The sequence below is a fragment of the Barbus barbus genome (assembly GCF_936440315.1).
Source record: "Barbus barbus genome assembly, chromosome: 30".
In the NCBI taxonomy this organism is placed as follows: Eukaryota; Metazoa; Chordata; class Actinopteri; order Cypriniformes; family Cyprinidae; genus Barbus; species Barbus barbus.
The window spans coordinates 3,644,869-3,789,047 of NC_136758.1; the positions used below are offsets into that span (position 1 = coordinate 3,644,869).

At 37.0% G+C, this 144,179-nt stretch overlaps 2 protein-coding genes across 2 annotated transcripts; both read left to right on the forward strand.

The window, feature by feature from the left end:
• The first annotated feature begins 4,681 nt into the window (after positions 1–4,681).
• LOC306850114 (cytochrome c oxidase subunit 7A2, mitochondrial-like) lies at positions 4,682–7,529 on the forward strand. The gene is made up of 4 exons (XM_079385564.1): positions 4,682–4,787; positions 5,257–5,346; positions 5,991–6,075; positions 7,333–7,529. Exons 1-4 carry the CDS (start codon positions 4,770–4,772, stop codon positions 7,389–7,391), a joined length of 252 nt encoding a protein of 83 aa, XP_079241690.1. The 5' UTR covers positions 4,682–4,769; the 3' UTR covers positions 7,392–7,529.
• A 2,158-nt stretch (positions 7,530–9,687) lies between these two features.
• On the forward strand, positions 9,688–79,803 carry LOC306850169 (collagen alpha-1(XII) chain-like; the record flags this gene model as incomplete). The annotated part of the gene is made up of 65 exons (XM_079385635.1): positions 9,688–9,757; positions 13,958–14,074; positions 14,176–14,316; positions 14,532–14,582; positions 15,310–15,573; positions 15,965–16,129; positions 16,214–16,387; positions 16,485–16,775; positions 18,374–18,976; positions 20,095–20,373; positions 20,462–20,734; positions 20,819–21,088; positions 27,972–28,241; positions 29,978–30,244; positions 30,360–30,552; positions 31,493–31,617; positions 33,405–33,554; positions 33,989–34,108; positions 35,070–35,234; positions 36,099–36,245; positions 37,545–37,687; positions 38,014–38,143; positions 40,110–40,255; positions 42,728–42,857; positions 42,975–43,111; positions 45,275–45,404; positions 45,529–45,668; positions 46,311–46,443; positions 46,557–46,577; positions 47,290–47,429; positions 48,959–49,088; positions 49,230–49,369; positions 50,587–50,716; positions 52,164–52,306; positions 54,074–54,203; positions 55,074–55,216; positions 55,360–55,489; positions 55,736–55,855; positions 55,964–56,110; positions 56,209–56,325; positions 57,216–57,368; positions 57,451–57,525; positions 58,567–58,706; positions 58,791–58,914; positions 59,046–59,189; positions 60,151–60,315; positions 60,411–60,449; positions 60,566–60,704; positions 62,080–62,222; positions 62,529–62,638; positions 67,579–67,737; positions 68,012–68,089; positions 69,055–69,141; positions 69,586–69,639; positions 69,835–69,930; positions 70,826–70,879; positions 71,406–71,459; positions 71,686–71,739; positions 72,303–72,374; positions 72,557–72,592; positions 72,797–72,863; positions 72,958–73,140; positions 73,457–73,534; positions 76,458–76,628; positions 79,017–79,803. The coding sequence occupies 65 exons, from the start codon at positions 9,688–9,690 to the stop codon at positions 79,160–79,162; spliced, it is 9,336 nt and encodes a 3,111-aa protein (XP_079241761.1). The 3' UTR covers positions 79,163–79,803.
• Positions 79,804–144,179: the final 64,376 nt, after the last annotated feature.

A 144,179-nucleotide genomic window follows, 5' to 3' on the forward strand; every position in this document is an offset into this window, starting at 1 on the left:
CTTTTGGTCCCTTAACAAGTGGGAGGCACATATGCAAACTGTTGTAATTCCTACACCGTTCACCTGATTTGGATGTAAATACCCTTAAATTAAAGCTGACAGTCTGCAGTTAAAGCACATCTTGTTCGTTTCGTTTGAAATCCATTGTGGTGGTGTATAGAGCCAAACATTTTAGAATTGTGTCGATGTCCCAATATTTATGGACCTGACTGTATACCAGGTCCAGTGAGATGTTTTAAGTGTCAAAGGTTTGGGCATGTTGCTAAAAGGTGTGTGGAACAGTGTAGATGTGCTCGCTGTGGAGGAAATCATGAATACGGCAAGTGTGAGGAAGGAGTGCAACCAAAGTGTTGCAACTGTGGGGAGGATCATAGTGCAGCATTCAGAGGATGTGAAGTAATGAAAATAGAGATGGACATTCAGAAAAGGAGGGTGGAGAAGAAGATAACTTATGCGGAGGCAGCAAAACAAGTTAAAGGACAAGCTAGAGATCAAAGAGGTCAGCCAGGAGTTTCAGATGAAGGAAATAAAGAAGTTCCATGAGAAATAATGATGATTGAAAAGAAGAAATTAGTAACATTTATTGCAGGAGTTATAAATAGTACAGCTGGGATTGAATCAAAAACACAAAAGACACAGTTAGTTGATATAGCAGCAATACGTCATCTTGGAATGAAAGGCTTGACTTGGGAAGAAGTTAGAGATGAACTTCAGATAAGATCAAGTCAAGAAACTAGATTGGACACATAGATGATAACAATATTTCAGTGGAATGGAAGATCTCTGATAGCAAATGGTAACGAGTTCAAGCATTTTATTGAAGAGTTAAGCATTAAACCGGATGTAGTATGTGTTCAAGAAACTTGGATGAAAAGTTGTTTAGATTTTGTTTTAAAAGGGTATAGTATAGTAAGGCGCGATAGAGAAGAAGGGAATGATGGTGGGTGTGCAACATTTATTGGACAAGAAATATCATATAGAATACTGGGAAAAGGAAGGGATCAAGATATGGGGTAGAAGTCAGGAGATAATTAACATAAATTATTATAATCCATGTAAAAAATTGGAGCTAGAGAAGCTAAAGGAAGTACATGGTCAAGATAGTCAAAGAGTGATATGGTGTGGGGATTTTAATGCACATAATACCCTATGGGGAGGAAATTACATTAATGCCAATGGTCAAGTAGTTGAGGAATTAATAGAGGAAAGGGAGTTGGTGTGTTTAAATGATGGGAGGGGTACAAGGATAGATGTTTGTAAGGGAAGGGAGTCAGTATTGGATTTAACACTAGTTTCGAGTAATCTGGCCAGTAAGTGTAATTGGGAAGTTTGGGGGGAATCTAGCATTGGGAGTGATCACTACCCAATAGTTATAACATTGAATATTGAGACGGAGAGAGCAGAAATGCAAAGAGGAGGAAAATGGATATTTGAAAAAGCAAATTGGGATAAATTTGAGGAAATGTGTGAGGAAAAAATGGATGCAATTGATTCAAATCAAGATATTGACATCTTTAACGGAAAAGTGTGTGCAGCAATATTAGAGGCAGCATCAGAATCAATTCCAAAAAGCAAAGGAAATATAACAAGAAAAGCTGTTCCTTGGTGGACAGACCAGTGTAGTAAAGCTGTGAGAGATAGAAACAAGGCTTTTAAACTTCTTAAGAGGACACATAATTATAATCATCTAATTTTATTCAAAAAAGCTCAAGCAGTTGTGAGGAAAACTATCAGGCAAGCTAAAAGAGGAAGTTGGCGAGATTTTTGTAGTGGAATTGGAAGAACAACTCAAGTAGGTGAAGTGTGGAATATGATTAAGAGAATGAACGGTATTAAGAAAGAGTGGGATTATCCAGTGTTGGAGTCAGAAGGAGAAATAGGTATAACAGATAAAGACAAAGCAGCAATGCTAGTAAAAACATTTGCAAAAATACATGGGTCAGGGAACTTAAGTGAGGAAGGTAAGAGGAGGAGAGAAATAACAAAGAGAAGAAATATGGAAGAATTGGTAAGGAATAGGGGAATGGAAGACCAGCCAATTAACTTCCCACTCAACAGAGGTGAATTGATGAGAGCTATTTGTAATAAAAATAAAAAATGTTCATCTCCAGGTAAGGACCAGGTCGGATATATAATGATGAGACATCTGAAGGATAGGGCTCTGGGGAAACTTTTAGAGTTATATAATAGAGTATGGGAGGACGGAAGACTTCCTAAAGTTTGGAAAGAAGCAATAATAATACCAATAAGAAAGCCAGGAAAAGATCCGTCAAAACCCTCTAATTACAGACCGATAGCTCTGACATCCAATATTTGTAAAATTATGGAAAGGATTATTACGGAAAGGCTGACTTATTTACTGGAAAAAAAGAGGATTACTGTAATATTACCAAAGTGGTTTTAGAAAAGGAAGAGGAACAATGGATTCTATTATATGTTTAGAAAATGAAATTAGAAAAGCACAGTTAAATAAAGAATCAGTAATAGCAGTATTTTTGAATGACGAGAAGGCTTATGATATGATGTGGAGAGAGGGGCTATTGATAAAATTAAGAATGATGAATATTGGTGGAAAAATATACAATTGGATAAAAGATTTTTTGGAGAATAGAAGCATCCAGGTAAGAATAGGAAATGAAGTATCGACTGTATTCCAGATAGATAATGGTACTCCTCAAGGGAGTGTAATAAGTCCACTATTGTTTTCCATAATGACTAATGGTGTGTTTAATCAAGTAGAACCAAAGGTAGGTAAGTCTCTGTTTGCAGATGATGGAGCTCTCTGGAAGAGAGGAAGGAATATTTTATATATTTATAGGAAGATACAAGAGACTATTAGGAAAGTGGAAGAATGGGCATATGATTGGGGGTTTAAATTCTCAGTGGAGAAAACTAAAACAGTAATTTTCTCTAGGAAGAGGGTCGTTCCAGAAGTGAGTTTGAAGATGTATGGGGAATCTTTGGAAAGAGTGAATGTATTTAAGTTTCTAGGTATGTATTTTGATGCAAAACTTACTTGGGGTGAACATATAAATAAAATAGTAGAGAAATGCCAGAAGGTGATAAACATCATGAGATGTGTAAGTGGAGTGGAATGGGGGCAAGTTTTTCTTCTTTAAAAATAATTTATATAGCACTGATCCGGTCAGTGTTTGACTATGGTTGTGGGGTTTATGGATCGGCGTCAAAAAACCAGTTAGATAAACTAAATAAAATTCAAGCTCAAGCGATGAGACAGTGTTGTGGAGCAGTAAAGACTACACCTATACCAGCGTTACAAGTCTTGGTAGGAGAGATGCCATTAGAAATTAGCAGGAAACAATTACTGGGCGAATCTCCAGGGGCATAAAGATGATCATCCTACAAAATTGGTGGTACAGAATTGTTGGGAGCAGAATGAAGGATGTAGAACAAGCTTTGGGTGGAGTAGTAAAATATATGCAGAACAAATACAAGTAAATAACATCAAGATGAGCCCAACAGTTGTTATTCAGGAAAACGAACCATGGATATATGTAACGCCTCAAGTAGATCTGCATCTGTTAGAGGTTAAAAAAACTGAAAGAGAAGCTGACCTGGCATCTGTGTTTTTAATATATACCAGAAACCCTCAGCATATACAAGTGTATACAGATAGATCAAAAGATCCAGAACGTCAAATAACTGGGTCTGCTTTTTTAGTCCAAAACAGTGGCCACCAGGGTATCAATGGAGTAAAGCGAACTTCTAATCATTTGTCAGTTTATACTGTAGAAATGATAGGAATGTGTTGGCATTGCAGTGGACAGAGGAACACAAACCTGGGAATGTTTTAATTTGTTCTGACTCAGTTGCAGTCTTAAAGAGTTTGATATCTTTTAAATCAAGTCACCAAGATATTCTCTTGTGTATTCTACAAATTCACTCAAGAAGTGTTCAAAATAATACATTAGTCAGGTTTATTTGGGTCCCAGCACATATAGGAATAAAGGGAAATGAAGAAGTGGATAAATTAGCAAAGCAAGCATTACGGAGAGAAACAATAGAGATACAAGTTCCATTAAGTAAATGAGAGATTAAGGTTTTAATCTGGAATGAAGTGAATAAAGAATGGCAAGTTAAGTGGATCAATGGGGAAAAGGGTAGATTCCTTTATAGTTTAATAAATAAAGTAAATCAAAATATAAAAAGAGGTGGTCATCTTTAACAGAATACTATTAGGGCATTCAAATTTAAATGGCAATCTTAAAATAATAGGGAAGCATCCAAATGGATTATGTGAATACTGTAATGTTGAAGAAACAAGACCTCATGTTTTTATTGATTGTAGGAAGTATGAGCAAGAAAGAGGAAGAATGATAGAACAATTAAGGAAAAATAGAATTCAGGATCTGAATTTTAAGGTATTAATAAAATGGGCAAGTGAAGTAAACAATAAAGCTTTCTTTAGAGAGACGGGATTGATTAACAGAATATAAAAATCTGTTCCACATTCCGGAGTAGAAGGTGGCGGTAATGCACCTATTTTCGTTGGTTGCCAGCCGCCGTTAAAAACCAAGAAGAAGAAGAAGAACCTGGAAATGAATCTTTTGAAACCGGACTTGTTCGAACGAGCCGACTCTCTAAAAGAACCGGAGCTCCCGAGCTGTTGTGTCCAGCAGGCGGCAGTAACGCGCCTCTCGCCGCTAATCCTGCGTCAGACTCGAGCAGAAGAAGGAAGTGACATTTTCAAGTGTCCTTGTGCTGCCGCCGCTTCCTGAACATTGCAGTCTGAAGGAGAAATTATCACCATGTTTAGACACTTAAGGGTGAGATTTAAGATCTGTATGCGTGTCCTCATTCCATTTATGTGCAGAAAGCGATTGATAGTGTTCTGGTAACAGAGCTTGATTAGTTTTGAGCGGAATGAAAGACCGTTAGCCTAGCAGCAGCGCTAGTGACCTCCTGCTCGTTACAGAGCAATATCGACTATTTCTGTGTATTTTAGTTCAGATGATATAACTGAGCTCTGTCAGAAATATACAAGCACTCTATTAGTACACTGATATGTGAATTAATCTGATTAGTTTGACCAATCTCTCTCAAGGCCGATAAATTGGAGTTTCCTGGAAAGCAATGTGTTTGTTGTTAATAATGAAGTGATTATATACGTGGACGTTGTTTTGGGCATTTGAGGGCTTATGTGTGGCATTCTATATCATCTTATAGGGGTCCACTGTGAACAGGTTTGATACTACACGTTTATTGATGAAATATAAGTGTTGTTTTGTTTTGTAGACCCTGCAGCAGCTCTCCAGACGGACCCTGTCCAGTACTGCACCCAGACAGCTGGAGAATAAAGTCCCTCACAACCAGAAGCTGTTTCAGGTTAGTCCTCTAGTTCTGCTCCAGTTCAGCCAGACGTTTAGTTGCTACACCTTTTTGTTTTGGTCGTCTTTGGCACTGGCTAATGGTAATGTTAAAGTTAAGACTGCAATTTGTTCCCAGGTTCTGGACTGATGGTCCAGTGTGGACGAACAGATAAGTACGAAATGATTCGCTAATAGGGTTCACTTGTATAGTAGGCTGTAATTACTAATCATTGCATGTGTTGTAATGCTATGATAGTACAAAGAGTCCAATTAAACCAGTAGCGTAAAGCTTCACTTATTCTATAACTGCGATATCACTGGCTTTGACGCTGGCACATTCTGCTCCGGCAGTCTGGTGATAAACTGAGGGCGGCTGCTATGTAGTGCTCTGTGTCTGATCCGTTTCAAGTGTTCAGTTAGTTTTGGTGGTCCCATCCATAGGAATAAAGTTGACCAAAACAAGAGTTTTCTTAAAACATAGAGTTTGCATACTAGGAGTACTTTTATTAAAGGAGATTTGTATCATCTGTATCTTTCTAAATCTGCAAATGCAGAAGTTGGCTTTTCCTATTCAATCTGTTTTTATGCTTTACACTTGGGGCCCCCCAAAAGTGCGTGCATATGTATCAAATGCTAATATGCAGTTTCTGTTTCTTTCAGGAAGACAATGGCATGCCGGTTCATTTGAAGGGAGGTGCTACGGATGCTCTCTTGTACAGGGCAACGATGGCTCTTACGGTTTTTGGTAAGCTATAGATATGTGGCTGGCCATTTTGGTGTTCAGTTATATGTGAACCTGGAGCACAAAACCAGTCTGAAGTCGCTGGGGTATATTTGTAGCAATAGACAACAATACATTGTATGGGGTCAAAATTATAGATTTTTCTTTTATGCCAAAAATCATTAGGATATTAAGATCATGTTCCATGAAGATATTTAGTAAATTTCTTACCGTAAATATATCAAAACTTCATTTCTGATTAGTAATATGCATTGCTAAGAACTTCATTTGGACAACTTTAAAGGTGATTTTCTCAATATTTAGATTTTTCTGCACCCTCAGATTCCAGATGTTCAAATAGTTGCATCTCAGACAAATATTGTCCTATCATAACACACAATATATCACTTACGTATTCAGATTTCAGATGATGTATAAATCTCAATTTTGAAAAATTGACACTTAAGTATGGTTTTGTTGTCCAGGGTCACATATTATTTCTGCTTAATCTGCTTTATTAAAAAAAATAAAAAAAGATTACAATCAGTGTGGTTCATAATAGTGTAATGATTATTTAAGGGCCCAATAAAAACCATACATTGTTTTAATTAAATTTAATAATCAAAAACCGATGCCTAATCAACTGAATTTATTATTACTATTATTATTTAATTTTAATCTTTAAAAAAAGAAAATCAACTGCTTGAAATTGTCAAAAACTGTGGTAATCAATTTAATTGGTAATTTATTTAATCTTTTAATTTTTTTTAATAAATAAAAATGTATCAATTCCTTTTATTTTTGGCAAAGTGCTACTGTTAAAATTAAAACATAAAAAAAAAAATATTACTTACTGTTATTATTTTTATTGAAGATTGTTTTTGTGGGTCCTGCTATACAACAAAAAAGAAACCCAAGAAAAGTAGTTCATGCATGTTGTGTGCTTACGAATGACGAATGGAGCAAAGCACACACAAGTTTTGAAAAATATGTATTTATTTCTGTATTCAGCTGTACTGTTAGTTCATATAGTTTGCAGCTGTATTTGTATTCGGTGTGATCAAACTATTTAAAAATTTCTAGTAATAGCATTACAGTTAGTTACAGTTTCTCATATCAGGAATTCTTCTGAGGATCCCAGTCATTATAATTTAGGTTAAATGTCTTTAAGAGTGATTGCTTAGTACTTTGTGTCCTTTTAAGTGTAAAAATGTAGTGAATATGTAATTCTTTGGCTCTGTTAACAGTGCTTTTATTGTCCCACGCCTCTTCTCTCCACAGGGTGCGGTTATGTGCTGTATACATTGATCAATGCAGCGCTGCCCAAGAAGAAGGATTGAACATGTCCCTGTCTGAGTTGTAAAGAGCTCTAATCCTCAGAATTCTATGTCATGTCAGTTATTTTCATTACATTGGATTCATATTTATTGATTGTAATGTAAAGCGCAATCATTATGTAATAAAACGTTCCACTGACAGTCTGTGTTTGAAGATTTCCTCTCAACCATATTTTCACTCAATTGCATTAGATTTAAAGGTACCATGCAACAGATCTTTTCTTCCATCCTGTGACGTGCATCCGAGTGAAACGCATTATAGGAAAAGAAAACATAGGACTGCACTTTGGTTCAAGATTTTTATGTCTCTCACACAATTATACAGAGTATAACCAGGAGTGAAATGCTAGGGGAGCATAAGGGTTCTATGCATTGGTTGTTGATTGGATGTTGATATGTGGGCGTGGCACTCAAAAAGGAGGGGTATGAATGTGAGCTTGCAGGGGCGGGGCTTGTGCATCACCAAAACATGCCTTGTTTTTAATCTACCGTCCAGTTATGACTCTGATTAAACATTACAAGTGCAAAAAGTAAATAAATCAAAATGTAAACATGTTCAGGAATGAATCATTCACAATAAAAAAGGGTGAATTTTAATTTCATGCTGACTTTAAAAATACAAGTACATTAAAACCATCTCACAATTTGTTGATCAGTCCCTGTGTATATGAACTTAGTTTGGTGGGAAATTGTTCAGCTATGTAGTGTACGGCAATTATGCTATGTTAAAAATATACTAATAGTGTGATATTCAACAATTTTATGCTGAATGATGAATAGGCTAAATCTTCCTTAGTAGTGTTAAATTGAACGAATTTCAAAATAAGTTAAAAGTAATGACTTTTAGCTCTAGGTAGAGTAATTATGAGGAAAAACTGATCTGCACTGAAAAAACAAAACAATAAAGGTGATTGGAACAGTTTTCCCTCAGACATAGCTAGTAAGCTTCACAAACAATTACAAATAAACGGCAAGTAACACTGAAGCATTTTTGAAGTAGAAAAACTCACATTATTTTTGTGTTTTTGAATGTCCCTCTACCGACAGCTTACGAACCACACCATCAGCAGAGAAGTACTTCAAGTATGATTTCGTTTACAGTCTGCCTGGCAATTTCCCATAAATGCATACTTCGTCTGAAGTACAGTCAGTTTCGGTATTATCTAGATGGGCTCTACACCTTCACCATAAAACTATTCAAGTAGGTTATGTCTAAACACGAGGATTTAATTAGCCTACAGTACAGCTGAAAGATTAAATCCTCCTATTACGTAGGATATGCAAAGTAGCCTACATTTCACCAATACGTATATTTCATTCATTCTAATAATTTTTCGAGTTAGTAATTTTGCCCATCTTTTCTAAGCACAGTCTGAGGCATGATTTATCTTATAATAGTAGCCTATTAAACTGAATACCCCAGCACATCTGCATCCCACAGAAGCGGATTCTTCTAAAGTGATTTAAAAGAGGGGGCTCCATTCTTGAGGAATTTCGTAAGGGAGTAAAGTTGGGAACAACCCTCTATTTAGTGTGAGGTTGAGCTCAGATACCTCCCATTCTCACCGAGGTTTCCTCGCTGCTGGAGGAGCACTTCAGCCTTTACTGAAGGACTATTACAGGTCTGAATATCATTTCTTTACTTCACTTCACGAGTTATTTAGATGTGCATGGAATTATTAAATAACGCGTTCAAAGAATTAAATTAGCATTAAATATTAGGCTACTCGGAAATGTTTAGTGTCTGGAATTTCGTAGTGAGTCTGAGGTGATTTATGTGACGTTTAGAGGATTTAATCACTATTTTGTAATTCATTAATGCAAGTTTTTTTTTATTATTATTATTTTTATTTAAAGCTCTACCACGCCTTTTCTTTTTAAAATATGAAAAGTTTGGTAAAAACGAGTGTTTTAAAGATTCGGTGTTGAACATTGTTGATTTAGGTTTAGGTCTAATCTCTAGCCTATTAATCAGAGAATCCTTTAGCATTTCCACTGCACTTGTGTCGAGCTCCACATGGAGGCGCTCACGAGCCATCACGCGCACCACCGTGTCTCAATGAGAAGTAATTCTACACACTTCTGTCATCTAATTGCCATTTACATGTTTCGGTGAAAAAATGATTCACACTTATTTAGTACAAAATAAAACTAAGCATACCATGAATGCATTGGTTTAATGATGCTATTATTTAAAGTAAAGTACCATGCAATGACTAGAAACAATGCTGAATTATTATATTTTTTCTCTCTCTCTTTGTAGATTCATTAATGAGCTGCTGATTGTGTCTGTGTAAACATGAGGATCAGGCTGTCTTTGGCCGCCGCTGCACTCTTTACTATATTACTGAATTCAGTAGAGGCTCAAGGTATAGTCCATTCTGTCTGTCTTTCTTCTGTTGTAAAACATTTACAGTGAAACATAGATGCCAAGCATACATTGCTGTATTACTACTTCTTATAAATCAACTTTGTCCTGTATTATTTACTTCTATATAGTTATTTATAGCCTAATAGTGTATCTAGAAATAGTTCTAATAAGCTATTAAATGAAAATGATGTGCTCTATTTGTTTAATAATGTTACTCCCGTAATGTTGTGTGTGATTCCAGTCTACATAGAGGTGTGTGCTTTTACAAAAAAAAAAAATCTATTTGTACTTAATATGTTTAGTATGAAAAACAGTCACGCAATCTGCCATTTGTTGCGAGGCATGCCTCAGCAGTTCAGCACATATTCAGCATGAAACAAGCAGTCTGGGATGGTCATCACCTCCTCTGTGAGTCAGTTATTGCCCAATGAATTACCATTAGTGCTGGTTAATTACAGGAGCTGAAATGAAAACATTGTTACAAGAGCATCATTATTAAATGTCAGAAAAAGGTTAAACTGCAGACTTTAGCAGTAAGTTCTTGCAGGGACATACGTCTCTTAAGTCAAACTCAAATGCACATTTATCAAGAGTCAAAACACATGCAACAAAAGGTATATTTTTTTGTATTGCACAGTGTGTAGCTGGATCAGGGTAGTGTGTAGCTGGATCATTTTCCCCCACATCCAATCACAGTTGAAAGATGCTGGATTTCCATAAAAAAGGCTTAAGATAGACTTGATTTTATTTATTCTTTATTCTTAATTTATGACTAGTTTCTATGTAGAATATGCATATTTAAGTATTTAATTTGTGACCCTGGAGCACAAAAGCAGTCTTAAGTCGCTGGGGTATATTTGTAGCAATAGCCAAAAATACATTGAATGGGTCAAAATGATTGATTTTTCTTTTATGCCAAAAATCATTAGGATATTAAGTAAAGATCATGTTTCATGAAGGTATTTTGTAAATCTCCTACTGTAAATATTTTAAAATTTAATTTTTGATTAGTAATATGCATTGCTAAGAACTTCATTTGGACAACTTTAAAGGCGATTTTCTCAATATTTAGATTTTTTTGCACCCTCAGATTCCAATAGTTGAATCTCAGCTAAATATTGTCCTATCCTAACAAAATAAAAATTGACCCTTATGACTGGTTTTGTGGTCCAGGGTCAAATTTGTATTTTTCACCTGTTAGGTTACTGAATATAAATATTGGTACTTATATTTGATCATTTTTACACACTTTGCATGACAAATAGAAAGTAAGTCACACTGTGACAACCTGTGATACACTGACATAGCTATCCATATATATAAGCAGTTTTTTGCTATAAAATGCACATTGTCCTTAATTCTTTTACACAGTTCTTCATGCATGAAATTAAATCTCTGATCTTTTTTGATCTCAGTCAAGATCTATAATGAAAACAACCTTGGCAACACTGAGCTGGATAAAGTGAATTTAAAATATAAAAATACTTTTAATAAAAACATATGTACTTTATGCTTAACTAAATGGGTTCCAGAAGTAAAACGGATAAGTGTTTTCTACCGCATGATTTGAAGTTGTTTTAGTTTAAAATGGATCTGTAATTAAAGTCACCACACAGTATCAGTTTAGCCCACCGACAGCTGTCTCGAGCGAAAGTGATGTGATGTGAGAACGTGAGGGCGAAGTTTGATTCAACTGGAAAACCAAATGGAAACATTTTTTTTTGTTTTGTTTTTTTGTGCGTGCTGTAACAGAATGGAAAGATGTGACATGAGAGGGCTGAATTAGTCCTCAGACAGCACAAAGACAAAGAGCCTTTTTAGGTTTCCTGCAGCCGCTCACGAAAACGCTGAGTTGCCATCCATATGGAAAGTAAATTTGCAGTAATGTTTAATGTCAGCACATGTTGTGGAATTACTAGACTCCAACCTCTTTTCCGAACTGCCTGGCAACGGCGCTAGCCAGAAAGAATGCCTGCCCGGCTGGAGATTATTGACATGGGGCAGACTTTCTCTCCGGGGGATGAGAGGAGTGCTCTCCTGAAGGGCCTCCTCGTCCTGAAGTCTCCAGAACCTCAACACGAGCCGACGTTTGTGTCACTTTCGTTATTAAACTGTCAACAGAGTCAACAAAGCTGTCACGTTCCATTATTATAACAGTTGCTGAGCCGGTATTAAAGCTCAATGGTAGGTAGCGTTTCACACATCGTTTGTGCGCGCTGGTGCCGTGACACAAGATACCTCATCTGTGAATCGTTGAAGACTCATGGGTTTGGCCTGTTTGGACACGTGAAGGGAATCGGCCCAGACCGTTTGAGTTTGACGCGTCAGGTTGGTGAGCATTCTTTCTCCAGCGGGTCGTGTTGTTTGTCGTTTTCCTGGTGTGCTTCCTCCACCGTTTATTTTAAAATGATATTCTGCTGCTCTGGCCTCCATCCACACACACTTCTTTCCATCCGAAACTTTCCTTCTTTTTCTTTGCGCATGTGACGCTTTGCCACGTCCTTATTATTCAGCTGGCCGTCAAGTAGAATTAAGAACAGTAGTGCATGGAAAAAGTCTCTACAGCGAAGATCTGCTCTTATAGATGATCATAAATCTATAGCAGACACTGTGGATCTTCATCGCCTTGTCGATGAAGACTAGTAACAAATGTACTGATTTACAAAACTTTACAATGCATTCTTAAAAATAAAGGTTCCAATTAGAACCATATCCTCTATTTCTTTAGAAAAATCATGTTCTGCTGCTTAAAACGGTAAAATACTGAGCTGAAGAATGTATAATGTACTGGAACATCAAGAACTTTTTTAATCTCCAAAGAACTACAGTTTCAACTGACCTTCATTGTTTGTGTTCTAAAATAAAGGTTCTTTATTGGCGTTGATGATTCCATGAAGAACCTTTAACATCCATGGAACCTTTCTATTGCACAGAAAATTCTTACAGTAATTGTGTAAAAAAGGTTCTTTTGAGAACTGTTCACTGAAAGGGAACCAAAATGGTTCTTCTGTTGCCATTTAGGAACCCTTATATTTAAGAATGTGATATTGCAAGCTACACTCTAAATATACTAATTCATTTCTGTTATATTTTGCATGTTTAATATCACCTGTTGTTTGCATTTTGAATGTCATCGCCTGTTTTTCCTATGCATTCTTTGCATTCAAGACATTATTCTGACAGCAGAGATTTACATCAGTCATCAGCATTCATGCATGCCGATGTAACATGGATGTTGAGTACGTAAGTGGACATCTCATCGCTTTAGATCGCCGCCTGCTGAGATCCACGACGGTTTGATGTAGATTGCATGTCAATAATGTCTATGACAGAATATCATTTTGAAATACATTTGTTGTGTTGTCCTTTGTGTACATGGAAACAGTGTAATAAGTTGTTCACCCATGTACATGTGCATGACACTCTGACAACCAGACGAATGCGGATCGATTTCCTCTTCATATATGCGTCATTTATTTTTTTGTGCTGTATATTTTCCTTCATACCTCTCAATTAGGAGTGTTGTCTTGTCACGTACACCTTCTGTATGAAAAGGAACTACACAAAAGTCTGTCACGACAAGTTGTGTATTCTTTTTTTGAGATTTGCAATGGATACGTGCCTTCAGTAAAACTTGTTAGTACTCAAGCCTTTTTGGAATATATGTATATATACAAAGCGTATATATAACATATATTTTTCTCTACTCCTGACAGAGCCATCTGGACATCTTTGACATCTCGAAAACTTGATTCCATTGTATAATCAATATTTTGGGAATGGAAACATTGTCTTGATATGATTTATTTTTGTCACCAGCGTTCCAGTGAACGGGCATGCCTTGTATTGATTGCATTCAGCATGTATTGGATGGTTTGTCGACGATATTTTGTTTGTGATAGGTCTTGAAATGTGTTTAGATCTTCTCTGCTTGAGCTGCAGACCATGAGATTCCAGGTTATGCAACTCAAGAAAAGGCCATTTGAACCGAAATGGCTTCCGTCACTCTCTTATGTCGTGTTTTGTCACCTTTACTGTTGGTTCTGTTTGTCTCGCCCAACAATAAACAACTAAACTTCAGTCCTGAAGTGTTTGTCGTTGGGGTTGTTGAAAATCATCTGTTTTTTTTCTAAATTTATTATTAATTCAGATATGGCAGTTTCTCGTGATCTTGACTCTATTAACTTCTTGTTTGCAGTGGAGCCTCCTTCAGACTTGAAATTTAAAATCCTAAATGAAAACACAGTGCATATGTCATGGAGGAGGCCTTCGTCTCAGATCCAGGGCTACAGAATACAAGTCATATCAGATACAGGTGCGTGGTGTCAACATCTGCACATTTCACAACAGCTGCATGTTTTTTAAACAGCTTTGAGTAACTTCTCTTTTGACTTGATATGTCATTATCTGTTCCAGATGATTTGAAAGATTTCAGTCTGCCTGCCTCGGCCACAGACACATCAATCACAGATTTAACTCCAGATGTAGACTATTCAGTGTCAATCAATTCATTCTATGGTGCGGAAGAAAGTATCCCCATCCTTGGACAAATAACAAGTAAGTGCACACCAGATATCCTCAATGTCTTTTTCTTATTAGCTTTGTATTTTAAAACAAGCAACTGTTAGTATTGCATGTATGCATGGTAAGGGATTTGCTCATGTGTTCAATTTCGGCTTGAAACTTGGACTGGAGTGATATTTCAAGTCATGTGGTTTATGGGATAAAGAAGAGGAACAAACCTTTAGACTTAACTTCTTCTGCTATTACAGTTCAATCCAGCAACACAAGTGGAGCAAAGAGGCCACCGTCAGAGGCTGTCAGTGAGTATATTCAATCAAACCATTTCTTCATCATTCCAGATGGTAGTTTTCCTTGCTTCTTATCACCTATGAAATGGAATTTTATATGCAGTGTATTAGATCACATTTTTCCTCTAAACTTCAACTGCTGTAGACTTGTTACTGCTCGCAAAAAGAAAGATTGCTCAAGTTGTGGTTGGCAAAATTGCCTTTAATTAAAAGCATTAAAATAGAATCAGAGCTCATAAAACACTTTGCTTTGTACTGTAAGAAGTGGCTGGTATAACACAGAGAGGGGCTTTTTCTAGCCTCACCCATTGACTCTCACACACTCAGACATCACAACTAGTGGAAAGGATTATGGTCCTGAACCAATTCCACTTCTTGTGAGTCCAAATCGTGAGTACCGGTGCCAAAACAAATCCAATTGAAATTCCAGAAAACCTGTTCTCAAGATGTACATTTCACAGTAAAGTTTTGGAGTCATGTCTAAAGAAACAGAGCGAAGTTTATTGAAAGTTTCCATTTGCTTCGTTTGTTGGGAAATGTTGAAGGAAACAGACAGAGGACATTACTTTTTTAGGAGTCATTAATAATTGTGTAAGTGTAGTTGCAAAATAGACTAAACAGCAACATATTTCGTCCATTAATGTGTCAAAACAAATAAGTGAAATAACAAAGAGTGTAGTTGATCTAGTAGACTCTTACATGGCTTTCTCTAATGCCTCTTCATTCCCTCGTCATGCAGAGTGTTCAGTGAGTGCTATTGCGGATCTGGTTTTCCTGGTGGATGGCTCTTGGAGTGTGGGAAGAGAAAACTTTAAATTCATCCGGAGTTTCATTGGGGCCATGGCGGGAGCCTTTGACATTGGAGAGGATAAGACCAGAGTGGCTGTGGTGCAGTACAGCTCAGATACCAGGACAGAGTTCAACTTGAACCAGTATTACAGGCGGCCTGATGTCCTGCGAGCCATTAAGAATCTGCCTTACAAGGGTGGTAATACCATGACAGGTGTGTAAAAGATTTAAGATTTGCCATACCATTATTTGGCTGATTTGGACTTGTTTCTGTATCAGCATCTGTGTTGATCCTGGAACAACCCTAGTCATCATTAATAATCTAATCAGAGTTTGGGGATTGTTGGTGAAGGTTGCAGGGATTGGCTTTGGCTTGGAGTGTGAACAATATTCTTGTCAATCTATCATGTGGTAACACATATGTGATATTGGAACATCCTACTAGGGTTACAAATAAAAAATTACCTGATTAAACATAAAAAGAGTCATAACTGAATAACTATTCATATTTAGACAACAATCCTTCCAAAATAATCACTTAAAAGGGTTTGAACTCTTCCGTTGACATGAATTAATTTGTTCCCATTGTTTACATGCTCAACCAGGTGATGCAATGGATTATTTGGTGAAAAACACTTTAACTGCAGCGGCTGGAGCCAGGAAAGGCTTCCCAAAAGTAGCCATGATCATCACGGATGGAAAGTCACAAGACCCAGTAGGAGAGTACGCCGAACGGCTGAGGAACATTGGAGTAGAGATCTTTGTCCTGGGTATGTGTCTATACATCTATTGAACATGTTTCGTAATCCAAAACTGTATGGAACACTATTTCAAGCCGCGTTTCATGTCTTCAGGTATCAAAGGAGCAGATGAGGATGAGTTGAAGGAGATGGCCTCCACTCCCCACAGCAAGCATATCTATAATGTTCCAAACTTCGACATGATCAGTCAGGTGCAGAAGGAGCTCATCACTCAGGTGTGCTCTGGTGTGGAGGAGCAGCTAAATTTGCTTACAAGTGGAGAGGAAGGTACTGCCCATGCACACGTAATCCCTGTAAACTCACAGAGAGTTGACCAGTTAATTGAAGATCTCTAAATCATAAATATCTATCCTTTTTACCCCAGTTGTTGAACCTGCTTCAGACCTCAGAGTAACTGACGTCTCCTCCAAATCCATGAGAATTACGTGGGATTCTTCTCCTGGAGACATCACTGGCTATAAGCTGCAGGTCTTCCCCGTGATGGCTGGCGCCAAGAAGCAGGAGCTCTACATAGGGCCCACATTCACCATGGCCAACGTCAGAGACCTGTCTCCTGAGACAGAGTATGAGATCAGTCTGTTTGCCCTCAAAGGTCTGACCCCTAGTAAGCCACAAGTTGTCAACGAGAAAACACAGCCTGTGAAGGTGTCTACAGGTAAGTTGCTAACTTATTTAGTTCATGCTTCCAAGGCCCTGTTTACACCTGGTATTAAGATGCGTTTTGGTCGATCAGGAAACAAGTAGACAAGGGAGGCACATTCCCATTTACATCTGGTGTTTTAATCCATCCCTTTTCGCCACTTTTGGCCATTTCTGTTTTGGCCATTTCTGATTTTGAGGGGAGGGTCTATGGGCGAGTGTATGTATTGGCCTTTTCTGATCTTTTGATCTAATATTGTGAAATAAGCTTGCAAAATTGACATAAGACCGGAAAACGATACGGAGAGCAGCAGCTTTAAAATCAAGATTGGTAAAACAACATTGACATTTTTTTTGCCTTAATACTAAACTTATGATTTCTGGCAGCAAAGTTTAAATCCTGTCTGGCTAACACGCTTCAAGAACACATCCTGCGATGTTGTAGAATTACATCAGTAGGCAGAGAAGAAATGGTCTTTTGTGGCTGTTCGAACGTATTTGACCACATGACCGTCCACATTATGAGAGCAATCCCATCTAATATGTTTTGGACTACCTCAGGAAGAGTCATAACTGAACAAGCTGAAAAGGTTTTACACCCAAATCATACCTGTATTAAGTGTTGTCCACTTGTGATCGAATCGACCAAAACATGTCTTAAAGGAACACTTTTTTTGGAAATAGGCTCATTTTACAACTCCCCTAGAGTTTTTGAATCTATTCAGCCGATCTCCGGGTCTGTTGGTAGCACGTTTAGCTTAGCTTAGCATAGATCATTGAATCGGATTAGACCATTGGCATTTGGTCATCAAAAATGACCAAAGAGTTTCGATAATTTTCCTATTTAAAGCTTGACTCTTCTGTAGTTGCATCGTACATCGTGGCCCAGAAAAACGCAACTTTTCATTTTCCGTCAGTCTTAGTACATGATGTAACTACAGAAGAGTCAAGTTTTAAATAGGAAAATTATCGAAACTCTTTGGTCATTTTTGAGCGAGATGCTAACGGTCTAATCCGATTCAATGATCTATGCTAAGATAATCTAAAAGTGCTACCACCAGACTCGGAGAACGGCTGAATGGATTCAAAAACGGTAAAACTCAACTGTTTAACTCTAGGGGAGTTGTAAAATGAGCCTGTTTCCAAAGTGGAGTGTTCCTTTAATGGTGTAAACAAGTCCCAAGTATTCAACCATGGTGCACTAAGTTTGAGCACAGAGAAGTGTGAAAGAGATCTGAGCACTACAGTTCCTTGAACTGAATAGATCAAGGATGCAACTGTTATTGGTCACCTTCTTGTGGGAACTGAATCAACAATTGAGTTGCCAGTCCGAATCTTTAACCATCCTATTATAGGTTGGAATAGACTACATGGCTTTTAAAATCTGAACTAATGTTGAGTCCATCAGACTGTAACATGATACAAATATCATGGCAAAAGTTGTGTAGTGTATTCCAGCCTTAAATCTCATGTAGATCCGCCCTATTCATAGTTTATCTATGTACTGGTACTTTTTGATCAGCTTACCCTCAAAATGCTAAAAAAAATAAATAAAAATTATATATATATTTTCCAGGCAGACAGGTTGTGAATCTTGTGTTTTGTTCCCTATAGAGTGCTCCCTAGAGGTCGAGCTCCAAGCTGATATTGTCCTCCTGGTCGATGGCTCGTACAGTATAGGACTGGCTAACTTTGCTAAAGTTAGAGCCTTCCTTGAAGTGCTCGTCAATTCTTTTGACATCGGACCCAACAAAGTGCAGATCAGCTTGGTTCAGTACAGCCGGGATCCTTACACTGAGTTTGCCCTGAACAAGCACCATGACATTGCAACTGTGCTCAAGGCAGTCGGCACCTTCCCCTACCGTGGAGGCTCCACCAACACTGGCAAGGCCATGACCTATGTAAGGGAAAAGATCTTCATTCCAGCCCGTGGTGCTCGTGATAACGTGCCCCGAGTCATGGTGCTCATCACAGACGGTAAATCCTCGGATTCTTTCAAAGACCCTGCCAACAAACTAAAGGAAGCAGATGTGGAGATTTTTGCAGTGGGAGTCAAGGACGCCGTGCGCTCCGAGCTGGAGGCGATTGCCAACGCTCCTGCTGATAACCATGTGTTTGAGGTGGAAGACTTTGATTCTTTTCAGCGGATCTCTAAGGAACTAACCACATCCATCTGCCTAAGAATTGAGCAGGAACTCCATAACATCAAGAAAAGAAGTACGTGCCAGCTTCGATTATATTAATTTCATGTTTTTTTTCTTCAGTAATTTCTGTGCATGTTTATGTGAGTGAGCTGTATGGATAGCTTACCATAATTTCCAAGTAGGACATGTTCCTGGATCAACAGCCTTGATGGACCTGGAATAACAGTCTTATCAACCAATAACATTTTAGGAATGAAAAAAGTATTTAGGTTAGGGAAACGTTTAGGGCTGGGGTTAGGGATCTGAACAACAATCTTATCAGCCTATCTATTCCCTCTGATAAGCAGTTTACTCTGGGTAGTTAGTTAAGGATAGGGTTCAGACTATGTTTGTTTGATGGGAATGTTGTTCCAGGATCAACAGAAGATGTTGATCCACGAACACACCCTGCTTGGGACAGTCACCAATATGGTTTCATAATACACATACTAGGAAACATCTGTTGAGGGCAGATGAGATATAATAAACATCACGAACAATAAATAATCAACTACTAAATTGCTGTTATACACCACATATTTCAGTTTTATTATTGTGTTAGTTAAAGGGACAGTTCACCCAAAAATGAAAATTCTGTCATCATTTACTCATCATTAACCTGCATGATTTTCTATTTTCTGTTGAACACAAAAGAAGATATTTTGAAGAATATATGGGTAACCAAACAGTAGTATTTTTTCCCCATACAATGGAAGTCAATGGGGACTGTCAACTATATTTTTAGGTCCAATTCTCGCTGTTAACAAATCATTAACAATGCCTTTTTCCTCAATAAATTACAAATTTTCTGCTTATTAATGGTTAGTAACTAGCAACTATTTAATTGTGGTAATTGGTCCCTGTACTGAAGTGTACCCTGTACCCTTTTTTAATATCTTCTTTTGTGTTCAACAGTTCAGGGTTAAAACAACTTGTGGATGAGTTAATGATGAAATGATGACAGGATTTTCATTTTTGGGTGAACAAAACTCATGTGTATTTAGAATGTATTTCTAAAGGTTCTCTTGGAGCAAATCTGCAAGCAAGACCAAGCTTAAAGCACGTTAAGCCAGATGATAAATGTTAGAGAAAATATACACTGTAAAAAACCTTTTTATTTTTTTGCTTATAGTGATGTGTTCTATCATGCAGGTTTGGTTCCACCAAAGTCGATAAGCTTCTCTGAGGTTACCTCCCGAAGCTTCAGGACCTCATGGATTTCTGATGGAGAGGATATCCTGTCTTTTATGGTGCGTTTCAGGCCATGGGCTGACATAACGGGAGACTACATCTCTTTGGTGGTTCCTCATGACACCACCAGTACAATTTTGCCCAATCTCACGCCTCTGACCACTTATGAGGTTAATGTCATCGCCCAGTATGATAAAGGAGACAGTTTTCCTTTGACAGGGGAGGAGACCACTTTAGAAGGTATTTAATCATAGTCAAAGTTGTTTATCACTGACAAGTACAGCTTTTTTGCATGTGGCTGATAACACGCACTGCTCTCGCATTTCAGAATTAGGCCCTGTCCGTAATCTCGTGGTGAGCGATGAGACCGTAGACAGATTCCGCGTGTCGTGGAAAGCCGCTCCAGGAGCAGTGCTGAGGTACAGACTGCTGTATGAGCCAGTGGATGGAGGCGATAAACTGGAAGCACAGACTGAAGGGAGTCAGCTCACCATTGTTCTTCAAGAACTGCTACCCGTCACCACCTACCGTGTCACAGTGTACCCTGAGTATGCAAGTGGAAGGGGTCCATCCATGGACACTGAGGGCACCACCACAGAAGGTCAGCACTGTGGGAAGTTTTGACTCTTTTATCTTGAAATTCTAAAGCAAGTAAATTAATCCCATATTTATTATTCTCTCTCAGTCCGGGGCTCTCCACGTGACCTGAGGGTCTTCAACGAGACCGTGTCCAGCATGAGGGTCTCATGGCGGGCCGCTCCAGGCAATGTGCTGCAATATCAAGTGGCCTACAAACCTGATGGTGGGGAAAGGAAAGAAGTGTTAGTTAAAGGAGACACAACAACTGCTTTGCTGAGAAATCTGTTGCCGGACACAGAGTATGAGCTGTTTGTTAGTGCTCGTTATACCTCTGGCCTCGGCGCGCCACTGATGGGAACTGGCACCACTCTGGAAGGTAAGACGCTTCAGTATTGCATTTGAAGCTTTTTCTACAAAGCAATTGATTTGTCTGCAGTACACTGTATGTAATGAAACTAAAGATTGATGGGTGGTTTAAGACACCCAGATGGCAGTCTGCACCAGTGTTTGACCTATACACTGCTTTTTCAATAATAGATGCAGATACATTTAAAGCAGTTTGGCTACTGTGAGAATGCCGATCTGTATGATATAATAAAACTGAATAAAACAAAATGAGAAATTGAAAACTGAAATCAAATAAAAATGACACAATATTTGATCAAAGTCACTGAAAATAGTTTAAAAATGTGCATTTTCAATTTACGAGGGCTGTCAGAACATTTCTCAAAATCTGATCATTCCTAATTATTGGCAGATATATCCTAGTGGAAAATAAATCTAAAAGAATTTATTTTAAATAAATGTATTTCATGCTAAGTATATTACAAATACATACATAACAAAATATCCTGCATTTGTACTTTTGGAATACTAAACTGGTATACTTGTATAGTCTGCTAAATTGTAAACTATTTTTTGTCCTTAATGCTCTTTAATTGCGCAGAAGCAGTGCTGAAGTCCAACTAAAGATACTGTATATTGAAGTATATTTGATTGTGCTGAAGTGGAATTATTGCAAGTACCCTTCGGGTACACTTTAAATATCTTGCATTTAAAGACCATACAACCCTCACCAATAGTGTCATTAACACATATGTTACTATATTTTGGCTTAATATTAAGACATGTGCATTGTGCACAAATAGTACTCCAAATGAAGTTTAATTATACTTTTTATATAAGTCTCGAGCGATATGTCAGTAAATATGTTAATAGATTTGAACTATTCTTAGTATGAAATTAATGTATTTTAAATGTATTACATTTAGGGTAGAAATTTACAAGGGAAGCTGTACATTTAGATGTTTTTAGACAGGGCTCTATGCTACCCTAATTGTTTCTTCGCACGCTTCTGTATCACGCTCTTAACAGAGGACAGATGTGCTTAAAAGTCTTTCGGTGTTGTCTGTCAGTGTGAAATCCACTCCGCAATTCTGGGAGCCAAATGGATGACCCCTTAGTTGTGTCATCTAATGACAGATCTCACTGTGTGGATTCCCCCACGCTCTGGGTTTAGACATTTGGTGTGTGGGCAGCAGATGAATTAGCTGAGCTTGTAAAAATTTCCTCACTCATGCTTGGCATTGGAAGAAGAGCGAATGGAAACAAAACCTCAAAAGATAATGGTTTGGCAAAATCTTTTCTAGTGTCTAACCATGGTCTTGCAATCCGAATTTGGGGTTTTAAAATGAAATCATACAGTGTACAGTTCTGTTCAACTTTTCTAAAGTTACTAATTTAAAAATCACATCACGTCAATAAATAGATTGCAAAGTATTTTGATACTGTGCTGGATTTTTAGTGATTGCTAGTTATTTGTGTCCTATTACTGTCTGGCTTATATGAGTGGTCTCAAACCACTAAGAGGCAGTTTCTTCTACGTAAAAAAACGCTTCCTTTTTTGCTTTGATCCAAGGTTTTTAGCCCTAAATTATCAGCCATAACTAAAGGAAACATGTGACTAATTTTTGGCTGATAACAAGGCGTTTCCAAACTGAACTGCGTTAAACTCCATATCCTGGAGCATAACACAGCTTTCTTTGTTTTAGTTGCCCTCAGCCTCCAGAAAAGTGCACTGTGGGTCCAAACCCAGTCAGGGCAATTAGGAAGTGACCTTAAACAAGGGCTTTAGGGGCTGACCAGCTCATTACGAGAGTATGAGAATCACACTGCATCTCCTCTTCAGCCTATTAAACTGAATTGTAAAAAATGCTATTACAAATGTTAACTTGCATTTCTTCTTAATTCAAAAATGTAAACTTGTTTTTCTAAATCCACCCGTTTGCTCCAGGGGTCTCAGAGCGTCTTTGTGGTTTAACATCTGGTGAATGTGGTTGCAGTCAGCATGAGTTTTGTCTCATGATAGTTTTTGTGGAAAATGGGCTTGGTCTGTGAGATCTTTGCCAGCACCAGATTACGTCTCTTATCCAAGACTTCTGCCCTGATTTGCTGAATATGAGCTGAATTCTGTGAGAAGAAGAGAGGACAGACTTCATTTCCTCATCGAGCGCTGTCCAGTTGGATCCCATGCAAATTTCGCAAAGCTTAATCAGTGTGCTGTTTGAGATTATCCAAGAGCAAGTCAGGCAAGATTGTGTTTTTTGTCAGCTTTGTATGGCAGCTGTTCAAAAGGACGTTCAAGATGTTCGTTACCAATGTGTTCTCAGTTTGTGACCACCCCACTGGTTCATTACCTCGTCAAGATTGATTTCTCAGATGTGTCATTTTTTGTTCCACTCAGTCTGGCAGAGTTTGCTTTCTCTGAATGTGGACACGGGTGAGAAGATCCAGAAATTAGATCCAGGGCCTGAAATTGGATAAAGTCTATATGAAACAGCTACAAAGAGGAAATCAATGGAAAATGGTGCTAAATTGTTCACGATGTAGTTATTTGTCTCATTAGCTAAAGCTGGCACCCGTGATCAGGGGCTCAAGGTTTGGCTGGTTCGATTTAGCCCCTACAGCAACTACATGTAGTCATGCAAGCAACATGTAACATGCTTACCCTGCCATTACTCATTAATGCTGCATCTATTTGATCAAAAATACAGAAAAAACGTAATTTTGTGAAATATTACTGCAATCTAAAAGAACAGTTTTCTATTTTTTAATATACTTTAAAATATAATTTATTCCCGTGAAGCAAAGCTGGATTTTCAGCATCATTACTCCAGTGATCCTTCAGAAATAATTCTAATATGCTGATTTAAAATCAATGCTGGAAACATTGCTGCTTAATATTTTTTGGGACCTGTGAGACTTTTTTCAGGATTCTTTAATAAATCAAAAGTTAAAAAGAACAGTGTTTATATTTTTTAACTACTATTCAAAGGTTTGGGTCGGTATTTTTTTTTTTTAAGAAATTAATTCTTTTATTCAGCATGGATGTGTTAAATGGATACAAAGTGATAGTAAAGACATATTGTTAGAAAAGATTTCTATTTTGAATAAATTCTGTTGCTTTTAAATTTTTATTCATCAAAGAAAAAAGTATCACAGGTTCTAAAAAAATATTTTGTAGCTCAACAGTTTCAATAATAAATCAGTGTATTAGAATGATTTCTGAAGGATCATGTGACACTGAACACTGGAGTAATGGCTTATGAAAATTTAGCACTGCGTCACAGAAGTAAATTATATTAGAAAGTATATTAAAATAGGAAACCAATATTAGAAATAATAATAATAGTTCACAATGTTACTGTTTTTTCTGTATTTTCGATCAAAGAAATACAGCCTTGATGAGCATAAGAGACTCACTTTAAAAACTCTTACTGATCCCAAACTATTGAATGGCAGTGCACATACAATAGAATACTACAGTAGATATTTCGCCGGAGGTTGATTGTTTGTGACTTTCAGTCCTGACATCCTGTATGGTTTGAATGAGGATGAAAAGACTTTAATATGCATGAGATTGTCAGTCAAAGTCAGAGTACCTTGCAGGCAAGCAGGCAAGTTCAAGTCAAGGTTCTTTCTTGACCCTGTTCCCCACTGCCTCCAGTCTACCCTAGCGTTGTCCTATCGAAATAAAGGCAAAAGGACAAAAAATCACTTAATATGCATGAGGTGGTCAGACCATATGTCAAGAGAATGTGTTGGGCCGAAGGACACAGCATTGGAGAATTTGTCTTTCTTCCAGCTACACCAAACGTTTCCAAAGTGAAATAATTCAGGATGACAATCACGTTAGTGCTAGAACTCCTGTTCCCAGTTAACATCAACATTTTGCTTGGATGGAACTCTAAAACAAGGATCAAAGAAGGAAAAATAGCATATGTGAAGGTCCAAAAGGAGTCTGGTTTTAATCTGGCTTCAACACATAACAATATCAGGACAGCATTAATAAACCCATGTACGGTATTGTACTGTTGCGTCTCGGTTTAGTGGCTACATTTTCTGTCAATGCAAAACCGCAAATGAATATTCATTAATAGCTTGTGTTGTCTGAGTTAGAGGTGCACTGCAGTGCCTGGCAGTTTGTCTGCATTTTAAAAATCAAAAGCAGCCTGCAGAAGACATTGACATATGATCTGCTCTCTTCTATGCTCTGTCAGTAAAATCAGACCTCTATGCTGGATGTGGAAACAACTTCAGATCCAGTCATGCTGGCACAGAGTCCTAATTTCTGTCTGTTTCATCTTGAATTAGTTATTGGTGTTCACTAAGGCATGCAAGTCCTTCAACTATTAAACTTCAGTACATAACTTGATGTTGCAAATATGAATGTGTGTGTTGCTGCTTTACAAAGTAAACAGGTTGTTCAGCTTGTGGGTAATGAAATGACCGAACCACTCAACACCTTTGCAACCTCGTGTCAACAACTTTGGCACAAGCAACCACTGCTCACATATTAATTGGAACATTCAAAAATTGTCCCTCTCAACAAAATTTGGTCCCACTTTTTATTAGATGGCCTTAACTACTATGTACTTACATCAAAAAATAAGTACAGTATACTTATTGTGTTCATATTGTATTGACAAACACTTCGCCTGATATGGATCAGGTTAACTCACCAAGCTGACGCCGACGACGAACTAGTGGAAAGTAGACTGCGGGGTTGGCTCACGTCGGCAGCGTCTGGGTCCATAGTTGCCCTGACACACCAAGCCGACACTCGACACTTGATGGCCAAGTAGCATGTCCGTTCTGCACTTTTCTCATGCACTGGTTCGCCAGCTGAACAGCAAATCAGGATGATCAGATGGCCCGACTGACCGACGAGCTCCGACGCCGATTCAACATGTCGAATCTGCCAAAAACAAAAAGCTGACGAGGACCAACTTCAGCCGACGGCAACGAACACACTGAGAAAACTTAGTCGGCCGATGAACAAAAACTGCCCGACCGGCGGCGTAGTGTGTACCGGTCTTTAGAGACAGTGTAACTATAAATCTAATTACAGATATAATGACATGCAGGTATGTAAAAAAAAAAATACAAGTACAATGTAAAAATATATATGTACACAAAAAGTGCATTGTGTCAAATTTAATTTAAATGTAAGTAGTAAGTACATAATAGTTAAGGCCACTTTATATAAAGTGGGACCCAAAATTGTTACCCTTTTTTGAACTGTCTAAAATATTCCAACATAAAAAATCCCTGTAGAGACGTTTAAGAAGAATTAGACTTTGGAGCACTCGCCGGAAAGAAATTGGGACATAATTTTCCTCAGCAGTTATCCTGTCATTTGCAGTCTGTGAGCTATCTAGTCCCAGTTTGAGCTATGACGCAGAGCCTGGTAATTGCACTTTGACACGGGCTGTTGTTTTAGATTGACAAATGTTTGGCTTGTTTTAGACCAGCAGAGCTCAATGTGTGGGAGACAGGTGACTATCTTAAAGTCAGGAGAACATGAGGATGGGTGGTGAGAGTGAGAGGTGTTACTGTGAAAGTTTTATACTGCAGTTCACTATGCTGTCAACACTCTGAAAATTTCCTTTCACTTCAAGTCTCTCTCTTATCTTCTGCTTTGGGCCACTCAACATAGAACTGAGAGAAAGAGAGAGTGAGAAGATAGATAGGTAGCGAGCTACATCTGCAGTTTTAGCAGTTTGTGTTTAATGGATCAGGTTTCGTGTTCAATGGAAAGTAGATGTGATGACAGATGTGTGGCAGAAGGGAGAGAAATTATTTTTGCAGAGCTGTTTTCCAGGGTACACGTTAGTAAATCAAAGCAATCGTGAGCTACCAGCGTCTTAGACAGACTAGTGGAGAATTAGACAAATGCTCATTTAATGGACTAGTTCACTCAAATTTCTCAGATTCTTTTTTTTTTTCTAAATTTCTACTTTCAGGGAACACTGAAAGAGACCACTGCTCTTTTTCTTCCTTCAGTGATCTTAGATCAGGCCTGTCTACCTCTGAAAAAGACAAAACAACTTTTGTCCATTTTCCAGTCCAGTTTCAAATCAAATCCAAAATATGCTGCTGTAAGATTATGACAAGCAGTTTTTTAATATCCTAATAAAAATCCCATCTACCGTATTATTTGGTCTAATCAGTCTATAAGTCTGGCCAAACTGGTGTTAAATGTTTTAGGTGATTAGCAAGTTGTTCTCCCTGCTGAAAATCCAGCACTAGTGGTCACCAACATAAGGTATGCTTATTGCTGATTTTTGGTTTGCTGGACCAAGTAAGGGAAGCAGGAATGCTGGTGAACCAGCTACACAATCTCAATTTTGCTTGAGAACAGGATGCTGGTCCACCAGCTAGACCAGAACTATACCAGCATAAACCAGCCTGGACCAACATGGAATTCATGCTGTTTTTTTCAGCTGGGCTCCCAGCTGGAGTAGGTGTCAGAAACCTCCCTAAAGCCACCAAAACATGCTCGCCTACGCTTGGACAGCCTTTAACTGGTTTAGGTGATTGCAAAGTTGGTTCCCCAGCCTGACTAGCTGTCAGAATCCTATCTAAAACCATCATAACACGTCCTCCTAACAAGCTTGGCCATCCTGGTATACAAGTTAACCAATGTAGCCTGGTTAGTATTTTGTTGGTCTAATTAGTCTCTAAGCCTGGCCAAACTGGTGTTAACAAGTGTGCCTTCCCGTCTGAACACTGTAGGTGTCAGAGATCTTTCTAAAACCTTTGAAACCTGACTGCCTAACCAGCTTGGCCAGGCTGGGTGACTAGTCAACCAAGGTAGCCTGATTTAATGGAAGTGTTTGTTGCTTCTCTGTCACCAGACTTTGCACGTAATATGATCTGTTTTTAAATATTTTATGTCTTTTTTCTCAATCATTCAGAACTCGGCTCACCTACAAATCTGGTTACTTCGGATGTCACTGAGAGCAGTTTTGTAGCATCCTGGACTGCCGCCCCTGGCAATGTCCGCCTTTATCGGGTCACCTGGAAATCCCTCTTTTCGGAGGAAGCTGGCGAGAAAACCGTCCCCGGGGACATTACCACCACTGTTCTGGACGGACTGACACCGGAGACCCGCTACAAGGTTTCTGTCTACGCTGCCTACAGCAGTAAGGAGGGGGAGCCGCTGCATGGAGAGGAGACCACAGATGGTAAGTCAATTCCCGCCTGCGTAATGAATCCAGCATATGACCAAACACTCTTTACCTCGCTCTGTGTGTCTGAGGTGGGCCTCTCGTCCTGAGGTAACCTACCCCAGAGAGGAAAAAACTTGATATAGTGTATATAATGTCTGAATATTTCACTGACATGCATATAAACCTAAAAAATGAAGTATCTGCCTTACCAATCTGAACCATTCAGTGCAAAGTTTGAAAATTACACAATTTAGCTACTAGCAAATAAATAAAAAATGTGTGGTGCTTGATAATCTGTCGTAGTTCAGTCATTTTTTTGCAGACTCATGGGATGCCTTAACAATGAATGAAGTCTTACCACATTTTTTACCTGAAGGATGACAAAACCTACAGACGTACACCCAAGCCATATCTAGAAACCAGAATATCATACAGACTTGAGAATATCATACAGACAAGCAACCGATTAAGGTGCAGTCGCATTGACCATTGCCAAAAGTCCTTGGGGCAAAATCTAGTAATTATCAATAGAAATCCGTGTGTGAGGGTAAAAAAAAAGTTACTCAAGCAAATTCCATGAATCCATGAATTTGCCACGCCGAGCAACAGAAAGCTGCATGGTTTGAAAATGACTTCTCTGTGAGCTGTGCTTTAAACATTGCTAGAAAATTCACACAAAGGCACTTTTTTAGCCCACGGGATTTTGCAAATGACACTGCGCCTTTAGAACACCCACGCAATCATATAGAAATATGCAATTTCAACATCTTGGCATCCAGTTTTGCATTTTGGGGTGAGCATCACTTAGATTTTCTTCAGAAAATGACAAAAGCAGTTCTCGAGTTTAATGTCTGTTTTAAGAATACTCTGCAACATAATGACATGCTCTCTGAAGTATGCTGGGGACAAAAGTTCTAAAACAGAAATGTCTCAGTGTTCATTCTGATGTGGAAAAAGTGAAAGAGTGACTTCCATTTCCTTTCATAAGCTCAATTAACTAACGTCATTACCACTGTTTCCTCTAAAATATCTTCGCTGTGGGCTATTGTAACATATGGTGTAGTGTACAGAGAGGCTAATTTAATGATTTAATGATTTACACATGCTCTCTATTATCAAGGGATGCTGGATTTCAACACACACTACAGTACTTATGGCATCCTCTTACTTATTCAGTGGGGCAACTCACTGGTTAAACTCACTGAAATTTATAATTGGTTTATCTTGCTGTCTGGCTGTTTATTTATCGTCTGTCATCTAAAGTCCAGCAGTTGAGCCAAAAACTTGTCTTCTGGCTTAGGCGGTTCCATTTTATGTCTGCTGCCATCATTCTATTCCTTACCTCCTTCAATACGAACATTAACATACGGTGTCCTTTTGGATTATGCATTCTTGGAAAATTTGGAAGCGTTATTTTTCCATCCATAAAACTCCCAATTTGTAAAAGGTCTCTCCATCTGAAAGTGTTCCATAGGCCGGTTAAAGGCAGGCAATTCATTCCTTTCCCTCTTGCGTAAAAATACTCCGGTCACGGCATAAAAAGAGAACATTGCAGACAGTCTTAGAGTCTTACAGCCATTTTGGCATGTCTGGTTTCACCCGGTTTGGAGATCCGTGGTCTGTGTTGGATCAAAATGATCTTGGCAGACAAACTTTTATTATTCAGATGGTTTGGTTTTCCTGACCCCTAGGAAATGTGGTTGAATCAGCCAGTGTTTAATGGACATTGTCTTTCATTTATCTTCCGACAGTGTCGGCCGCTGCCAGAGTTCTTACGGTTTCAGAAGAAACAGAGAGGACCATGCGAGTGACATGGCAGCCAGCACCCGGCAATGTGGTCAATTATAGGGTATCGTATAAACCTCAGGGTGAGACACGCCAGTTGGCCTCCAAAGCACCAGGGGGCACTAACACTTTAGTCCTGAGACGACTGCAGCCACAAACCCCTTACGATATCACAGTGGTTCCCGTCTACAAGTTTGGTGATGGAAGACAAAGACAAGGAGAAGGAACCACGTGTAAGTTAATAGCAGATATTTGACAACTTGAGGTGAGGCAGAAGTTGTTGAGGTTGAATGTGAACATGTTCATCCTCTTTGTTGTCTAATTTGACACCCTTTATTTTCTCTGCAGTGTCTCTATATAAAGCTCCCAGAAACCTGCAAACTTCAGAGCCCACTAAAACCAGTTTCAGGGTGACCTGGGATCATGCTCCTGGGAATGTGAAGGGCTACAAGGTCACCTTCCATCCCACTGGGGAGGACATGGACCTGGGAGAGTTGTTAGTAGGCCCCTATGACAACACAGTGGTTCTGGAGGAGCTAAGGTAAGAGACGCCAATGGAGACACATGTAAAACTTCACAGACATCAGTTGAACATTGAAGATACGTGATATAAACACCTTTAAAATCACTGTGAAATCAGATGGACAACATGTACCTTCTTAAAGCATGTTAATGTTTTCAGTCATGAAGACCTGTAGGGCAAAACATCAATAGAACTTCAGCATCAGTTTTCCATCAAAGTTCCATCGGGTTCAAGCCACAAATATTTAGATTGAACACTGGAAATTCTGCAATATACATACTATTATTGAACTGAATTGTATCAACACTGAACTAAATTGTAGAATAATGACAGTATTGTCATCTGTAGAGCTGCTTATAACTGAATTATAGAAAATTTGTTTCATTAATAAACTAATACAGTGATATTAAAAGATCAAATTGCAGCTGAGCTTAGAGTATGAATGCAATGCGCTAAATTTCACATTGAGCGTTCTCTTTATAATGGTTTTCTATGGGAAAATGCTTAACGTGAAACTTTGTGTGTTGCTTTTATATTCTGTGCTCATCTGCTTGCTTGTACATGCTATGTTTAATTGTTAAGGTGTATACTCATTTTCGGGCCTCTAATATTACTGTCTCAAATACATTAAGCAATTTATTTATACCAGTTTTCTATGGGAAAAAGTTTAGCATGCAGTTTAGTATGTTGTGTTCATATTCTGGATGCAGCTGCTTGCCTGTATATAGTATGCGTCACCAATAATGTTTACTGAATTTAGTCTTCTAAAATCACCGTATTTGTATATGAGTACTTAATATAAACCTGGTTTAAAAAGAAAACTGGTAGACAGCAGAGAAAGCCTTATTTTGCTCTCCAGGTGGCTGTTCCTGTATCGGTGTGATGTTATGTGAAAACCATAATTTGTTATGGTTTGATAGATAGGATTGTTGACTGATTTGTGTTTCTCTCATCTCAGGGCCGGCACTAAGTATTCAGTGAGTGTGTTTGGTATGTTTGATGGAGGAGAGAGTATGCCACTGGCTGGAGAAGAGAAGACCACCCTCTCTGACGCCCCTGAACCCCCACCCTTTGATACTCCAGGTAAGATTAATAATAAAAAAAACTACTCTCTTTCTGAGAAGGGTACTTTACCCCTCCCAAACCAACCATCTCATGGTACTGCAGAGTATTCAGCTCAATATGTAGAATGTTACTTGAGTCCCAAAACAATTAGCATACAGCATTCATTTAGTAACAGATGATATATGGCACAAATCTACTGCATCTGCTATGCATTTAGTGAATTTATATATAACACAGCATAAGTTCTTTGTCAGTTTTGAATCGGAAAAGTAGGCTGCAGTCTAGTGCTTTGAGTAATGGCAAATACCTTTCAGCACAGCTAATTGTGTTGTGAAAGAGCAGACAGGGTGACTGTGCCACATGGTAGCCATGTCTCTGCCTTCTTGCGGAAGGACTCTTGAATTTCAAGAGCGAGAAAGATTATCTGCTCACAATTACTTATGCTTTACAACTTGGTTAGGAAAAAAGTGACATACAGAATGAAAGCTTTGCACATGCTTGGCTGACCGTGGTCTGGAATGTTGCTCCTAATTGGAAACAGATCCGATGGTGAGGGTCGGCCGACCGACGCCGGCAGGAGAGGGAAAAGCAAATATTCCCAGACAAGAGGTGTAACGCTCAGCTTGTCATTTGCACTAACAAAAAAGCACAAAAACAACAATACTATGGTTAGTTACATTTAAAATGCTTCTCTCTTGCATTTTTCTCATATCAAAAAAAAAAAAAATACATATATATATATATATATATATATATATGAGAAAGATCAACATAGAGTTTTTAGAATTTGTGATCATTAGTTAATTTAACTAATTAAACGAATAACTGTTAAATGAATACTAGAGGGTATAATGCATTATAATTATTAATAATGTTGTAATACAATATATCTTCTTGTTAATCCTGAATATTATATTATTCATCTTTCTTTAAAGAGAACATTTCATAGTGGCTTTCTAATAATGTAGAGGAGGAAGATTGCTGAGTCTTGATTATAATCATTAGCCTGTTGAAGCTGAAGTGTTCAATTTAAGGCATATTTTAGTTATCTTGTATTTTAGTTTTGCATGTGGAGACAAATGCACTGGGATTGTGTGTGTGAAATACATTTACCGATTTGCATCTGTGTTTCCTTACTTGCCTAAAGTATGTTCCTGGCTTTAGTGTTTAGGGTACAAGGGGTCGTAAATTAAATGTGAGAATTCCACATTGCTATTGAGGACAAGCACCTGTTTGGCTAATAAATCTCTTTTGAAGCCTTAAATAACTCATTTTATTGGTACTAAGAAATTCCCACACAGGTATAACGCATTTCAAAACCATAATAACTATGGTATTTTAAAATATTATCTGGCTATATCCACTGAATGTTATACATCTTTTTTTTTTTGATGCTAGAGGGAATGATCTGTAAATCAGACAATTATGCAACATGTTCTTTTTGAGCAGGGCCAGGTGGGCGACATTTTCCTTCTCTTTACCCCTTCATTCAGTTTTCTGAAGAGACAGCAAGATGGGACACAGACAAAGACATCACTTACAGAAATTGAGTTTATAGTTGAAAAGATGTTATTTAACATATAATGTAAAAAATGTGTGTTTTCAAAATGCCAAATAAACAGTTTTGTCATGCTTTGCATGACTGTGTGAATGTTTTGTGTGTCCAAGTGTGTCTAAACTCTTATCTGCATCCTTTATCACAAATCATAATCCATTTGAATGTTTACATCTACTAGTTTGAATGATTATTATTATTCGTTTTATAATAATAAACTAACTGACTGAATTGTTCTCTGGTCAAACAGAGGTAATGTGCAAAACCACAGCCCAGGCCGATATCATCCTGCTCGTTGATGGATCTTGGAGCATTGGGCGCCTGAACTTCAAGACCATAAGGTCTTTCATTGCTCGCATGGTGGGTGTCTTTGACATCGGGCCGGATCGTGTCCAGATTGGTAAGATAAATTTATCCTGAACCCCATATTAGTGAGAAGATCCACAATAGTGCCATGCGTAGGAAGTCTCTTGAGGTCTCAGACTTTTCTCCTGAGAAAAAGACCCTTGTCATCTCACACGTGTGCTTTAGAGTTACAGAAGATATCTCAACAATGTCTCAAACTTTGACTGAGTAAATCAAGATACTACATTTTTCTAAACTTATCTCATTCAGTTCTCATTAAATTTTTCCAAGACCAAATGATCTGCAGTGTACTCTTACTGAATGCCAATTTACTCTCTCATTTGTTTCCCATGAATGTTTATTGCTCGTCAAACAGTTTAATATCTGAGGAAAAAAAAAAGAGGTCTTTTGAACTATAAAAGAGAAACTTCTAAGCAATGGCATCTTCTTCTGGGTGTAATCATGAACACTGTATCTGTCTGTTTTTAGGTCTGGCACAGTACAGTGGAGACCCAAAGACTCAATGGCACCTAAACTCTCACAGAACCAGAAAAGAGCTGCTGGATGCCGTGGCCAATCTACCCTACAAAGGAGGAAACACTCTGACTGGTATATCATGTTTTATTCTGATCTATGTGACAGACCCAACACACTTGATCTGTGGTGAAACCCTAAAGTTTGTAGACGTTTGTCTTCCACTTGTGATGTTGTCGATTGCAGCTCCAATTAAAAATGGAACAGTTTATTGAATCTTTAGAAAATATCTAAAGAAAAAAAATCCCATGTGTTTTTTGAGAATTATATTTGATACATAAAGATTTATGGCTCACATCGTAGGATAGAGTGAGAATAATGGAGCTGAAACTCAGGAGGACTTTATTCAAAGACACAAACTGAGCAAAAATATGCAATTAGATGCTGATATTTATATGACCAAAATGTAAGATGAATTCTGACACCTTGTATGCAAATCAATGAGATCTTTATCGCAAGACATATAAATATGGTCTAAATACGTTTTCACTTATTTATAAGCATTATCTCCCAATAATGTCTTAGTAAGATGGTATTTAAATGCTTAATTTGATGATCTAAACATATAATGCAATGCAATACAATTATGATTGACAGATGAACAAATAGACAATCCGCAAAAGCCTGATGATAATGTATTTGAGACTCATGTTTTAACATGACTTTTAAAAAAAAAATGATGCATTGATAATCAAGTAAAATGTTTCTTCAGTCGAGTGAGTGTTTATCTTGACATATTTCTAACAATATCCAAGTTATTCTTACTTTTACTTATAAAAATCAGTAAAGATTACACAGCAAAAGGACACATGAAGCACGAGCTGAAGATGGACCTTTGTTCAATTATACTAAAATAACTTTTACTTACTAAAAAAGTATAAACTATCAGTATTTTAGTCAGCAGTTTCAGTAAAGAGGCCATAGAAATGTGCATATCAAATGTGACACAGTAGCTTTATGGGTTTCATACTGGTCTTCATGAGGTTTAATACCCACCTTGTGTATTTAGACGCACTAACACTCTCTTATTCCACAGGCCTTGCTTTAAACTACATCCTTCAGAACAATTTCAAGGCTAATGTTGGAATGCGTCCGAACTCTCGGAAGATCGGCGTCCTGGTTACTGATGGCAAGTCTCAGGATGACATCACGGTCAACTCTCAGAACCTACGCGACCAGGGCATTGAGCTGTATGCCATTGGTAAGAACTGGTTTCCCCTTACAATCATTTAGACTAGGGCTAGTTTTACTAAACAGGGCAAATTAGCGTGAGAGCACGTGAAATTTCTGCAGGTGATTTACTAACAACTGCGCAAAATTAAAGAACACAGACACAACATCTCATTTACATATCGACCAACACAATATACCAAGAGCAGCACAAATTAGAGCAGTCGCAAATAAAGAATAAAAACATAAAAAAGTCATAGTACATTGAAAAGAACCGGAGGTCAAAACATGCTAGAAGTTGCTAGAAGTTTTGTTAGACCTGGTATTGCGTGACTCCTACTTGAGGGTTCCAAGTCGTCTTTTATTTCCTGAAGCAAATTAAAAAGAACATGGCTTGGCAACGATATTTTCGCGTTCTTCTTGCATCCCAAATAAATTACATGTGGAAAAAATTCCTCTCCCTTCTCTCTCATCTCTGCGGCGCCTCCTCCTAGCAACAAATTGCAGCCATTTCAAGCGCAAAGTAGTATAAGACATGCTTTTTTGGGGCGTTAAATAATGGCAAAAATGCCAGTAATTTGCTGAGCGCAAACATTAGTAAAACATTTTGCGTGATTCATTTGAATATTCTCCTCCCATAAGTTTTGCATCTGAAAGGGAAACTCCTAGAAATACATATTCAATAAGGTCAGGCGCAAAAATAACTGTGTCCATGCCTTTTCAGCGCTAATTCTTCACTGCGCGTCTTTAGTAAAACCTGACAGTAGTATTTTAACGACACTGGCGCAAGCTCGTTAGTAAAAACGGCCCTTGGTCTGATATGATTGGTCAGAGAAAGAAATGGATAATGAGTTGAACTGGGCTTTAACATGTGTTTTGTGGTTTTGATCTCCAGGTGTGAAGAACGCTGATGAGAATGAGCTGAGATCCATTGCTTCTGATCCCGATGACATCCACATGTACAACGTGGCTGACTTCTCCTTCCTGCTGGACATCGTGGACGACCTGACAAACAACCTGTGTAACAGTGTCAAGGGTCCAGGTATCACTGAGGTCACACTCTCTAAAGCACTGAGGCTGAAAGATACAGTATTTCTTAGGGAAAAGGGATAGTCAATAAGAAAACATGTAGAGAAATTTGACTGGATTGTGAAAAGTGGGCAATCTTTATGAGAATGAAGGTCAAATGGCAAATTTGCACTGCAAAGGTGGCATATAAGCGCTTTTGAGGTTGCATTTAGGCATCTTTACAAAAAGACTGTTTAATGCTGCTAAGAGGTGGCATTAATTGCATTTACACAAAAATTACAACTGTGTACTTCAATACTAGGTGTTGAGGTGGGTCAGAGCAGGCACAATTTAGTCTTGCTTTTATGCAGCATTACATCTTTATCATTATTACATTAAGCAGACAGTCTACTAATACTCTAATGATTACTTATAGTTGGTAGAATGTCTATTGTGGACTTTCCAAATAAATTGTTACCTGTATTTCTGATCAAACTCTTTGTGATAACAGTTTTAAAAAGTCCTTAGGCTAATAATGTACAATACTTAAATGTGATGAATTGTGGCAGTGTCACTATGTCAGCGTGTTGATGGGGCTGTCAACAGCTATGTCCTAAAAGGTTCTAGAATTAGTCTTTCCTTTTCTCTTCCTTTCACAAAATTGAATGCCTGAAGGCTTTGACCTTTTCATGATGAAACTTTGACACTCTGAAACTTGATCCAGGCGCAGACAGACATTCCAGGCTCCACGAGAAAAAAAAAAATGGCTAGAAGCAGCCCAGTCTAGAAATGAGCTGGAAAAAGACATGATGCTGTTAATATTCTGTGAATTTTTGACTGATTAGTATTATCTTCTGACATTTCAAGACATATCAGAGCAATGTTAGAGCTGCTACAGTGTTGTAGCTCCTGTAATCTCTCCTGTTCTTTTAGTGTAGCAAAGTATAATATAAGACATGTTTTCCCTGTGAAAATTTAAAGAGCTCTGCCATGAACCAAAACAACCAGCTCCTAGATGATATATTATGATATATATATTAAAAATGAATGACGCCATTATAATGACTCCCATGACCCAGGGTGCAGAAAACACAATAACATGTTGTCCATTAACATGTTGAAAAAAATATTCAGAATCCTTATTCTAATTAAATGCATCACTGTATGAACTCTAAAACGCTAGAATAACTCTAAAATTGCTATTATACAGAATTTTAGGGCAATGTTCACCAAATTCAGCTTAGCTCAGAAACAGCCCTGATGTGACAGTCTAATGTTGGAGAATGTGAGGGGTCAAAGGTTAAACCCTAATCACCATCATTACCCCTCACAGGAGGCGGGCCAGAGCCACCCACTGATCTAACGACCTCAGAAGTCACCCATTACTCCTTCCGCGCCACCTGGGTAGCCCCTGATGGCCCCGTGGAGAAGTATAGAATAGAGTATGTGAGCATCGCGGGAGGAGAACCAGAAACGGTATGAACACTTAACATGTTTGAAAAGCAGCACAATTACTATTGCCCATTGATAGGGTTATTAAATCCTAAGTATTAAACTTAAGTGTGCAATTCATTTAAAACTATTTACGCAATGCACATTAACAGCAAGAAAGACCAAAGTGTGGCTTGAGGCATTTGATGCTGTGCCAAAAACTAGATTTCTACAGAAGTCTGGAAGTCCTGACATAATCTGGAAAGGCTAACTTTGATTTGACCTAGAAGTGAATAATTGTGTTTTCTTTGCAAACACAGTCATATCCTATTCTTGTGAGTTCTCACTTTAATTCTGTTCATCTGTTGCAGCTGTTTGTTGATGGGACGGTGACAACTGTGGTCTTGGAGAATCTCACTCCGCTGACGCAGTACATGCTGAAGGTTTACTCAGTGGTGGGAGAGGACAGCAGCGACCCCCTCAAAGGCTCAGAGACAACATGTAAGTGTGCATTTACCCACAATTCACTCATAACCAGAACAGCCAGAGCCAGAGCCAATTCCTCAACAATATGTGACCCTGGACCACAAAACCAGTCTTAAGTGTCATTTTTTTCGAAATTTAGATTTCTGCATTAACTAAAAGCTGAATAAATAAGCTTTCCATTGATGTATGGTTTGTAATGATAGGACAATATTTGTCTGAGATACAACTATTTGAAAATCTGGAATCTGAGGGTGCAAAAAAAATCTAAATATTGAGAAAATCTCCTTTAAAGTTGTCCAAATGAAGTTCTTAGCAATGCATATTACTAATCAAAAAAGAAGTTTTGATATATTTATGGTAAGAAATCTACTAAATATCTTTATGGAACATAATCTTTACTTAATATCCTAATTATTTTTGGCATAAAAGAAAAATCTATAATTTTGACCCATACAATGCATTTTTGGCTATTGCTACAAATATACCCCAGCGACTTAAGACTGCTTTTGTGCTCCAGGGTCACATATTTATCTGAACACCAAAAAAAAAAAAAAAAAAAAAAACAACACCAAAAAAACTGTGAAAATCATTAATTATTTGTACATTCGATAGATGTAATTGTTTTAGAAGTACATAATGATGAGGATATGGTTCTGGACTTCTCTATATGGTTTTTTGGACATTTTACACGGTAATGCTATGATATTCTTAAAATTTACTTTGGAGTACCATAGAAATACCGTGGTATTTGAGGACAGCAATCATTCAATACCAGTGGTATTACAGTCTGACACCATTACTGTATCATGGTACTGCCACAATACAGAGTTAGACACTTTTGTAAGTATTGTATCATACAATACTTGGGTGAATATCACAAAAACATGTCTAAAAAATATATATATATATTAACAAGGATGCATTAATTGATCAAAAATTACAAGACATTTATACTGTTACAAAAGATTTCTATTTCCAATAAATGCTGTTCTTTTGAAATTTGTATTCATCAAAGAATCCTGAAGAATAAAATGTGTCAGTTTCTACAAAAATATGAAGCAACACAACCGTTTACAACATTGATGATAATCAGAGATGTTTCTTGAGCAGCAAATCTGCATATTAGAATGATTTCTGAAGGATCATGTGACACAAGACTGGAGTAATGATGCTGAAAATACAGTTTTACATCACAGGTATGAATTACTTGTGTAGTACTGTTTACAGTATTACAGTTTTACTGTATTTTTTGATAAAATAAATGCAGCCTTGTTGAGCATAAGACCACAGGTTTCTGAGAGATAGTATATACATTTACAGTAAGAAAAATTTGATTTCTTTTTAGTAATGTGTCAATGCAAAAACATTAATGGTACTGAAAATGCTCCCAAGTGTCTATATTTCTACACTGTCTTGAAATGCAATTCAGTTGTTGACAGGTTTCGTGAGATCACCCGATAAAGTATAATCTTTGCTGTTTAAAAATGAATTGTTTATGAGATACAATGTGATGTTCAGCCAGTTGTTGAGAAGGTGCAAATAAAATGCTATGCAATGTGTATGTGCTAATATTGCTGTACCTTTTTTTGCCACCTTTAATTTTTTTAATTTCCATTATGACTTAACCCTAACATCATCATTTCTTTTACAGCGCTCTGAAAGTAACTGTGTTGCATATGGCATGAAGCTGCTTTGCATTGCAAAGTGTCATTGTATTATTTCATTTCATTTGTTGTCTGTGTGTTGATATTTGCATATCTGTTTGTCTGTCCATCTGTCAGTCATTTCCGTCACGTGAGTATCCCATGATCATTCTCATCCGACCATTGTCTCTCATGGCGTTCCATTCCATCTTGTCACACATCCATCATTCCATCCGGAATGCTTCCATGCTCCCATTCAAGCTTCAGTCCGCTTAGATGGATAGTCAGGGATCAAACTGCAGAAGAGAAAGAGAGAAAAGTCATGTTCCCCTCTGTAGTGCCTCTCAGTGCTGTGAGGAACATGAACATCTACAAAGAGCGCTCCACCACCATGAATGTGAGATGGGATGCGGTCGAAGGGGCCACAGGCTACTTGCTTCTCTACAACACCCTTAATGCCACCGGACCCTCTGTGGAACAGGAGGTACGGTGACGCCATACATTTAAACCTCTGCCCAGTCTACTGTCCCGTCTCATCTAGTCAGTCAGCCTTTTGGAAAGGCCAGCCTTGATGCTGAATATTTCAAAAAATAAATACAAAACGTGTTGATAATTTTCAGGACTTACTGGAAGAGACAAAATGTTCTAATGGAAACCCAATGGTGCTATGCAGCCTACATCTGTCAACAACTATGACATACTGTAGCAGAAAGAGGAAATGGAAAGCATTTTTGGAGATATTGTAGATACCACAGGTGGTAGGTCTACATTTATGGGATTCAAAAACGTCCTTTATATTCCAGCTTTTGGAAAATAACAGCTCATTAGCGCTTTGGGGCTTGTTAGCACAGTTCCTCTTTCAAGTATTTCACACACTGAGAAGATCCAGAGAACTCGACATCAGTTCTGGCGTGAATCTGATGTCCACAGGGCTTGTCTGAGAGAGCAGATGTTTCAATATTGTTCCTCCATTCTTTCATTAGGAAAAAAAAGAAAAGAATATGCTTTTGTTTGCATGAGTTTTTGTTATAGTTGGTAGACACAGTCATGTCTTCACTGCAAAAAATATTTTCTTCTTCTTTTTTTCTTACACTTTTTGTCTTATTTTTTGCCTTATTTTCCAGTTCGATCCATCTAAACATTCGTGCAAAATTTCAAGCAAAATTAAGCCTTGTTTTCTGAAAAATGTCTCAAAATTAAGTGGGTTTATGCTTAAAACAAGAACAATTGTCCGCAAACAGGGTAGGAACTTTATATGTCCTTGTTTTAAACAAAAATTATATTTTAATATATTGTCTGTGTTTTTTGGACCATCTATGTGTGTATATGCACTATATTGCCAAAAGTATTGGCACCCCCTGCTAATGAACATGTTTGACTACTTTAGTCATTTCTATGAGTACAAATCTTAATGTTTAAGCATATAATGATATTCTAGGGAATTGTGTGCTTCTAATTTTATAGCAACAGTTTGGACAGGACTCTTTTCTATTCTAACATGACAGTGTCTCTGTGTATAAGGCACGGTTCAAAAAGACATGATTGATTCAGTCAGTGTGGAAGAACTTGACTGGTCTGCAGAAAGCCCAGTCCTGATCCCAGCTGAACACCTCTGGTGTGACTTTAAATGCAGATCTTGAGACAAAAACTCATCACCAAACACCAATGACTTGTACATAAGTGTACTGTCATTTTAGACACATCCAAAACTGTTGGAACAGAGATGGAAATACAATTTTTAAATACATGAATTATGTTTCCATCTTTGTTGCCACAGTTTTGTTAGTGTCTTTTTCTGTTCTAAAGAAGGGGGTCCCAACACTTCTGTCCATATAGTGTCTATACAAGTCATTGGTGTTTGGTGATGAGTTTTTGGTTCAAGGTCTGCATTTAAAGTCACACCAGAGGTGTTCAGCTGGGATCAGGACTGGGCTTTCTGCAGACCAGTCAAGTTCTTCCACACTGACTCAATCAATCATGTCTTTTTGAACCGTGTCTTATACACAGAGGCACTGCCATGTTAGAATAGAAAAGGGTCCTGTCCAAACTGTTGCTATAAAATTAGAAGCACACAATTCCCTAGAATATCATTATATGCTTAAACATTAAGATTTGTACTCATAGAAATTACTAAAGTTGTCAAACATGTTCATTAGAAGGGGGTGACCCAATACTTTTGGCAATAAAGTGTATATATATACACACACACACACACACACACACACACACACACAAACAGGTATATCTATATATAAATATATATATAGATATAGATATACCTGTTTGTATATACCTGTTTATATGTAAGTAAATGTATCTTTATTTAGGAATGTTTAGATATTTGTTCTGGAAAATGAAATAAAAATACAGAGTGAGAAAATAATTTTTTGCACTGGGATTCAGAATTCAATATCTCAGTCAAGACAAGACTAAAATCATAATTTCTACCATCATATATAAATCTGAAGGATTTATAGTTATTTTAAAGGTATTTGTGCTAAAACTGTCCTGCTAAAAAGACCAGCAAATGTTGTTTTGGATACTAATGCCCTGTATTTCTGCACTCTTTTGCTTAACATCAACGTCCCATCAAAATGAACCCTATTTACTTTTTGGCCATGATTCTTCATGGTATTCTAAACTTTGTAACTTTGTTACACTTTGTTACAAATGTAACTCTCTTATTCTATGTGGCCGTGAGAGCTTTGTTCAGCCTAGTATTATTTTAGTATTACTGATAAAAGTTTTAGTAATCACTGATATTAATTTGTTTGTAAGAGCTTTACTTGTAATTAATGTAATCACTCTGGTTCAGCATCCATATCATTCATAAACTATCTTAGAAATTCAAACTGGTCCAACCTGGTCTTTTCAGCAGTGGCATAAAAAAATTCCATTGTGTTCCCTTGAACAAGTGCACCATCCCTTTCATTTGTGATGTGGTTGACTTTCACAGATGCGTGTGAAAGGAACAGTTACTGATGTCCAGCTGAAGAAACTCCGTCCCAACACGGCCTACAGAGTTTCCGTCTTCGCCCTGTTCGGCGATTTCGCCAGTGAACCTCTCTCTGATCGGGGGGTGACCCGTAGGTGGCACTAGGGCTTTCTTCCCCTCAGCAGGGATGTTTAACACATCTATCTGATTCTCATTGTTTGTTTGTCTGTTGTTTTTCTTTTTTTTTGTATCCCTCCCTTCTCTGTAGTGCCTATTCCTCAATCCGGTGAGTTGAGGATCACAGACGTTACCCACAGCACCATGCAGCTGGACTGGGATCCTGCACGTGGCGCCGTTCGTAAATACATCATCACTTACAAGCCAGAGGGCGGAGAGTTGAAAGAGGTAAAGTCAAACTCATCAGCTTTTGGTGACATTTGCACAATCTGACAAATCACTGAATAGGCCATTCATTTGTGATTATATGTACGAGTATCTGAATGGAACTGACTGTCTTCAGAAAAGTTACACTGGCATTTTCTTTTCATCTTACCTTCGTATGATGTCTAAAAGTAGCGTTTATAAGTGCAGCACTGCTTTGTGTATGGTGGAAACTGGGGTAACCGCTGTATTTATGCTTTTCCAAAATCACCACATGCTATCAGAGATTTCCATTTTCATTCAGCCCATCTGCTGTATTTGTTCAGCCCAATTGCATATAACATGCATAATCAGACATGTGATGTTTATTCTTTGATAAAGCTGTCGAATTTTGTGTTACTTGAACTGTAAAGTAGTTTTATTCATAGTTTTTAATGATTTTACGACACTTTACAAGTTTTACAACAATGCTACCTAAACAACAGAATATCCTAATTGACTACAGCTGCTGATTCCAATATTTTTTTTTAAGAAAAATCACCGGTCTGACATATGATAAACACTGAAAACAGAAGATTCTCAAAGCAAACACAATCATAAGTGGGGCTTTTGAGGTCTGATAGTAAAAGTAATTTGCACTTGTAATATTTATGTTTTTTGACAATCATATCACACCGGCCACAAAGAAATGCTCCGAGAGCTGCACGCGGCCTGCCATCCACGTGTTGAGTAGCATTGCATTTGGGATTAATTGTGTGCCCAGCTTATCAGCTGTTGAACAACACTCTTGTTTTCAGTTGTGCAAAGCCTTCCTTGGTCACTGTGGAAGCCTTCCTGTGGAAAGATTCCTGTCTGTTTACACAATGCATCCAGGCAGACAACCAAGAAAGAGACTCGTGTTGATGGATTTGGGACCTTTTAACCTTTTTAGCAATTACGTTACACAAGTCAGTGGAGACGGCAGCTGCCGAGAGAGTACAGCTGCTCTCCAGAGCTTCAGTTACGGCGATCATCTACCAAAGATTGCGAGAACAGACAGATGATAAAAAAAGATGGAGTTTTGAGTGGCACACAGCAATCCAGTGCTTTGGGATGTGTATTTTATGGGTGGGATTTTTTTCCTATGACTTTTTTAAATTTTGGCAGTTTTGGACTCAGCTTTTCTCCACATCCTGAGGCATTAATCATGACTCAGTTCTGCTCATAACTCTTCGTTCTGGGATGAAAAGATGAACCAAACATGCACACAAATGTGGGTCCAGGTGGATGGAAGCCTGAGAAGCCCAGCAGATGGCGGCAGCTCCTGTTACCTGACACTGGATCTAAGATCAGGTCTAATCCTGCAGGAACTTAAAGTGATTTTATATGTATTGAGGCTTTGCTGTTTCTCTCAACGTCAACCCCTCTCTAGCAAAAAATGAATCACATGCTAGGGTGGCCGTCCATCTGGTTTTAGGTAGGAGAGTCTGGTTTTGAAATACCAGATTTTGTTCCTGAATTATTCTGTAATGAAAATGTTTTTGAATGAATCGGGTGAGTCAATGATTCAATAAGCCGCTTATAAAGACAGCTGCATACTAGTATTGTGCTCTTACTATTTTTAGCATTTTTATAGCATAAATAGCAAGAGTAGAATGCCAATACTGTGCATGGTTCTGAAATCAGTTTGCTTCATTCCTGAATGAATCAGCTCTTTTGAACAAACCGGTTGAAAGAGATAATCAGTGACTCACTCATTTGGTGGTTTTTGTTTCATATTTAAAGTATGATGTCATAGTTTTATGTTCAGCATACTTTATATTTCACAAATTCATCTCCTAACAGTTTTTTCAATTGTAACAGCAGTGTAAATGCATTTGTGGAATCTCTGAGCTGCATTAAACAGTCTCCATAAATACATCTAAATTCCACTTCAGATGCAGCTTGTGTGCTGCTTCTGGAGTGCAAAGATGGATTTTGTTCAATACATGAAATATATTGCATACATTTAAAACAAATAGTTGTAGGATTTACAACAATTACTCAGAAATAGTTAATAATTGCACACATAATTACGAAGAAATGACAAGTAACACATCGGACTGAACTGCCAATGCTAACCAGCCAAACCTTGACCTCCTGATGCCGCCAAGGGTTTTTTGCTGTGTATTGTGTGGCCATAACTGCACTTCTCATGTTTCAATTTAGCTTGAAGTTGACGGAGATGTAACATTTAGAGGACTGGATAATCTCATTTCCCAAACGGAATACGATGTGGCTGTGACTCCTGTGTATGATTCCGGGACCGGAAACCCAATGCTTAACCAAGCCATTACAGGTAACAGGCCATGGGATCCATTATCTATGAATAGCCTCTGTAAAGTGAAATAACACTTGACTGCTAAATGTTTAAAGTGCACAATTGTGACCTGAAAGTCAGCTTATCATCCTGTTCGTTTTAGACGTTGTCCCTGCTCCGAAGAACTTGAGGTTCTCTCAAGTGTCCCAGACCAGTTTCAGGGCTCACTGGGAGCACGGCGCTCCTGATGTCTCCCTCTACCGCGTCGGCTGGACCAAGAGTGGAGAGAACAACTTTCAATATGTAAGTCATCAGAGTCTAAACATGAGGTCGACTTCAACTGTGCATTTACTCTCCTTCCCGTAAAATCATAAATATTACATGCATACATTACACTCAGAGGTATAAATTAGTACTAGTATTGTTATAATAATAGTACTGTTCTGGGAATATATATCTGTACTTGTACTCAGTTACATTTACAAAGTAAAAATAATTTACTGCATTGCAATTTCACGTAGAAAGTACAAAAGTACACATCAGTTAGTTAAAAATAAAAATTTTATTTTTCGTTATCCTGATGTAGTTTTGAAAAACGAGCGTGAATAAATGGTGACAAAAAGTTTGTTTTTGTGTGAACTAGTCTTTTCAGACTACAGTAATATAATGTTTTATAATAATCATAATAACCATTGCTGTATATAGATGAACTGTGAACACTGTTCATGATTAGACTCGATTATTCTTTAAAAAAATGACTATTTCCAAATGTCAAACCATTGTATCCGGTACTAATTTTAGCTGAAAAGATTCAGCTAATATTCAACTACCTGAAATAAAACTAAAATAATGGGCAGTAGTGTTATTTGTGTCGCAGTATTGGTAAATGGTAATTGCACATTTAACTGCTGTACAGTATGTAGCTAATACCACTGTGTTCCTCAGGATATCCTGAACAGTGAGGACACCACTCTCCTTCTGGAGAACCTGGAGCCAGACACCCTCTATGATGTTTCTGTCACTGCCATTTACCCCGATGAGTCTGAGAGTGAAGATCTTCTAGGAAGCCAACGCACATGTAAGAAACCCCCGAAATCCAAATGATTACCTTTTTCCATTTACTGCACTTTAGACACCACTTATGCATTTGACAAACTCTCACTCTTTCTCTCTGTGCCCTGCTGACTGCAGTGTCCAAAGTTATTACACCCGGTGAGTCTGGTGTTTTTAAGATACATGACATTTAAAGAGGTCATATGATGTTGCTAAAAAGAACATTATTTGGTGTATTTGGTGTAATGCAATGTGTTTATATGGTTTAAAGTTAAAAAAACGAGTTATTTTCCACATACTGTACATTGTTGTTGCTCCTCTAAGCCCTGCCTTTCTGAAACGCATTGATTTTTACAAAGCTTCAGGAAATAGTAAAATGCGCTGCACACACTCTAATATTTGGGTTGAACTGTTCTGGAACAGTGTTATAAATACAACCACTGATTTCTAGTTGTGTCCTCTTTTGGAAGCCAAATCAAAGTACGTCCTCTTTCACAACGAAACACAGCGTCTCCAAGACATGGCGCCGGCGGGAGCATCAATACTACAGCCAGAATAATAGTTCCGCCTTCTTTCTTTGCGTATACATTTGGGCGGTGTTATGAAAATCCTCCCACACAGTGACGTAGACGTGTGGGGGCGTGCTTAAATGAGCCGTTTTAGGGGGGCGTGGACAATATGGCTCTTTGATTTTGGGACTTTAGTCTTTGCAACTTCAGGGCTTTTATCTATGCACAAACAGCTTGTAACACTCCAAAGAGAAAGGAAAACTTGAAATCGCATCATATGACCCCTTTAACATTTTGATTCCATATAGATATAAGAATGTGGTCGAACGCAAAACTGAAATTTCAAATGTTGTTTCTTATAGCTCCTAGTGGACCTCCTCAAAACCTCCAGGTGTTCAATGCGACTACCACCTCCCTCACCGCCAAATGGGATCACGCTCCTGGACGAGTGCAGAACTACAGGATCACCTACGTGCCAGTTGCAGGAGGAAGATCACAATCGGTAAAGAACATTTTTATATTTTTTATGTTCATATAATCTGGCTGACTGATAATAGTACAGGAGATGTGTTATTTGCACTAGTGCCATCGAGCGAAATCGCAAATAATTCTCAACCACAAACAGTATCCATATTAAATTCATCCAACACTGATTCATTTTGAAAAATAAAATAAAGATTTTGACTGCCTCCCAATGTGATTTGAGTTATAATAACAAAATGTTATGGAACCTGAAATTGTTTTGAACCAGGAATTGTGCACAACTTTCTGATCCAGTGCAAAACAAATCTGTTGGTAAACATGGATAGAATTACCTAGCTAAAGACTCTCTGTAAGTTCACTATTAGCAATAGTAAAATGTAAGCTTTATATCCATTTTGGATAGATTAAGATAATAAGAGAGTTGGTGCTTGTGGGTAGTTGATGACTATAAGAATACAAGATAAATAATTTATATCAATGTTTACAGTTTATCACCATTTTAATCACACTTTGGATTTAACTAGTTTTAAATGGTCATATATGACAGAGTACAGATATTACATTTCGCCTTTTTAATTTAATTAGTTAGTCAATTAACGAAGATGTAAAAACTGCATGCACATTGCCATTCAAATCTTTTCAGTCAGTACGATTTATACTTTTACGATTTATTAGAATGGATGCATTAAATTCATCATATGTGACAGTAAAGACATTTATATATTTTTTTCTATTCATCAGAAAATCCTTAAAAAATCAGGGTATCCACAAAAATATGAACACTGAAATTTTCACACTGATAATAATAATCATGTTTCTTGATCATTAGAAGGATTTCTGAAGGGCCGTGTGATGCTGAAGACTGGAGTAATGATGCTGAAAATTCAGCTTTGCGTCACAGGAATAAATAACATGTAAATTAAACTATATTCCAAATAGAAACCAGATTCTTTTAAATTGTAATAATACTTCACAATATTGTTATTACAGTATTTTTTTTTATCCTTTTTGATCCCTGGTGATCATAAGAAAGTTATTTCAATAAATTCTTACCGACCCCAAACCTTTGAACGGTAGCGTATGATGCCAACACAATATATTTCTGTTAACTTTCATCTGTAGTTTGCATTATGTCTTTAGATTAATGCCATCACTCTAAAGAATAGATTTAATCTAAATGATTTATTGTTTTATTGCCCTTATATTTCATATGAATTGCTGCACTGCCTGGAAAGAGTGCAAATCTTAGGCTGTTTAAGATGTTTTTGTCTGCAGAATCAACTATCATTTTATTATTTTCCATGTTTTCATGGTATCAGAATGGGTGCAGAGGTGTTGTTTTTCTATACTAAAGCCTCTGTTTTCTTCATCAATAAGGCAGATTTACACTGGCAGCAGTCTTAGGAATAACAGAATAAACCTAAACGCTGTTTTGCTCCACTGAAAAACAGTCCTATCTGCAGTCATACAGTATTTGTGATGTGCTGTTTCTGACATCAGCAGATCCCTTGACTCATTTAACAACACAGTTCATTCTCTCTGTCACAGACACAGATTGGAGGGAAGAAAAATACAGTTATTCTGCAGAAACTGACTCCAGACACTCCCTACTACATCACAGTTGCTGCAGTCTATGCGAATGGAGATGCCAAAGACATTTCTGGCCAAGGAAAGACATGTACGTCACGTGACTTTACCAAATTCATTAGACCTGTTATTTTACCCAGCTACATTACTGAATTTTTTCAGATAGTGCTTAAATTATATAAATTAGGTCGTTGTTGACAGATTGAATAGAGGTTTATGTGTGTTCCCATAGTACCGCTGGGCAGTGTGAGAAACATTCAGGTCACGGACCCCACGGTCAGCACTCTGAATGTACGCTGGGAACCAGCGGAAGGGAGCGTACGGCAATACAGGATTTACTACCAGACCGTCACAGGGGGCGCAGAAGACATGGTACGTCCCATGGCACCTCCTAACACTTATATTATGTTCCGGGTCAGTTTGACCCATGTTTTTGAGCTGTCTGAAATACCGGCTACCCTTGAATGCTTTTCTTGAAATTGTGTGAACACTTCTCATTTAAGTCATAAACTTTGATGCAATGAGGTGCTGTGGAAAGTTTGTTCGAAATTTCTTATAATTGTAATGTTGGCAGATCAATTTGAATTTCTGACATGGTTAAAGGCAGGTGTACCGACCCAAAATAAAAGTTTCAGTTTCTCAATTACCATCTAAGAGTGTTTATATTTATTACAATTATGCATATGGCAGATCCTTTTATTTTGTAGATATTGAAGGTGTACATTTTTATTAGTTCATTATGGAAAAAAAAAGGTAATTACAACTTTTTAATTCACAATTCAGTTTTTTTTCTTGCAATTGTGACTTTTTTTCTCAGAATAGATATAAACGAGTTATAAAGTCAGAATTGCAGGATATAAACTCGCAATTGCTAGAAATATACTTGAAATTCTGACTTTTTTCTCAAAATTTATATTTTGCGATATAACTTGCAATTGCACATTTATTTCATGCAATTCTGAGAATAAAAGTCACAATTGTGAGTTAATATATCGCAATTTTGACTTTATAACTTGCAGTTGCGAGCTTATATCTCACAAGAAAAAAGTCAGAATTGTGAAATAAAATTTGCAATTACCTTTTTTATATTTTCATTCAGTGGAAGAAAGGGGCTTCCATAGTTTATGCATGCGTTCTTTGTAGCTCATTATCATTTAAAGAGACATGCACCAAAACGGCTCGCTATGAACAAAGTTGTTTTTGACAAGGTAAAAAGGAAGTTGCTTTATACGACTTTTGAAGATTTTTAACTGAGTATGTTACAGACAATAATGGAGACCCTAAAGAACTGTACCAACTTGTGGGAAATGGGCATCTGATGTCATCTTTAATAATATAATTGATGCAAAATCCCATAGACCTGCATTGAAGGCCAGAATAGTATAATAATATAGAAATCACAGAGACTTGGAATTTGTTTCTCTTGGCTTGGACCAGAAAGCAACCGTCAAGAAACCACTTAGACAAGTGCATCGAAATGTACAAAATACACATATAACACATAGCAGCAGTCCCTCAAGCATCCTAAGCACTGTGCGATTTTGCAGAGACTAGAAAATGAACATCTTGCATTGTTTTAATGTTCTCAGGTCCAGGTTCCTGGAAGCACCACCAGTACAGTTCTGAAGAACCTGCAGTCTGATACCGAGTACACAGTAACAGTGGTGCCAGTATACGCTCCTGGAGAAGGCAAGCGCATGTCGGAGAATGGAAAAACCTGTGAGTTGATGCAGCCTTTTCTTATTTTAGCATTAGCGGAAAGCAACAAATTCCCATACTTTTCCATCATATACTCCCCAGTAACAGGAATCCTTCTGCCAAAGTTTTTAATCCAGAAAGTGCAAAGTGCAGTTTTCTGGCTTTAACATTAAAGTCTTGCACTTCTAAATAGAATCTCAGAGACTTGCTCAAAGATTGAATCAGCTTTATTGGATTGATCACTAAGGGAGGAATGCCGATGTGCTGGCAACCCCATAAATGTGACTCCAGTCTGGGCTTAATGAGCCTTCTTTATGGGGTGTAATGACTGGAGATGCTGGTACGAGGCTTACGAACAATCTATTTCACCAAATGGAAACCCCAGGGAGGTGCAAGGACATAAAAGCACCCCTATTTATTGCTGTCAGCTCAATGCTCCTCATTCAGAGTCAAAATAACAGATTTTTGTTGGCGTCATTGTTTTTCCACCAGGTGGTTTGCTTCTCATCATCTCCAGTTTGCTTTGCGTGGCTGTGCCACGTTAATACAAGTGTTTATTTTGGTCAAAAATCTGGAATCAGGGTTTTTGCTGGTGGAAATCTAAAGCTTGTTCTGTTCTGCTTTTTGTTTTCATGCACCATTCATGACGTGTTATCGAAAGCTGTGCGCATTTACTGTTAAGGGAAAAAGACTCTTCCCCACTTCATTTTTAGTATACCAGTTTTCTGAAATGTTATGTTTAAATGTGCTAATTTTATCCAAAACAAATCTGCGCTAATTTGCGTACATTTCCAGAATGGAAATTTGAACACTGGATAAAGTTTAATTTTGTTGAAATATTAAGTTTTAAAAGGGTTATGATATCTAATTTAAATCAGAAAATATTGTCAACAGCTAGAAAAGAATGTTACCATAAGTTTAGGAATAAAGATCAGGTGGATGGTAAATGAACAAACCCACATAGAAAAAAAACAAAACACACAGACGTGAACAGATAAAGTGCAATAAAATAAACACTTAAAAGACTATATTGGAAATTTGCCTCCCACTAAGTCTGAAGCAACACTTGCGAAAGAAAGCCAAATAATCCAAAATCTCAAAATAGACCAGTATATTAACAAAAGTCTCAGTTTATTGTAGATAAAACAGCTAAACATGCTGAACAAAAACTAAACATATAATGTCTGTCTTGTGATTTTGGGGTGAAAACTACCTCTTACCGTTGGTTTTGGTTTAAAGGTAGATTTAATCAAAAATGAGACGCCTCTCTTCACCCTTTGAAATGCTGTTGTAATGTGTTTCTGTGGTGGATGACATTGAAACTAGTATTGTGTTTAAACCTGCATGCATCAGGACAAGGGCTCTTGTAAATAGTTGCACATTTCTGTACCTCTTTAACCACTCTAACCGCTTACCCCTTTTACTGTCTTTGTTTTTATGATGCTGCTCCCGCTCCTGTCTGAAACAGTGACGCGGACCCCTGCCAGGAACATCCAGGTTTACAACCCCACCACAAACACCATGAACGTGCGCTGGGAGCCGGCCTCCGGAGATGTGCTGCAGTACCGTGTCGCCTACTCCCCCCTCTCTGGAACCAGTCCCCCTCAGTCTGTAAGTCCTCATCGTTAGGCTCGCGTGAAAGATCCTTCAGGAAATACTGACGTGACAAATGTCAGTCTCTCAACCTTTTGAGCGTTTTTGCAGTCTGTTCCTCCGCAAAGATGTTTGTGTTTTTAATGTCATGCAGCTTCGTTCTCACATGAACTTCATTGCTTGAGAGGGATTTTCACAAAGCTCCGAAATCCATAAATGAGTTTTATTCTCGTCAGATACTTGCGTAAAGAAAGCAGCTGTGGGAAATCTTAAGCCCAAACCTGTTTTATTTCAGCACTGAGGAAAACATTCAGTCTTAACAGAATGAGCTTCTTATCTGCAGCCGCAAAGGCTTTGTGGAATATTGTTATGGACGTACATCTTTTCCGACATTGTGGCCAGTTTTCCAAATTCTCTGCGTTTTAATTTTAACCTCCGGTCTATGATGAATTTTTTACCTTTTCCACTGGAACCTTGAAAAACTCCAGAAGTGCAATCAATCGGCCACTGGTTTTCCAAATAAAGGATAGTGTTGTCAGGAGCGTGAAAAGGGAGTTTCTCATGTCATTAAGTGGGAAGTCAGTCACCCCCATGACCTGGCGTTGTGAAGAGCAGTGAAAGGAGGTGATTGCACGATACTGTCAGCACATCATTCACTCCAATTGCTACAACTGCTACACTATTAACACATCAAAGGAATGTTTCCACTGCATTGGCTGAGTAAGTGATCTCTAATGGTCGGGTTGGAAATCGGTGGTGACACAAACATCAGTGAGTGCAAGAGGTCATCTGTAGAAAAATAGGCAAGCTTCTTTCTCAGGGTGTTATATATTTTATATTTTAGAGATTTTAAAGCCAGCAGTTTTGATGTGCGTGACCTTAAGGGATTAAATGTTGTGGGACATATCATTTTGCATAAATATTTTTTCTTTGTTTGCTTTGTGACATTTTCCTTAATATTAAACACCACTCATTGACATTACTGTAATGAAAAAAAAAAAAGCTTATTTTTATTACCAGAATTATTTTTATTTTTACTACCACAGACAAACACACAAACAAATAAATAAATATTTAATAAAATAAATAAATATCATTTAAAAGTATTTTCCTACAACACTGTAGTATTTGTTGTAAAACATGACTGGACAGAATGATTGTCTTCACAAGCTTTACAGAATAAGAATCAGATAAGAATGAATGGTAGATTCCTGTGAACAGTATTTTTAGTAAAATGTGCTCATTTAGTCCTATTTTATTGCCTCAACTGTGAATTGAATCCTTATGTAAATGAATGAACATAGATGAAATGGTAACGCTTTATTTTAAGGACCGGTTCTCACTATGAACTAGATGTTTATGAGCATGCACGTTACTAGCATATTGGCTGTTTATTACTACTTACAAAGCACACGCTAATGCCTTATTCTGCATGACCATTTTTAATCCATTTTTAAATTAACTACCTTACCAACTATTAATTAGTAGCAAATTAAGAGGTAAAACTCATAGTTAGTAGTTAAAATCCCCAAACTGAAGTGTGACAAACTTGGAACAAATGTAGGTGTTTTATACAACAAATATAATGTAATATAATATAATAAATGGAATTTATTATTTGGATTGATTTTCCTTTTGATTTTGTGTTGAAATGTGACCTGCATATGTGAGCTTCACTCATTAATCATTGTAAAAGTATTTGAAGTATCATAAATGTCACTGGTTAACAAAGACAGCCTGTGTGTCCCTGGTGGTAAATTATATATTTTTTTTGTTGTCTGTTAGGTACTCGTTCCAGGGAACACCCACACTGCCTTGCTGGAGCAGCTCGATTCAGACACAAACTACGCTGTGAGTGTGGTGGCTCTGTATGCTGACGGCGAGGGCTCCTCTGTGTCTGACAATGGAAAAACACGTGAGTCTGACTGCAGGTCTTTTGTTATGTGTTCGTGGTGCATTCTCAGTCACATTGTGCAATGAAATGTCAGCTTTTCTATTTATTTGTTATTTAATCATTTCAGATGTGAAGGTATCAGCTGAAATTTCAGGAAATCCAATTTTCCAACTTAACCCAAAGTACAAGGGTTGTAATTTGTTATCATACTTATCATTTTCAAAGAAAAAAAATGTTTTGTCCAATTTTTGAGTTACTACCCCCAATACAAAATATGCAGTACAAATAGTTATATATTGTTACGAACCCTAACCCTGCTACATTATTTCAACTTCATCACATGGCTTCGCTAGCCAATAGCATTGCACCACCCTACACTTGTGCCAAAAAAAATTTCTAGGGGAAAATATGTGCACTATGATATTGTCCCATGGCAGAGTTGAAATACTAAGCTCTTTGAGGCAAATTTAGAAATTATAAGTACTCATAAAGAATGTGAAAGAAACTTGTTGCCGAAAGATTGAATGATATCTCTTCTTTAAATGATGTCAGAAAGAGAAAATCATTATTAACATTATTAGAAGACTTTTTATATATATACAGTGTATGTTACAATGTAACATTTGTATATATATACAGTATAATGTTAAATTGTAATTGTGATGACTTGGGTGATGTAATGATGATGACATAAAAAATTGCAGATATTCTAATAAAAAATATTATATTTTTGCATTATAAACTAAACAATTTCAAATCTACTGTACTCAGAAAAGTTCAGTATACTGGTAAAGTATATAAGTAGTAAGTCATATGGGCACAAACAGCACACAAATGGTCTTTTCTTCCAGAAATATGATTTAGAGAGAACCTCTGTTCTTCTGATTGCAGTGCCCCGCGGCGGCCCCAGGAACCTGCGTGTGTATGATCCGACCACCAGCACGCTGACCGTCAACTGGGAGCTGGCAGAAGGACCCGTGCTCCAGTACCGCATTGGCTATGCACCCACCACTGGAGATCCCATTGAGGAGTTTGTGAGTGGTGTTGTGTTTTATAGTAGTGATTATAAAGGACATGAGCATTATATGTGAACATCAGCTATTTTTATGAGCCCATGGATGTAATTTGATTGAAAGCATGCTAGAAAGCTGATCTTGTCCTGCTGTGTTTCACATAGACAAGTGTCCCTGGCAACAGAAACTCTGTAATCTTGCAAAACCTGCAGCCAGACACTCCGTACAACATCAACGTAGAGGCCATTTATCAAGATGGGCCTGGAGGACGACTGTCTGGAGATGGAAAAACATGTAAGGAAGGTTACACAATCACATTACAGCTTGATAGACCGACAGACAGACAGACAGACAGACAGACAGACAGACAGACAGACAGATAGACAGATAGACAGATAGACAGATAGATAGATAGATAGATAGATAGATAGATAGATAGTCAAACATGTTGACTGTAAGAAAGAAGCTGTGCTGGAAATCAGTGTATGGGAAAATGTCAATGTCTTGGCTCCTGTTTACTGTTTCTTTCTTCTCCTTCAGTGGGTCTCCTGGAGCCGCGTAACCTACGTGTTTCTGATGAGTGGTACACTCGTTTCCGAGTGTCCTGGGATCCTGTACCTGCGCGGGTCAACGGTTATAATCTGGTCTATACCCCAGTGGGTAAGAGACAGTTCTAGATCATTTTACCCTGTTGTCATAATCTGGACATCCTGTTGTAGGTTATGCTGGCACATGCTCTAGTAAGTTCTGTTCGGCGTGTTGTTCCAGGCACGGATAACACCATGGAAGTGTTTGTTGGAGATATTACTTCACATGTCCTGCCCAACCTCCAGCCTGGCACCACGTATGACCTGAAGGTTTATGCTCAATATGACACAGGCGTGAGCGGCGCTCTGGTCGGACAGGGAACCACATGTGCGTGCTCGTTTCTTTGACTGACAAATTGTACGGACATGTTTTGAGATTGTTTTAAAACACCTGCTTTAACTGTGGAATGCTGTTATCCATTGCAGTGTATCTCAATGTGACTGACCTCAACACATACGACGTCGGCTATGACTCCTTCTGCATGAGATGGACGCCTCACCGAGCCGCCACCTCTTACAGGCTAAAAGTCAATCCTTTCAATCGTAAGTTAATACAATACGAGGAGATGCAAGTTCATTAAACATAAATGCTGCATTTTATTCATGTTCCTCTACAAGTGTTATACACTCAGAAATATTTAGGCCTAAATTTAGGATTTATGCATGTGAATTTAGGATTTATGCATGTGAATTGCATATTTTTTTATCCATTATGCTGATATGATGCGTTTTTATCAGTCATGCATAAATGAAACAGGTCAGATTTAAATTATAATAAATTGAATGTGTTTAAATACACAATAACCAGGATTATATATTTATTATCAATAAATCCAATGTTTAAATTTCATACACTTTTTTCTAATTGAATATTGCTTGTTCCACAGCTCATTGTTCCATGTTCATACTTTATAACTGAAAAAATGTAATTGATTTTCCAATGAACACATTTGTGCTGATTCTAAATTATTAGAATGTTTGTATTTTAATAATAATTGATATCCTGTTATAGTTTTTGTTAATATTTTTAGAATTACATTTTTAAAATATATTTTATGTTTTCATTTAAAAAATTTTATTGTAATATTGATTTTTTTTTATTTTAGTTTTTATGCAGTTTTTATTTAGTTTTAGTTTATTTAGTTTTAGTAATTTAGTAATTTTTATTTGACTAAATAAAATTGCTAATAAATCTATTTTGAAAATATGATTATTGAAATAAAATAAAATAGTAAAAAGTTAACAATAAATTGTGCACAGATTTAATTTTTTTATTAATTAATTAAATAATTTCACATTATGCTTTATTTATTTATTTTTAAGTTGGTTTAGTTTGTAATATATTTGAAATTCTAATGCATGGAAATTTTAATGCAATTCAAATACATAAATATTAATGTTTGTATAAGCTTACGCCTCTCTCTTATCATTAGCGGCTAACCGTGGGGCTCAGGAGGTCACTATCACCGCCACTGAGAGCCAGTACTGTTTTGAGGGGCTGACACCAGATGCACTGTACAATGCCACAGTCTACACACAGACCCCCAACCAGGAAGGGCCCGGAGTCAGTGTCAAAGAGCGCACACGTAAGTCACGACGCATTCAGAAGAATTCAGTCCCACAACTCTGATCACAGTTTTACTCATGGTTTCTTTGTCTGTTCTGTAGTGGTGAAGCCCACCGTAGCCCCAACACCACCTCCAACTCCTCCACCACCACCCACCATCCCTGCTGCACTCGAGGGTAAAGACACAAGAGCATTCACTTTTTCAAAATACTTTTTTATTTGCTTCCAAGCTTTGCTGGTAACACTTTAGTATAGGGAACAATTCCAACTATTAACTAGTTCCTTATTAGCATGCATATGTGACCCTGGAGCACAAAAGCAGTCTTAAGTCGCTGGGGTATATTTGTAGCAATAGCCAAAAATACATTGTATGGGTCAAAATGATAGATTTTTCTTTTATGCCAAAATCATTAGGATATTAAGTAAAGATCATGTTCCATGAAGATATTTTGTACATTTCCCACCGTAAATGTATCAAAACTTCAAAACTAGTAATATGCATTGCTAAGGACTTCATTTGGACAACTTTAAAGGTGATTTTCTCAATATTTAGATTTTTTTGCACCCTCAGATTCCAGATTTTCAAATAGTTGTATCTCAGCCAAATATTGTCTGATCCTAACAAACCATACATCAATGGAAAGATTATTTGGTCAGCTTTCAGATGATGTATAAATCTCAATTTACAAAAAAATTACACTTAAGACTGGTTTTGTGGTCCAGGGTCACATATTATTAACATATTGGCTGTTTATTTGTACTTATAAAGCACATATTGTACATGACCATATTCTACTTCCCTAATCCTACCCAATACCTAAACATAACAACTACCTTACTAACTATTAATAAGCAGAAAATTAGTAGTTCTTTGAGGCAAAAGTCATGGTTAATGGTTTGTTAATAGCGAGAACTGGACCCTAAAATAAAGGGCTTCTACCAACCAATGTAATCCTCTGAAATTTTTATTATACTGTAAATAGTCACAATAGAGCTGTATGGAATTTTAGGTCCATTAAACAAACACCCTTTAATGCATACGCGACTGAGATTTCAGTAACTAAAACAATTTAACAGGGGTGATATAAGCAAGAGCTGATCAAATTTAAAAACTGTAACTTGAATGCAATGTAAGTTGCTTTGGATAAAATGGATAAATATAAATGTAATGTAAATACTATACCTGCATTGCTCATCACACTGTTTTGTAATGCCAGTGTGCAAAGGAGCCAAGGCTGACCTGGTGTTCCTGATCGACGGCTCGTGGAGCATTGGAGATGAGAGCTTCATTAAAGTCCGTCAATTTGTCTTCAGCATGATCGGAGCGTTTGATGTCATCAACCGTAATGGCATGCAGGTAACCGACCTGTCTGTAGTCATATGCACATCCGCCTGATAGTGCTGGGATTCATTTGCTCTTTGTTCTCCTTCTGTGAAACAGGTGTCTTTTGTGCAGTACAGCGATGAAGCTAAAACAGAGTTCAAACTGAACACCTACCACGACAAGGGAATGGTGCTGTCTGCCCTTCAGATGGTCAACTACAGAGGAGGAAACACTAAAACGGGTTTGTGAAATATTGTTTTTATGTTCTAGGATTTAGCTTTCTGATTTTTTTTTACCCTACCTTAATGTGTCAAAAGAAGAAACAAATGGCTATGAAATTATACTTTGTTTGAATGCGTGTGAATGCTTTAGGTGCTGCGCTGAAGCATATCGGAGACAAAGTGTTCACATCAGACAGTGGTATGAGGAGAAACGTTCCCAAGGTTCTGGTCGTAGTAACTGATGGACGTTCTCAAGATGATGTGAAGAAGAGTGCTACTAAACTACAGCATGCAGGTAACACTGAGATCATAAACGTGCAGCACTCATTGATTGTGAACTGCTGTTAAATTTGCAAGGCTGTAGAAAGCACAACAGGGTCGCATTTTTATGTTGAAACATGAAGTGCTCACATTTATTCAATGCAATCATTGTCTTTTGAAGTTTAATATCTTATCTGACTGTATTGCAATTCCTGTTTTTCTTTCGCCAAATTTAAGACTTTTAAAATAACTTTGATACCATTTAAAATATTTAAGGGTGTATTCACACCAGGAAAGTCCGCTAGTTCACTTGCTTTGGTCCGTACCAAATACAATGTTGATTTTTTTGTGTTTGGTGTGGTTCGCTTTCACACTGCTCTTTTTGCAAGTGAACCAGAAACTGTAAACAAAACCACAAGTGTGCTTAAGGTCATCCATTCATTGGTTCATCCATTCAACCATACCAGAGTTCGTTTGGAAGGGACCGAGACCACCTCTTCAGCTGGTTGTTTGGTTCGCACCCGAGTGCCATTACTGTATTCACACCTGCCCAAAATTACTTAAATTACTTGAGTTCGATTCAATCGAACCAAACAAGACAGGTTTGAATACACCCTAAAACTTTGCATGGCCTTAAATTCGGTCAAACTGAACTTAAGACATTTTAATTACTTTTTAGCATAAAGAAAATAAAACGTTTTTGGACCATGATTATGTTTTGCGGTTTTTCAATGGCTATTCTGTTTAAACTATGTAAATTACTGTATTATAAAATAATCTTTTTTTTTTGCATTAAAAAAATAAACATTAATTATGACACATTGCAGATCTCAGTGGTCATGGAAATAGGCCTTATTTTCTTTATGCAACATATAATTGTTCATTTTTGGGTGAAATACGACCTGAATGAGATCTTGACAGGCGATGTATCTCAAATTACTTCAGACAAGTCACTCAACATGCTCCTCAAAGCCTCAGCGTTGTCTTTTCCACAGGCTACAGTGTGTTTGTGGTGGGTGTCGCGGACGTAGACACCGCTGAACTCAGGAACATTGGAAGCAGGCCCAGCGAGAGACACGTCTTCATCGTTGATGACTTTGACGCATTTACTAAGATCCAAGACAACCTCATTACGTTCATCTGTGAAACGGCAACATCCTGTAAGATGTCATCCTTTGTAGTCTGTATTGCATTGTTCATTTTATCGCTAACATTAAAGACAAGAGTCAAACGCTTTCCTACTATTATTTTACAGCTTGTCCTTTGATTTACCTCGACGGATTCACATCCCCAGGTCAGAGCTTGACTGAAATCCATATCTGAAGACATTCTATCATCATAGTTTTATTTTCCTCTGTCATTACACATTGTTATGCATCTCTTGATTGATGTTTTGATGAAAACGTACAGGGTTCAGGATGCTGGAAGCCTTTAACATCACTGACAAGACGTTTGCTGGCATGAACGGCGTCTCCATGGAACCTGGCTCCTTCAACAGTTACATTGCATACAGACTCCATAAGGATGCATTCATTTCCCAGCCCACAAAGTAAGTTGAATTGCAGTGCATGTGTTTCGCATGTTTTCTGAGCTGCTCCCCTACAGACTGTAATGGCAAAAACTATATATTTTAAAGAGTTTTATTTGGCCTGACTGAAGTCCAAAAGGGAAGTCCAAGCAAAAACCAATACCAACTGGTGGTAGAAATTCATCTCATATAAATAGTTTTTTGCTGTTTATAGTTGTCACAACAGCATATTAAACCTCTTTTTCTTTTTTATTAAAGATCTGTGAACATTGTAGTGGACAACAGCATTAGAAAGTTATTTGATCATTAACTAAAACTATTAAAATTATTTTATCAATTGAAATAAAGTTTAAGTATGATCAAATCTAAATATTAGATTAAAAGCACTAACATTTCTAACTGGAAGTAAATAAAAATTAAATGAAAATAAATGAAACCTAAATAGTAATAAAAACACTAATAAAAATGCAAAAAGCAAACAACAAAACATTAAACTAAAATTAAAATGTTAAATTCAATTATAATGTTGAATATGTTAATTCAAAATAGGCTTAAATTATAATAGTAATAAATAACAATACTAAAATAACACTGCAGAGAGTTAATTTATGCATTATTAATAAATTAATTACATTACGGTGTATAACTATACCTGTATTACTCATTACACTTATTTTGTAGTGTTATTTGCACAAAAGTACATTTACATTTAGTCATTTATCCAAAGCGACTTACAATTGGGGAATACATAAAGCGATTCTTCTTAAAGAGGCAAACAGACACAGGAAGTCCTCGTTAATACCAAGGCATTGTTCAAATAAGTACAAGCTAGAAAGGGAAGGAATAAAGTAGTGCAAATCATTACTTAATTACTAATTATTGCATAAAAAATCTCAGTTTTTCAATGCTGCTTTTCTCAAACATGTTGTAGTGATTGCCTATACACTATTAGATCAAGAAGTGTACCTCAAATTGAGCCTGAGATCTGGTCTGAAGGTCTCTGGCCAAAGCACGCTTGATTAATTTAACTATAATGATTTGTATTTGTACGTGGGCAAGCAGCTGTTCAAATGGAAACATGTTGAGCACCAGAGGGAAAATACTTCAATATGTTGCCATTACTCAAGGCTCCAAGTCTGTTGCATTTTTTTTCTCAGAGGACGCTACATGAATCTGTTCTGCACTTTTTGATTTATGTCTGGTTTCACTGCACAACAAATTAATCTGTATGAAGATTTGAATTATTCTCTTGTCATCAGACACATGCAACATTCCCACGAAACCCATCATGTGCGGGTCATATTTTGCATTATGACATGATTTTATGAACATTAAGTCTGTGGGCTGCCTGATGAAGTTCTTTGCATTGATAAATGAGCTGTGTTATTCTTTGAAGGGAAATCCATCCAGATGGTCTTCCTCCCTCATACACTCTGATCCTCCTCTTCCGTCTCCTCCCCGACACCGGCAAGGATGCGTTTGATATATGGCAGATATCAGATAAGAACAACAACCCTGAGGTCGGGCTCACCATTGACCGTAAGTACCATTTTCACCTTCCATGTGTCGTGTGTGTTTGTGTGTGCGTGCAGTAAACCTTGTGGTGTCTGCTAAAGCTTATTTAGAAACAGAAACCCTCTAAATGGGTTCCAGATTTCAAGCTTGCAGTGATTTATAGCGGTAATTATTCAGAAATGCATAATCAGCCCTTTTAGAGCATCCAGCTCAAATTTGGAAATCAAATTGAATGTAAATCCTTTGTTTTGTTATTGCTTTGTTTTTTTTGTAATTTTTGCCCGGGCGGTCAGTGCAGAGCCATCTGTAAAGTGTGTGTTTTGTTCTCAGCCTCCAGTAGAATCATCTCATTCTACAATAAGGACTCCAGAGGTGAAATTCAGAAAGTCTCCTTTGATAACGACCAAGTGAAGAGAGTTTTCCATGGCAGTTTCCACAAGGTAGAATGATTTACTAACTTTGGTTGACTACTTGGGCGTTTAAAATGGCTCTTAAAAATACAGGTTCCAAAAGGGTGCTTTCACAGTGATGCCATAGAAGAACTTTTCTCAAAGTTTGAAATGTATTTTGAAATGTAAAGAACCGTTTTCCACTGTAAACATCCTTTTGTCCAATGAAAAGTTTCCATGGATGTTACAAGTTCTTAAAAGAACCATCAATGCCAATAAAGAACCTTTAAGTGTGAATGACGCGTAAAATTCATAAAACTGCAAAAATAGCTTGAAGAACTGAACCGGCTCCTTTAGATGAGGTCGCAGGTGTCAGTCTGTATTGCCTAAATCTTGACCAGAAGTCTTGTGGATATGAATCGATTTGAACTTGGAGCATCCTTTTGGAAATCCTGCCAGATACAACGTATTGAGAAAGGGATTTCTTTAGATGAATATTAGTCCCTGCAAAGTAGTAAAGTTTGTCGGGTACAACATAACGATTTTGGAAGAGATTGCTTGTGTTATGACTCTTGGCTGATAAATTCGAAATGTGTTTCCAACCGAAGATACGGTTTTACTTGGAGCTCAATGAAAGATTTGCCACTGTTGATTTTGCCTTTGGCTTTAAATTGAGATGTTTAACGGCCCATATGGTGCACGCAGAGCTTTCGCCTATACACCCACCAGCCATCATTCCAGCTGCAGGTTTGTGCAAGAGCCGCTCATAGTAATGTGGTTCACGAGAGCTGGAAACATCAATCATTACTATTGAACATGCTGTAAAAGAGGACGTTAATGATGTTATGTTTTTATAAAGGGTTTTGCTTTCTCAGAGGTTTTTCTAAGCCCAGCGCACACGCAGAGTCTGTTTAAAGCTAAACATGTCATCATTTTGTCATGTTTGTCCCGAGTGTCCCGAGTTTAATTGCTAACGTAAAAAACGCCAGACAACAAGGAGACTGTAATTTATGCTTGCTGGGATTTGGCAGTTTTGGTCTAGTAAGTGCATTATGGCAAATCAGATCTCAAGTTGTGCTAATTTTACAACCACAGATTTTCCCAGTCTGTGTGGGAAATTTGTTTGAGCAATTGGGGTGAATCTCAGGAAGACCACCAGAAAGTCAAAGAAAAATAATTATAATGCTTAAAGAAAACGAAGCCTATTTCCACCCAATTTTCATTACTGTAATACTAAAATTTAAATTTGTATTATTTAAATTGTAAAGCATGTAAAAATCATTTTGATACAAAATTCTATTTGTATTTTAATGTAAAACATTATTGTTACTATATTATAGTAATGTACTATAACTGGAATCATTGCTATTAATAACAAACAAAAAACATTTTGAATTTCTTTTTCGTTTTTTTGAGATTCGCCCACTGACATCTTCACAGTGGCTTTAATCACAAAGTGATGTCATATAGTCTGGATTGTGACTGTAGGCCGATTTGTGGTCCAGGCTTCATGAAAAAGCATTGGTTTGCCACTGTTGCCTATTGTATGTTCAGCAACCACTGGCATAGCTGGAGACGTGAACATGGAACAACAATTCGGAGCTAAGGGGGTGATTAGCTGACCACCTTGGTTACAAGATTACAGACTGGTTACATGAAAAGGAAACCTTTTAGGTTAAACAAACCTATCATGCTTTGGAGAGTTAGAAAGTTGTTTAAAGTGAAAGACTTTTCTCTTTCTTCCTTCTCAGGTTTGTACTAAAGGCAGGCATCACTATTACAGTTGCTCATACTTTGGGTTAGGGATTTGAACCAACTCTAACCATAAATATTGAACTGCACTGCTTACATTTGCACGACTTGAATGATACTTCAAATCATGTGGTTTATTTCTTTATAAGTAAGTGGACTTATTGTGCAGTCACTCCCACAGACGTGGAGGAACATGAGACCAGAATGTCATAGAGACTTGGGAGAGGACTCTATTGATTTGGGTCAGTAAGCAACACTTTAGAAACCACATTAGCTACAGCCTTGCTTCAACGTGGAGAGTTTTGCATGGGAAATTTCATTGAGTGAAACTACTGAAATCTGTCAGGATCACTGGAAAGTCAACAAAAATAATATCGCTTAAAGAAAATGAATCGTATTTGATTCCTTGTTCAGCTTAAATGTTATTGACCAGAATCTTGCCACTGCCAATTCAGATGAACACACACGGCCTGATGGATTTGTAGTTGATCATTTTTTTTAATAGTTAATAATAACCTACAAGCCATTATTATCTGAATTAAGACAAAAGTGTGTACACTGTGCTAGTTTAATGCTTAACAAGAGTGCTTAGAGAGCCTAGGGAAAAGCAAACAGCTATTAAATGGATTCTGTGGTCAGCTGCGCAATACCACACAGAACTGGCCCTTTCTTCATGTCATTTCCTTTCTTTTATAAAATGCCAGAGATTATGAATTTAGTAGCTAAAATCAATCCATGAATAAAAGCTTTCCGAGTTAGATTTAAAGGTAATGTCATGTGAATGGTTTGGAAGCACTGTTCACATGAAGCTTGCGTGAGACTCATAGTTGCTTTTTAATGTTAAGGTGGGGTCAGATTTACCAGTGATCTAAGATGTTTTAAGATATAGTTTGCATAGAATCCATGAAAAGTGTTATCAGACCATTTTCTAAGGCTGCATGAAATATTAAAACCATTAAAAAATCATAATAAAGCACAGTGCTATTGTGAATTCACAAAAGCTGCGATTCAGTTAAATAAATAAATGCGCTTGAGGTTTCAATATTCACTTTATTTATATGTGTGTAGTTTATGCCCGTGCATCTCCGTTCACGGTAAATGCTGCTCCACACAAACTGTTATCATTTACATGCGCGGACGGCTCAAACTCCATCTTTGAATATGCTGTGAGTCTGAGTTGCTTATAACATTCATCTGGGAGCACAATCTGCACCATTCTATCAGATTTATAAGGTAAATCATTTATAAACCTACACCAACACTAAATATGCTAACTGTTCATCGTGACGTCAAATCAAAAGTTTAAACCCCCGCTCTGAGTTTGCATGTTTTGATGTCCACATGTTCTTGTTTAAGAAATGACTGGCTATAGCATTTCTATCATAAAGAAGTGACCAAATATAAAAGAGTAAGTGGACATTTGAATTAAATGTTGTTTGGTCAATATTAAACAAGGATTAGATCGCGCAGTAAAGTGTAAAAACATCGTCAGGCTGTTAGCGCCCTCTGCAGGCATTGGATATAATACATAATGTACATAAATTAAGATTATATTGTTTTATTGCATTATGTATTTATTTTAACTGTTTTGAATAAAGACATTGAATAAAGTTATGAAACACTAAATTCTAAATTAAATATGTACGAATCCTTAAAGCTACAAAAGTTATTGATTTCCTCTTTTTTTCTTTTGTTCTTTGATTAACACATCACAGCAGCAGGGTTATTAGGTTATTTGGCTGCTATTACTTTAAGAACTGCCGCTGCTGAACGTGACACGGATCTGACACGCATGCTCGTAGTTTCATTCGTGCCATATTTGTGTGTGCAATTGAATAGCACACGCTATGAGCACAGTATAATGGCTGACAGGACAGGAAAATTCGTTTTTACCGACAAATAGCCTGACAACATCTCATCTGACCGCAGTGGCCAATGCTAGCTCCGCCCATGCGTTAAATATTTTGAACACCCTGAAACTGGAAAAATTAATTGCCTGTGTTAACACGCTAATTTTGACAACCCCAATTTTAAGTCATTATAAAATCTATTGTTCACTTAGGTCTATTTTTATACACAAAAGACCGCAGATATCCAGGCAGCTCTCAAGAGTTTGAAAGAGACAGAAAGTAACATTTGAAAATTGTAGTTTAAAACCACTTCCGGTCTAAAATTTGAATTTACTCACTGAATTCATACAGTTGAGGGAATGGTGGGGGAAGATGGCCAGTCAAACATGCATCTATGAAATGGAGGCTGATAGACATAATGAAAGTCTGACAGGACAGAGGGGAAGACTAGAGCAGAGCACAACGAAACCACATGGTGAGCATATTCTCAGACCCACAGTAGCCAGAATGGGAGGATTCGAGAAAGTGTGAATGCACAATACACCATACAGCCGAACAAGCCCTGTCTGTTCACAGGGCTTTCCCCTTTAGCAAAAATGGTCACTCTGCATTCACTTTCTGAATTGATAACTATTGCATTCTCAACTTCCCACGAGCATTTGAACACACTGTTAGGATAAGCTTCTAAAGCTCTCCATCTAAAGCCAGAACTTCAGACCTCTTCTCCTTGTGGGAAGCCAAATGCCGGTTGCCAAAGATGTTGACGGTATTGTGGCAAGAAATATGACCTTGCCTTTGGAGTGCTGATCTACAAAGTATGAATATCAGATGTATGAGCTGGTCAGACTTTTTGACTGAAAAAAGCAACTGCTCAAGTCGGGGGAACGAGCGCATTAGACGGTCAGCCACAGAATGACATAATAGCAACATGTGGTGACGCTACATAAAGAAAACGTTGTATTCCCTTTAAAAAAAAGGATGGAAAAAGCATTTTGGTGGTCGCATCCGCATGTAGAGTCTCATGGTGAATGCACAGGGGAAATTACAGATGGTAAACCAGTTAATACTCTCTGTATTTGTGTTCGGCAACTGGCATGTCTTTACATAATGAACTAATTAAACTCATTATAGTTGGCCAGCGACTGTTATTGGAAGAATTGAGAGCGTAACTCTAAACATAGTTCATAGGCCGTAGGGTTAACGTTCTCATGGATCATGGGAAAGGTTTCGGATGGTTTTGCGTATTTTTGTCAATCGGGCAGTTTCGTGAATCCCTTTCATGAAGATTTATGAAGCAAGCCAAGATGTCCAGAGTACTGAGTAATAATTTAACTGATGCTTGGATTGACGCGCTGAGGTATTCACTCTAATGCCTTTTTATTTTTGCAGCTTCACATTTCTATTTCACCAAAAAATGTCAAACTCAACATTGACTGCCAAGAGGTGGCTGAGAAAGAGATTAAAGAGGCCAACAACGTATCCACAGATGGCTATGAAGTCCTTGGAAAAATGGCAAAGTCTGGCGGTTCAAGGAAGCAGTCAGCCACAGTAAGTACAGACTGCTCATTCCCTTCAGTACACGAAAAGATCTGAACACGCACTAAATGATTAATCCAAATCTACCCTGCCGTTCCCTTTGTCCCCTCATACTCAATCAAATGCACGTCCTCCCACCCATTCATGCCTGGATGGATTTGATTCTGTCTGTATTGCTCTTCAAAACACCTTTGGGTGCATGTGGGCAGGATTTTTATTTTATTAAATAATAAATATGCAGGCCATCTGTAACATCCATTTGTGTTCCCATTTTTCTCTCCCTCAGTTCCAGCTCCAGATGTTTGATATTGTCTGCAGTTTGGGCTGGACAAGTCGAGACAAATGCTGTGATATTCCAGCAATGGTAAGCAGGGATTGTGTATGGATTGTCATTTTACGGGGTGAGATTTTGTCTACTGTTTGGTCCGTACGCTGAAAGCTTTCAGTGAAGTTTTGCAGACTTCAAAAGATGCTTGTAATGAGAGAAGGGACACTCTCCAGCCCCTCAATACAGCTGTCAAGCTTTTGAGCAATTACCAGTTGTGTTTCGATGTGACTTCCTTTTTCACGGCAATTGCCCTTTTCCTTAATGTCTTTAGGGAGTCCCTTTGTAGCAATATGTCACTGTCTTGTTCTAAAGCACAGTTCACAGGTTCATCTTCCTTAAATAACATAACACATTAACACGTTTCAGATTATGTTAGTGACAAGTAAATTAAAGCATAACATCACGTCAGACTATGTATTGAACATGATATTATGTTTACATTGATGGAAAAGCACTTGATGGAAAATAAATGACTTGCATTTGTATTTATTCAAAAGTAAAAAATTCAATTTTATCAACAATTGACCATAATTAAATTTGACCTTAATAGTAGGCTAATGATAATATTTTTAATAATATGGCAAATATATCCTGAACTGGATAATATGGAAAAAATAGCTGGACTAAACATAAAACAAATGACATAAATACAAACATTTCTAGTCAATTTCACACTAACCTTCATGGTTTTCCAAACCTTTTCTTCTATGAAACATGTGGATTTTGTTTAACTTTAGCATTTGTCTTCACAGGAAATAAAGGGCTTAGCCAAATGGCTTAGCCATAATGGTAACACTCACGACACTGAAAATGTTAAATGAAACATAAAATGTTTTATTAGAGCTACAGTATTACAGTAAAGCAACACAGCTTTAAGCAGTTAACAGGTTTAACCATCAAAATTACATTATCATGCGAGCTGTCTTTATTCTTTTCCTTTTATAAATCTGTTTAGTCTTTAACATTTTTAGAAGGTTTGATTTATATCTCCATTTCTGTAGAGAGATGAAGCCAAATGCCCCGCTCTTCCTCACTCCTGCACATGTGCTCAGGACAGCGTTGGTCCTCCAGGCCCAGCGGGCCCTCTGGTAAGATCATTAGAGTCCCGTGACATTTCCTCTGTCTCTGAAGTCATCGTGCTACTGCTGCAAATCTCACTTCTCATGATGAGGACGAAAAGGTCCAGAGTTCAGGGACGGTGGGATATTTTCCTCAAAGCCCCAGTGCTGTAATTTCAGTCCTGCTCTTTACATTAAGCACAGGGATATGATTATGGGGGCTCTTCTCTCCACACCATTATGCATGGATTGAACATCTGGGATTAGCGATGGTTCACAGCACAGCGTGAGCTAATGACTAGTGACTTATTCATGGACTTTAGGGAGAATGCGCTTAAAGGTCAGAAAGCAGAAGTGAAGACTGTCGGGGACGTGTGGACTTGGAAACACCAATCTCTTTAGAGCCGTTTGACAGTTGGTCTTATAAAATAATGAATCCTCTGAAATTCTTTTCTTTGTTCTTTGTGTTTCCAGGGCAGCCCTGGTACAAAAGGCCCACGAGGTGAGAGGGGAGAGTCTGGCTCCACGGTAAGCTCATCTTCCTCCTTCATCTCTTACTTATAAATGACCTGCTGATGAATGCCAAATGGTCAGATAGAGAAGTAGATGTTGAACAGGTTCCTTCATCGATACCATTGAGAAACCTTTTCTCCCAGCGCTTCTTCCTGGAGTGCTGAAACTGGATAGTTTAACAGGACTTCAACCTGTTCATTGTAATTGCAGGGTTCAATGGGCCCACGTGGGGAGCAGGGTCTGCCAGGACAAATGGGACCACCAGGCCCACAGGGCCCTAATGGACTGTCTCTTCCCGGTGAACCAGTAAGTAAAACACAAAACTCTGTCCATTGCCATTTGTCAAATTTGTATTGCCCCAAACAGAATATAATTAGTCATTACTAAGGCGGTTCTTATTGAATGAATGAAAATTGAGTGTTTAATCTTATTATTATACATTACTGACACGCTATCCTCCAATTTGATACTGTTAAGTGCTTTGACACAATCTGTACTGTTAAAAGCGCTATATAAATAAAGGTGACTTGACTTCTTAAGCCCGAAACAGGGCTCGGAATTAGAACCATTAAAAATGGTTTTAGTTACATGAAATTAAGCTGAAATAAAATCAAATATAAATATTAGGTTAAATTTACCATTTTAAAACTTAACTGAAAATTAGAAATGAAAATTAGAATATTTTGAAAATCAGGAAATGCTTAACTAAAAAAAAATGTATTCTATCCTAGGTAGTCATAATAAATATTATATGCTTTTTGCCATTTAAAAATTCACTTTTCTACAAATATGCCAGTATTTTATCAACTGATTTGAATGTCAGATTATCACATTTAAAGGGGACGGGGGAGGGATTTAATGTTTTTAATACTAGCTATGTTACATGTTCGTTCTATTTTTATGTTATGTCATATTTCTCTCATTTTTGCTTTTAAACAAGTTAGGGACACCAGTTTCTACTCTATTCATGGAAAGTGTCCTCACTTTCTTGGGACATTAAACTCCTGAACCTGTCTGGCTACAGTACTGTAAAGTGCAGGTGTAATTTATGACTAAAAGCTTCAGACCCATTTATTTAACGGAGCCAGCGCTCACTCGCCCCCTCACCCCTCATGCACATACAGCTGAGATGTAAATTCCATTCAATGTCATGTAACAGAGGAATGAATGTGGAAGCTTGACTCATTTCTTCCGTTTTCAGGGGCGGCCTGGACCTAAGGGAGACCCCGGTGACCCAGGTTTACCTGGACAGCGGGTAAGTGCTTTTTTGTTTGAGCTGTTTTTAAGTGCTTTTAAATTGTGTCGTAATGGATTCTGGAAGGTTTCTGCAGTGTGGGATTTAGAAGATTTAATGTGTTTATCAGATAAATGGCTTTATGATTACATTCATGCTTAAAAAACAATCGGCAAACACTACTCACGTCCTCTTAAAGCACACAGCTTTACAGCAGAATGATTGCTAACACCTTCATCATAACGTCATTTTATTTTTGACTTCCAAAAGAAATACACACACAGAAACAAAAATATCTGTACTTATTGCTGTACGGGACAAAGGCACTTTTACTTTGCAAGAAGTTTATTTGTACACGTATTCATATGGTTTAGTATGACCTTGCGTCTCTTCCATGGAAAGGTTGAATTTAGTCATATCCTGACTATATTTGAAATTGCTCATGCTTAATCCACGAGCAGCTAAATGGTTGGTTGATACAAAAACCCATATTTTGAAACAACCACCGGTGTGACCAATGACATTAAGTATTTTTCCTTCTTCCAAGGGCTCGATTGGCCCTCCAGGTCCACTCGGATCTGTTGGACCTTCTGGAGCAAGGGTAAGATATGTTTCTTAAGTGCACCTTGAACTGGTTTAAAAGAGCATGTTTTCAGTTTTAGCTTTGTTATCTGACTTGTCTCTTCTGTCTTGTTGGACCAATTCAGTGGGTTGTGTTGGGCCCATCTCAAGGGCGTCTTTAAACTTTCTCCATATTGAATGAATCTTTGCTAATGCTATTAGTTGTGCATCTTGTACAGTTCATGATGGCATATGTTTTTGTTCAGGGTCCACCAGGAAATGAAGGCCCGTCTGGACCAAGAGGTCCATCGGGGCCAATGGTATGTAATGTGGAAGCTTTTGAATATCTGATGAGTGTGAGACTGTCATGTCAGCGAAAGTAGTGGCATCACATTTCCTGTTCTTCCTTAATACTGTCCACATTTCTTTTACAAATACAGTGACATACAAGGACTTAATGAATTACATTGGATTACATATAACACACACACACACTTAGTAATATAATGCAAAGACATTTACACTTTTTAATATGGCTTGAATATCCAACTAGTTTTTGAGGTAACAGTTTATTTTAAGGAGTAAATTATGCATATATACATGCAACCAAACCCAAACATTAACCGTATAGTAAGTGAATGCACTTAATTCATATTATTCAGTACTCATTTGTGTCATTCGTAAAAAATCTAAACAAATTCCAACTATGAATGAAAACTATAATAGTAAAATCACACTGCTGTTTATGTCAAGGCCACCTTGCTTCTGGTTCTCTGTGTTAGTAATTGTGAATGTGCTGATATTGTGAGTTCACGCTATTTGTCAGTAACTGAATGGTAATTATATGTTGAATGAGTAATGCTTAATGAGAGGAATATTTTAGGGACCACCAGGATCACCTGGAATGCCAGGAATCACAGGAAAACCAGGAAAACTTGGAGACACTGGCCTCCCGGTATGTACATTTGGCTCATTTGAAATATCATAGGACTTGTTCTAAAGACATTTATAGAAATGAATACAATAGCAAATAATTACATGTGTTCCATTCAGCCTAACCAAACGTATGGTCACTAGCTATAGATGATAGTGATTTGAGTAATTTCATGCTCTTCTGTTCTCATCTGTCGATCACAGGGACCTGTTGGCATGAAAGGAGAGAAGGGTGAAAGGGTATGTGTCGCTTTAATACAATTTTCAAGCAATTTGCATTGTTCACCCTGAACACCCTAGCAAACACTTACAATACCTTAGCAACTACCTTGCAACGCCCTAGTAACCATTATGAACACTCATACAACCCAGAACACTGCTGACAAAAAAAATCCTTTTGCATGAGCAAGAACAATCTAGATTATTCTGTTTTCTGTTTTCCAGGGAGATACTGCATCACAGAATATGATGCGCTCTGTAGCAAGACAAGTCTGCGAACAACTAGTCAGCAGTAAGGCACTTCAAAAAAATAACAAAATATTCCAGTCACAGCTGCATCAAGTATTGTTCATGTTAAAACAGAAAATGTCTTAATTTGCTTGTAGGACAAATGAGCAGAATGGATATGATGCTGAACCAGATCCCCAGTAACTACAGGAGTAATAGTCCCGGTCCTGCTGGACCTCCAGGCCCACCTGGCAACCAGGGACCCCATGGAGAGCCAGGTCAGCCCGGACCCAACGGGTTCCCAGGAAATCCAGGTTTGCCTGGGTCTCCAGGAGAAAGAGGTATGCAGTTATTTCACATGGGAAGAAGTCTTATTAAAGATGGCAAAATAAGCCATCTTTATGTGTCATAGTCATAGAGATTTGACGGTGGGCTCAACCACCTTGAATGTATTTGTGCATTTATAAGTTTATTTAAAAGAAAAGCAGGGTTTCAGAACTAATATTTGCCTCAAAAACAAATGTTTGATGCACATGATTGTAATAGATTCCATTTCCCCCCAAAATCATCCTCATGTATATACTTAGCGTTTGGCATTACTGCCAATCAGACACATATGGTTTGCATTTTTTCATGCATTTACCCTTAACATCCTAGGATTGCACGGAGAGAAGGGTGAAAGAGGAAGTCCAGGCATTGGCACTCAAGGACAGAGAGGATTACCTGGACCTCCTGGTATGTCTTCGTGCAACCTAACGCCACCTCATCTTAACCGGGCCATTTCATTGATAATTATAGCCAGAGTTTGTATACACACTTGCCTTTTCAAGGCTTTCAGTCACAGTCTATCTAAAACCTCCTGATTAATGGAACCGATTCTAATTATCATTAACATTTATTTAACAACTGTGATTTCTACGTTGTTATTCCATATCACAATGTTTCTCATTCTGGGACTATTTAGGCAAGATAGATGATCATTAAGACATGAATGGCCTGTTACACAACTGCTGTCATTAGTTTTTCCGAACAATCAGGAACAGCTTTTTCCCCTGGATTGTTTGGATAGGTTGGCTTGAGCGTGTGCTAACCCCTCATCAAACCATGTTGGGATTAAGGGAACATTAGGGGTTAGTCAGCTGAAGTATTTGTTTCAATAGGCCTGTAGCAAAATTCAGACAAATCATTTTTCAGATATAAAAATATTTAGGGCGTTTTCCTCTCTTGTTCTGTTTGTGTACGCTTTTAGCCTTTAGCCAATAATTCCAAAGGATTGAGAAAGGATAGTTAGATTAACTAACTATTAATAGTAATGTGCTTATTAATGGTATGGTGGTTCTTACGTGTAGGTATGGGGTAGGGTTAAATGGAGCAGGGTTTGATGTGATATGAGCTAATCAATTGATAGATTAAATCACCATTGGTAACATGATTTATTGTAATGTTTTTTCCTCAGTTGGTCAGAACAAACGTGGCAGACTTATTACTTACTTGTTCAGATGACAATATCCGGTGAAAATTCTTATTTGAGTCATATATTCCAAGACGTATGCTGGAATCTGTGATTGCGAAGTACAGTAAATATCCACACCAGTGCAGTGACTGACAGCCACACATACTCTTCAAAAGATTAGATTCATCTGCGCTGGAGCCGTGCCGGAGCACAACCCACGCAAGCAAGATAATTCCGCACACAGCTGCAATTGCAGGTTTTCAAACTGAGATGGCGACAAAGAGGCAAAACTTACGTACTGCAGCTTAAATAAAATGCAAGGTCCCCATTTGACTCATTTTGTAGATGTTACTGAATTCCGAATTCCGCAAATAGTCACGTCTTATATACTCAAACCATCATTGTTTACATTATCAATCACTGGCGTCACTTCAGAGTACTCATGCAAAACCTTTATAATAGTAAGGTGTATTATGTGTTGCTAGCATTATGTTGCAGTTAATATAAAAAAATATAGAAGGCTATCCTTACTTCAAGAAGTTATGTCGATTTTTAAGAAAATTATTTTCAAGAATTTGAATTCTTCAATTTTGCCTTAATCTTAAGAAATAAAAATCAAAAATCTCAAAATAATCCAAACTTTCCCCCCTTAAGTAAGAAAATATGAAGAACATAGAAGTTAAGAAGAATTTTATTCTAAAATATGTTCATGAAAGAATTCCATTCCATTATCAGTTGAACATCTGCAATCTTCAGTTGACGTGGATGGAAAACTGCATTACACACGAATATCAGCATCAGATCCACTGTCAGGGCAATCAGCACGCTTACATTAATCAACAGTCAAAATGATCTTACTGTTCAGTTCAAATCTCAAATGATCTCATGATCTCGAGACATCTGTGGGTAGTTGATTCAATAAGACTTGTTGTCTAAACATTGGCCATTTATGCTTGCCCAGAATAACCAAAAAAGAGTCTTTAACAGGACAGATAAATGAAATCAGAAGCAGGTACATTCTCTTATACATTCTCCATACCTAGGTTCCACTGTGTTATCATGCCACATTATTTTTTCTTCAATTCAAGTTGAGTCACATTTATTTATATAGCGCTTTATACAAAGCAGCTTCACTATAACAATGTTGCGAATGTTAACAGTGCAACAATGTTGCAAAACTCTTTAATTTCATAGTCGTATTGTTCATTATTGTTCTCTCATTGTTGAGTTTAGTTCAGTGTTGATGCAATTCAGTTCATAGTCGAAAGTGGACTATCGAAATAAAGTGTAACCAAAAGTTGTAGTTAATGGATTGTTAATAGAGAGAATTTGACCTTAAAATAATGTGTGACCTATTTCTGAATATTAATTAATATGAATAGTCTTTGAAACCCCTTGCCTTTGTTAGGGGCCAATGCAGAAGTTGTCACAGAAGTTATAACAATAATAATCTGCACACATTCCTCCTGATACATGAAAACCTGGAAACAATTCTGTTTTCAGTAAACAAGGCACTTCCATTATCATAAGAAGCAAAGCTAGCCAAAGTGGTAGTTTCCATGCTGAGCCCTGATCACAAGTAATCCAGTTATTATTGGAGAGAATTCGGACAGACATGTTTCGCGTTCTGAGCGCAGTCTCTCCTGATTCACTCATCCCAGAGCAACACAAAGGGTCTGAATAAAGTATTGGTTCCATGGCAACTACAGCAACACTCAGTTCAACAAACACAATTCTGCACTTTCTCCAGGGGATGCATTTAATTACTATCCAGTCTGCTAATGTAAAGCCACACATTTCCAGGAGCTAGAAAACTATAAAGATGCGGAAACATCTCCCTGATGCAAACAATGCCAAGACCTCTCTGTGAATGAAATGCACAGATCGTATACGTACAGTAGGAGGAAGCTTGCGGTGACTCACTGTTTGTAGTTTGACTTGTGTTTTCTGCGGAGGCTTTATTGGCAACACATGTGCTGACTTCAGAGTGCACGAGAGCGAGAGTCGAGGGACAGCATTCCAGTTTGGTTTATACCGTCTAGACAGAAAAAGGTTGGGGGAGCAGATTTACCCCTTCTCCCTTTTAATTAAGCAGTCCAAATATTTAAATTACAGTGCTCGAAATCAATTTCACCATCCGCATCCAGTGAAAACCTAGACGCTTTCTTACACCTCCTCTGCCTGTTTTTTTGTTTTTTTTTCCAGGGCCACCAGGGCAGTCTCAGATAGGACCCCCTGGTCCCTCAGGCTCAGCGGGGCCCCGTGGCCCACCAGGGAGGCAGGGTGGACCTGGAGTTAGAGGACCACCTGGACCTCCAGGATACTGTGACTCCTCTCAGTGTGTAGGCATCCCTTACAATGGACAGGGTTACCCAGGTAAGCACAGTACGGTTGAGTGATTGTCTTCAGATCTGTCCCAAAACCTAGTGAGCTGTCTTGTTGAGGTTTGTTGAGCTTCTAAATTAAACGGAACCCTCAAATAATTTGAAAAAAACCCAAATAGCGTTGATTCTAATGGAATTTGATGTTAGCATGTTTTTAAGCTAACAACACAACACAATGCACATACAATTATTGGGTAATACAGTGAACATTACCAAACTTCTTTTTAAAATTGTTTTTCACGTTGCTGAAATCTGGGGTAAGTTAGGAGAAGGTGAACAATTTGTAATTATTTTTCAATTGTAACATAAAAAATTTTTTTTAGGGAAATAAATAGAAACATTTGCTTAATATATTCTATGACTTATATACAGTCACATTAATATATACATATTTAACAGCCCATTTTTTAATTGAAGATATGTCTTTATATTAGGGATGCACGATGCTTAATTTCTCAACCGATACCGCATATTATTCAGAACGGCATTTGCCGATACCAATAGTTTGTATTTCTTAAAGGAAAAAACAAATGAACTATACAGGGAACCCTCTCATTTGGTACACTGGTAGCCCAAACTATTATATTCAGTTGCTATTTATTTTCAGATATAAAAATCACACTCTTTTATTGGCTGATACCGATTATTGACCAATACATCGGTGTATCCCCACTTAATAGCAACAATAATTCAAATAGTTTTTATTTTTTTTTATTTTACTTAATTAGCCTATAATTAGTTATGCACCGCAATTAGTTATTTATTTTTTTTTTTTACCAAAACACCAAAACCAAAATTGAAGTTTATGTAATCTTTAATTAATCAACCTTATGTTTAATCAACACTAAAATAAAAAGTGTAGGTAAGGAAGTTTGTATATCAACTTTTTCAACTGTTATACAATATTTTGTATGTTGAAATATTACAAATAAATGGTGGCTATAATAAAAACTTGTCTTCATGAAAGGTTTATACGAACAAACATTAATTAATGTTATATAAGAGATTTATTGTAAGAATTTTGTTCTAAATTGTCAGAAGTAACAGCATGAAACTTTGTTCTCATTGATGGAATTCGATGGAAATTTATTGTCTTACTACACAAAGCTAAAAACTTTAACGAGTCCTCAAATCCCTCATTACAAGTATACAAAACAACCATTGATATTTAACGTAATACAATATCACAGATTACAAAGACACAAAATAAGATCAGTTAACCTAAAAACAGTTTTGACTGACCTCATGTGTTGAGGTGAGACAAATCAAGGTATTTTAGTCAAGGCAGCATAATGCCGTCTAGCTAGGCTGCTCAGCGGTGTTGGGAACAGAGCTCTAGAGCAAGCGGCTAATCATATGATTGCTGTCTCTTTGCTTAACAATATAGCTAATCGATAAAGAATTGCATGTTTATAGTTTTGTTTTACACTTTTGACGATAGTCTTTTTTCCACTGAGATGAACTAACACAATCTTTAACCCATTTCAGGTTTTGCGTAGTTTGCTATCTAGACTGCCTGATCTCTTGCACATCCCATGTCAGAGAGATTAGCACTCGCTCTGAGCTAATAAGGATAACCACCATGGATATGATTGCTGAATATCTGCTGGCCAACTCTTAAAAAAACCAAAACAAAACCCAATCAAACCAAAGAAAGGACTGGACTGCCACTAACACCAGCTGAGCGCTACTATATCATACTGGAGCCAGTGATGGTTACGTACCCGTGGCCCGTTTGCATCTAGAGCAGCAAGAAAGAGCTTCATTTTGCTGAGAACGCATGTGAAACTACTAACAATAAGCGTTTATTTTAACAGTGTTCAACAGTGGTAACTCTTTATGAGGGTGAGATGACTGTATATAAACTAATTGTGCCTTGTAAATGTTAATCGATGACGCAGTGGGCTAAAGTTAACAGGTTAACAGCAGTGATCAAGCTTGCGCCTGATAACTTGCTTCTTGCTGATGTTTCATTTTCATTTGTGGTTTTCATCTTTGATGATACATGTAGGCAACGCTCAGGTTAAAAATGCAGTGTGTGCCATTATTATATGCAGCCATGAAGTTTTAGGTATTTGCAGAGTGCTACGGTTTTCTTTCATTGTTTGATATTGTGATTTCTATAATTTTATGATACCTCACAGCAAGTTTTCACAAATGCATTTTTTATACATGTATGTTAGATTAACGATAGTTTAAGGGGGGCAAATCCAACGCAAGGTTGTTGACAACCGCCAAATGGGTTTAGTTTTTGGTCAATATAAGAGTTTTTGTATTACTTTTTTGTTTAGTATTAACACTATGTATGAATGAAGAGTTGAAATGACATGTTGGAACCCAAAAGCACATGCTCAGCTGGCCAAATAATATTTCCAAGCAGGCCCCTACCAGCCAGAACCTGACACCTACGTAGTGCCCATACCAGCCCAGCCGTCGGAAGATATCGAGACACAGTCACCAGGTTTACGAAACCAGCGTGGAAAAAGATCGCTATCAAGAAAGGAAGCTAAAAGTATAGAAGCATAGAGTGAAAGTGTATCGTCTGTACTGTCAAAAACTGCATTTAAGTCCAGATCAAGTCTTGTTCATATGCACATTTAGCACAGTCGAGTGGAGAGGCTCTCATTTCCTCGTAAGAAACCTGTGTAGTTGCCGACATTCCACAATGTGTCTTTGCTTGTAACATAACTGCATTTTGTATTTGTAACAAACTCCTGTTCAGTACTATGTCCTATAAACACTACGAACTGATTCCTTGCACATTTGAAAGTTTGCAGAGTGTAAACGTGCTTGCTGCAGAGCAACGTGCTGTTGTTGTTGTTCTTCTTGTTCTTTCTCTCTCAAGGAAAATGGCAAACGGTTCCCTTAATTCTTAGACCTGGCTTTTGTTTTGTTATCCTAAACCGAATATTTATCTGTTGTATTCAAACTCACACCAAAAGAAAAATTGCATGCCTGTGTTGTATATTTAGTAAGGGCTTTTACAATCAGAATATAGTTGTTTTTCCAATGATATCAGTTGAAATGCAGTTGGAATTTGTTGCAAGTCTAAGACATAGAATAGTTTTTTCATGTCTGAATTGCACATTGTGAATTCCACAGCCTTATGTTCTTATTTATTTCTGAATCAGAAGAGGCATTTTTCAATAAAACTACTGAAAATGTTTAATTGCTGTTGTCATTTGTTCTCTCTTTAGTACATTGCATTTTAAATTACATTCAGTTCCTAAATTCAGGATGCAGAGTTGGGAATTGAAACTAAATTAAATTCTAAGAAATGCACACGAACAGCCAAAAGTCTAGCTTTTAATAATCCAGTTCAATCCATGCTGTAATCATAGTCAAATGGACCATTGAATTTTCTGATTCACTACAATTATCAATATTTATGCCCAGGATGTGCATGATAACATAAACTGGTGTTTGCCTAAATACATTGATTTATACTGCCAAAGCTATTCTTTATGGGTTAATTCAGGTACAAATAGCTCTTCAAGGTAACAGCTGCAGGTTACCACTTACAGTGGCCTCTATACAATGGTGGAACTTTTATTTCCAAAGAAAAAAATGTGGAGGCGATCAGATGTTCTTGTAAATGCCAAAGACAATCAGTTTTGTTCTGCTACATTGGAACTGTACAAATAATCGTGAGAAATCGCCATATGGGCTCTGAGATTTATTTGACATATTAAGTGAAGTGAAGTGACATTCAGCCAAGTATGGTGACCCATACTCGGAATTCGTGCTCTGCATTTAACCCATCCATCGTGCACACACACAGCAGTGAACACACACACACACAGCAGTGAACACACACACACCGTGAACACACACCCGGAGCAGTGGGCAGCCATTTATGCTGCAGCGTCCGGGGAGCAGTTGGGGGTTCGGTGCCTTGCTCAAGGGCACCTCAGTCATGGTATTGAGGGTGGAGAGAGCGCTGGACATTCACTCCCCCCACCTACAATCCCTGCCGGCCGGAGACTCGAACCCACAACCTTTGGATTACAAGTCCGACTCTCTAACCATTAGGCCACGACTTCCCACAAGGCAAACAGTCATTATTTAATATCTGATAGGATGATATTTTGAGAAGGTTCTCCTCAAATATACTTCTGAACTGCTTGTCTGTGTATATCAAGGCTTTTCAGTCAAAGGAACATCGAGGAGATCTGAATAAATGAAAAGAGGGGGCAAGCTGCCAAATGTCTGGAATGCTGGATTACATAACCCTCCGTTTCTGATATTATACTTGCTTAGACACTGATAAATGCAGAATCTTTCATTTTTTTAGTATTTGTCCTTGACATTTTACCTCTTTGATGCTGTTGTCCACCACAGGAGCAAATGTTTTCATGCCATATTTTTTAACCATTTAGGGTGAAACATTACATCCAAACCACCATAGGTGTTTCTTAACCATAATTCCATTTTACTGACCACTTCATATATATATATTTCTTTTCAACATGAAAGTTCCAGCTTCTTGAATGTATATCCTTCTTATATTCAAGGAATGGTTAAGAGCCATCAGTCATTGAAAAGTCTTTTTTATAACCAGCCTATAACAATACAACAGTAGTTTATAGGAAAGCCCAATAAAAAGCCATCTATTAGCCGTCTTATTTATAAAGTTTTCATCAGGAACTCTAGCAACATCCTCAGTTTGTTGGCTTGTTCTAGCAGCTGTGAAGCCCCTCAAGGGCTCTCCTGTTTTTATGGTGTTTCCTCGAATACATGTGCTCTCAATTAGAGCTGATTGTTTTATGTGGGCTGTTTTCCTCCATCTTAAACCTAAACTGAAAAAAAAAATCCTTTAAAATCATTTGCCACAATTGGTCTATACCTCTGTGCACTTCCTCATCTCTTTCATCTGTTTCAAAGGAAAGCGGTTAACTTTGATCGTTTCAGTTACTGCTTTTTTTCATTCTGTCTAACTCATAAAATAAAAGCAGAGTACATTGCGTAATTATACTTTTAAAACCTAGATAGGAAATATTTAGTCATTCAGGAGATTATGTCATAGAAGATGATTATCAAATATATTTTTCAATTACTGCAGCACGGTTTAGGCATCAACACTATAGTACTACACATGCTATAATTGTGTGTTTAAGTTGCAGGATAATTGCAGGGATTTGTGTTCAAATGCAGAACAACATGCATGTGTAACACGTCTCTAGGCTAAATATATAGTTCAGTTGTTAAACTCTAGTCCTGTACATGCAATCTGCAAACAATCACATTATTTACTAAACGGCACAGGCTGGTTAACCTCTGCTGATTCTGTAGCCAATGAAAACCGATGGTTTTCCTCTGAAACCCTCCACCTCCCCCAGCACCACCTGTTTCTTGCAGCTGCAGCATGTGAAGAAGATCTAGTCCACCGAATCAAATGATGGCTCAGATGAAGAACAGCTTGGTGAAACATTTACTATAACACAGTAAAATATGTGTATGTTTATATCGCATTAATAAATACATACATATATCAATCAATCAAACAAACAGTAACATACTTTCTATGAAGCCCATATTTATAAAATAAAAATTATAAGGGTATTCTTACCACATTGCAATGAATGCATAATGCATTATAAGAAACCTTATAATATGTTATATCATTTTATGAATATTCATAAGAACAGTTTTAATGTATTATAATATGTATTTATTTGTGGTTATAGCTTTTAAGAGTTTGATGATTTAGTGCATCCACTTAAGTTACAATGGAACATATTTCTCATTGTTATAATGTATTATAAGTTTCATATCTTGCGATTTTTCTTATGCTACCTTACCTTAAAGCAATCAAAGACCACTTATATAAGTATAATAATAATAATAATCTTTTCTCAAACAGCCATATCAGATCAGATGAATGTGTAATACGCATTCATTATAATGCCTTAAGGATACACTTATAATGAATTATAAATATGGGCTTCATAGAAAGTGTTACCATTATTAGTTTTGCAGTACTAACATTGTATTTCTAAGATGCACACTGAATAATAAGAAAGTTCTATTAAAGCTAAAAAATATTAAATCAACTAAACAGATGGTTCACTATTTTGTCTTATCACTATCATTATTGTCCACTATAACTATCATCACACAAGATAAAGGGCCCTTCCTTCTCCCTGAAAGAAAAAACAAATGTGTAGGATTTACTTTGAAACCATTTTTATTCAGATATCCAAATATATAAATATGTATGAATAACTACAAGAAATAGCAAATAACATATTGAAATAAACATGATGTAGAAAGACTGAAATAGTATTTTCTTGCAAAACTCGAATAATCTTTGCTTTGTTTATGACTTATGTTTTGTTTATGAAAGGGTTTACAGTGTGTAGCTTGAATTAATATTTTTGGAGATTTGTGATGAAAATATACTGACTATTTTACAGTTTCTTTTCCCATCTCTTTCTGTTTCAATAAAATATAATCAAAACATGTTGTGACAGCAATAATGTTTTATACTGTACAAATATGCATATAGCATTGCATTTGTATTGTGTGCTTTGAATAGAACAGAATACTACATACCTCAGCTGCTTGAACAAATATGTATTTTGAATGACATGGCACAGATAATTCTTTCACAGTCTAACACATCTGCTGATGTTCTCCCAGTTGTGTTTCTCTGAGGGATGAGCACTGCACAGAAACATGCTACCACAAAAAAAGATGTTTCTAGGTGGGAGTTCAGTCAGTTTACAAATTCCTGTCACAAAAGAATATATAATATTCCTAGTGTGTGTTTGAAATATAAAGTTTATCTCTCAGCCAAGATTTCGAAAGAAAATATTCTCATCTATAACTACAAACCAACATTTGCTGTCAAACTACCAAACCCTTTTGCGTCACAGTTTATTTTAAGACAATCCTACACACAACACTGTTTCTTGCAATGACAGTAACTTTACAATGTTAATAATCCTGACAGGGACTGTGTGCTAATCACTTTCACTGAACATTTGTTAAAAAAAGAAATATGCCAATAAATAAAGGAAAAGTGCCAATCAGCGAATACACTCCTAGATTTATGAGTGATTTTATTTCTCTGGAGACCTCATTCACAAATACACAGGTACTGCATGTAGCTTCAGTGCATTTGCCAGGAGGCTGATGTCAGTTCTGATAAGCATCTCTCTCAGGGTTATATCAGATCACATCAAGCCATGTCTCATCAATGCGTGAGAAGCCAGAGAAAGGAATGGCAAGCCTGTAGTCACTGTTTGCTGTGGCTAGAAGCTGCTTTTATGAGTCATTAATGTAAACCAAAATATTTTGAGACATGATGTTTAGCTGAGAACCCAGTCATTATCAGAACATGCCTTCACAGCTCATTTCAGAGGAAAAATAATGACTAGTGCTGATCAAGCATCATTACTGCTCATACTGCATCACAACATTCGTGCTATAGACTTGTTGAGACGAATGTATTATTGCTTTTCTTGTAATAGGTCAGATTTTATTTGGCAGATAATAAAGTGAGTAAAAATATCACAAACATTTATAATGACCAAATAGGGACCACGATATTATAAGCAACCAACACCCTAGATGCTGCATCACACCAAATACTTCAACACTCTGCTCACTTACATTCTTCAGAAAATATACAAAAGTAGTTGTATTACAAAAGTAATATTCAGCAGACATGAGAGACGCTTTCCAGTGTACGTCACATTTCACACAGCTTGTCGTTGTGCAGCTTTTCAACTATAAGGATAAAATAGAAACTGCGTGGTCATGCCATGGCCAGTTTGACCCAGCTGGCAATCTGTGGAAAATTCCTTTGACTTTAATCATGGCATCATGGGTGAATCATGGAAAAGCATGAGAGCACCATAATATCCAACTGTCTCTGGGAATCTAAACAAACTTTGATATATTTAGTTTTGACAGCGATATAAATTGCTTCTGCCTGATTAGAAGAATGTACAGTGCTGGGAAGTAACTTTGTCGATTTCACAATCAGACTTGAAAAATTAAGTACTTAATGCTCATAATCAGATTACAGTTACATCTACATTTAATGATTTAGCAGATGCTTTTATCCGAAGTGACTTACAAATGAGGACAATAGAAGCAATCAAAATCAACAAAAGAGCAATAATAAAGTGCCCTAACAAGTCTCAGTTAGCCTAACGCAGTACACGTAACAATGTAGTAGTTTTTTTATAATAAATACAAATAAAACAAGTAGACAGAATAGAAAAAGACCAGAGAACGCTAGTTTTAGAGCATCAATTTAAAAAAAACAAAACAAAGAAAAGTAGATATGAAGAGAAATAGAATAGAATAGAAAAATAGAATAGAGAACGCTTGTTAGAGGGTCCTTTTTAAATAATAAGAAAACAATTAATTAGAATAGAAATAGAATAGAGTGTTTTTTAATAATAAGGGTCAAGTTTTTTTTTTTAAATAAATAAATAAAAAGAAAACAAGCAGATAAAATAGAATAGAGAGGGTCAAGTGTAAATGTAAGACATGTGTTACATTAGCATTTTTGTAAAAACAAACTTCTTTCGATTCAGACCAGGGCTGCGTTTCCCAAAAGCATCAGGGCTATAAGCTGATCGTAGCTCCATTGGTGACAATGGTTCTATGATCAACTTAGGCTTACGACGCTTTGAGAAATGCTGCCCTGAACATTTTGTGATAATGAACATGATTTTTTTGTGTTACACTGTAAGAAAAAACCTGTAGGCATTGGCAATTTTCAGCCAGGATATTATCCATTAAGTTTACAGACATTTCCTTGAACCCTAAAACACAGTGCAATATATAATTTAAAATATGGGTAACCTGTAAAAGATATAAAATAAAAAGAATTTGATTTGGAAAATTCAGTTTGGAAAATTTCTTCATATTTGCACAGCAGACTTTTCTTATCTGATCCAAGTCATTAAATTCAACCTCAGTCTAATACGTAAATGTAAACCCCCTCCACTCACTGTATAATCGATATTGCTGTTCATATTGAGAAAGCTGTTTTTCAAATAAATCTGCATGCATTCTTCTAACGGTTGGATATCACCCTTATAAGGCAAGAACGACTCAGAGCTATTAAGTAGCAGACCTCTTCTTTGTTTGGTTTAGACATTATATGCCTTTTGGGAGGCCTGCAACATTTATGGGAGAAACTTGTAGCTCATTGGTCAATTGCAAACATGGAAAATGTACTTCACTCCATTTTTTTTTTCTTTTGTGGTGGGATTTATTTATTTTTTTTTACTTTCCATGAAAGATGTCACACTGCCTTACTAGCTAATATTGTCGTTGTACACATTGTTCAATAATGTTAAAAATTTTAATCCCAGACATTTTCCCATGTGCCATAAATGTGGTAATTAGGACTTTATTTGGTCTGTCTCTACAAGATTCATTGTCTAATTTTACAAGACCACTGCCATCATGGTTATAGTCTTCTCTATTTGTATAGTTTTAAAAGGCATTTTTACTTGTCCAGTGAAGATTCTCCACATTCCAACAAATAATGGATGGAGAACTAACAAATATAGTCGTGAGCTATTTTATTCTTCCCAAAATTTGCACATTTTTACATTATTTACTTTTACTTTTAATTTAAATTTGAATTTCAGAACAACCTCCTCGACAGCAACCAGTCTGGTTTCAGAAGTGGACATTCAAACGAGACTGCCTTGCTCTCAGTTGTTGAAGCCCTAAGACTAGCAAGAGCGTATTCCAAATGATAAAGGGCATCTCAGGAACCGCACTCCAGTGGTTTGAGTCTTACCTCTCAGATAGGTCCTTCAAGGTATCTTGGAGAGGTGAGGTGTCCAAGTCGCAACATCTAACTACTGGAGTGCCTCAGGGCTCAGTTCTCGGACCAGTTCTCTTCTCTGCCTATATGGCATCACTAGGTTCTTTCATTCAGAATCATGGCTTTTCATATGACCCATCGTATCATCACAATTTCACCTTCCAGTTAGGCACATCAACCAATTTAATGAGCCGAAAAGAATGAACGTCATACCTCTGTTTATCAATTTGCACTGGCTACCAATAGCTGCTCGAATAAAATTCAAAGCATTAATGTTTGCCTACAAAACAACCACTGGCTCTGCACCCCTTTACCTAAATTCATTACTTCAGACTCATGTGCCTGTAGAAGCTTGTGTTCTGCAAGTGAACTGCGCTTTATTGTTCATCCCAAAGTGACACAAAATCCCTTTCATGGGGATCCATATTTTGTAAATTTCCTAGTGTAAATATATTAAAACCTTTTTGATTAATAATATGCAGTTATGAGTTTTTTGTACCCTTAGATTCCAGATTTTCAAATAGTTGTATCTCAGCCAAATATTGTCCTATCCTAACAAACCATACATCAATGGAAAGCTTCTTTATTCAGCTTTCAGGTGTAGGAATCTCAATTTCGAAACATTTACCCTTATGACTGGTTTTGTGGTCCAGGGTCACATATGTTATCTAGTAGGCTATGATCATCTATTTGTGCACTGATAAGTCTGCATCATAACAAAATTACCCATAACAGCTTCCCTCATCTGCGTGCCAATTGGAAAATGTTACAGTGTAGTTCTGCTAAATGAATCTGGTATGTGCTGGTCATTTCGTGGCTGCCGCCCTGTTGGTCGGCCATTGAACGCTGATGGAGCTGTGAGATAATTGAGGGAGTAATGGGAAGTCAATAACTAGGCCATGGCAAACAGTCAAACAACTCTCAAGAAGGACTTTTCCTTTTCTCCCCTTTGTTGTTGCGATTTTCAGTTTCACATCCAGAATCTGAACCATGCTGCTTGACGTTAGGAGGTCAGCGTAGACTTTTCCCTTGACAGTTTTTGGCCTTCTGTAACTTGCGTTCTGCATGAGCTCAGTTTCTGGAGCGCTCTCATATAGCTGCTCCCAAGAATTACAATTTACTGAATGACAATCTCAGAGAAAACGTTTTTTTATTCCCTTTGCATAATCCAAAGAAGGGCAATTATTTCATTTTAACAATATATAATGAGTATATTGGTTTGGTTTATGGAATTGCTTATATTCCATGGCAGCAGCTTCATTTGCACATTGTTCTCCAAAAGCGATGATGGAGCTGTTTATGGGCCGAAGTTGGAACTTCAACATAATAAAGGCATTGAAAATAGACTTCCTATAAAAGTGTGCCCAAAGTCGTGCTGATTTTTGATTTTATCCTTATGAAATATGTGAGCATAGACATAATCTACATTATGTCGTGTAGCAGATGACACAAATGGATTTGCCTGCCTTTTACATGTAGCCATCAACCAATCAGCACTGTCAGCAGCGAAGGAAATATTCTGTCACATGGCATTTTTGGCTTATTTGATTGGCTCAAAACAACCTGGCTGCACAACTGAGCACCAATGAGCTGCAATTTTCAGTAAATAACAACACATGGCAGAGTCTTTGAGTCATTGGACTACTTTAATGACACATTTAAACTTTTGGAGGCATGGGCTCTATTAACTGTTTAAATAAAGATTTAATAAGTCAGGTTTAATAGAGATTTCATGAGGTTTCATTCACACATTTAAATTAGAAAGTTGTAAGTGTGCAGAAATGGCTTGTAGCGTACAGTAAGCCAACAGGTCATGATCCCAAACACAAATGCTTTCATTGTTTCATGCAGTATAATCAAATCAGCTGGGATTCCTCCACCTGAACATAAGCCATCTTGGCCCCTGATCATGTTGTTTGGTCCACTAGGCCAAGTTTACAACTCAACCAATTTAGTGCTGCATCCTGAGAGCTGTATTGCCACTATTATTCTATTATCCTTTATGTTTTTTTAGTTAGCTTCTTGTTCACAGCTACAGCAGTACTCTATAAATACATTTATTTTACTTCAGTACATTTATCAAATGTGTTACATGTAAACTGAAAATTATAGTGGCCCAGTAGTGCACAACACAATGAAATTGCCACAACGCATTGGACTAATTTCATTGTTTTGTGCTGATTCCGCTGTGTTGTGCTAATTTCATTGTTTTGTGTTGCGGCTTGTTTCTATAGACCATTTCAACGGCAACAACACAAACAAATGTTACTGCGCATGCACGTTTTTGTGGCCCTATCTTAACTTCTGGTAGACATCCAAATAGAATTGATAACAACAGCTAAGTCCCTCTAGAGTAGATTATTATTTAAATATGTTTGCTGCGTAAATCAGACAGACTTATTAAAAATGCAAATTCATTCTCTTCCAGCAGGAGGCACTTTAAAGCGGGAGAACTAGAGTTTTCCCTGGTAACGGCTGTAGACAAAGCAGCGAAAGTCCCGGGTCACCACAAATAAATAAATGTATGGGAAACACATCCCACAGCACAACAACCTGAGCCTAACTTCATTATTCATCACTTTAGCTTTAAATGTGTTTGAAGCCGGCGCCACTAACCAGACTGATAAACAAACAGTTCGTTAACTTCCATTAAGTTAACTTCAGGCCAGGCGCGTGCGCCTGATGAAACCGTATATTGTTTTGTGGAGATTTCATTGTGTTGTGCACTACTGGGCCACCGTAGAAAACTCACAGTTGCTGTGAAAGAGCAATAGGAAAATATGTAAGAATGCGTGGTGGTGTTAGAGGAAGACAAAATCAATAAGCAATGGTGAATTTTCAGTTTACATGAAACACATTACTACAAAAACAAATGTACTGCATAAATAAGATGGTCCCACTTTATATTAGGTGGACTTAATATGTACTTACATCAAAAAATAAGTACAATGTACTTATTGTATTGCAAAAAAGTTTGCTGCTATTGAGGGATGGGTCAACAGAGTAAAATAAATACATTTATTCAGAGAATAAATTTAATTACAGAAATTAATCACAGATGTAATTACATATAAGTATTTAAAAAATATATAAGTACAATGTTAAAACATGTACACAATAAGTGCATTGTATCAAATGATTCATTTGCATGTAAGTACACAGTAGTTAAAGCCACCTAATATAAAGTAGGACCAATAAAATTACTAATTTTATTTTTGTGTACTGCAGTACTAACCTTTCACAATACACTTTTGCCTACTATTGAAATCTATAACTAAAATGTTCAGTGTGATACACAAACAAAACTGGCATTCTTGTATATTATATAAAAAGCAGTCTGTCAACATAAATACAAATTGTATATAACAAATATTAAATGAAATAGCATATAGCAAAATAAAAATTTGCATAAACATGAAATGAAATTTTTATGTAACAAATATTTCCATATATTAGATAGATAGATAGATAGATAGATAGATAGATAGATAGATAGATAGATAGATAGATAGATAGATAGATAGATAGATAGATAGATAGATAGATAGATAGATAAAATGATGTTATATTAACTGACTCCTGTCTCTCATTGACTTGCTCGTTCAGCAGGCTTTTGGATGGTAGGTATTCGTTTCCAAGATCAGTTTTCATTTTTATTCATTTTTCATTTTTCTAAACCATGTGACATTCTGATGATAGAGTGAACGTCATCAAAGTAATTTTTTAATCATTAAACCTTGAATTATTCACAACATGACATTCTCATGTTTACAGCTCCTGTTTCATGGAAAACCATTTAGAAAAAAGTTAAAATAGCCAAGAAGTGACAACATTTTTAATGGTTATCTTCGGTGGTGCTTTGTCAGACAGACACACAGCTGCTTTCATCATCATGAGTATGAGATAATGTCACGTGGATGGCATAGGATTTCCTTAGACCCGGTGCCTGCTGTCAGTTCCCAGTAGAGAATATCTCCTCACTTTCTCATGGAAAGAATGACCATATATGAGTCTGCTTTATCAGTAAGACTGATTCATCCAATGGCAATGACAAATCAAACTTTCCTGCCAAAAATAGATGTTTTATTATAAAACTTAAAAAAAAAAACTTTAATGTTGGCTTGATAAATCCTTAAAAAGCCATTTAAGAGACAGACCTTAACCCTACACCTAAACCTACTCCTCACAGGAAACGTTCTGCATTTTTAGATTGTCAAAACAAACAAACAAAGACAGCAAGGGTGCCCATGATGAGCCTTTTCAATTACAGGGACACCTTATAAAGTGGCTTTATAAATCAACTTCATATTGTAATACCTCTGTCATACCCGTGTCATTATACAAATTTGTGTCCTCATAAACCATATAAACAAGCACACACACACAACAGCTAGAGGTCTGTGCCGGTATTTGTGACTTTAGCTTGAAAACTGTATGAGGATGTTTTCACTCATCTTGTGGTCATCGGCCGCCTCCTACGGGCACATACCATTATCAATTGGACATTTTCTTCTGTTTCTTCTCAAAAGACAGTGACTCACTCTTCCTTCTTGGAAAATTCAGCATGCAGACCTGAGACTTCAACATGTTTAGGCTACTTCACCATCTCCTGTCTCACGATCCCCAGTTACTCACTGGTGTGAAATGAATTCAGCTTCATGTTTACAGGAAACTGCCTCCAACCCCCTTCCATAACAATCTCTGGTAAACCTCTCTACATTTCCATTCACTTTTTTTCTCCGTTCCTCCCACTCATCCACAGTTACAGTCAGAAGAGAGATTTCCATTTCTTCTCACATTCTCCTTTCACCCCTTTGTTCTTACCTCACTTCTCAGGCTTTTTCCTAGATAATATACCATCTGACATAAGTGATTGGCAAAAACACTCTTGTGCTCTTCCTTATAGTCTAAAAGACAATCTGCATATGAGAAACCAGCCAATCATTTTGTGGAAATACATATTTTTGCCACCCATTATGCAACAAGCTGCCTCTCAATATCTTTCTCATCTCCATCTCTGACCACTGTCAACAATATATCCAACAATGCCAACTGTAGCATTTTTGTTGGTCCTTGTTTTTAGTTTTGGTCCTGTCCGTCTCTTATTTTATAATTCTTTGCATGATTTTTTACTCTGAAGTTCTTGTTTCATGTTTCCTATTCCTGTCATTGGTTATTGTTTCCAAGTGTTTTTTTTTTTTTTAATCAGTCTTGTTTCCCTGTTTGTTCTTGTGTGTATTTGCTCTTTTGTTTACTTTAATCTTAGTCAGGTCTTGTGATTTTTAAAGCTGTAATTGCAGTTAGTCATAGTTCTTGGTTTAATTTGAGGTCATGGTCTTTTTTGTCTTGGATTCTTGGTTTTTGTTTGGTTAAATGAAAAGCTGCACTTAGATCCTAAACTTTGTTTTCTGAGACTCACAGCACCACCAGTGCGTCAGTGATCTAAGGCAAATAAGCATAAGAGAATACACCAGTATCTGTTTTACAACCTATAGAATTTATATGAAATGTATGAGATATGATGCACACAAACTACCAGTCGGAAGTTTGGTGTCTGTATTATTTTTTTTATGTTTTTCACTCACCATGGCTGTGTTCGTTCAAAATACTGTGAAAACTGTATTTAAAAAAAAATAAAAAATGTGAAATATTACAATTTATAAATATATCAAATAATTTAAAAATAACTTTTTTTTCTCCATTTTAATATATTTTGAAATGTCATTTATTGCTGTGATCAAAGCTATATTTTCAGCATCATTACTCCAGTCTTTCTAATATGCTGATTTGCTGCTCATTTCTGATTTTTATCAATGTTGAAAACAGTCGTGCTGCATCATATTATTATATTTATTTTATTTTTTTGGGGAAACCTAATCCATTTTTGTTGACGAATAGACAGTTTAAAAGGACAGAATTTCGATAAATAGATAGATTGAGCGACTACAAGGAATGTTTGTGCTTGGCAAAAAACATTATATCTAAAATGTATTCCTCAACACTAATGCAGAGAAACTTTAAATCATGCGTATTACTCTTTGGAAAAAGAGAAACATTCATGATTAGTATGAAAAGCTGTTATATGATGCTTGTTTAGAATTTTACAGCACATTCTTAGACTTTCTACTGAGTCATTATTGCTCAATGCTGTAAACAGTCTGGTTTATGTTTTGGTGAGTTTATTTGGAACTCAGTGAACAAATGAAACTACAAATGAAACCAAAAATGTCAAAGAGCACTAGCTCACTAACAATGAATGTGTGGTGTTTCCTCATTTACTCAACTAACTGAACTTTCTAACATAAAATAACTATATACTTACATCAAGAATATATGAAAATCTTTGACAACATAGATATTTTCTCCCTGAGAACAACTTTGAAGAAGATTAACATTAGCAAGAGTGATAAACTCTATGACAGATGAGACATGAATCTAATAAATATACAGTTATGGCAATATATAAGTTGACTGTGTTCTTAAGTGGCTTTGAGTATTTTTACAATAATAACGCATGTTTACATTGAAATATTGTTAAGGCTTGCCTATCTGGTCTGATCTGAAAAGCTACTGCAGGTCAAACTCATGAAAAACCTAATGCTGACCATGATAGAAAAGTGTCAGGACACATATAGTGCATCTTGCTTTGTTTGGGGCTTCATAGCTGTAGACCTGTCAGCGTGCCCATGATGACCACCAAAAGTGCCTACAATAGGCACACGAGCGCCAGACCTGGACCACGGAGCAATGGTTTGATGAATCACGTTTTCTTTTAGATGAAGTGATGGCCTGTATGTGCGTTGTTTAGCTGGAGAAGAGATGGAAGCAGGATGCACTATGGGAGGAAGGCAGGCTGGTGGAGGCAATGTTATGATCTGGGCAACATTCTGCCTGGAATACTTGGTTCCTGGCATTTATATGAATGTTACTTTGATATGTACCACCTAACTAAAGACTTCTGACTTTTGTGCATACTGCAAAAATTGTTCAGGAATGGATTGAGGAACATGACAAAGAGTTCAAGGTGTTGCCTTGGCCTACAACTTCCCCAGATCTCAATCTGATTGAGCATGTATGGGATGTGCTAGATCAACAAATCCTGTCCATGCAGGACTCACCTCACAACTTGAAGGACTTGAAGGATCTGCAGCTAATGTCTTGGTACCAGAAACCAAAGGACATGTTCAGAAGTCTTGTGGAGTCCATGCCTCGACACATCAGAGCAGTTTTGGCAGCACCTACACAATATTAGGCAGGTGATTTTATTGTTGTGGCTGATTATTTATTTATTTAAAAAGGTTAAGGTTTTCAGTCAGCAGGATTAGTTTAACTTGTGCAAAAAAATATATTTTTATGCTGAACTAAATATTAATTTCTTACCGTGAGAAATCTATCAGAAAAAATTACAAATGACATACCAGTCAAAAGTTTTTGAACAGTAAGTTTTTTTAAATGTTTTTTAAAGAAGTCTCTTCTGCTCAACAAGTCTAAATTTATTTGATCCAAAATACAGCAATATTATTATTATGTTGAAAACAGCTGAGTATAATTTTTTCAGGTTTCTTTGATGAATAAAAAGTCAAGTCAAGTCAATATTATTTGTATAGCGCTTTTAACAATGCAAATTGTGTCAAAGCAGCTTTACATCAGTTTGATATAAAGCTGGGTGGCTCTATATCAGCTTTACAGTATTTAGACGGGACATAGTTTGTCAAAATAGTGTCATTCTCCTCTGGCCAGACAAAACCAGCAGTTTAAATCTAGGCTGCAGCAGAGTCAGATTGTGCATAGGACTCATCTGGTTCCTGTGGTCTTGTCCCGATGGCCGTCTAGGAGACAGGGTCTTCACTGGGGATCAGTGTCTGGGGCTCTGGGGCTCATCTAGTAGTCCTGGTCTCTGCTGACGTTCAGGGCTGTAGAGGTCATCTCCAGGTGCTGATCCACCATCTGATCTGGATACAGTCTGGCTCTGGGTGGCTACAGTGATCTCGGAATAAGAGAGAAACAGACTAATATTAGCGTAGATGCCATTCTTCTAACGATGTAACAAGTACATTGGGTGTTAAGGGAAGTGTTCCTGGTTCTGGTTGACCTAATTAATGCAGCCTAACAATCCTTTAACGGATTTGAATTTTAGAAATGCAATAGTGTATTATGTGTAAGCCAGGTTAAAGAGATGGGTCTTTATTCTAGATTTAAACTGGCAGAGTGTGTCTGCTTCCCTTCCCTTTGCTATAATTAGAACTTATTGTATTAAAAACGATCAAGCCCTGCTCATATTTAAAAAGTGATAAAAAAGTAACACAAAAGTAACGTAATGCATTACTTTCCATAAAAAGCTAAGTAACGTAATTAGTTACTTTTATAGGGAGTAACACAATATTGTACTGCAATACTTTTAAAAGTAACTTTCCCCAACACTGGTTATAGGTAATTAGCAAGATCTTAAAATGTATACGATGTTTAATAGGGAGCCAGTGCAGTGTTGACAGAACCGGGCTAATATGCTTAAACTGAAAAAGTTCAGAAGAACAGCATTTATCTAGAAACAGCATTTATATAGAAATCTTTTGGAACATTATAAATGTCTTTATCATCACTTTCTATCAATTTAAAGCATCCTTGCTAAATAGAAGTATTAATTTCTAATTTCTTATAATAATTTTTTTTTATTTCAGATAAATGCTGATCTTTGGATCTTTCTATTCATAAAAAATCCTGAAAAAATGTACTCGACTTTTAAATACTGATAATAATAAATGTTTCTTGAACAGCAAATCAGCGTATTAGAATGATTCTGAAGGATCCTGTGACACTGAAGACTGGAATAATGATGCTGAAAATGTAGATTTGATCACAGGAATAAATTACATTTTAAAAATATATTAAAATAGAAAGTAGTTATTTTTAATAGTAAAAATATTTCACAATATTGCTGCTTTTGCTGTGTGTTGTATCAAATAAATGCAGGCTTGGTGAGCAGAAGAGAATTCTTCCAAAAAAAAAAACTGTAAAACTCTTACTGTTCCTTACTGTTCAAGTATGACTTGATGACGTCATGAATATGATAATTAGCATATATAAAGTTGAATTGTTATATACATTTATAAGCATGTTTATTAAAAGCAAGTTTTGTAATAACATGTATTTTGGACCTTTTGATGATGATGAGAATTCAGATTCGGACCTTTGAGTGTAAACTTTGAGAACCCCTGGAGAACCCCCTCTACAGATTACAGAATAAATACTATATAGTGTGTATTCTGTAATCTGTAGAGGAAACCATTTCACACATAACTCTCTCAACCCAATATGTTTGATACTACACTCACCTAAAGGATTATTAGGAACACCTGTTCAATTTCTCATTAATGCAATTATCTAATCAACCAATCGCATGGCAGTTGCTTCAATGCATTTAGGGGTGTGGTCCTGGTCAAGACAATCTCCTGAACTCCAAACTGAATGTCAGAATGGGAAAGAAAGGTGATTTAAGCAATTTTGAGACGGACCAGACGGGCCGGTCTGAGTATTTCACAATCTGCTCAGTTACTGGGATTTTCACGCACAACCATTTCTAGGGTTTACAAAGAACGGTGTGAAAAGGGAAAAACATCCAGTATGCGGCAGTCCTGTGGGCGAAAATGCCTTGTTGATGCTAGAGGTCAGAGGAGAATGGGCCGACTGATTCAAGCTGATAGAAGAGCAACTTTGACTGAAATAACCACTCGTTACAACCGAGGTATGCAGCAAAGCATTTGTGAAGCCACAACACGCACAACCTTGAGGCGGATGGGCTACAACAACAGAAGACCCCACCGGGTACCACTCATCTCTACTACAAATAGAAAAAAGAGGCTACAATTTGCACGAGCTCACCAAAATTGGACGGTTGAAGACTGGAAAAATGTTGCCTGGTCTGATGAGTCTCGATTTCTGTTGAGACATTCAGATGGTAGAGTCAGAATTTGGCGTAAACAGAATGAGAACATGGATCCATCATGCCTTGTTACCACTGTGCAGGCTGGTGGTGGTGGTGGTGTAATGGTGTGGGGGATGTTTTCTTGGCACACTTTAGGCCCCTTAGTGCCAATTGGGCATCGTTTAAATGCCACGGCCTACCTGAGCATTGTTTCTGACCATGTCCATCCCTTTATGACCACCATGTACCCATCCTCCGATGGCTACTTCCAGCAGGATAATGCACCATGTCACAAAGCTCGAATCATTTCAAATTGGTTTCTTGAACATGACAATGAGTTCACTGTACTAAAATGGCCCCCACAGTCACCAGATCTCAGCTTCGTGCCCTGGATGTGCATCCCTCAAATCTCCATCAACTGCAAGATGCTATCCTATCAATATGGGCCAACATGCTTTCAGCACCTTGTTGAATCAATGCCACGTAGAATTAAGGCAGTTCTGAAGGCGAAAGGGGGTCAAACACAGTATTAGTATGGTGTTCCTAATAATCCTTTAGGTGACTGTATAGAGGCCCTGTCGAAGCAGTTGAAACACAAATGTGTAAAGCAACAAGAAATATTGTACACATCAGTACAGTGTTTCCATCAGGGAGAAGTGTTTGCATGCCAAAGCAACATCACTCAAACTTCTGATAGCACAGCTGAGTGAGGTACTGCAATGTGAGGAAAGAAAAAGTTAAGAGACCATGTACTGTGGGATGTGAAATAGCAGGAAAAACTATGAACCAATACCAAAAACAGGACATAACATGAATTGACATACTTGACATCACTATAAACTTGAACTCATTGTAATCTTGAAATTAAAAACAATGGGTCTTATTCATTAAGCATGTGTATGCATAAATGCATACCTTAAGGGGAAGTCGTGGCCTAATGGTTAAAGAGTCGGACTCGTGGTTCAAGGTTTGAATCTCAGGTCCGGCGGGGATTGTAGGTGGGGGGGGGGGGAGTAAATGTACAGCGCTCTCTCCACCTTCAATACCATGACTGAGGTGCCCTTGAGCAAAGCAAAAAAATAACATACCCAGGGTGGCCATATAATTGTGTTCAGACAATTTTTATACATAGATATTTAAGTAAAAAAATAATTACGACAGGCCATTTAATTATTGGAAAATGCAATATTTTGTGTGCATTTGAGTGGGAGAGAGACCAGCAGAAAGAGAGTATGTGCTTTCTGTACATAATAAAACATAATTTTGTGGTTAAAACATGGGAATAATTTGTCATTTTTTATCATATTGTTTATCATATTTTTTCGCTTGGCCAGTGTCATTGTGGGTTTCAGTTCTTTTGAAATAGCTGAAATAATTTGATGAAGTGATATGGACATGTAATGCGGTCAAGACCTGTTTGGAACTACTAAGCCATGCATTTCCCTGAAAATAATAGCAAACTTTAGAATGTCCGCCAACCAATCAAATTCAAACATTCAACAGCCCAATAGTATAATGTTAAATATATTTAATCATATACAGTGAAAGAGTAAGAAAAGCTATGTCATTGCTCAAGCTTTGAGGTTTCTTTGTATAACAATGCAGATATGCATATATTACCCCAAATGTCTAATTTCATTTGTTCACTTCAATATATAGAAAACCTATATTTTTTTCTCCACAAATCTAAAAACCACAATACCTCATTAATTATTAGACACACACAAAATTATATTCAACATAACACAATGTCATAAGATCATAGATTTTGTCTTATATTTTCCATAGACACAAAATTAGATCAATTAACCTCAAAACTGTCTAAATCTCACAAATTTGAAATGACAAACTAAAAAAAATAGCATAGCCATTTATCAAAAGTTTTGCGATGAGATTTTGTGCTGTCTATGATCAGGAGAAATAAATAACCTTGACCTTTACTCTAATGGCCCTAAAGGAGTCTCTAATGGCTCGTTAAAATAACTATATCCATAGTGTCCTACCATTGCCAAAAAATCTTCAGACACTGTCAGACAGTCACTGATGATTAATAATGCATTTAGAGGTTGTGGAACACAGATACGATAAGAACCCCATGAACTTCGAAACCAGTAATTATGTTGCAACTAGTTCCTGTTTCATGCATCTGGCTTGTGAGGGAGCTTTTCATTTTGTGGAAAAATAAAGTGCTCAATTCCAAAGGAGCATTAGCTGTGGGGATGAGAGTTTGACTGCGTGAGACATACGGGCTATTGGTTAACAAACGACAGGGCTCCACTCTTTTCCTCGGATCACGCTGTGTGACTCCAGACACTCTTGACATTCCCCCGCCAAACTCAGACTTCCACACTTAGAAGTTCTCTCTTTGAACTTTTGAGTTAAAGGAGCTCCCTCTACATCTCTGACATTGCAATATTTCTCATGGAAGGAAGTGTGCAAGAGCATACAGCAGTGAGACCATCTCATAGACTTCCATTGTTTTCACAGTGGCCATGCACACACTGCAGCTAAATTCAGTTCTCAATTCACCTTTTAGTGCTTAATTCTGTTCTGTACAAACCCAGTTCATTAGTTTATGGGAGTGACAACAGTATTTTACTCCCCAAAATGTAGGTAGTGTGTACAGAAGTGAACTGAGCTGTTGATGCCGTATTTGAATGTATCAAAGCTGTGGTGCAAGGAGGAAGGAGGTACGTCTTGACTCAGGGTTGCCAGATCTTGCTTTAAAAAAAGACAATTGAGAACAAGCCGATAGACCTTATGTAGCCCCGCCTCTTTTCAGCGCTGCATTCATTGTCTTCTATCTTCCACTTTGTATTGAAGGTAAGGTTGTAGGAATTTATGAATGGTCCACTCGTTTTAAAAACTTTTTTTGGTCTACTGACGTGTTAGGACATTAACTTCAAACATTATAACGAACATGATAACTAATATGATAAGTAAATCCGCTTCACCAGCTAATTGCTCTTTAACAGTGATGCTTTAGAGCTACTGCAACTGCACATTTGTTTCTCTGACATATGAGGTCTATAATAAACTTGAATCCAAAAGCGTTATCTTTGAAATAAGCCACATACTAAAATATTGTGATCTGCACTTTTCTACTTTACTATCTCCATGAAATGGATTGCTTCATAAGCCGAGTCCAAACAACAATCCCAAAGACGCTTAATAATCATTGCTCGTAATAAGTAGACATGGCAAAATTTCAAGAATGTGCTCTGCAAAACAACCCCTCAAACATAAACAAAACATGATGGCTCTGTTGTTGGGGGTTGAGTCTTTGGTCCCTGTAATATTACTTTGGTCAAAAATAGGCCATAACAAAGATGTCGATAATTATTTAAAAACAAAAAATTTATTTTTGACTCCCTGGTGTGACGGGATACCATAATGTTTGAAGGAGGTGAGGCCACTTTTACTAAAATGTTTATAACTCTATTTTCACCAAACTTGGTACATGTATGGATAAACTTACGGAAGTTCTAAGCAGCCATGCATTATTATAATTTGTCTGTCTTGTTTTCTCGTGATCGCAACTTAATTTTCTTGTGGTCTCGACATAACGAAAGTTGTTTTGTCGTTATCATGACTTAATTTTCTCGCGATCTCGACATAACGAAAGTTGTTTTGCTGTTATCACGACTTAATTTTCTCTGTGTATTCGGCATGAGAAAATGCTATAGAAGCAGCATCATCATGGATGATCGTATTCACTTTTACTTTAATCAGGGACTCACTCAAACTGAAATAGCTCTGTGTCTGTCAGCGATTGACAACTTAAACATAAGTGTTCGACACTTGAGAAGGAGGCTGTCGGGTCTGCAACTTTATCGTCGAAGACAATATAGCGACCCTGATTTTCTCACGATAGCTACACGAGAAAATTAAGTCGTGATAACGACAAAACAACTTTCTTTATGTCGAGATCACGAGAAAATTAAGTCGTGATAACGACAAAACAACTTTCTTTATGTCGAGATCACGAGAAAATTAAGTCGTGATAACGACAAAACAACTTTCGTTATGTCGAGATCACGACAAAACAACTTTCGTTATGTCGAGATCACGAGAAAAGTAAGTTGTGATAACGACAAAACAACTTTCGTTATGTCGAGATCACGAGAAAATTAAGTCGTGATAACGACAAAACAACTTTCGTTATGTCGAGATCACGAGAAAATTAAGTCGTGATAACGACAAAACAACTTTCGTTATGTCGAGATCACGAGAAAATTAAGTCGTGATAACGACAAAACAACTTTCGTTATGTCGAGATCACGAGAAAACAAGACAGAAAAATTATAATAATGCATGGCCGCTTAGAACTTCCGTATAAACTCAATCTGTTGTCACTTCAAAAATACCACAGCAATTGGCCACTTGGTGGCAGTATAACAGGAAAAAAATATTGCTATAATTACACAACCTTAGTCTGGCTGTTTTGAAAATTGGCATGTGTCTTTGTCCTAAGTGCCATGATTGTGGTTTGCTTATCCTGAAAAACATGCCATCCTGAAATATCTCCTAACCCATACATTACCCCTCAACCAAACAATCACACAAACCATAACTAGATTTGAAAAAAAAAAAACATCATCTGACCCACTTATGAGCCCTTTTTACAAGTGTGGTTTGACTATATTATCGAGAACATTTTTGAAGAGTGAGAACATTTTGACCTTCACAAGAACAGACACCCCAAAACACACACACACAGTTTTTGCTTCTTTTATGACCAAGTGGTTGGAGTCCTGTCATCAAATTTTGCATATTAGTAGAGGTCCGGGTTTCAATAAAGCAGTTTCGTGTCAATTGGACAAAGTGTTATAAAACTTAAGATCCTTTGTTTTGTTGACTTTGCCAACTTTGATGGGAACAATTCGATAATGGTTGCGAGATTCAAAAATTCACTAATCCAACTTTGTGTGGGTTGCTCTAAATTGCCAAATTTAGTGAAAACTATTCACATTTTATTTTATGATATCTTACAAGTGACATAGGTAGTGGCTCAATGAACTCAAGAAGATAATTTTCTAATGTCTTCAAACACAATGTCCAATCTCAAACTCGAGCCATTAGTTGAACCAGAGGTTGACATAGTAAAGCTGAAAGAACTCACAAAAACACAATGTTTCAAAAATGCCACAGAGCCACAGTTTACTTTTTTTGGGGAGTCTAAATACAAACAGCTTTATAGTTGACTTAAATTGGAGAAAGTAATTTAAAATTTAAAAAATTACACACTATGTTTTTAAATATCTTCAAATACATTCCGTCTATATGTTCTCTGTGGTCATTGTTTATAAATAGAACTCTAAATAAGGAAAATCTGCATGTGAGTACGCAATTATCACTCCCAAACTCCAAATGTTCCAACTTTAAACACCATTTTGAAGTGTGTGCTAGTCTTTTATCAACTACTGACAGTTTGGTTCTCGCAGCCAGCAGCCATTTTAGATGTGGTCAGCGACATGTGAGCTTGCAAAGATATAAAGCCTGAGCTGGAATAAGGAAAATGTTTGACAAAAGTGAATACAGATGGAAAAAGGGAGTTACAAAATCATGTAAGTGCTGCCATATGTTGTTGTAAAAGGGGTTTGGGTTACTCTATCAGATTGTCTGATCACAGTACCTTGTCTTGTATGTGATTGCATGAATATTTTAATATGGCCATGGGAAAACTGGCTGTACTGCATCCGTGGCTGTTTTGCAGTCTTTCATGTTAGCATTACCTTAAAGGTCATGTGCTAGCAGATAAATAGTTGTTCTGGTCCCTGCAGTTTCTGCCATATGGAGATTGTTACTCCTTACTGAGATGATTCTGATTTTTCATGATCATTTAGTTCTGAATGTACACACATGGACAACATAACTTTTACAGAAACTTTTAAAAGAATAGATCTTCCAAAGAGGATAATTGTATCATTTACTCAACTTTACATCATATTTTCTTTCCTCAAAAGGAGATACAATGAGAATTTTTGGTAACAATTTACTTAAAGCCTTATGTATAATGCATTATAAAGGGTTATTAAAGGCTATAATGCATTATAACTATTCATAATGTGTGTTGTAATACATTACATCCTGTTGTAAATAATTATAACTGAATTTAAAATGCATAGTGTAACAATGAATTGACAAGTGTTATAATTGTCACAGATCAGCCAGGCTCATTCACCTCCCAATCACAACGCACTCCTTCGCCTGAGTATTAATTGCACACACCTGCACATCATCAGCTCCCTCATCAGCCAGCATACTTAAGCACACACCTCACACAAGCTCATTGTCCGACCTCGTTTCTATCAAAGTGGACTGATGCTACTACAGCTAGTTACCTGTGTACTTACCTTGATATCCTACTTACCTTCTGTCTCATCTCCAGCGTGTTCCTCCCAGCTCTATTCCATCGTCTGTGTTTCCCAGGATCTCCACGAGTGTCTCTCCATCCTCCAGGATTGTGAGGTGTTTGCTCCGTTCCCCGTATCCACAAGTTCCTGTGAAAGCAAGAGTATTTCCATTACCACCGTCATCTTACTACCGGGCCTGTTCATTGAACTTCTTACCTCCATCAGCTACCCGCTGACTCCACCAATTGTAATAAAACTCACCTGTTGTATTCTAACCATCTGTTTGAGTCTGCTTCCTTAATGTATTAACTGTGGTTACAATTATTCACAAGATTATACAATGCATTATAAATTGCATGATTAATGCATTAAAACTACTTTTATAATGCCTGATACATAAAGGCTTTAAAGTCTTACCAAATTTTCTCATTGTATACCATACAACTATTATTGACTACTATTATGATGCATTTTGTCACTTTTGGAGCTTGACAGTTTCTGACCTGTTTTACTGTGTAAAAAAGAGCTGTGTGAATCTCCTTTTAAAATGCATAGTGGAAGAAAGAAAGAAAGTCATAGGAGAAAAAAGAATGGAAGAAAGAAAGTCATAGGAGAAAAAACTGACAGGATTTAATTTTCCTGAACTATTCGTTTAAGAAGAAAGGTTCTGTGTTCTGTAATTTCTACACAGATTACAAGGCTGTGCCTGTCAGATGGGTGTCTTGAATCACTGAATACATTCTGTTCACCAACCACATTTGGTTTCTCCACACAAGTACTCTATAAGCTACACTACAGCCATTCATATACTGGAATGAGAAATGGAAGCATATGCATGCCATGTAGCTTTGTTTAAAAAAACACTTCTTTCTCTATTTCTTAAGCATTTCTTAGTGGATTTTGTAGTATAGATTACTTTCGTTACAATAGATTATCAGGCTATATGGAACAATTTTTGGTTCTCCAAAGAAACTTCCAGTGAACAGTTCTCTAAAGCAGAGGTCTTCAACCCTGCTCCTGGACCCACTCTCCTGGAAAGCTTATTTCCAACTGGCTTCAACACACCTGCCTGCAATTTTCAAGCAGTCTTGAGGAGCTTGATTGGCCGCTTCAGGTGTGTTTGATTAGGGTTGTAGCTAAACTCTTCAGGATAGTGGGTCCCCAGGAACAGGGTTGAAGACCTCTGCTCCAAAGAACCAATGTCTTAGAACCTTTTTCCACTATAAAGAACTTGTGCTTTGAAAGGTTTCTATGCAAATTTAGAGGTACTTCATGGAACCATTAATGCCAATAAAGTGTTCCAGGTCTTTTGGTGTGAAAAACTAGACTAAAATTAACCACAATCCACATTTACAAATTAAACGATTGATTATTAACTATCTCTAAACTGGTCTTAATGTTCAATTTTAACAACTCACAGGCAGGGTGGACTGGCAGTGAAAAACAACTTATTTTCAGAAGGCTTGGAAAATAGCAGAAGATCATAGTTTTATGAACCATGTTTAGACACTTTCATTATACATCCTTGAAGCTTGAACGTTGCAGTTCCCAGAGGGGATAACTGAATGGAAAAAAGTTTACGTTCCAGAAATGAACGAAAGAATATCTGACATAATTAAAATTATAATGTAAAATGATCCAGTTTTGGTTGAAATGTTCTTTAAAAAGGTTGTGTCGAAAACACTAGTCTTATTTTCACTTGACATGAGGGTGGAAGAGGGTGAATTATGACAACATCAACAGGTAGATACAGGAATATAAAATGAGTGGATGAACTTAAGACATCAGAATACTCCTTTATGTACGCTGCCAGACAACTTATTCACTTTGGAAAAAATGGGAAACCATATCTCGGATGAGTGTCAACTTCCCAGAATTGTAATAATATCAAAATGCTTTGACGGTTGTAGCATCAGATGCTGTTTGTTCATATGTGGTTTTGAGCAGACTGAGTGTGAGTGTTTTCACAGCATAAATGGACGGAGATTTTCCACTAAGATCTGTCAGCGGGGAATGAGTGAAAGTCTGCCTGGACCACGGCCACCAAAGGAAGATTCCAGATTAACGCTCTTGCCAATAATTTAATACAGACCACATGTGCTGGACAGCAGAGAAAGGAAGCTTATGAGCGAGAGGGACAACATAAGAAAGTCAGCTACTGCATTTCTTGCGAGTTTAAAAAAAAGACACATAACTCTGAAACACTCATTGCCTTCTTATGCATTTAATTGCTTTATCGTGACATTTTCCCTGTGGAAGCCATTTATAGTCACCCAAACAAGGGCTGAATGCGTGACAATGGACACCTCCCTGATATTGTCTGGGTTAGAGTGTTTCCTGTGTGTTTGGAAAATGAATCAGTGATGACATCAATCGAGGAATAATCATGGAATGTTCTTGTGGCTCTGGACAGATGAGTCATTGATAATCCAACGCCATTAACAAACACGCTTTGGTCATTGTTGGTGTGGATTGAAGCACATTTGGGTTTCAGCATCAGTAGATCTCATGGTAATTGTAGGAATCTCTTCTTCAGGGTGGTCTCATTTAGTTCATTATTTTACCTTCTGAAGTGGTGGCATTAACCAATATGATTCATCATTTAAACTGTTGACGGTGGTGCTTTCATTGCAAGTCTGAAGCAAATGGAGTGGTTTGTGGCTAAACTAAAAATGACCTGCTGTTGCTTGTTGGTACTTAGAGAACAAAATTGTAGTCGCATGCTTACAGTCCTGCCTAAACTGGAGAAAATGTATATAATGTTTGTGTCTTATTTCAGTAAATAGTATGACACCATTTCTATAATTATATTTAATATTTTCTAAAGAGAAAATTTTAGTTCTTTGCACTAAAAAAAAGTTATTTTAAGAACTGTTCACTGAAAGGTTCTTTGGGGAACCAAAAATGGTTCTTGAAAACCTCCTTTTGGAAGCTTTATTTTTAAGCGTGTATGAATCATAGATCCTGCCGCCAATCATCTATCAGTTTTATTGATGTACCTCATTGCCACTCTAATATAGACCTTCCGGTAGCAGCCAGACTAAATTAATACAATGTGAATACTGATGAAAAAAAAACTGAAGAAATCACTATCAGCGAATTAATTGTTGACGGTTGATGGAACATTTCAGACACCATATCATTTAGATGAATCATTGGACACGTCTCATTATTCATAGACTAGAAGTAACATATGAGCACAGGCATCCAGAAACTATTCTCTTTGCTTTTGAAATATTTGCGAGGGGAGCCCATTTATGCATTGCACTCCAAAGGAAATATGTGTTGCACTGCAATAAGTGTGAAGGGATGAGGAATATTATTTTAATGTCCTCTCTAAATGTATTTATTTTAAAAGAATGAATTAAAAAAAAAGACTGTGAGATTGCCTTCAAATGTATGGGCCGCAAACCTCTCAATTCCACAACCAGTCACTGATTTGAGTCTCATGAGCCTTCAGTGCATGAAATTGCCTTCAGTGCATGAAATTAGCTTCATTTCAAGACGGACATTATTGATGTAAAGAAAACATGCAGCTCAGTGAGTCATAACTGCAATGACAGATTGAGTGAGTTGTTTCAGTGAAAGAATTGTCAGACTTGAGAATAATTTAATCATTAAAAGAACCATCTCAAATGAGTTATTTTTTGTGAGTTGGATTACACTGCTTGCGTTGTGTGTTTGTTTTTGTATGCAGATCCTGAGGACATGGTAACTCAAGAGAAAGACATACACTGTCTTTTATCAACTACTGACAGTTTGGCTCTTGTCAGCAGCCATTTCACATTCAATTCAGTCTGTTAAGTTAATGTCTCAATTTGGGTAAATACTGTCATAACTGTGATAGCAATGATACTCTAAAGTTTCCACCAACTGAAACACAAAGAGCACCTTTTATTTAGGCCTAAATGTAATCGTCTTTTTCGTTTATAATCATTTAACAGAAGAAAGAAATGCATACATGCTTGGAATGACACGAGGGTGAGTAAATAATGACAGAACTTTTGGGTAAATTATCCTTTCAAGGCTGTGAGTTTTGCATATATAATATATAGCACATTTGTTTTGAACTTGATTTGTTTATTTGTTTTATTCTAATATCAACAAAACCATATTGCATTTTTTTCAGATGGAAAAGGGTTACCAGTGAGCTTAAACTATAGCTCACACTGAAATGAACATTAGCCTTACAGAATACATTCAGATATGAACAGCAACTCATAAGCTGTTGTAAGATACTTCACAAGATACGTCACTCTCCAAAAAGGCACAACAGCGCCTACACTTTCTCCGCCGGCTGAAAGAGCAAGTCTCCCTCCACCCATCCTCACCACATTCTACAGAGGCACCATTGAGAGTGTGCTGACCAGCTGCATCACTGTCTGGTACGGGAACTGCAGTGCTGCTGACCGCAGGACCCTCCAGCGGACAGTGAACACAGCTGCTAAGATCATCGGTGCCCCTCTCCCCTCCATCCTGGACATCTTCCTTACACGATGCTCCAGCAAAACCGACAGCATCGTGAAGGACTCCACCCATCCCTCCCACAGTCTCTTCCAGCTCCTACCATCAGGAAGACGGTACCGGAGCATCAGAGCCCGCTCCGCCAGACTGCTCAACAGCTTTTTCCCCCAGGCTGTGAGAGCCCTGAACTCAAATCACCCACCCCCCTCTGAAACCCCATGCAAACCCCTACCTCCTGAAACATGGAACACCCCCAAACCTTACCTCACCAAAGAAAAAACTGTATGGAACTTTTTTGTGCAATTGGAAGTGTGCTACACACAGGTGAGTAGGCCTGTACAAACCACCTGTAGTAACACACTCTCCTCTATGTGCACTAGACACTTACACACACTGCTGCGTGAACACAATCCCACAAAAGACTCAGCAATATATGTATGTTTACATGCTCATGCACTACAAATCATCCTGCACTGTTCCCCAACCAGCTGCTTGACTCAAAATGTTTCTCTTTGCACATGTACAGTATTTATGTGAAGCATTCGTATAATTTGTATTTTATCTTTTTTTTTTTTTTTTTTTTTTTGTATAGGGTAAATATTTATATATAGTATATTTATAGTTAAAATCTGTCAGTAGGTTAGTTGTGTATAGGTTTATAGTGTTTTTTATAGGTTTATAGGTTTAAAGTGTTTAAAGTGGTCCTGCGAGGTGCGACATTTCGTTCCACTGTATGTCCCCACATGTAGCAGAATGACAATAAAGCTTTATAATATATTACTAGAGGAACTTTAATCCATTATTACTTATGTGGAAACATGTGTTATAAATGTAAGTATTGTAACATAATAATTGTAACATTGTAACATAATGTGTACAATGTTATTGTAACATAATAATTGCCAATAATTGTGTCCAACGTGTGTTTGAGAAAAACATTTATTTCATAATGATATTTCCCCCCATTTTAAATTCTTATTATCCAATGAAAGGTTAGCTTTTTGTGATTTTTTTAAATAAAAGATCAAAAGGATTAACAAAGCAGGTTAATTTTCACAGTCTTCTTTGATCATATTTACCAAGGGTTCCAATAATTCTGACCACAACTGTACAGTATATAATGTATTATCAAATGATGATACAACATTTGTAACATTATTTGCACGTATTACAATGCTTTAAGAATAGCGTTATAATGCACTATAAATGCAGGCTTAGTAGAAAGCATTAAAAAACATTAAGTGTGAACTTATTGTTAAATGATCAATTCTGTAAAAATGTTCACATATGGGTTGTACAAACAAATACGTGCTTATGCACAATTAGTGTCTGAGATGTAAAGTTTATGTTTGTTTTGTTTGGCCTGTTAGTGTGTATGTTCTGCACCATGGCTTCAGTCCTGGACAGACAGATTTAGTTTCTTCTATCAGGCAGGAGAAAAATAACAATAAACCATGGCTGGCTTCAGTTTACAGTTTAGATTTGAAGAGAGGGAAATAATACTCTGTGTTTGATATGTAACATTTACGAAGGCTTTCCCTAAATATCTCACTGATCACAGAGCATGCAAGCAAACATGAGCTAAACAACCATTTCATGGTGCCTTAATTTACCATGCTGTTGCAATACTCAAAGCTGAAAATAGCAGTGTGTTTCCCTTCCTTGAGTTCTGAGAAGTAAAACTCTGACTTGACTGTATCATGTGTTTCCATTTCTCTCCTCTGTTCTGATGTTTCTCCTCCAGCTGTATGGAATGCATGGAAGAATCCCTCCCACAGAATGAGCCAAAAGATAAAATTATGGAGTTATACATCTGTTTCAACATTTGACAGCTTTACTGTTGGTTTCTCAGCTTAGAAGATTAAAGAAAGAGTGGCAAAAGGATGAAACGTGTTAAAGAATGTAATTTTAGTTTAGTTAGGTTTTGGTTATAGTTTTTAGTTTGTTTGAAAATAGCTGGGTTTCCATCCAAACGTGAAGCGAATCTTTTCAAAGAAAAAAAAAGAAACAAATGTGAATTGGGTGCGTTTCCATCAAGCGGATGATGTAAAAAATGGAAAGACACCATCAGTGAAAACAGCCATTTAGTCTCGTAGGTTTAATGTTCACTACATCATAATTTATTCAACAAGTGCATTTCCATCATTATCCGCATTAACTCTTTTTCGCACAAGTCAAAAACCCCCTCAAGCGTGTGTAAAAACTTTTTTGCAATTTTTTTTTCTAAATTAGGCTTTTCCATCACTTTTTTGGATGCAATATTTCAAATTGTGCATAAAACAGGGTGATGGAAACATAGCTAATAAGCGTTTTTTCACAGTACACATTGGCTATGTTTCCATCCAAAGTTGCAAAATAAACTGCAAAACTGGAATATGGCATAAAACATCTGTGAATAAAGCACCATTTCCATCAAAGAGAACAAATGCATCATTTCCTCATAAGCTGGTGCTAAATATCAAAAAGAAAAATTAAATTTGCTGCAATAGGATAAGCCACTGTGGGCCTTTTTTGTCTATAATGATAAGGCATTTCAGATGCTGTGTAATGAGATTGGTCCATTGGTTGAAGCAAAATCACATGACTTTGTTGATGCACATTATCTGGTAAATGTTTTTCTATCATAGTTTATGTGCATTTCTTCTTATTGGATAAAAATGTATCTGACTCAATTGAGTGCATAATTTTAGCAGATTAAAACTGTGGACAGTTTCCATTTTGTGATGATACAAACAATCAGGCAGTTGAGAATCACAAAAGTATATCGCTACATAGCAATGGGAATGGCAATTATATTTACATAGTCCCATTAAATACAACCCAAGTTGCCCGATATGCTTTACAAAAGGTAAATAAAAATTACCAAATAAATTAAAACAATAAAACGAGAAGCAAGAATGTGTCACGGTGCACACAGCAGGGAGGATCAAGGACACGCAGACGAGGACGTAAACTCAAACAATAGACTTTAACGGAGACAGGGCAGGACAAGGCAAACTCACAGACATCAAACAACGGGGGGTAACGAGTAGACCAGATGAAATAACACTGAACAGACATGACTATAAATACACAGGATAATTAACTCAAACACACCTGGAACAGAATAAACTACTAATCACATTTAACAAGGACAGGAAACAAACCAAATATAGGCATGGAAACACAAGACACACACAACAGAGGTCTGACAGAATGTTTCACCTGGTATGCCTTATCAAACAAATTTTTTTTGTTGGACTTAAAAACAGATACAGAGAGAGCTAGTCTGATAGAAATGAATGAGTCATTTTAGAGTCTGGGGGGAGCTACAGAGAAAGAACAGCCACCTCTACAATTCTGCCTTGACCTAGGGATGGACAACAGTCTCTGGTTGGATGACGGGAGTGATCTGTTTGGATGAAGCTCAGTCAGAAAGGTATGAGGGAGCCACACAATTTTTTTGATTTGTAGATGGGAAGTAATATTTTAAAATCTACTCTGCAACTAGTGCAGGAGTCATTCAGGAGTCTATACTCTAAAATGCTGGGTTATTTTTTTTAACCCAAATGCTGGGTTCAGCTTGTTGGGTCATTTTATTAGGTTATTTTTAATATTTTTACCCAGGTGCCTCGTTCAATTTAACGCTGGTTTATTTTTTTCTACTTAACCGCTACTTAAATTTATAAAGCCTTTAATATTTTACGCAACACAACATAAGGACGAGATATCAGCTGTGTCAATGGCTGTCATATTTTCGCCCCAGAAACACCTTTGCCTTGCATAACATAAATGGATTTTATTCGTTATAATACTGAGTGTATTTGATGTTAAAATATGTTCTCTAATTTAATTTCTGTTTGTTTTTGGACAGGTTTTGGAGTCAGTCACGCCATCTCTCAGCTACGAGTGAAACACGAGGCCGTGGTCTAAAGTTCGCAATTCCCCCGCAAACAGCAGCCCTTCACCTGCTCAGATTACGGCAACACACCGGCACGAGAATTAGCACTATTTCAGTAAAAAGCGATTTCAGAGAATGGCTGAATACACTTAAATTAAAATGTTACTTCTAAATATACCTTTTTATTTCTAAAATGCTTGTTTACTATTGTAAACAATGCTGTTTTCACCCAAATATATTCAATTTGTCTTGTATTTTGTCCATGGGTGTTCTTGCTTAATAATAAATGTTCATCTTTTGATTATTGCTGTTGCTTATAGTAATTTTTTTTTATTTTTTATAACTTCCAGCCCATTTTAAGCCAGCAATATAATTTTTAAACAATGACTTAAATTAAACAACCCAGCATGGTGGGTAAAAACGTTTAACCCAACAGGCTGGGTCAAAATAACCCAGCATGTGTTCTGTCCAGTAATTACCCAGCACTGGGTTGCCAAATAACCCAAATTGGGTTGTTTTTAACCCAGCATTTTTTAGAGTGTATACACATTTTGAACTAACTGTAATCGGGACAGAGCTGATTGGATAACAAGAAGGGAATAGCAGTAGTACAACCTGGCAGAGATAAATGCATGGATTACTTAAATTAAACGCGTAGACAGCCCACTAAAATGTATTTTGGGAGTACTGAGTGAATCTGAAGGTTGAAGTAGAATATGAAGAATGTTGCATTATTATTTGTCTACCAGATAATACCTGTATGACAAGATGAATGCTGTGTCTCAAAATCCTGTAAAAGCTAAGGATATTCAATGAAAATAGTTTCCAGTGTTTTACAAATAACTGATACATATGCATAAAAAACATGTTTCTTTCTGCATGGCAAGTTGCAATGTCTGGCATTGTTCATTGGTCAGGCATTGACCAATAAAATGTCTTCATTCGCAGCCCAGCCCCGCCCCCGGCTCTGAGCTCTCACGTCTGCGTTTACAAGTGCACAAGTGAGTTTTGCGGACAGGAATACCGCAAAAGGAGTAGCAAAAGTCAAAGCGTTAAGATTTGAAGCTGTACTGCCAGATCTGAGAGGTTGTAAGTGCTGAGGTTTTACAGTGAAACTGAAGTAAAGCGCAAAAGTACACGTTTGTGTGTGTCATTTTGTTTATGTGAATGTCATTCTACACATGTGTAACTATTAATCTGCAACTTCAACTTCGAAACACGGGTGTTTTGATTATTGTCTGTGTGTGCAAATCGAAAGATTCAGCTTTTCAGATCAGAGCTGTGAGTGTAAACTTCAACTTACAAATACGAATGTTAATATGACAAGTTCTCACATTCAGATCAACAAGCTCTCGAGTTTAGCTACTGATCTACCTTCATACCTGATTACTGGACTACTCTTTTGTCTTGCCATCGATATGCCTGTGTGCCATTGTCTGACCCTAGCCTGTTTTTGACCATGTCTTTTAATAAAGCTTTGCAAATGGATCCGCACACCTCTCGATCTGTTCACTCCATTACATATATGTATGTATATATATATATATATATCCGTATATATAGTGTGAGAGAGAGCTGTGCAATAACACAGTTTATATTTTGCACAATATAAACAATAAGCACAGCTGAGATTTGCTATAGAGTGCATACTGCTTTACATGTGTGTACTGCACAGTATGTATGCAGGTAAAGTAGTATATACTATTCAACTGAATTAAATAGAGAGAGAGAGAGAGAGAGAGAGAGTGAGAGAGAGATAGACTGTTTAAACAGCACAGAGAATATATATAAAGTATACAAGCACTGAAAAAGAAACCACAGCTCAGTGTGCTCAAGCTCAGGGAATTGTCTGCAGAGGAAACGCTGTTGAATGCAGGTAATTTCACAAGATTTGGATGTAATTGTTTTTCCATAATTCAGCGCTGTGAAATGGCCTGCGGGCTGAGTCGAAGTGGACATGCTCCAAGAAAAGCTGGAGCTGTTGTCAGACAAAAGATCTGGTTATTAATCACATACTCCACAGTGAAGTCTTTAAATCTACATTGGCCAACGCAACACCCAATAATGATGCTGTTTGAATGTCACTGAAGTATTATGTCCACAGTCAGCTAAAAAACTGCTGAAATAACTATGGAATCAGTAGCATAATCAATTACATCAAGCAACTTCCAGCTCACGAAAAGCTGGAAAGGAATCCCTGCACAGCCTCCCACTCTCACGACTTGGTGGTGTTCTCCCATGATGCACTCTGGAAGAGAAATCACCATAACATTGGTTTGTGGCTTTCAAGTCTGGAAATCAGTTTGGAGACTACACCGTACTTCTAAATCAAATGTTCAATTCGATGTTCAAAATTGTATTTATAATATAAACATAGTAAAGTTTGAATGTATTTTTGAATAATAATACTATCTGTGAAATGCATCAAAACAAGCAAAACATTTCATACCCCGGGATATTAGAAATGTGAGATTTACGAGGTAGCTTTAAAGTTCAGAGCCATTTGGTCTAAAATTGTTCTCATTTCTTGTTTGCAAGAATTCAAAATAGATAAATCATAATGACTTTTGCCATGAATTTTCTCCTTTCTGCCTCTGTCAAAGCTGTTTATGCCAATCTATTGCTATATATTGCAATTTTTAATGGAAATGAGATGATATTCTATCATAGATTTCCTCCGTTGTTCTATGTCCTGTCTTGTCCACGTGCCAAAGTGGTAGGAAAGTTCCTTGAAAAAGTCTCCAAAAGCAACAAGAGTAGATGAGCTTTCCAGGTGATTTTGTGTTTAGCGGAAACAGCGGCGCTCAGGATCGTGGCAACTTGTGCAAATACAGCGGTTGAGAGCCAAAGTGTCTGGGGTCGCCCATTACTCACAAAACACTTTCCACGAGACAACTGATATATATTTGTGTGAAAACAGAACAAAGCGAAAGCTCGCCTGGGCTGACGTTGTTTGTGCAAAAGCTGTCATTTTAGATTTATCCATACATGATTACGTCTGCTGTCTCACTACATATATCATCATATGCTGTTGTTACTGTTTTTCTGACTGTCAGTCATTTTAATATTAGAAAAATAAACTGCTGTCTAATGACTTACGATCAGCTATAAATCTTATTTTAGGTAACATCTTAATCCTGTGTTTTTATGTGGTTTTGTAGGTATTTTTCCAGGTTGACAGTAAATCTCAAACATTATATGACTAACAGATTTATTTATGTGGCATTGTTGTAATAGCTAACTTAAACGTTGTTACAAACTTAACTTAAACTTAAAACTACAAACTTAATCTCAGCTTTTTCATGAGCGAAACAGATGTTCAGGTGCATTTAGTAGATTTACCACTTTCTAACTGAAGATTACACTGCTTAATTTTATAACTTACTGTATTGCATGTTATTCATTTTTACAGAATTCATTTGTTCAATATAATGGATTTTTTAAAACAGTATTTTTTGTAATGTTTTGTAGCTAAAAAAAGTAAAATTGTAAAATAATTTGTAAAATACCATAGTTCACCACTTAAAATATCAATAAAAGCATTTTCTAGCTTTGCTATTTATATTTCATTTAAATTTATCTGTTTTACCAACGAGGACAATGGAAGCAATCAAAATCAACAAAAGAGTAATGATATGCAAATGCTATAACAAGTCTCAGTTAGCTTAACGCAGTACATGTAGCAAGTTTTTTATATATATATAATAAAAAGAAAACAGATAGAATAGAAAAAACAATAGAGCAAGCTAATGTTAGTGGCCTTTTTGCTTTTGTTAATTTTATAATAAATAAAAAGAAAAGGAATAGAGAAGCTAGTGTTGTTGTTTTAAGAAAACAAGCAGTTAGTAAATGAATAGAGTGCACGTCTAAAAGGGGCAAATTTTTTCAGGGGCAGGTCATTCCACCAGGAGGGAATTTTTAATTTAAAAGTCAGTGAAAGCAATTTTGAGCCTCTTTGGAATGGCACAATAAAGCGACATTCACTTGCAGAACACAAGCTTCTAGAGGGCACATACGTCTGAAGTAATGAATTTAGATAAAATGGTGCAGAGCCAGTGGTGGTTTTATTCGAGCAGCTATTGGTAGCCAGTGCAAATTGATAGACAGAGGTGTGACGTGCATTCTTTACAGCTCATTAAAAATGAATCTTGCTTCTGTGTTTTAGACTAATTGTAAAGGTTTGATAGAACTGGCTGGAAGACCTGCCAAGAGAGCATTACAATAGTCCAGCCTGGACAGAACAAGAGCTTGAACAAGGAGTTGTGAAGCATATTCCGAAAGAAAGGGCCAGGGGCCACATGTATCAACTTGTATCAAAAACTTTGCGTATGCCAGCTTTCATGCTTACGGTCTGATTTACTAACAGTGAAATTAACGTGAGAATGTGGGTTCCTCCTCGCCAATTTCATGTCTGGCTTATATACATTTCTTGTGGTTTTTGTCCGTTGGCGACTCTTAGAGGCAATGAAGTAAAGTTGGAAACAGACTACGAAGTGTTCTGCAAGTCTATTGCACCACCACCTGTGAGAAACATTGCTATTCATTTGTAATTGATAAAAAACACTACTGTCACACGAGCCTTATGGGAATATTCAATTATGCAATTAAGTAAGAACATATAAAAGCATGTGCAAATTGATACAACCCTTAGCCTATGGCAATGGCAGCATTGGTCTAATTAGAGGACATTGCCAATGGCAGAATCCAAAGAGAGCAAGTTTTTAGGGACCACAATGATTTTATGGACCACGATGATGACTGGCTTATCAGCCCTTTCAGATTTCCAAGGGCTATCCTCTTGGAGCTCTGTGCTGAGTTGGGTCCGAATTTGGAGAGAGAGACAGTGAGAAGCCACGCATTACCCGTTCCCTTACAGGTGCTGACAACACTTGGTTTCCTGGCAACTGATTCTTTCCAAAGGGAACTGGCAGACCTCTAAGGAATAAGCCAGTCATCTTTGAGCCGCGCAATGCCACCTGTATGGGACGGGATCATCCGCATATCTACCAGGTATATAAGGTTCCCATACGATGCAGTTGACCAGCCAAACATTAAAGCGCAATTTGCAGCTATAGCCTGTTTTCCTAATTGCTATAAAGGCGTACATTCCATACATTGCTATAAAGGCGTCATCAGAAGAAGAATTTGCATATGTAAATCGGAAATATTTCCATTCAATAAATGTGCAGATAATATGTGATGCACAAATACGCCTAACAAATATTGTGGCAAGGTGGCCTGGGTCAACCCATGATTTATACATCCTTACAAACAGCATGGTAGGGATGAGGCTCCAAGCTGGCAGGGTGAATGATGGGTGGCTTCTTGGTGAGTGATGCATTTAAAGTTATGGTTCTATCTAAAGGTTTTTTTTGTTGTTGTTATCGTTTTTTGTGCATGTAGCCTAATTATTCAGCAACCCATCAGGAGACCGGGGTTATCTACTAAAGACGTGGCAGTTAAACCACTCACCAGCCCACAAACTGACCATGCAGATACAATTATGCCCATTCTCGCACTCGGTCAGTTGTAGAGTAGGCAATTGGGCAGCTGAAAAATCTGTGGCGCTGCCTTGATAGGACCGGGGGTATGCTGCTTTAACACCCCAACAAGGTGTGCTGCATCATGCTGGCCTGTGGTGTGCTGCACAATGTCGCGCACAGGCACGGCATACCACTTGGTGAGGTGGTGGCACCGCCAGATGACCCCGACCCAGGACCAGTGTATGTGCAGCCCAACCAACAAGTCATTCAGGCCTGTCAATGTGTGATTGCAACAATATAAATGGTAATCAGAGACAAAGTACATTTTTTTGACCAATTCCTTTAATGAGTGGCTTATGTCTGTGAGTGATATTTTTCAGGTGACTGTTAATTTCTCCAATGGCCCTAACGATTTGCTATTGTGACTCCAGAACAGCATGCATCAAGATGCGACCAGACGGACGGGCCTCAGCACTGGAGGGAGCACTGGAGACGCCGGACACAATGGGCTCTGGCTGCTCAGGAGGGGCAGACTCCGAATGCGCGCCAGTGGACGTTCCTGCTGTTGCAGCATCTAAGTCCAAATAAATACAGGCACATGTTAACTGTGATTTGAGTCTGTTCTTTATTAATGGGTATACCATTTGCCATAAATGCAGTGGATATGTAAAATCGCTGGTGTACTTTTGGTCAGCTACATTGCATTCATTTGAAAATTAAATGCAGGCTGGTAAGCTATGTGTTCCAAAGTTAAGCAAATAAATAAAAAATTAGCTAGCTTCAGGGCAGTCCTGTAGTAAATCCGAGTCTCCCACAGCAACAGATACTATTCCAGAGAGAAAAGTGTCGCATACAACAGAAGCAATTCTCTGCTCAAAGGATGTAAGTTCATCAACCCCTGTACCACTGCCTGTTCTGCCCACACTTTTTCGGTGCACAGCAGTTCTCCATTTAACTTCAACATTTATATCGGACCATTTCTTTTTAAGTTCATTTACAGTGTGAATTTCAGATCCCACCGCGTTGACTGCGTCAGCCAAACTCTCCCACTCATTTTTTTTATTTTCTAATTTATTCCGGAGGACAAAGTTACAGATTAAATATTTTTTTCTAGTTTCTACCTCCGATGGTAGCACCTCCAATTAATTTTACGTAAAGTTTTGTTTCTTGCTGGGTGGGGTGGGGTGTTGTGCTCGCGCATGTGTGCTCAATTTCACGTTAATTGGGATGTACAAAGAGAATAGGCGTTTCATACATCTGATTTTTTTGTGCGTACGCACATTTACAGCTTTGTCCGTATGCAATGTTTTAGTATGAATTCAACGCAAGTCTTTGTACATGAGGTCCCTGATCATCTTGTTGAATAAAGCAAATCTGCAGGACCAGACAGTTTTAGCAATGAGGTCTGGGAAAGTCAGCTGATCTTCAATCTCAACTCCAAGGTTTCTGGCTGTTTTTGAAGGAGTTATGGTCGATGTGCCTAACTGGATGGTGAAATTGTGATGAAACGATGGGTTTGCTGGAACCACAAGCAGTTCTGTTTTGGCAAGGTTAAGTAGAAGGCGATAGTCCTTCATCCAGCAAGAAATGTCTGTTAGACAAGCTGAGATGCGAGCATATACTGTGTAGTCTGGCAAACAGCTTTAGCATAATTATCAGTTTGTGTTGAGTTTATGTACTTAATTTATATTACAGTCATACATTTTCTTAGAACAAAGTTCTTTAGGAGCTGAACCTACTGATTGTGAAGCAATGTCATAAATTGCTCTGGCATAAAGACAAAATCACCCTGCTTTAATCAAATGCTAATTTATTTGCTTATTTATTCATTCATGATGTCTTACACAAACGTATTTGTTCTGTCCCAGTGATGAGACAGATTCTGATACTTTTAAATCATGTTCAGGACAGTATGATGTTTAGGACTTTTTTTCTTTAATGATCATCATAACCTTCACTGAACATTTTATTCAGTAAATCACAGTAATAGGGGCCCATTGAGAAATAACAGTAAATCAATTCTGGCAATTTGCTGTACAATTACTAGTACCATCTTGACGCTAGTGTGAGCAAAGTCAGAATATTACCAGTATAAGCAAGTATGAGGTCTGGACACGCTGATGTAAGAGGTATGCTCTGGGCCAATAGTCAGTATGGTGACGCAATTACTCCGCTCTGCAGTAATGCCTGTGACACCGAAGTAAAATATGTTGCCAAATTGGACAGATAGAAGTGCTTCTCTTCAGCTTTTAAAGGTCATTCGCGATTATTAAAATGTTATTTTATTTTGGTTCTGATTTATGAATGATATCTTAATGGTAAAAAAAAGGTAGCAGATGTGGTAAATTGATCAGAAAAAGCAGTTTACCAGGTTTAATGTTTTAAAGCTGTTTTTGCTTTGACATTGTAGAGTTTTGACCAATAAATACTAACCAATCAAGGATAGAAAACAAGCAATCACATTCTGAGGACACAGATGGAGACAGTTGGACTGGGGCAAGGATATTATAGTTTTGAATTTTTAAATTATTTAGGGTTAGGATGCATTAATTTGTTGGATCTTTTGCACAGCGCCACCGGTGCACACTATAGTATATAGTCTTTGGTATACTGTACGTCCCGTCTCTCCCTCTATGAACGTACACAATAAGAAGAACCAATATAAAATGCTTTGAAACCTCATACTACTCAAAAATAAATGCGATATGGTGGTTTAAATGATGTTTGCACTTTACTTCGACGAGCCGCTTCAAAAGAGCAACGCAGTCAATCCCAGTACTAAAGCCCCTTTTACACAACACGGCAAGCGCTCAAAACACAGTGCGGCTATCGCTCTCTCTCATTGTGGATGAGCTTTATACAGTCAAGGCGGTGCTCGTGTCATCGCAAAGCGTGACAAAATGACTATTCACTAAAGTCAGCTCATCCAAAAATGTTAATTCTGTGTCTGTTAACTCACTCTCATGTTGTTCTCGCTCGTCAAGCACGTTTTGAAACGTTTGTGCGCTGTAAGGTGTGCATTATTATTATTTCCCATGTCATAGCCCGTGTCTTTTTTTTTTTAAAGCAAAAACGCATTCTTAGGCTCACGTGCATGAATCGCTCCATTTCCCTGAACAACCACAGGTCCGATTTTCTGACACAGAACGAACACGATTATTTATTTTTGCTAATTATTATTTTATTTTAGTTAGTTTTTCAGTTACTGTTGTTAGTTTCGTTTAGTTTTAGTTTTTCATTTATTTAGAAAGTTTAATTTTATTTCAGTTTACGAAAATGTTTTTTGACCAATAGTTTTAGTCTTAGTTTCAGTTTTCGTTTACGAAAATAACCTTGGACTGGGGTTGACGATAGAGAGAGAGGAGCGGAGACTGAGGGAGCAGATTCAGACACAAGATCAGACTCAAGTACATGGGCCGTCGAGACACTTAGGGGGCTATGTCCTGGAGAGACAGATAAAGAAACTGGGTCAGGCAAGACAGACAGGAGCACAGCCAGAAAAGACAGACATACTGTACATCATGCAGATTCACAAAAGAGCTGGAACAGCTGCAGTAGACTCAGGGGGACTGCAAGTGAGATCAGCTTTAAGTAAAATAGAACTTGGAACAGGTCATGGAATGGACTCTGGTGTGGGAACCTACAAGACAAGTTTACACGCTGAATCTGGCTTCCTCTCCATCTTCGACTTTTACTTGAAGGAAAAATAGACACTTCTGGTAGAGCGGGGCTGTCCAATCCTGGTCCTGGAGGGCCACTATCCTGCAAAGTTGAGTTCCAGACCAAAATTAAACACAACTGAACCAAGTTAATCAATACAAATATGTTGGGACAAGTTAGAAGATGTTGGCCCTCCAGGACCAAGACTGGACACCCCTCTTGTAGAGGAATACAGGATTATTCAGATGAAAAGATGAACTCCCCAAAAAGAGACCAGCAGGGTCCACTAGGCAAAGCAGAGCAGGAAGATTATGGGAGACGGTGTTAGGGGTTGGTGGCTGGGGGTTGTTGTTTGAATGAAATGTTTAGTGAGTCTGGATACCTTGATTAGTTGATTCAGGTGTGTTTAATTAGGGATGGAGCTTTGAAATGCATCGGTGCTGTACAGACCGATCGGTGTATGACATCAAAATACCGTGAGAGTGCCTGGGGAGCAGACAACTCTTTATGCTTTTGAATAGCTCTCACGCTACTTTCATGTCATATGGCAACCAGTCTGCGCAGTGCCAATGCATCTTGAACAAGCCTAAACTCTGCAAGAGAGTTGCCCTCCAGGAGTAGGTTTGGACCAGGGGTGTCCATCCTTGGTCCTGGAACATCCTGCAGAGTTTAACTCTAACTTGCCCCAACATACCTGCCTGAAAGATTCTAGTAATCATGATGACCTTGATTATGGGTTCAGGCATGTTTAGTTAGGTTGGAGCTAAAATATGCAGGAGAGTGGCCCTCCAGGAGTAGGTTTGGCCCTACTGCTCCCTACTTCCTCCCAAACCAGGAGGAATGCATGTACCAGGGGTGTCCATCCTTGGTCCTGGAGCATCCTGCAGAGTTTAACTCTAACTTGCCCCAACATACCTGCCTGAAAGATTCTAATCATGATGACCTTGATTATGGGTTCAGGCATGTTTAGTTAGGTTGGAGCTAAACTATGCAGGAGAGTGGCCCTCCAGGTGCAGGATTGAACACCCTGAAATGGACAATCTCCATCAGACAGAAAATTCACCCTTTTAGCAACGACTCTGATCCACTACTTGATTCAGGTGTGCTTAATTAGGAAGAGTTTGAAAAGTGCAGTGTTGGGGTGCCTCCATTAATGGCTGGGAAAGCTTGTTCCACCATCCCAGTCATACAGCCTAATCCTTTTCAGCAAGGTGTTAAAATTTCAACTGTATTCAGTCATACCCACGCAGCTCTGCAAAACGCCCATTAATTCAAATACTGGGTTCAGATTTTGGTCAGGCTTTCTGTAAAGTAGGTGAGTCTGAGACAAAGCAAAGGCTAAACATCTTTGTTCAATAAATCAGTGCTACAATTATGGAATTCTATGAAACAATTCAAAAACAAGTGCAACTGACCATAAATAATACAATGAAACTGGAAACAAAGACTCACCAAGAAAACACATGAATTCACAGAAAATGATGATGAGACAGAAATAACATTTGAAAAGGACCAAGAGCAACACAGGGCTATTTATGCTCATGTTAATAATCAGACTAAGGCAGAAACTTGGTAACCTTCCTAATAAGAAAACATACTGAACATTGAACAACTGGTTGTTGGTCCAAGTAGAGCTGGGGTAAATTCGGATTTGTTCACTAAAGCAATAATTGGTGTAAATCAGGGGTGTTCAGCTCTGGCCCTCAAGGTCCAGGAAAACCCATAGCAACACAATGGCTAAAACCAGGGACATTCTTGCATTAAGAAGAAGGTCATTTTTGTAGAAATCCCCTCTCATTACTCTCCATTCATGAATTCATTTGGCTAATCAGTCCACTGGGAATTCTTTTGCTTTTGTCCAGATCTGCTACTTCCACCAGAAAAGAAAAAAAAACATCAAATAATACATGTCAAATTATTAATGTTTCACTGAGGTAATAGATTTCCCCTTGAATTAGAATTGCATGTTGGACTTGTGACCATAAGCAACGATCGTTTAAGCACCTTAACGCACCTGGGGTTCCTTAAGATCATAATGAAACTTGAACTGACGAATAAGCCCATGATTGCTTTCAGCTGTATTTAAAAGACACTCATGTGTCTCTGTTAAACTATTGTGATCAAGCATTTGGTTTTCATTGGAACTGTATTCTGCACAAGAAAGAGGGAAAAATTATGGTAGTCATTATGATCTATCATTGCAGATTTCAGACATTGACAGTCATACCATTAATTCAGTTAGTGTTTCAACTAGTCTGGTTTGATTCAGCTCACATAAATTATTTTGGAGAATAAGATTATATAATGAAGAAAGAAACTTAAAAAAATATTAAGAGAAAACTTAGGCTTTGAAAATGCACTGCTGTGTATGCGTAGGGCAAAGCTATTTATAAAGTTTTTTAGGGGTCAAACACCCAATCAGTCCCATGAAACGACTGGAGGTCTTGGACCTAAACCTTCTAGTGCCACCGTCAGCTCAAATTGGACTTTTCTTCTGCTTAAAAACTTTTAGCCCTTAAACAGAATTTTCCCCTCTGTTTTCTCTCCTCGTCCTTATTTGATTCGGTCAGGTGTTATCAATTTGACATTTGGTCACGTTAAAAAACATTTTTAATAATATATTTTAATCCGGAATGTTTAACTGAAAATTGCAACATTCAAAAACCGCATTTGTTCGTTCAGCTTTTACATAGTTCCAATGAACTCATCCTTGTTTAAGCAGCACATTTTCCAAAAACTCTTACTTCATCTGATAGGAAGGTATGATGTGATTCACTGTGGGTTTGCTGTAAAACCCCAAATTGGGTGAGAATGATCTTTAAAGCTTGTGCTTAATCTTATCCAAAATGCCTATTTGCTTAATTCTGCACATGAACATCAGAGGGTTTCAAAAGTTTAAGGAAGTTAGACTTTTAAATGTTAAAACTACAATTGATATTAATGGATATCATATTATTACACTTGCAAATATAATCATATATATATAACGCTCTGAGAGTGTAGTTACAGTAATTTCTAATATACTATGTCAATTTAATGCATTAACTTAGTGTGAATGATTTTAAAGAAAACACATTAAAAAATTATGCTCCTTGCCCCGTACACAGAATTGTAGTCATTCTATTTGAAGTACCACTTATATTTTGTACTACAGTTTTTTTTTTTTGCTAATTCAAAACATAACTACACATGATGGGGGAACTTTAGTATTCAAAAAAAGCAAAAACACTCTGACATGTTCAACTTAATGGATTGCTGTGGACAGTAGGTCAGAGATAGTTTTCAAAGATATGGAAATAAAAAAATTATATATTGATTATAACTTCACCTTTATTATGTTTATTCAATGTCTCTCTTAATAATGTAATGTCTTTGAATTATCTTCATTTGGAGGCTTCATTTTATGTTTATTTATCGATTGTCTTAACAAATACACATAGTAAAAATACACATCTGCTCCATTCTTTGTTTTATTCATCCCATGACTGAAACTATTTATGTTTGTCTTTGTACACATTAACCATATCCTCAAGTTCTTTTTTCAGGCCTTTTAATGGAAATCACACGACAGGGGCTTGTTCTTTGATGTTTCTCTCTCTCATAAGAGTAGTGTTACACTGTAAAAAGATTGCTGTAAATTTTACAGTAACGTACTGGTTTCAGACCTCTGTCGTGTGTGTCATGTGTTCCCGCCTCATGTTTCCATATTTGGTTTGTTTCCTGTCCTTGTTTAATGTTATCATTAGTTTATTCTTGTCCAGCCATGTTTGTCCGATTATCTATAATTATCCTGTGTATTTATAGTCCTGTCTGTTCAGTTTGATTTCGTCTGGTCTACTCGTTACTCCCCGGTGTTCCCGTCTGTGTTTACCTTACCTTGTCCTGCCGTGCCTTGTTTGGATTTATTAAAGACTGTTATTTTGAGTTTATCCTCGTCTCCGTGTTTTCCCGTTCATCCTTGCTGTGTGCACCATGACAACTGGCAGCTGGATGCCAGTTACAGTTACAGTATTACGGTTACAGTATTATTACTGTAATTGCATTTACAGTATAATAATGGCCTTACTGTATTTTCATTTACAGTATTATTATTGTATTTTCATTTACAGTATTATTACCATATTTTCATTTAAGATATCAGTGCTGTAGTGTTTATTTTCATGTAGTTTAAACATTTTTTACCTGTAAAAAACAATCAAATTGTGGTACAGCACTGTAATCCATGATTTTTACCACCTCAACCCCATAAAAATCACAATAACTCATGAGCATTAGTTCTGATAATATCATTTTTAATTGCTGAACATTTCTCTAGGATGAACTAGCTGAAAAAGGGCATCGCCACAGTCCCCTGGGCACTTTGTTTCATGGCAAAACATGCACATACTGAAAAGCAAAAAGAAGTAAGTACACTGACAGTCAAAAGATTTTGAACAGTTAGATTTTTGATGTTTTTAAAGAATTATCTTCTGCTCACCAAGCCTGCATTTATTTGATCCAAAATACAGCAAAAGCAGTAATACTGTGAAATATTTTTACTAATTAAAATAACAGTTTTCTATTTGAATATATTTTAAAATGTAATTTATTCCTGTGATCAAAACTAAATTTTCAGCATCATTACTCCAGAATTCAGTGTCACATGATCCTTCAGAAATCATTCTAATAAGCTGATAAACATTTATTATTATCATTATTATTATTATTTTCATCATAAATATTTAAAACAGTTGAGTAAATTTTTTTCAGGATACTTTGATGAATAGAAAGATCCAAAGATCAACATTTATCTGAAATAAAAAGATTTGATAACACATGTATAGAAATCACGGCAATCACAGGAAATGACTCCAATACTCCTCCGATGCAGACGACATGACCACAAGACAACAAACTTGAAAATAAAATACAAAAGATGTACAGTGGTATTTCTTAACTCAGTTTTCCTCAGTATTTCATGTTAGCTTGTGGTTTTATTTTACGTCTCTCACTGAATAGGGACCGTCTCTAAAGTTACATACAACATTGGTACACACGTTTCTAACTTAAATAGCATTTAAAGAGAATTACACTTGCGAAAAAGAGGCAGTGTACAAAAGATATTATGCTTCTCTGTGCTCGTTAACTTCGGCTAACGTTAACTGATATTATTAACTTACCAGTTGATGTTATTATTGATGACATTCACAAGAAGAGGCTCCAAAATACACCTCCGATGTTGTAGATGACATCTAGACTAGAAACTTGAAAAGAACAAACAAAAGAAGTTCTTGAAAATACTGTTTCTCCTACTGAAAATCTACTACGCACTTTATCTCAGTAACGTTATTTCACGTTAGTTCGTTGTTAAGGTTAAGCAAGGACTCCCCAGATTAACTAACTTGCATTAAAGGGCAGCAGAACCTACAAATGTGTTTCTCGGTTTAACTAAGGTTCATTTTGACTAATATAGGTGACCTTAATTTACTCACCAGTCGATGGTATCACCGTTATGGCGTTAATCTGGCTGTCAGTCAGAAAAAAAGGCCCCAACTCCCGACATGAAAAATGACACGATGAATAATGTTAGCTTGCTGTTAACAAGTTAAAACATCTTAAAATATCTCAGTTTTGCATAAAATGTACTCAGAATTCTGTCATACCCCTTTCTTCATAAGGCTATCATTCATTTAACATTGCACAACTGCTTTGACAGCAGTAAAGGTAAATTACTGCACAAACATCATAATGAGCGTATTTTCAGTTTCACAACAGACACTTCCATTTTGAACAATTAAACCTTTGTTCCAAATTAAGGGTTAATGATCTCAGTGTTCTCATTTGTACTGCTGAATGCCAAGGATAACCCAAGAGGCGAACACAGTGCTCCAGAAAAAAAAAACAGCGCTGATCAGCAGAGGTAGGGGAGGGCAGAGATAAATGTACGGTTACACTTTATTTTCATAGTCCACTTTAGACATTCTACTAACTACAAGTTGCTCCAAAGTAACTACATGTCAACTAACTCTCAGAGTAGACTGTTAGGTTAGGGTTAGGGTTAGTAGAATAAGTTGACATATACTTGCAAAGTTTCTCATAGTCAGTATGTTGTATGTTGTGGACCCATCAAAATAAAGTGTTAGAAGATATTACGCAGACAGTCTACTAATACTCTAATGACTGCTAGTTGACATGTAGTTGCAAAGTTACTTACTGTTAGCAGAATGTCTAAAGTGAACTATCGAAATAAAGTGTTACCAAATGTACTGCTTAATAAATCGAATAAATGAATCATTAATGACCAAATGCACAATGAACGCTGGAAAAGGTGAAACGACCTACATTTATTGGTAACACTTCAGAATAGGGACCAATTCTCATTTTTAACTAGTTGCTCATTAGCATGCATATTAATAACGATGATTGCTGCTCGCATCTCAGCGTGTCTAACAGACATTTCTTGCTGGATGATGGATCGTCAACTGCAACTCAACCTAGCTAAGACAGAACTGCTTGTAGCTTCAGCTAACCCATCGCTTCATCACAATCTCACCTTCCAGTTAGGCTCATCTACCATAACTCCTTCAAAAGCAGCCAGAAGCCTTGGTGTTGTGATTGATGTTAAGCTGAATTTCTCAAACCACATTGCTAAAACTGCCCGGTCCTGCAGATTTGCATTATACAATATTAAGAAGATCAGGCCCTTTCTCTCAGAACATGCAACACAACTCATTCAGGCTCTTGTTCTGTCCAGACTTGACTATTGCAATGCTCTCTTGGCAGGTCTTCCAGCCAATTCTATTAAACCTCTACAATTAATCCAAAATGCCGCTGCAAGATTAATTTTTAATGAGCCGAAAAAGAACACACGTCATGCCTCTGTTCATCAATTTGCACTGGCTACCAATAGCTGCTCGCATTAAATTCAAGGCATTAATGTTTGCCTACAGAACCACCACTGGCTCTGCACCCCTTTACCTAAATTCATTACTTCAGACTTATGTGCCTCTAGAAGCTTGCATTCTTCAAGTGAACGATGCATTATTGTGCCATCCCAAAGACACACAAAAACACTTTCACGGACTTTATCATTAACTGTTCCCATCTGGTGGAATGACCTGCCCAACTCAATCCGAGCAGCCGAATCCTTACTCATCTTCAAGAAACGGCTAAAAACTCATCTGTTCCATCTTTACTTGACCCTTTAACTCTAGCACTCTCTATTCTAACTGTATTTTATCTACATGTCTTTTTATTTAAAAAAAATAAATACAAATAAATAATAATAATAATAATAATGATCTGTACTGCTTTAGGCTAACCAAGACTTGTAATAGCACTTGCACGTTGTTGTTCTTTTGTTGGTTTTGATTGCTTCTTATGTCCTCATTTGTAAGTCGCTTTGGAAAAGCGTCTGCTAAATGACTAAATAAATAATACATAAAATAAATAATAACATATTGGCTGTTTATTAGTACTTATAATGCAAACATTCTGCATAACCATATTTTACATCCCTAATCCTACCCAATACCTACATTTATAACAACTACCTTACTAAATATTAATAAACAACAAATTAGGAGTTTATTGAGGCAAAAGTCATAGTTAATGGTTTCTTAATAGTGAGAAGTGGACCTTAAAATAAAGTGTGTGAACCATTTATTTAAAGTGCACTTTTACAGTACATTGGTCAAATTGAATATCAGTTTGCAAAAATTGTTTTGTTGAGTTTGTCTAAAAGCAAATAATACTCCCTATTGAAAAAAAAGTTTAAAAGAAACTATTTTGTTTAAATAGTATTTTTGCTTGATGTGCATATACCATTTCTAGCTATTGCTTTACTGACTGCAGTAAACATTAAGATCCTTTGAAGATGTCTTTATTTATTTAAAGTAAAGTAAATTAAGACTATATATATATATATATATATATATATATATATATATATATATATATATATATATATATATATATATATATATACACAGTATATCGCTTTAGCGCTTTCTATAGTCTTATGTGAAATTATTAAGTATGGTATGGTCTTTATAATAATGTTTTATATGAATTGATTTTTAATGAATATAATTATTTATTATTAATTATTATTATAATTACTTATATAAATATTTTTTATCCATATGAAAATTCATATTGAATTCAGATTTAACATTTGAACCATATAATTTCAGAAAAACAAATCGATTTTGTTGTAATACCTTAGAGTTTTGTTTGTTTGCTTTTAAGTCCAGATAAGAAAAAAATTTAAACACATGATGTATTTAACTCTGTTAATCTTACAGTTTTACTGTTTTTTACTGTTATAATTACCACAAACGCCTATTTTAATCTGACTTTGTGTATTTCAACATGTTTAACATTAACGTCTGACTTGATTTAGTTATGCATTTAATTCAAGGACTGCTGTTCCGAAATTGCAAAGCTTTAGACTAAACAACAGCGTCACACTTCCCCCTGCTCCACCCCACACTGAGCGCTTCATCAGCCTCTGCGTGTGTGAGGGTTGTGTCTCAGATTCCCAGTGGGGCGGGAGGCTTGTGTTTGACCCAGAGCATGACCTTTCAATCAAACGTTTTAGAGTGGTTTCTTCTACCCTTGAGGCCAGCTCAACAGTCTTGTGTTATTGTGCTGAGGGGTCAAGGAGTTTAGATTTAAATCTAAATCTTGTCATTAATGCCTAAGACTTTGCCGAGATAGCACACGTACGTCTGCAAGATGTCTGTTAAAGATCTCTTGATCTGGAAAGCATCTGCTGTCTGCAAACATCTGACAGACGTCTTTCAGATGTCAGTTCTACATACAATCTAAATCAGAAACATCTTAAAGACTTCTAATAGACGTCTATTTGACATCTAAAATGAAATGTTCTATAGACGTATTGCAGATGAGCAGACACTCTAAAAAATACGTCTTGCAGATGTAAATGCAGATGTCAAATAGACGTCTCCGAGATGTACTTGTGCTATCAGGGTGTGCTGCAACTTGCTACCCCAAGTCTCTATGTTCATATTACCAAAGGTTTTTCAGTCTGACCAGAGGTCAAAGTTCACAAATGCTAGAAAGTTTGCTCTGAAATACATATCACTTCAGTCACAACTTTTCTTCAAATTCTCAGACTTTTGTCACTTTCATTGTGTGGAAAAGATTAGCTTTGACATTGTGCTAAACATTTCATTACACAGAGAACGGAAAATCATGAAGGTAAATACATGATGACAATTGCTATTTTGGGGCAAAATAACCCAGTATAGCCATGTAATTGCTAAATATATTGCTGTTGACTAGAAAGAAAGACAAAATAATGTAGGGCCAGTTACGCAAATCCTGGAAACAGTGTGGAAATTCTGCAGACTGGAAGTCTCTGGCAAACGACTGCTGTCATCCTTCATACTTTAGACCTTGAGGTAAATTCCTGTGGAAATCTTTTTTGTGTTTCCTACTGGCTGTACAATACAACAAGATATATACAAGATACATTATCACAGAGCTTCAAAATCAACAATATAGTTGTGAGTCAAAATCGGTGTTATTATATTATCATTGAGATGCTATTATAGTTTTGATTAATATTTTAAATTCATTTTTATTTGTTTGTGGTATATGTAGTTTTTATTACATTTTTATTTGAGTTTTAGTTTTAGTTGTTTTAGTACATCAAGATAATTTTTAATATTTAATTTTATTTATCTTTATGGTTTTAGTTAACTATAATAACCCTGATCAAAATAGTTTGACAAAATGATACAAGTTATGAAAATGGTGTTGTTAACGTTTATTGCAGTTTGATCATTTAAGCTGAGTATTTTCGTAATGTTCTGAGAATGGTTATTGCACTTAACTATAGTTGTTATGAGTTATTAGGGTTTGAAAACAAAATGCAATTAAATCTTGAAGGACAGATATACAAAGACAAATTAAATGCATATTTATTAAGAAATGGCTAACTAACTAAAACACATTCCTCATGGAATATCATTGAATATGTTTATTTTATTCCTAAATTCTTGTTTTCCTTCCAGCTTGTTGGCTCACAAACGGACATAAATTAACCAGAAATCCACAGCAAGTCATCCTGCATATGCACAGATCAGCACAGACAGCTCAATATGTTTATAATGCAAAACATTCCCATTAAAATACATGTTTTTTCGTTGTAGAGGGAAAATTACTTTTGTTGACCAAAGGGTGACCCAGGGGGGAAGTTGAGGTCAGTTAGATTAGCATGTAAGAAAAAAGTGCTGAGCTTTATGGAGTCTGCGCTGTGGTAAGTGGAGGGAAATCCATCTAATGTCACCATTGTAATGGATGGAATATAAAAAAGAAAAATCACACTTTAACACAGCTGAATTTTCCACCTAGGTAGTATATGAGAGTAAAAGAAAAAAGTTATTCTGTACAATGATTTCAGAAAATTGTTTCACAATTGACTGGCTTATGGTAAAGATATTTGCTGAAATTTAATGGAAAAGCACTGGGACCACAAATATGCCATGGCACAAGAGGACACATGGCTTTCTGAAAATATCTTAATATGATAAATGAAGTGCCCGAACTCGGCTATATCTGACAGCACTGCCCAAACTGGCATTTCTCAGCTACTCACTCATAATGGGCATAAAACAACAACAACCTATGGCTTATTGCAAAAACTAGTGTATGACTTTGTAACGTAATATATTTTAATGTTTTCCTCACATAAACAGCTTCATATGTATGGCTTCTCTGATGGTTCAGGTCAGAAAACTATTTAATTGCTATTTATCAAGGGTATGAATAATTTTGAGCACGACCATATATATATATATGGTCGTGCTCAAAATTATTCATACCCTTGATAAATAGCAATTAAATACTCTTTGTTTGTCCACTTGTTCTTTCATTAAAAAAGAAAAAAAAAAAATCTAAACTTTAATTGAAGTATAAAGAAAGTAAAAGTGGGGGGTAATCACATTATGACATTATCACATTATTAAGAAATATTTTTCTCCAATACACAATGGTCAATTATTGGTACCCCTAGAAATACTTCTGACTAAATTATCCCTGAAGAATATTCCAAATCATATTAGCATTTTTTTTTTTTTAAATCACACTAGGGTGACCAGGAACATGACATTTTCCAGCCTTGGCTTCCTGTTTTACAGGAATATAAATATGAAGGAACACAAAGACCAAATTGATCATAATCAGTAAAATTAAAGAATATATTTCTGATGTGCAGCAAAAGATTGTTGAACTTCACAAATTAGAAAGTGGCTGTAAGAAAAGAGCTAAAGCGTTAAAAATTCACATATCACCAGAAAATGTTACACTTCTGCCTGGAAGATGATGTGGGTCTATTTTGTCTTAGAGTAAGGCAAAACTCCAGCATATTAATTTGCTAGACACGACTGGAACTGTAAAAGGGACTGGCTTCTATTCTATGGTCAGGTGAAACTAAAAAAATGAGCTTTTTAGCAGCAAACACTCAAGATGGGTTTGGTGCTCACAGGGATAAAAATGTATAATTATAATTAAATTTTTATATTAATTTTTCATTATAATGTTGTGGGCCTATTTTTCCAAATTATTTTGTAATGTTGTGGGCCTATTTTTCCTATTTTGCCAAAGGTCCTGCATATCTTGTTCAGATATATGGCATCATAGATTCTATCAAATACCAAAAGATAAAAAATAAAAACTCACTGTCCATGCATAGAAATCTTACAATAGGCCGTGGTTGGATCTTCCAACAGGACAATGATCCACAAACAAACATCAAAATCAAAACAAAAATGGTTAACTGAGCACAAAACCAAGCTTCTGCCACGGCCTGCCCAGTTTTCTGACCTGAACCCTACAGAGAATGAGTGAGGTGAACTAAAGAGGAAAAGCACCGACATGGATCTGGAAGTCTGAAGGGGCTGGAGAGATTCTGGATGAAGGAATGGTCTCTGATCTCCTGTCAGGTGTTCTCTAAACTCTTCAGCCATTATAGGAGAAACCTCAGAGCTGCTATCTTGGCAAAAGTATGTTGCAAAAAGTATTGGATAAAAGGGTATGATTTATTATGACCAATGTGTATTAGAGAAAAAAAATATTTCATAATGAGATTTATCTCCAAATGATGAAAGTAGATTTTTGTATTTTTCTTAAAATAAAATATCAAAAGGATTAATGATACAGATTAATTTTCACAGCCTTCTTTGATCATATTTACCAAGGGTATGAATGCTTTTGAGCACAACTGTGCATGTATATATATATATATATATATAAAATACAAAAAGCTAATGAAAAGTAATCTATACAAAACATAATAACTTTTGTTTATAATAGCACACAATGATTTTCTATTCAAATATGGGAAATAAGATTTGTTTGCACCATTTCATAATGTACTGTTTTAAATTTTGACATTCATAGGCAAATTGACATGACATGAGATAAAAATAAATGACAATGTGAAACCTATGCAGACAATAATTCAGTAACACTTTACATTCAGGTTCCCTTTATAAGGGGTTTATAAAGGTGTTCATAAATTACTAATAACTTATTTACAAACACATCATAAATCATTTATAAGCAGTTATAAATGCATGAATAAAATAAGTGATTTTAATGCAATACCTGCCAAATAGTGAGCCATTTTTAACTCACATGTTAAATGCTTAATATGTATTCATACTTTTTTCACTCAAAACCAATGAGAAAACCAATTTATGGTTTTCTGTTTTATATCTCATGACTCATGTCACTTTTCTTGTAATGTTTCTTACCAGAATCTACTCTGTACCTTACCCATGACACGCTGCAAAAGTTCATGATGCCTATCCAAAGCAGTGATTAGAAACTGATATATTTTATTTATCAAGATGAAATGATCAAACTTTATTTTTGAGAGAAAAAAACGTAAAAGCACAACAATGACTTGAGACATTAATAATGAAAATTTGAATTCCAATATTAGTTACCTGTGAACCTTAATTTAAAGAACCATTTATTAATGAGTTATAAATGTTAATAACCTGAGAAAGTGCTCCTTAATGTAAAGTGAACACCTGTGATCCATTTGTGAATGAGTTATAAACATTAAAATGTATAAAATGGAACCTTAATGTAAAGTGAACACCTGTGATCCATTTATTGAGTTATAAATGTTAGTAACCTATCAAACTGAACCTTAATATAAAGTAAACACCTGTAACCCGTTTATTAGAGTTATAAATGTTAGTAACCTGTCAAAGTGAACCTTAAGTTAAAGGTAACACCTGTGAACCATTTATTAATGATACATAAATGTTAATAACCTGTGAAAGGGAACGTTAATGTAAAGTGAACAACTGTGAACCATTTATTAGTGAGTTATACATCAGTAGCATGTGAATGTGAACCTTAAAGTAAAGTGGACTCAATAATCATTTGTTTAATTATTAATGCACACACAGAAGAGAGTTTTTTTCCCCTGGTGAAATGCATTTTATTGTTGATGCACTATATCAGTAACCACAAGTACTTGAAACAACATTACTGAGATGTGTGCATAACTGCACACATAATGTGGATTATACAGATAATGTATAGTTTATCTATCTCTGTCAGCGATGAGGGATTCACATGTGATAAATGCTGGGAAATAGTTAGGCTGACAGAGAATGTTTCAGAATTAGAGACACGCATCCAAACTTTAGTTGAGGATAGTAAGAATGTGAGGGCTGTAGATACGGCCTTGGATGCGACTATCTCAGGGAGTCCTGTTCATTGTTCGGTTCCGGCATTAGAGCCCATGCAGCAGGGCAACTGGGTGACTGTAAGGCAGCCTAGTTCAGAGTCAAAACACTGCTCTTCCGTTTCGATCAGAACATCAAACAGGTTCTCCCCACTCAGTAAGGCACCCACTGAGAAACCTGATGAAAGTGCTGTAGTTATTGGCGATTCTATTGTACGGAATGTGAAAATAGAGACACCAGCCACCATAGTCCATCCATTGGTGCGCTCTGGCACCAAAGAAGCCAGAGCGCCTGACATCTTGACAAATTTAAAAGTGCTGGCTAATGCTAAATGTAAATTCAGTAAGATTGTTATCCACGTCGGCGCTAATGATGTTCGACTTTGCAAGTCGGAGATCACTAAAAATAATGTTAAAGAGGTGTGTGAACTTGCAAGTACGATGTCAGACACTATAATATGCTCTGGCCCCCTCCCTGCTTAACCGGGGTGATGAGATTCATAGCAGACTGCTGTCAGTCAATGGCTGGATGTCTAAGTGGTGCCTGCAGAATAACATAGACTTTATAGACAATTGGACGAGTTTTTGGGGCAGACCTGACCTGTTGAACAGAGATGGTCTTCATCCCTCCTGGGGTGGTGCCGCTCCAGAAAATACAGAAAACATTCAAACCAAATTAAGAGTAACAATTTAATTGATGTTCGACAAATAAAAAAATGTTTACAATACAGAGAAACAATTGATATAGCTTGGCTTACTGAATATCAGGTCCCTTTCTACATAAACACTTTTTGTAAATGATTTGATCAATGATCATAAACTATATTTGCTCTGTTTGACAGAAACATGGCTAAAACCAGATGAATACATTACTTTAAATGAGTTTACCCCCAAGATTGCTGCTATAAAAATGAGCCACGTTCAAAAGGTAAAGTGGGAGGTGTTGCTACAATTTATATCAATATTCTCAGTATTTCTCAAAGGGCAGGTTTTAAGTATAACTCGTTTGAAGTTATGGTGCTGCGTATAACATTATCTAGAGAAACACGTGTTAGTGATAAATCCCCTGTGATGTTTGTACTGGCTCCTGTATATAGGCCACCAGGGCACCACACAGACTTTATTAAAGAATTTGCTGATTTTCTATCTGAGTTAGTACTGGCTGCAGATAAAGTCTTAATTGTTGGCGATTTTAATATCCACGTCAATAATGAAAAATATGCATTAGGATCAGCATTCATTCTGAACTCTATTGGGGTTAGACAACACGTTTCAGGATCTACTCATTGTTGAAATCATACTCTAGATTTAATACTGTCACATGGAATTGATGTTAGTGGTGTTGAAATTCTGCAGCAAAGCGGTGATACCTCAGATCATTATCTAGTCTTGTGTAAACTCCATATAGCTAAAACTGTAAATTCTACTCCTTGTTACAAGTATGGTAGAACCATCACTTCTACCACAAAAGACTGCTTTGTAAGTAATCTTCCTGATTTATCTAAATTCCTCAATCATATCCAACAACGCAGAAAAACTTGATGATGTAACAGAAGCTATGGACTCTCTCTTTTCTAGCACTTTAGATACAGTTGCTCCTTTACGCTTAAGGAAGATCAAAGAAAACAGTCTGACTCGGTATAATGAGCACACTCGCACCCTAAAGAGAGCAGCCCGGAAAATGGAGCACAGCTGGAGGAAAACAAAACTAGAGGTATTTCGTATAGCCTGGTGGGAAAATACCCTATCCTACAGAAAAGTATTAAAAACTGCTAGATCTGATTACTTTTCGTCTCTTCTAGAAGAAAACAAACATAACCTCCGGTATTTATTCAATACAGTCACTAAATTAACGAAACAAAAGCATCAACAGGTTTTGGCATTCCCCAAGAGCACAGCACTAATGACTTTATGAACTACTTTACTTCCAATATCGATACTATCAGAGATAAAATTGCAACCATGCAGCCGTCAGCTACAGTATCGCATCAGATAGTGCACTATAGATCCCCTGAGGAACAATTCCACTCATTCTCTACTATAGGAGAGGAAGAATTGTATAAACTTGTTAAATCATCTTAACCAACAACATGTATGTTAGACTCTATTCCATCTAAACTACTAAAAGAGCTGCTTGCCAAAGTCATAGGTCCTCTTTTGGCTATTATTAATTCATCACTGTCATTAGGATATGTCCCCAAAACCTTCAAATTGGCTGTTATTAAGCCTCTCATTAAAAAACCACAACTTGACCCAAAAGATTTAGGTAATTACAGACCGATCTCAAATATCCTTTTCTGTCAAAGATGCTAGAAAAGGTAGTATCCTCACAATTACATTCCTTCTTAGAGAAAAATGGTATCTGTGAGGATTAAATCCAGTCAGGATTTAGACCGTATCATAGTACTGAGACAGCGCTCATTAGAGTTACAAATGACCTGCTTCTATCATCTGATCGTGGTTGTATCTCTTTATTAGTTCTATTGGATCTTAGCGCTGCGTTCAACACTATCGACCACAACATTCTTTTGAATAGACTAGAAGACTTTGTTGGCATTAGTGGAAGTGCCTTAGCATGGTTCAAATTGTGCTTATCTGACCGCCATCAGTTCGTAGCAGTGAATGAAGAGGTATCATATCGATCACAAGTGCAGTATGGAGTACCTCAAAGCTCAGTGCTAGGGCCGTTACTTTTCACGATTTACATGTTACCCTTGGGAGATATTATCAGGAGACATGGTGTTAGTTTTCACTGTTATGCTGATGATACTCAGCTCTATATTGCTTTGCGGCCCGGTGAAACACACCAAATTGAGAAACTAATGGAATGCATAGTCGATATAAAAAAACTGGATGACGAGTAACTTCTTACTGCTAAATTCGGAAAAAAACAGAGGTGTTAATTATCAGACCTAAAAACCCCACATGTAATAACCTAGACCACTATCTAACACTTGATGGCTGCTCTGTCAATTCTTCTTCATCAGTTCGGAACCTAGGTGTGCTGTTTGATAGCAATCTTTCATTTGAAAGCCATGTTTCTAGCATCTGTAAAACTGCGTTTTTCCATCTCAAAAACATATCTAAATTGCGACCTATGCTCTCAACGTCAAATGCAGAAAAGCTAATTCATGCGTTTATGACATCAAGGTTAGACTATTGTAATGCTTTATTGGGTGGTTGTTCTGGACGCTAGATCAACAAACTACAGTTGGTCCAAAATGCAGCAGCTAGAGTCCTTACTAGAACCAGGAAGTACGACCATATTAGCCTGGTTCTGTCAACACTGCACTGGCTCCCTATCAAACATCATATAGATTTTAAAATCTTGTTAATTACTTATAAAGTCCTGAATGGCTTATCTCCTCAGTACTTGAGCGAGCTCTTATCACATTATAGTCCTCCACGTCCACTGCATTCTCAAGGCTCTGGCCGTTTGATAATACCTAGAATATCAAGGTCGACTGCGGGCGGCAGATCCTTTTCCTATTTAGTGCCCAAACTCTGGAACAATCTACCTAATACTGTTCGGGAGGCAGACACACTCTGTCAGTTTAAATCTAGATTAAAGACATATTTCTTTAACCTGGCTTACACATAACACACTAATACACTTCTATTATTCAAATCCAGTAAAGGATTGTTTACCGGGGACATAACTAAAAATAAATCAAAATAACTAAAAGTATAATACCTAACTACATAATACTATTATTGTTAGAAATTGCAAAAATATAAAAATAGAAATATAATACATTTAAATTTTTAATTAAAACAATAAGTAAACAATAAATAAACAAAAATATCCTGGCCAGAGGAGAAATGGCCCCCCGACTGAGCCTGGTTTCTCCCAAGGTTTTTTTCTCCATTCTGTCACAGAGGGAGTTTTGGTTCCTTGCCGCTGTCGCCTCTGGCTTGCTCAGTTGGGGACACTTAATTTCTAGCGATTATCGTCAATTTGATTTCACAGATACTATTTAAACTAAACTGAGCTAGACAATGACATCTCTGAATTCAATAATGAAATGCCTTTAACTGAAAATTGAGTGTTTAATCTTATTATTATACATTACTGACACTCTATCCTCCAATCTGATATTGTTAAGTGCTTTGACACAATCTGTATTGTTAAAAGCGCTATATAAATAAAGGTGACTTTACTTGACTTGACTAGAATTTGATGGAATGCTTGATTTTCTGAATTGTTTAATGTTAGTTTACTTGTATATAAGCCAGTTTTCTTTTTTTGTGAAGTTATGCTTAGTAATGCTCCAGTGTGCTGTAAAAGAAAAGATTAATCTTTTTGTTTCAAGTTTAGAGTTGTTTACTGATATAGTGCAACAACAATAAAATTCATTTCATCAGAAAAAAATACAAACTTTTTCTATGTGTAATAATAAATAAATGATTAGTGTGTCCACTTTAAGCTGCATTTTGACAGATTACTAACATTTATAACATTTAATAAATGGTTCACAGGTGTTCAATTTACATTAAGGTTAACTTTCACAGCTAATATAATTAATTAATAAGTGGATCACAGGTGCTCACTTTACATTGAGATCACTTTACACAAGTAACTAATATTGGAATAAAAATTTTCATTATTAATATCTCATGAAGTCATGGTTGTGCTTTTATGTCCCCTATCAGTTTTTAATCATTGCTGTGCATAGGCATCATGAACGTTTGCAGAGAATAGGTAGGTAAAATACAGAATAGTTTCTGGTAAGAAAAATCATAAGAAAAGTGACACGAGTCATGAGATATAAAAAACAAAAAAACAAACAAATACAACACCCTTCAGTCTCACTATAATAGTCTGTTTTTGCTGTATCATGAAATAGATCAGGAATATAGTTTTGAAGGAAAATGGTATGAATAAATATATTTATTAATGATGCATTTATATAGCGCTTTATTGTGTATTGCTGTACACCCAAAACGCTTTACAATCATGTGGGGGGGTGTCTCCTCAACCACCACCAGTGTACAGCATCCACTTGGATGATGCGACGGCAGCCACAGTACAACGGCACCAGTGCGCTCACCACACACCAGCTACAGGTGGAGAGGAGAGAGAGTCATAGAGCCAATCAAGTGTATGGGGATTATTAGGAGGCCATGATAGAGGCCAGTAGAGGGAATTTTGCCAGGACACCGGGGTTACACCCCTACTCTTTACGAGAAGTGCCATGGGATTTTTAATGACCACAGAGAGTCAGGACATCTGTTTAACGTCTCATCCGAAAGACGGTGCTTTTTGACAGTATAGTGTCCCCGTCACTATACTGGGGCGTTAGGACCCACACAGACCACAGGGTGAGCACCCCCTGCTGGCCTCACTAACACCTCTTCCAACAGCAACCTTGTTTTCACCGGAGGTCTCCCATCCAGGTACTGACCAGGCTCAACCCTGCTTAGCTTCAGTGGGCAACCAGTCTTGGGCTGCAGGGTGATATGTCTGTGGCAAATTTATTAAGCGTTTATAACATATTTGGCAGGTATTGCATTAAAATCACCCTTTTTATTCATGCATTTATAACTGCTTATCAATGATTTATAATGCACTTGTAAATTAGTTATTATTCATTTATGAACACCTTTATAAACCCTTTATAAAAGGAACCTTAATGTAAAGTGTTACCAATCATTCTTTTTATTAATAATACCCCTTTTACAAACATCTATAAAGCTGTCTGAACTGTAAAAACATTTGTGTACAGTAACCATGTTTATGACAGCATGATTTTCTTTTTAAAAATCTTCAGGCTTTGATCATATTTCATAGTATGCTTTTGCAAATATCATAAGTAAATATTGACATATATGAGCGAAAAAAAAAAAAAAAGGCCAGGAACAATCCTAAGCAATCACAATATGTATGAGCACAAGCACAACTGTAGTTCCCAATGAACGGGTGAAAGGCAGTTTTGGTGGTCTGGTGCTGCTGGGATCAAATTAAATCATTCTTTAATTTTGCATGCTGTTTCATCACTCCAAGTCTGTCATTCCATTAATTATTTTAATGCATAAACTATGAACTTATGGGTTAAGTTACACACAACTAAAAGAGGCTAAATAATTGTAAGATTTTATCTAGAAATCAGTCCTCCTGTCCTCCTATTATACAGAAGGGCTTTGTGTATATTTGATCTTACTTTGCTCACATACTTTTGCAAATCATTCAATGAATGAAACTGACTCAGTCATTTCTGTTTTCTCCAGCTCTGAACAACCATGTATAATTCATCCTTGCAAATAGACAATTCAACCTCTATATTCAATGAGGCTTTATTTTGTCAGGGACACTTTAGCTCTCTCTTCATTATTGTCATTACAGCATTATTCTTCATTGTGGGAACACTGGTCCATTGCTGGTCCCTCTGGGTTTTTGTTTCTCCATGGGAATCTTACATCCATCTTGGTGTTTCCACTGAACATCACTATACTGGAGCTGTTTTTTTTTTGCATTCAATGCGTTATAGACATTGTTATTAACAAATTTCCTTCTGTGGAGGGTGACCGTAATGTTCTCATTGTTTTTAGTTGAACTTTCTGTGCATGATTCTGCCTGTTTACCTGTCTACCGATCACCTGGATTATCCCCTTTGCTTCGGTTGCCTGACTGGACTGATGTTTGTGTTTGGACCTTTTGCCTGCCTGCTCACCTTTGCCTTGTGGATTAATGCTGTATGTTGACGGATTGGACTGCTATTCTGGTTTTGATCATCTGCCTGTCTTCATGTTCCTATCTACTGAAACTGCTCTTAATAAACTCCCGCATATGGATTCTATCTCGGCCTCAGCATCCTCATTACAATATGCTGCACACACATAATGAAATGCTCTAAAACAACAGGCACAACACAATGCAAACACAATATGAGTGAGCACAGATACAGTTATAGTTGGTTTGTTTTATTCAAGTTGTTAAATCTGTCACTTGACATTTATTTTGAGTTTACTGTCAGTATGGGACACTGTTTACACAGTCTTCTTTGCTTGTGTGGATTTCTGTTTAAAAAAAGCTACCCCCAAAGGCCATTTTTGGCCCAGGACAAACCCTGCCTTGGTAATGTTGTCACACAGAGGAAGTCACAACTGATCCAGATAATGGTGGTAAATTGAAGATGCCCTGAGAATGTCCAGGAGCTTAATTTTCATTCATTGCAGCCCCTGTACAAGCTCACATTGGCCATGTTCACACAAGCAATATGGTTGGCAGGCCTTAAATCCTTAATACGGTTGTGTTCACTCAAAGTTTAGTTATTTAGTGGAGTGACAATAACAGAGCCCACGCATTCTATAACCGAACTCACACCTGTAAATTATCAGGACTCACAAGTCACAACGGTATTTTCGGGAAAAAGCTCTGAAATCTGCAGGAAGGTAGCTCTCCAGGAGCAGGGTTGGAGACCCCTGGTTTAGAGCCAGTCACTTTCAGGGATGAAATCGTGCTTCAGTTAAACTTTTGTCATGTCGAATATGATAAGCAGTTTTGGATTTCGTCATCTTTGATATTTACTTTAGTCACTGACGTTATAGTTATAGGTGATAGTTACAAATAGATTACGGGCTTGACTCTTATTACACATTCATACAGACAGTATTTGAGCCTCTGTATTGTAAGCTGCTGTGTAAGCAGGACATTTCAAGACTCACAACTGTAAGTAATTGCAGTTGTCAATCCCAAACAATGACTGTGTGAACGTAGCCAATACTGTAAACAAAACAGTAGTGAGCACGGGTATATTTATAGTTCTCTATAAACAGATGAAACAAAGTGAATGAGGTACTTTTGGTGGCTGCTGGCATCAAATGTAGCAATTCTTATTTTGCAGGCTGTACCAACAAACCAGGTATGACAATGCCTTTAATCACTATTCCTATACTGTATTTAACAGTAAAATAACAAGATTTATTACAAGATTTGATCCAGAGGTAAGTCCGTCAGTCCAGATTTACTACAGTATACTACGTGCTGATAGTTAATTGACTTATCTGTTTTTGCAGCTGATAAAATATTATGACAAACTCATTGTTTTCTGTGTGCCCAGTTCTCTACAACCATGTGCAATTCTTCCTTCAACGATTCAATCTCATTTATCAGTGGAGATGTAAGTTGGTTCTGCACGTGTCAGGAACATTTTGGCCTTGCTGTCTTTATTTTCACTTCAGTACTGTGCTTCATTGTGGGAACGCCGATGCATTGCTGGTCTCTCTCTGTGTTTCTCCGTGGGAACTTTAAACCAAACATGGTGTTTCCACTGAACATCACTATACTGGAGCTGATTTTTTGCATCCAGTGCATTGGAGATTTCATCGATTTCAAATATGCAACAACAGTGAGCTACAACTTCTCTACCTTTCTCATTGGTCTCAGCTGGACTTTCAGACCTCTTATCCAGATGTGCATGTGTATTGAACAATATCTGGCAGTGATTCATCCAGTAGCATTCATGAAATTTAAGACCATCCAGTACAGGACTGCATTGGCAGCAGCAGCTTGGGTGATTGCAGTGGGCAACAGCTCAAGGCTCGTTTCCATCAGGATTGACTTTTTTCGAGATCATGTATACTTTTTAGTTTTCTGCATTGCACTGATAATTACCTCTTTTTGCTCTGTCTCTGTCCTTTGTGCCCTGGAGCGCCCAGGACCAGGTGATCGAAATAATGTAGAAATGACAGAGAAAGACAGTCACAATAAAACCGACAGGGGCAGAGCTATTGAGAACCAGCAAAAAAAGAAGGCCTTCAGAATCATCTCTCATATTTTAGCGTCTATCCTGGTTTGTTATTTGCCTCTAGTAATATCTTATTTCATGTGCATTGCTGATATAGTCAGTAAACGCATGTTTGTATGTGAAGTTGTCCCACCTATTCTCTCCATCACTGTAATTACTGTATTAATTTCACCTCTATTCAGGATGTATAGTGAAGGCCATCTGAAACACATCATGTGCTTTTCAAAGCTTAGGGGACATTTACACGACACTGTTTTTAACTAAGAATGGAAAACTTTTCATGTGTTCAATTAGACAAGAACAGTGTCTTGGATGGTTGAAAACGCAAACCTTTGAAAAGAGGTTTAAAAGTACAAGTTTTTGAAAATGATACCATTATTCTTATCAGCATCTTATCTGATTAAATAAAAATGCAATGTTTTGTTGTAAATTGATTTTCATTTGATTACATTTTAAAGATTGATTAAATTGTTAAAGTTTTATTAATTAATTTCACTAGGCACCATTTTTTATGATAAATTTGTACTGAATTATAAAACACAGAATCCATAATAAATCAGGAATGGAAAACTGGAATTTAGGAAGAAAATGTTTTTTTTATGGGGCCCTAAATTAAAACTCCTCTGTGGAATTTAATTGTGAACAAAGTTATGTTTACCTTCATTCTCACGGTCTAACAAACATGTGGAAAGCATTTCCTTCCCCAATGAATATCATAATAAATATCAATATTGTATGATATGGAGAAAAAAATATTGTGATAGCCTATTTTTTCTGGAATATTTTGCTGGATTGCTAAAAAAAAAATGTAAATGCTTATGAGAAATCATTAATGTTTATTAATGGCAAGATATCAAGATATTTAAAAAAAGTTATGTTATATATAAGTTATATTTCTAGTGTATATATATATATAAAGATAGGAGTATATCAAACAAGTAACCCTTGAGACTATTTTATCCCTTCAGGGAGCCCTCACTCACAAAAAGGTTGGGGACCCCTGAGTTTGATGTTGTCGTCTGTATGCAAAAGGACCATAATTGTAGGGAGTATGAGGGTAGCGGTGGTGTCATGTAAATTTAACCTTAGAAGACAAATGAAAGGAAGCTGAAAATCTAATCGAGGTTTAAGGATTATTTCATTTTAGATTTCTTAAAATGGCTATGTTATTGAATTAAATTGCTATGTTATAGTGTAATATCTCTCTGTGTGTGCTCAACTCATAATTACAGTCTTTTTGACATAATTGGTATGCGCCTTTTGTGCATTTTAATAAAATAACTAGGGTCCCACTTTATATTAGGTGGCCTTAACTACTATGTACTTACATTTAAATTAATAATTTGAAACAATGCGTATTGTGTAGATACATGTTTTTACATTGTACTTATATTTTTTTAAATACCTATATGTAATTACATCTGTAATTAATTTCTGTAATTACATTTCTAATTACACTGTTGACCAATCCCTTACACCTAAACCCACCCTTAAACCTACCCATACCACCAAACC

Coding starts and splice junctions, on each gene's coding strand:
- LOC306850114 (XM_079385564.1), top strand. Junction 5,347..5,990: donor ACAACCAGAAGCTGTTTCAG/GTTAGTCCTCTA, acceptor TGTTTCTTTCAG/GAAGACAATGGCATGCCGGT. Junction 6,076..7,332: donor GATGGCTCTTACGGTTTTTG/GTAAGCTATAGA, acceptor TTCTCTCCACAG/GGTGCGGTTATGTGCTGTAT.